A 121,896-nucleotide genomic window follows, 5' to 3' on the forward strand; every position below is an offset into this window, starting at 1 on the left:
CAGCTGTCAAAAACAAAAGAAGATTCATCACATTTCAGCAGGTGACAGCCACTGGATTTAAAACAATAATGATGTTAGTATGAGCACTTGGGGAAGGTGAATTTCCTGTCTTACTTGGCCCCTTGACATTAAAACCAGCCATAGCTTTGTGAGGACTTAAAGGCTCTACAGACTAAAAATTGATTTGCTTCATTCCTGGATTCTGCAACAACATCTATTTGGTCTTGTGAGATTCAAGAAAGTTTTCAGGGTCAGTCAGTTTGTAAACAGGGGCTGGAGCTTAGAATGCATCAGATTTATCCCTCCAGGTACTGAAATCTCTGAAATATCGACACCTGACCCCATCCCTTACCTGACTCAATCTACATTTGAATAGCAGTTTAGGTCGATATCCTGGAACTGTGCATGGTGTTGATACAAAATCATAGGGACATAGAAGGGATCTGAGCCAGGAACCACCTTATTTTCCCTCTGTATAGTGCTCCAAAAGAGAAATCCCCACAGCTCTAGGGAGCTCCCTTTCAAAGGGCACCATTGCACCATCACTGCCTGCATGGAGCAGAAAGACAATTTCCCTATTCACATTTCCCCGTTCTGGTTAGCCACTGACCTCCCACATAATGGCTGGAAGGGACCAAGTTACACCGCTTCAGATCTCACTATGAAAAGAGGTATTCACGTTTTTTTTTCCATATTACAGACCAGCAGTGCTGCCGAGTCAGAAGCCAAAACCCCCTTTGGCCTTATAAAGGGCCACGCTTACTCCGTGACTGGCATCGATGAGGTACGTTTCCTGTGGTTTGTGTCAGCAGCACGGGGCAAGGAGAAACTTGGTCAAAAGGCAAGGGACTGTCCCCCAACCTTAGGCAATGGGAGGCGTTATCCTGGGGGAATTATCCAAATTCTCATCCATCTTTCCCTGCCACACCTTCTGTAGCAGTGCACTTTTAGCCCAGCTTAATGACATGCAGCATTTTCTCTTTTTCTTTCTTCCTCAGGTGAGCTATCGGGGCCAGAAAGTGCGGCTTATAAGGATAAGGAACCCCTGGGGACAGGTGGAGTGGAATGGCCCTTGGAGTGACAAGTGCGTGCGCTGTGCCATACAGGCCATGCAAAAATCAAGCTGCTGCTCCACATCTAGCTTTCTGCAGGCACAGTTATTTCACAAAAAAATTAAATCAAGAATTTGCATGTGCTTAATGGTATTACTGCCATACTGGTGTGTCACTCTCAATATTTTCAAGGCTGCTCAGTTGACACTGTCAAGGATGTTTAACCCCCAAAACCCAGTATTAGCAAAAATATACATTAATATAAATTGGATATGTTCATTCTAAGACACTTCCAATAGTAAATATTATATGTTTGGTGTGATTTTCTCTATTTTTTTGCAACCTAGTTCCTGTAGTACTTGTAACATAACATCTGTATTTAGTCCTACTACAGGTAATCTATAAACCAATTTTGTATTACCCCCTCTGTCTTACGAGTTTGTCATTGCATTTACTGTTCTGTGTTTCTAAACATATTAGGAATAGGCAAAAACTTTGCAAGTTATATTATAGATGTGTAAGACAGGTGATACCCTCTATGTGGTACCTGCTAAAGTTATGGAAGGACACAGAAACACAATAGGATTGGTCTGAAAACCAGTCTGCTTTTACTACTAAGTTAAATGAAGTATAAATAATACAAAAGAAAAAAAATGTATGCATTAAAAAATAACACTATATTCCCCCCTCCCATCCCAAACATACACTTTCTGATACATTTTTACACGTATAAATCACTTCCTTTTTGTTCCACTTTCCTCTACTGAGTTTTTTCTTATTCACACAGATGTAGAGGAGAACCATAACCTGGCTGGGCCTTTAAAATTGCTGAGACACATAGTCATCTCTAGCATGCCTTTGAATGTAAATAAATGAAATATTTTCACATCAGCTCAAATACTTTGTTGTGTTTATGATTATATCTCAAAAAAAAAAAAAAAAAAAAGAGGTTAAGATCAGGACAGGCATCTGACAGTTCAGGTCGTTTATTGAAAATGCTGTATCTGCAAAGTGGAGCTCTGACTGCACTTGGGAGGTTTTCTGGAGCTCTGAATGCCAGTACAAAGCCCTGCTAAAGCAGAGGGGCTCCCAGGTGGCTAGAGGAATCTGTAATAACATTTTGCAATGGTTGCTGGAATTGAAAACCTAACACAAAATGCCCTGTGTATCCTATCAAATTGGAAATGCAGTAGGGCATTTCCATTTTTTTCCAAAAAGTCTTGGTGGTTTTTTGTTTAGTTTTGACCTGCTACAGCTGGATCTGTAGAGGTGAGTAAAAAAGAGGCAAAGATTATATCTGCAGTCCCAGTTACTCCAGCAATTCTCTCTGTACAGGGCAAAGAGCCTATTCGGTTCCCACTGAGTCAAGTTTGTAGAAACATCTGTCCCTAAATTACTGAGAAACCTAAAAGAGGAGATGGTGCTACAGATGGCAAACAGATTTAAGGAGGAGTGTGACTTACAAAAATCTTGTGGTTTAATGATAACCATATTTTACTCAATCCCACCACCTGACAGCAGTCCCAGTGCTGAGTGCAGGGAATAACTCAGGCAGGACTCTTCTAAGGCAGCTTTAGGATCTTTGTCCCAGTCCTGCTTCCAGATACATTAGTTGGGTCTCTGCCTCTGTGTGGACTGGCAGCAGGGTTCAGGAAACCTCTTAAAGGCCTTTGTGTTTATGTGTGCTGCTCAAATAAAACACTTCTGGATGAAGAGCAGCCTACTGATCTGTCCAGGTGGTTGTTCTGGGCCAGGGAAAATTAAATGCCATAGACCCATAGTAAAGCTTGGCTTTGTTTTCTTGCAGCTCTCTGGAGTGGCGTTTGGTCAGCCCATCAGAGCAGAAACGCTTGTCTCAGACAGCACTGGATGATGGAGAGTTCTGGTAAGCCACAGGGTTTTAGAGCGTGACTCCTGTAAGAAATTGAGGTGCTGGTGGCCAAAATGGGTGACAAGGAAGAAATCTCTGAGTGAGCAAATGCTTGGTTTCCTTGTAGGAGGAAGCAGGTTCTGCATGTTTTGTGTGTGTACGTGTGTATTTTAATAACAAAAAGTCTTTTGAAGGTCAGTTTAGTTAATGGCATTAGCATATTTCAAATACTGTGTGTCTCCCGTGGTTGTAACAGCCTTTAAATCCTTACCAGGAACATACGCACACTACAGAAGGGAGCATTGTACTGCACTGTAGCGCCTATGAAATGCCTTCAGGGTTGATGTTAGTCATACACTGGTAGGGAAGGAGCGCTTAGAAGCATTGCTGCTTGTTACAGAAAGTACAAGAACACCAGGATATGTGTGAAATGATGGAAAGATTTAAGAAAAGATGAAAAAAAAAAGAAGTAGCAATTGCTTTAGAAGTGTGAAGTGTTCTTCGTGCCAAATTCACTATCTCAGACAGAGCAGATGGCTGACTTGCACATGATTCCCCCACCCCACCCCGTATCAGCCACGCTGTGCACTACTGACAGTGTGTCTGGTCGTATTTTCCAGGGCCAGATGCTAATCTCGTTTACACAGAGGTAAATCCAGAGAGGTATTCAGCAAGATGATTCCAGATCTTAAGTTAAACCAAAGTTCACCCTTTGGTCTGGAAAGAGATCTAATACAGATGATGCGGAGCATTACATCACATAAAATGGTTTATCTCACACTCTGATAGCTCTGGAAGGAAGTAGGTCCAGTGACTGATCCATTACTTAAGCATTTTTACATAGTATATCTTTTAGTTATTTTGCTACTAACAGCAAAAGGCAGCAGGGCATTTCCATTTTTTCAAAAAGTTTGAGTGGGTTTTTGTTTGGTTTTGAGCTTTTTGGTTTTCAGAGATGAATAAAAAAGAGGCAAAGACCTTACCTGCAACTCCAGTTCCTCCAGCACATCTATCTGTACAGGGTGTGGCTTAAAGCCTGGCTTTGTACTGGAGATACAGGTGTGTAAATAGGCATCAAATGAGCAATGAAATTCATCAGAAAGTTGTCTGTCCAACAGAGCTAAGCTCATAGTTAAATAAGTCCTCAAAAGGTCAGTAAAAATGAAGAAATATGAGCACACCCAGGCAAATGTTGGCCTTCCTTGTACAGCGTCTCAGACATTGAGAGCAGAAACAAAAGCCATCAGGACTGAAGTTTTCCCTGAAGGGGTTAAGCGGACAAAAATCATATGCAGAAGCTAAGAAATGCTTCCAGAACTAGTCAGGCAAGTCTGATACCAGCTAAACCCTCCACCCAGTCCATCAGACTTATTTGTCCTAATGTCTTTTGACTTGTGTGTATTTCTCTCAGGAGTGTTTGCCCCTTTGCCCTTTCTAAGCTCCTTCTAAGACACGAGACACACCTTGGTGGTTCCCCCATCAGGCTGCATGGACAGACTTTGCATGAGCAGTGAATGTAGTGTGCCCCTAAAGACATTAAAGTGGTCAGGTGAGGAATGAGATGAACAGAGCTGCTTCTCTCCAGCTTTCAGTTTGCTCCTCCTGCTGATGCAGTTTACCTGAGGAGCTGGAGAATGAGCTATATTCCTCCTTCTGCAGCAGGGGACTTCCAGCTAGTCTGTTCACCACTCCTGGTGGTGACTTTGCTTGCCTCCCTAGAAAGCTGGGGTGATCTCTGTGAGGTGTTTTGAAACCTGCTGTTAGAAGCAGTGAGTAGCAAAGTAATTAGGTCTTCAAGAGTTCAAAAGGTGTTCTCCATGACACACATTTTATCTTTGTGCTTAGCATATAACATCAGATACAACAGGGCTCTTCTTGCTGGTCACAACCAGTTTGTACTGAAGTAGACCTAATGGCAGGTTTCACCCTCAGCAAACTCACCAAATGATGTTCCCTTGGTACATCATTTCTTCAGGTGTCTGCAGGGTGACAGGAAGCTCAGGAGACCTGCTGTGCATTCATGAACAATTTCTGTAGCTGTGCTACAAGTTTGGGACCCGGCTTATTCCATGTGCTGAGTGCATACAATGCTATGTTCATTTCTCCTACACAGGCTCACTTCTGTTAATTGAAACAGAAGAAATGGAAGAGGAAATGCACCTGTTTATTCTCATGTATTGTGTTTGGTTTCATCCTAGGTAGAACAGGAAGGCCAGGAGGAAAGGCAGTGCAGGGAGGGAAATTTGACTGAAAGGTATGGGACATTTAAAGCAGGATAAGTGTCATGTCATCAGAGTGGCTTCACTCAGTGCCGATAGGCACCACGGCTTTGGAGAAATACATGGGGTAAGGCAGCCAAGGTGGAAAAAGTGGCTTGATAAGACCTTTTTTCCCTTCTGTTCTTTGGATTTGGGAGGACTAAAGAAAATCTTCATGGTAACATACTCAGGGACTGCTGACCTCATTATCTATCCCGAAGATATTTTAGCTGTGTTTTTGCAGTTCAGATCTGTCCTGGGCAGATGACATGGTGCTTCTACTGAATAGGAAGGAGGCATCCTGCTGTTGACTAAGAAATCAGCTTCTCACTCACCCTAGTCTCTTCTCTGCTAAAATCACAGGGTCAGAGTCTTCTCTTGCCTTTACCAGTGCAAATTCAGGACAGCTGCACAGAAGTCAAAGCAGGTGTTTTATCTCTTAGGTTCCAAATCTGACCCATAAAGTGCAAGGACTTCATCTGCTTTGCAGCATGCTTCCAAAGAGCCCAAAATCACATAGTGTGGCCAGGAAACTGAACCACTCAAGAGACAGAGATTTTGCTATACTGCCCCTGCTATAGTGTAGTGAGCATCGCAGTGAGAATTAGCAGTGTTTGTGGCATGCAAGGCTAGCATTATATGAGAACAGCTGATGAGAAAGAGGACAAATCCCAGGAAAACAAGTCCTGCTGTTTCTTCCCACCCTAAAAACAAGTTGTAAAACGTCCCAGAGCAGGTGTACATTAATGCTGCCATGGACACCTCTTCCTTATACAGCATAAAAATGGAACTAGCTTTGTCCAGTAAGCTGTGCTAAGGGCTAGCTGAGTCCTATCTTCCTCTGCCACAGATACACATGTGGTCGTGGAGAACTTTTTCTTTCCTGCTACTCCATTTTGCTGTTATGCATCAGTCACCAGAGAAAAAGGATAGCTACAGAAGTTCATGTCAGGGAAGAGCAGTTTCTCTGCTCTGTTCCCATAGCCCATGGCTGCATACCATGCCCAGCTGGGTGCCTGGCTCCAGCTGTCCCTTTTCCTGGCTGTTTGCTCAGTCCTGAATACCAGGCTCCTCAGCCAGCAGGTCTGTCAGTATCTCTTTGCCAGTTTACTTGCTAGCTTAAAATCACATGGCTTATCAGCTTCTCAGCATGCTGAGTAGGCTAGGTTCAACCAGCCCAGCATAGAAACTCAGAAATAACTGTAATTTGGCATTTGCTTCCTCCTTTCCATGGCCATGTATATGTATCCACCTTGGGTTTTAAATAATTATGCTGCAATATGTATGACACAGTAGCAGGAAGCAGTGTCTATCACCATCAAGGGCTGGCTGGAGCCTTTACTTAAGCCCAAATGTACCTTTTGTCCCTCTGTTTGGCATATGGTTTTGCTAGGACAAGGTCCCATGCACCCATAATTGAGAGGAGGGTGAGCAACTTGAGCCTAGGCACCTTACCAGAAGGCCAAACGTGACTTTAGCTGCATTGTGGACAGGCTAGTCATACCATGGCCTGACTAATCCATTGCCACATGTCCCCTGTAGTGCTGTCCTGGGCTGATGTTGAATGCACAGATGATTTGTAGGCAGACTTGGCTCCTGCCATACAGAGTCCTGGATCCTTTGGTTGGCTCTCCATCAATGTGGATGCAGATCTTAGGACTAGGATATAGTAGCCTGGGGGAAGGGGATGGTCAAGTATCTTTTTCCACAGTAGGTTTTCTTCCAGTGTCACTTCATTGTGTCCTACACTCAACTGTACCTGAATAAAATTAGTGGAGTTACAGTAAAAAGAAAGGTGTAAGAAATGTCAAAATCAGACTGAGACAGTAGGGTTGCTTATGCTTCACACCACAATGAATGAAAGCAACTTCTCCCCCAGTGTACATCACCATATCTCCACAGTCACTGAAGGTATTTAGATCCACATAGGGCGGTCTGGCCCTGGGTATCCTTCACTGAAGTTAATGATTGCCTGTTCCTTTCCATGTCTTTCATCCAGGATGAAATTTGAAGACTTCAAAGTGCATTTTGATAAAGTTGAGATCTGCAACCTGACTCCAGATGCCCTGGAAGACAGCACTGCCCACAAGTGGGAGGTGACCATCCATGAGGGGAGCTGGGTCCGGGGGTCTACTGCAGGAGGATGCAGAAACTTTATAGGTAAGTAGATGCAGCTTTGAAAGTGAGAAGCAGGCACAGAAGTCCTTACCCACCCTCAGGCACCTCTCCTATTAACCCATAGCCAGGATTGTGGATGCAGGTCAGGCCAGCTGAGTCTCAGCTAGTAGGAACCAGCCAAAGGTACAAATACAGTCCAACTTGAGGCTTTCTTCTTCCACAAGTCTGTTGGATCTGATTTGTCTCTCACTTACATTTGCATGAGCAGGACTGGCTCCAAATAAACCACTTAAAATGCAGCAGTAAGTGTAAAATGAGACAAAAACCCAGCTCAGACAGCATGTTTATGTGGCTCTGAAGTAGCATCAAGGATCTGAATTGTGTTACTCCACATTGGCACCAGCACTATGGAATCATTGTAGCTATGTATTTTGAACAAAATTCCATCTGACAGCTTTATTAAAACCATGGTAACTTAATAAAATATCGGGCCCAAAATCTTTTCTACACCTAACACCATGAAGAACTTTGGGATTCAGCTAATTTTCTGCAGAGCTGAGTGGAAAGAAGCATGACAACTAATGGAAAAAATAAATTTGAGCAAAACCTCAGCTTAATTGTCCTTTTTGTCTACTTTTTTTTTTTTTTTAGTAGTAGTAGTGGTGGTATTATTATGAGGCAAGAAATGCTCTGGTGTTCTTTACATTGGCAGACACTTTCTGGACAAATCCACAAATCAAGATGCATTTGACAGAGACAGATGATGGGCAAGATGATTGCACATTCATTGCAGCGCTGATGCAAAAGGATCGCCGCAAACTCAGGAAGTTTGGAGCTGAAATGCTAAGTATCGGCTACTCTATTTACGAGGTACTCTATTGCTCTTGCAATGTGTGCAGTAGCCACCCCATCAATATTACCATCTTTCTCTGGATTTGTAGTACTGCCAGTCATCAGATATTTTTAGGGCCCTTGCTCTTAAAATGCTCTTCTGAGTTACATCAAGCCCCACGGAGAATTTTGACTTGGTTAGGATGGAGTCCTTTCATAGGAGGATTTAGGAGTCCCATGGGTAACCAGGACAAACTCCTCAGCCCCATGACTGTGTTGTCCCCTGCCTGGATTGCAGAGAGGGAATGTTGCTTCTTATGAGTCTCGTGGGGCTCATCACACAGAGTGGTTCCTGTCCCTGTGTGAGGTTGGAATTGGAAAATCTTCTGAGGCGCTTTCTCCATGCAGAAGTCAACTGTGAGGTCTCATCACTCTGTGACATGCCACCTAGGATTGTGATATTTAATAGCAGAGAATGTTTAAGCAGGAAGGAAGTGTCCTAGTGTCCTCTTAGAGTGTCCTCTTAGACTGTCTTCAGGGTGAGAGAGAAACCCTGGTAACAGGTTCTTGCTGTAAAGCAGGAGCTAGATTGCTGCAAGTGCTTGGGTGAGGGTGTGACAGTCAGCACTGCAGCTGGATGTCAGGCTTGTGCCAGGGAGAGTTTGGGTCTGTGACTGGAAAGAGGGCAGGGGTAGGCCTCAGTACACCACAGCCAGTGCAATGCTGCCTTCGATCCCCTCTAGAGCCCCGGTGGAGATGGACACCTGAACAAAGACTTCTTCAGGTACCACGCCTCCAAGGCCAGGAGCAAAACCTACATCAATTTAAGGGAAGTATCCAACAGGTTCAAGCTGCCGCCAGGTGACTACATCCTTGTTCCAACCACATTTGAGCCACACCAGGAGGCAGACTTCTGCCTGAGGATCTTCTCAGAGAAGAAGGCCATCACTGAGTAAGTCAGCAGCAAGCACAGGACCCTCTGGTGCTCTCCTCTGCATGGGGCTGCCAAATCCTGGAAAGGGTCTGGCTGCCAGCTGTCCAGCCCTACAGCAGAGTCTTGGGGTGGGAAGATCCTGCTTTTTTCCCTCTCTGGAATTTTTATGTGCTTAGTAAGGAGAAAAAGGAAATGTCTGAAAATGAGATTTTGGTTTGCAGTGTGCCCTCCTGTGCCTCACACCTCCTGTGTGAGGTTGAGTTGGGTGAAGGCTTGTTTGCCTTCATAGTGGTTAGAAAAAAAATCTGTCTGCAGATGCATTTGCCCGTTTTTGCTAAATCTGGCTTTTTTTGGAGAGGAGTTTAGGAGGTAGAGAAATCGGGGCCCTGGTGAATCCACTGGAAGCTTACAGGGAAGAATTGCTAGCTGCCTGCTACTCAGCTTGTTCAGTAATCTGTGAGTGCAACAGTGCTTCCTTACAAAGTCTGTTCACATATCAATTTTGTATTAAAAATTGAGGAAGAAGTGTGCATAACGAATACAGAATGAGATTAATTCTTTAGCAGACAGCACACAGAGGGACTGTGCCCTCACAGAGTCCTGCTTAAAGTATGTTTTAATGGCTTATGCCAAAATTTAAATAAAGCAAAAATCTGTTTGATGAATTTCACCCAAATGTAATCAGTTCAGTAAAAAAATGCAGTTTTATCTTTCGCCTCTGGAAAATGTTAATGAGCAACTTGGTGCCCTTTCCACACCAAGCAGATATTGAACATCTTCAGATATTGAATGTGGTTTTGTTTTCCCCAGGGATCTAGATGAAAACGTTGCCATTGATCTCCCTGAGGTAAGTCTACAGAGTTAAAATAGCAAGAGGAGAGCTCAGCAGAAGCCAGCACACACTGCTTTTACTGTCTTTGGCTAAAACATGTTCATTTCACAGGAATGCTCCACAATTGCCAGCTTTGTGTGAGTGACTGAAACATTCAGTTCTGCTGAATATGGTAAAAGAGCTGTAACAATCAAAATCACAATCGTTATGCTTCTGCAGCTGCTTCAAGGCAGTCAGAGTCAGACAGCACCAGAAGCTGGTCTCAGCCACCACAGGTGCACCGAAAGTACCCCACTTAGCACTGGGGAGGCAGATGGCCTTTCGTAGCTATTAAAATTCCATTTATTGTGAAAAAATAAGGAGCAAGAGTATTTCCACAGGCTTGCATTTGTCTTACATACAAACCTAGAAATATCCTCATGGTTTGGGAAGGAAGGCTTGATACGTGTGTACCTAGTGAAATTCTTTTTGTTCCTGGATGACCTGGCCTGCCTGCTGAGTACTAATTGCAGCTGAATCTGAGTCAGCTCCCATTTAAATGTATTCCTGCACATAATCTGTTGATTGTAGTGTGAATTCCCATGGAAACAAGCTAAATCATAATCCCATGAGTCCCTCTTTATTAAAATCCTTCTCCAGGGACCAGCTAGCAACTGAACATCTCCATTTCTAGGATCTCAGGGCCATGTTCAGGGTCAAAGTAAATCTGTATGGTGTCATTAAGGGACTGCATCTGAACTTGACTAGTAGAAAGAGATGAACATGGATATGGTCAAAAAATAAGTGTAAATGGCCAAGCAGTGTCACCAGGGTGACAGTACACTAAATGTCACCTGTATTACATCTTCTGTTGGTAGAGAAAACAAAGCTTAATTCTTTGCATTCTGTGCTGTTCTGTTAGTTGCCTTCTTTTCCCCAGTTTTCTGGCACAAGAACTGCTCTCTGTTTGCATGGTCACCCCAGCTATAGCAATGGCCCTACGTGGTGGCATCTCTCATCAGTGTAGACTGAGGCCTGGGCTCCACACCCCTGCACCAGCACTGAGGCTCTCAGCTGGCTCAAAGTGCTCCCAGGCATGGGTTGACTCTGTGGAGAGCACCAAATCACAGCCAGTTCCAGCTGCTGCCATCAAGAGAGGCCAGAGGCCCCTGGATGATGCTTCTGGGAAGAGCTTCATTGGGCTGGGTTGTTCAAGGACTTTGGAAGCAGAGTGGTTCAGGGGTGAAGTGAGAGGAGAGGCATTTTCCAGGACAGGTGCCCTTATTTTTGAGATAGCCAAAGCAGTGGTACACTGTGCAATTCCCCAGGCAAAGGAAATGAAGGGTGAGAATCCCCTCAGGAAGCTTGGTGCTTGGGAGGCCTGAGGTCTGCAGTCAAAGCATAACAATGTTCCAGAGGTACAATACTATTGTAAGGTATACTGTGCTCCCCTAATGCAAAGTGGAGCTGTGTGCAGGAGAATCATGTTTTACAATTCTTATAAATGTCTTCCTATGGTTGATGTTGCAGCCTCCAAACCCAAGTCCACAAGCAACTGAAGAAACTGAGGAAGAAAAACAGTTCCGGGCACTGTTTGAGAAGATCTCAGGAGAGGTGAGCGCAAAACCCTCGTAGGTCATAACACGTAGACAGTAGGAGAGAATTCTACTCCTACTTGGGGCCAGGTAGAGCAAAAATGCTGTATTTTGGGGGGCAGTAAGCTTAGTTGCAGTGTGCTGTTTAGGCAACAGATGTCACCATGCCTTATATCTAGATGGAAAAGGGCACAGTCCCAACTGAGCAAACCAGAGGACCAAAGCTAGAATTCAAGCCTGAGGGAGCCGACCTAGTTCTGTGTCCAGCTGCATTTATATTTTTCTTCAAATCAATGGTTCCATCTTGAGATTGCTTTCAGACAGCCTTCGGCACAGCAGCACTCCAATATTTTGCTAGCTGTTTGCTTTTTATCCTTTTCTGGGTTCTGTATGATTCTCTTTTCCTGAGATGCAGCAACGTACAGATGGGTGATGTTTGTGTTTTCTGAGGTTTTTGGTATGTCTGATTCCAGAAACACTCAAGTAACAGATGCTGCTCTTTTTTTCTTCTTCTTTTTTTTTTTTTCTTTTTTTTAATTTAGGACATGGAGGTATCCGCAGAAGAACTTGAATATGTTCTGAATGCAGTATTAAAAAACAGTAAGTGCTGATAACGTCTGTACTGTTTCAGTGGCATGCAGCAAAGGGCTGTGAAGAACTTTATAAAAGCTGCCATTAAGCTCACTTACAAATGTGAAAGTAAAGGCTGTGTTAAAAATCTTACCTGGTGGCCTCCAGCCAGCCAGGGCAGAGCTGGGTAGGCATATTGTCCATGATCTAACTTCAACTGTGTCCTGCCTCCAGCATGATCCATGTCAGTTCAATGAAGCCGATTCTACATTGCACTACTGCTCTGCTCTGGTGAAACAGGGAGTGGGACTAATTAGATCCGGATGTGGCTCACGGCTCTGCTCACTACAGGTCCTCCCACAATGAGGTCTACGAGTCTGCTATCTATACTTATAAAGTCCTATTTTCTGCTATGGATTTACAAACAGCAGATTTGCCCAATGACTTCTGTCTTATTGTTGTCCTTTTGCAGAAAAGGACATCAAATTCAAGAAGTTAAGTCTCATCTCATGCCGAAACATCATTTCTCTTATGGATGTATCCTTTCAAATAAGTACTTGTGAAGCTAAACAGATACTGAATATAATTGTTCATAGCAGAACATTATGTATATTGGAAATGGGTGGGGTTATGTCCTGGAAGAACACTGTCCACAGGAAAAAAAAGTGTGAAAGTTGTATCCTTATTTTTACTTAAGAAATTTAGTGTTAGGAGCTTCAAGACAGACAATTTTCTACTGCAGACTTCAGAGGGAGATGCTTTAATCTAAGCACTTGTAAATCTCAATTATTTACATATAGGACAGTGCATTTTTCAAGCTGTGATTTATTTGAAAAAGATCTGGAAGAGAGAACCCCAAACTGTTGTCTGAAGAGTAGACTTCACCAGAGAGAGGGGTGCATTCAAGTTTTGGGTCAGAAAATTAAGAATGAACAGATTGGTGAAAATTACTGGTATCAAACCTGTGGGTTTTTTTACAGCCAGACAAAAATCTGGAAAATCTGGTCTTTCATCTAGATCCTGGAACCCCAGGAAGCAGACATGTGGGTGAGATTTGTCTGTCCAAATTTAGGCATTTGTGGTGTAGGTGTATACATCTAAGCTAGCTTTCTAGACTTCCTTTGTAGATAATGAAAAGGATGGTGTAATTATGCTTGTTCTCAATGTGCCTAACTGTGAGGGAAGCTAAATGATGGCCCAGACACTAGGTGAGATGAACCACAGCCCTGGTACTTCTCCACCAGACTCATCCTTTGCAATGTTCTGGTGTTGAATTTAGTATGGCTTCTCTTCAGGTAGAGCTGGTTTTGGCAGTATGCTTTTCTGATAGCTTTTTTTTTTTCCACACGTGAAACAAAACAAAGACTGTATCAATCCTGACAAGACAAGTATCTAACACTTGTTTCTTGTTTTGCTTGAAACAAGCTAAGCTTGTTAAGCTAAGAAGTTTTTATCTTATCCTTTTGTTGTTCCAGTCCATGGCAAAGGTATCATGCTCTCAAACAACTTCTAACACAAAACTAAAACAGACAAAAAGACAAAACTGTATTCTGGTAAAGCCATGTCTGTAATGTTAAAATTCAGTGCAAATCGGTCACTGTCCATATCCAATGAGAAACAGAGGACTGGTCCCATATTTTCTCCCTCAGCAACCAAGCTTCAGTAGGGAGCTGGTCCATGTTCACATCTCATCCTTACATGGTATTGGAACAGGGCCAGGGTCTACACTTGACCCCGGAGCATAACAGCAATCCTAGGTTTACTATTTAGGATATAACCAAATAGTTTCCATGATTTGCAATGCTTTCAGGGAAATCTCTGCATAGTTTTGAATTAGTGGGGAGACATCTCTTCATCTGCTTTGGAAGCATGAGGAATGCAGACAGAACCATCCCACTCTGAATGTGGCATTTAGAGCACAATGGAGGAGCAAAATGACACAAATGGAAGCCTGAGCTGATGCTGGCAAGTCACCTCCACGTCACATGCCACCAAATTCCCTGGTTGTAGTCACCATGTGGCGGTGGGGATTGGGGTGAAGTATTGACATGAGAACCAGAAAGAAGAACCTGTCTGGCTATAAAGACAGACTTCTTGTAGGAATGGTCATGTCCTTGGAATCTGTGAGTGCCCTCAGTAATATCGCCAGTATAGGTGCTTAAATAACAGCATGCTATTAAAAAATGGTGGGCTATTAAATAATGGTGGGCACGTGTTGGCCTTTGTGAACAATTGCTGAGCTAGTGTCCATGGGAGAGAGGGCTTTGTCTTGAAAAGTAAGATGTAAAGGGGAAGGAGAATGCAAACTTGGGGGACATCAGTAGCTCAGCACAATAAGTATTAAGACCCTCACACATCAGGAAGAGGGAAGTTCAGGCACATCTAATCACCACCTCTCAACACTACTATACAGATGATTATTGCAGACTTTAAAGCCCAGATTTTGCTAGCCTTACCACACAACTCCCATTAATCTTTGGTAGAGACATTGCAGTAGAGCCTGGTCTCTAGAAAACAATACTGAATAACACATTGGTTGACTAACTCATTCGAGTACAGTAGCAATTTGTTTTAATCAGGTAATTTAATTCTCTGAATCATTTATGTGCTATTTACATCTAAAGCTGTTCTCGCCTTAGAACAATCTGTCTTTCTTACTTGCATGGAGCTCAGCTGTGTTTTTGTGTCACATAATGTTCCCCAAGTATCACAGCCACAGTCATGAGCTGCACCTCATGAGAAATCCCAATATCATGCTCAACAGCACCGTAGGCCTGCCGGCCAACGTAATGTTATATGTTTAAAGGGATAGCAATGTTAAATTCACTCAGAATTTGGCTCTTTATGTAACAAGTCATTTTCCTTAATTCAAATTACTAGACCAGCGGCAATGGGACTCTGGAATTCAGTGAGTTCAAAGTTTTCTGGGAAAAACTGAAGAAATGGATAGTAGGTGACATTATGCATTCAATTTGGTTCTCCATTTTACTAGCTATATCTTGTGTAGTTTATTATGTTTATGCAGACAAAAATAGAGACAGGAGTGTTTGCAAGCCACAATTTTTTACTTAAAACAAAAGTTTTAAAAGTATGGGGGCTTGTTTTGGATCTTCAAAGGCATTCTTAGCTTTCCATGATGCTAAACCTTAATGGTTTTCTGGAAATAACAGAGATTTTTGTAAGGAAATCAACTACGTTTGGGACAAAGAATGTAATGGACACTAACAAGGAAGCCAATAAAAATGAAACTTAAGGAGTTTCTGTTACTGTTGCACAGAAGAAGAAATGATGATTCATGACTAGTAGGAAACAATCATTTCATAAGTCACTGCATTGCCGTTATCGATCTCTCAGTAGACAACAGTACTGAAGTCTGGGAAAGTTGATTCTAATTTTAAACACATTTCCCTGCCACTGTATATGGCAGTAAAAACAAGCAGACTTTCAGAATCAGGGCACAGACTGAATATTCAAATAAAGACATCATAATTGTTTCCTCATGGTCATTAATAGTTTTTTTCTGAATTCATGCTTCACCCAAGCATTTAAAATATGCAGTTCTCTGCTTCTTGTCTATCCCATCAGAAATGACATATACTTTTTCTGGGTCCTAATGTCATATCTCTTTTATCAAAAGATGCATTGTTCTTGAACAAGGAGACTTGAGAAATCCTTGTCTTCTGTAAGAAGATTTGCACATATATCTGATGGAAAAATTTAAGCTGGATGTGACAACAGCTCAATTTAACCCATATTCCAAGGGCGAATCGTGTTTGTCATCTCATTAAAACAAAGGAATTTAACTCCAGTTTAATAATTATTTAATATTAGGTCAAAATTCAAACCAGTTGTACCAGACCTCTCAGCTGCAGAATGAATGTTTAGATCCTTTATACCTAGAAGCAAATGAGTAAGGGACAATCTCGACTTCATCTTACACAATTTTTTTCTAGCCTTCAGGATCATACAGAAAAACATGAAAAGAGATTAAGAGAATGCCTCAGGAGAGAGAAGCTAGAAGACAAATAAAAGTATATCCTTCCCAAATAAAATTACTTTTTAAAAAATCATGGAATTTTTTATGAAGAGCAACTCGTTATATCAGAAAGATTGGGTTTGGCAGTACTTGTTTCAATTTCACAACAGCCTATTCATATGACAGAGAATTGGGACCCAAATTGCTCCTCAGTTACAAAATCAGAATGGATCTAGACCATGGATCTTGTCGGCTTTCTTAAGTGCTTTGTGCCACACTGTTAGAGATAAACACCTTGCTTTTGTGTGTCATATCTGTGCTCCTTTCATGTGGAAATACTGAACTTTCCATCTGCTCTTTTCATAACAGAATATCTTTCTCCTGTTTGACTCTGATAAATCTGGCTCCATGTCCTCCTATGAGCTCCGCAGTGCTCTCAAAGCTGCAGGTAAGACAAGCCCTACTTTTTTATTTTGGGAAACCTGTTGGACAGATCTGCTGTAGGCAAAGAAGTATGCAAGCAATTACACCATCTGGGTGCGCCCTAACTGGGAGGAGGGATACACCACAGAGAGGACCTTGGGACCTAGAGGGAAAATTGAAAGGACTTCTGGCAAAGCCTCTTTCCAAAGGTGCAGAGAGGTGTAGGTAGGACCAGGTTTCCCTTTGGTTAAAACACTTTCTCAGCCAACCTTAGCTTTCTTTGTGCCCACAAGGGTTTGAAGCAGCATGGCCAACCTGGGGCTGGGAGCAGCAAGTGAGGGGCTGATGGGCGAAGAGTCTTGCCCAGTCATCCTGGTGGGGCTCACCATCCCAATGCAGAGCACCCCATGGTCCTTGGGCCATGGCACTTCCAAGGAGAAGTGGCAACAGTGATTTCTGTTCCTTAGGCTGTCTTGGAGAGGAAGTGGGTTATTTTTAGGAATTACTTTTGGGAGTGTGTCTGTGTGGGCTGCCACTGGCCCTTTCATCTAATTATCGCAACACATGCAGGATTGGACCCTAAAACAAAACATTTCAGAGCCCAGGTCCACTTGAGGATTTGAGGAGCTGCAGGTAACCTGTTTGTTACAAAGAGTAATCAGTGGGTTTCTATTTCATCACAAAGTATTTTTATTAAAGCGCGTAGTTTTGCAGAAATCCCTTCACATTTTAAGGAGTCTCTCATATGCAGTGACCGCAAAATTTGTGGTTCATATATACTTATTCATTCGAAGCTTTAAAAACTTTGCAGTCAGATCACTTTCTGTGTGGATGTGTGCCATAGCACATTCTCCCATTAACTGATTTTCAAGATTAGTTAGTAGAGATTTGCAGATTCCATCCTGGCCTATGAGGCTGCTCAATTTTCCTATGTGTGTGTGTTTTGGAAGGATATCAACTCAACAACTACCTGTTGCAGCTGATTGTCCTACGGTACTCTGATGAACAGTTCCAGATTGAATTTGATGATTTTCTGAACTGCTTGATTCGCTTAGAGAATGCAAGTCGTGAGTATCTTCTTCCTCTGGGATTTCTTCCTTTTTGGAAAAAAAAATATAAATCCAATTTCTGCTGTCACCAAGCATATTGCATAACATCTGAGATCAGGTGTGTAGATTGAAAGGCTAACAGAATGGAATTGTGTTTAGCATTTGCTTTTAGAATAGCTTTTCCCCTGTAAATGAAAAATGTTCTGTTACTGACGGAAAATTTCCCCATGTGAATAAAGCCTGCTTCAAAAACTCCACAGTGATGCAGAAGGCATGTGAAGAATGTTGGCAAGGTCCTTGTTGTAGCCTTTCTTGTGGCTCACCCATCAGAGCAATGGTGCCCAGACAGCTTGTAGCTAAATCTCATTTGTAAAAATGTGGAGCTGTTGTGTGTCCTACTGGGTCGAGCCCCTAGACTCCCCAGTACTCACACTCACTATCACCATTTCCCTCAATTCCTGCTGAACTAGCTGAAGATATGGTTCCCTGTATCCCTTCTGGTTCCCATCAAGGCACCCTAGGATCAGTTCATTTGCACGCAGGGTCTCCCTTGTTGCAGAGCAGAAGTAGTAGAGACAGGTAAAATGTCTGAAGAGATCATCAGTGTGGCTTCAACCTCAAACTCAACTCAACTCGATGAAAATCACAATCAACTTTCCTGTGTGATATTTTTCTTTTTCTTTTTCTTTTTTTTTTTTCTTCTCTTTATTTCCTGGTTCAGTCTGGGGCAATAGAAGTGTTAAACTACTGAGAGAGAAAAGTTCAGTCAGATATATAAAGAGATGCAAATTGCTTGGCTTCATTTCAAAGCATCCGAATCTGAGTGCTTAGACACCCGCTTCCAGTTGAGTCCTGAAGAGAGACTTGCACAAAGGCCTGAAGTCAGCAAGACTTTTCCTCCTGCATGTTCATTTTTCAAAGTAGTTACCACCTCTAAGCAACCCCAAGCGACCAGACTTTGCGCCAGCCCCCCCCTCTCATAGGCACAGCCACTGTCATTGTGGGATGGGGAACTTATATATGAATATGAATGAGGTGTATTTATGGCTCCTGTGTCCTGTTTTTCATTTCAGGAGTATTCCAAGCACTGAGTGTGAAAAATAAGGAGTTCATTAACCTGAATATAGGAGAGGTATGTGCACAGCTTTATAAACACTAGCAGAATTATGGGGCTTCTCTACAGCTTTTTCTTCACATTAGAACTGGGATATTTCTGTGTGACACTTCAGGTGAAATCCATGGCCATGAGAGCACAGAGGGCATCTGCCGTAGATGTCAGCAGGGCTGTGATTTTACAGTGCACACACTGATTACATCTTCTCCTTGCTATTTCCTTCCTTGCCCTGTTGCATGCTGACAGCTTCCCATCCCCCTTTCTGGCTTCTCTGCTTTTTCCTTCCTTGGGTGCCAGCTCGCTGTGGGGAAAAGGGGAGGCAGCCAGCCTGGGATGGGGAGGTCTTTCACTCTCACATCAGCTTCTCCTGTGCACGTCCATCCTCTGCTTCTCAGCATGGGTTTGTTACTTTCTTGTGCTCTCTTTGTCTCCCTGTTACACATGTGGGCTGTCTCGCATTTTATACTTACCCAAAGTCTCCTGGGGCAAGGCACAATGAATTCTCTGGAACAGCAAATGTGGGAGCTGATGTGGACTGTGGGGATGCAAATGAAGGGCCTTAAAGTATTTACTGTAAATTTGATCTTTCTTCTGATATTAGTTCATTAACCTGGCAATGAACATTTGAAGAAGTTTGACTTGGATGCCAGGAGTTTCTTGGGACATCACTACCATGGCTGCTGCCCTGACAACTGTGGTCCCCTTCTGATGTAGACTTAACCAGAGCTTTTGTGTGGAGGAAGACACGTGCCGCCCACCCTTTCTGGTCTCCAGCCCTGTTGTGTTCGGGAGCTCCACAGTCAGATCACATTTTGTTTTTAATTTTGATAAAACCTTCTAATGGATTTGTTACTGGAAGAGGTATTTGGATGGGGCACACATGCCTCTCAAGTAGACTGAAATTAATGCCCCTAAGTTAACACAGTCTTTTATAAAATAAGATTGCATTTAGTTTCAGCACAGCACAGCCTACAATGATTAAAAATTTTTATTGCTGCTTGGTTACAAATTACTGTGAGGTGCTTTTAAAAATACAAGGTTGTGTAAAACTTTTCAATTTGGAATTTATTTTGAGGCATTCTGTGTGGCTACATAACAAGTCTCTTGTCACAGCCACATGAATTGCAGTCAGCTAGACTATAAACAAAGGAAGACCAGGGTATGTATGGATGAAAATCCATCCTCAAATATTTGTAACAGAGGTCCCTGGTCCAGGTTTCCTTAGAAGGATGTTTAAGCTAAGATTTGATGTTCATCACAGATTTAATTTAGGGATAAATTGTTGCATCTCACCTCCCTTCAGTCCTTCCTTGGCTGTCAACCTGTCCAAAGTATGCCCCACAAGCAAAAGCCTGCAGAGTTGCATACAGCTTGCCTGTATCTTCAGAGAAATGTGCCTCTGGAGACAGTGAGCTCTTGCGTGGGGCTACCTTTCCCTCATGGAGTCAGTGCTTGTATCCCATACCAACCATGCCTTGAGAAGACCAACTATAATCATTTTAGGTGAACTAAATGCAACCATTGGTAAGGCCCTGATCTCTGCAGCTATTGCTGTTTTGCATTTGTCTCTTGCATTGTATTATTCATGTGACATTGATAGTCAGCGCTGACTTAAAAAATAACAGTAATAGCAGCCAGGAACTTAAGAAGTCTTCACTGGATTTGTTTCTATGTTTATCTTCATAACTTGTGCCTATTTTATAATGAATCAACTGTCTCGATTTGTTTTCTAAAACTTTTGCAGCGAAACAGATGGCCCTAGAAGAGCTTTGCATTCCCTACCGTCCAGGATCACTGAGGCAGACAGGGATTTATTTTCTCTACATTTAGACCTAATGAGCAATTCTGGAACGAAAATCAAACCGTAGTAAAGATTAAGTTCAAAGAACAAAAAAAGAAACAAAAAAAGAAACAACAACAAAAAAATTACACCAAGGGTCACAATGTTTAAAATGCCCATTTCTTTTCCCTAACAATTACAGTCTTGTAGCTATATAGAAAATGCTCTGGAGCTAACTGGAAGCTGAGAGAAAGCTAATGCAGTATTTCATGAACTGAGGTACTCAGCCCCATCAGGTGTATTGATTTTCAGATGTGATGGTTGTATGCCCTTTCAACAGCACTGGAGGCAGCTGTCCAAGTTTGTGAAAGTTTGAGTTAAAATCTAGACCATTCTATAACTATTTGGCCACATACTTGAGAGTAAATTTATAGATTCTTATCTGGTTCACTGCGTAAGCTTGAATGTTGATATAAATTTGTTGTAATATATTTTCTTTCTGTAATGATACTCACAAGGTATGCAGAAGAAAAGAGACGTCTCCATGCCTGGCACCTCCACTGTAGCTTTCTGTGTCTTCACACAGAGCTGGGGATGCCTTGGAGAAATCTGGTTTGATATAAGCAATGGGGCACAAGTAAAAATTTCTGCATTGAAGAGAAAATTCATGCATTTAAGTAAAAAACACCCCAAAGTGTTTTCTTCCCACTCAGAGCAGTCTCCTGCTGACTGTATGCCAAAGAATCTTAGAGTTAACGTCCAAATCCTTTACAAATTAGAGTAAGACCCAGCTTCAAAAAGAAAAAGTAATCTTAGGAATAAGTGCATCTGAAGGTGGAGGATTACATAATCCCCTGTAAGTTTTATTATTATTATTATTATACTGTTTGCATGAGTGAACGAGTGGGCGAGTGAGAGATGTTTGACTTCAAAGCCCCATCAGAACATGATAGCCCTTCTCAGCGCTGTGCCCATGTGGTGCCTGAACAGGAGGGCAACCTGCAGTCCAGAATCAGGGATCTGGGCTTGCTGGTTTTCTTTTCTTGTAATCAAGAATCTTCAGTTTAAAGACAGACCTTGCTGCTTTCTCTGACATGAGATGTGGATGCATTTGGTTCTGTACAGGAGCTGGGGCTAATCACTTAGGGTGGTCTGAAAGCCATGAGAGCTGTACGTTCCCTATTGTGCACACAGATCTTCTCAGCGAGTACCAGCTCATGCTGTGAGCCCTGCCTCTCTGCTAATGGCTACATTAATGGGGAACATGAGATGCATTTTTCATAATTATGTTACTGGGGAAAAAAATCACTTAGCTACAGGGCTGCAATTTGAGCATGCTCTTCCACTCCCTCTCAGAATCAAAAATGCCTCTCTAAAGCCTGCTACTGAAATCTCAGGCCAGATGTTGGCTGGGCTCAGCAATGGTGAGTCTTTGGCAGCGACACCTCCCTCAGAAAAATCGCATTTCTGTCACAGGCCTATTTTAATCCCCACAAGACTTAACGCTGGTCCCAAAACACTTGATGTGTCAACGCAGGGGGTGCCTGAGGCATTACAAGGGTCAGGAGGTGAGGGAGAGAAAAAAAAGTGAAGCGCAGTCGTACTGCCGGCAAAGCCTCCTTCTTGTAGTGCTGTGGCATCAGGCAGGAGAGATGCTTGAAACGACAAGGCTGTTCTCCCAATTTATAGCGGTTGTGGTTGCTTCCAATCATCAAAATTAAATATTTGTGAAGAGATAGCTGAGTTATCTAAATCATTTTCATTTCAGCTGCATCATCTCCCTGCCTCTCCCTGGAAATATTTGAGTCTTTGTGCTTTTCAGCTAATGGCAGCGCATCTTTTGGAAGCACATCAGAGCGCTGAGGGTAGTTTATAATGTTCCCAGTTATGTCTGGAACTTCAATATTTTTTAAATAAATTACAAATACTTGCTGATTGAGGTAAACTAAAGCTGTCAAATGTCGCAAACAGCTATCTTCTGCACGTCAGCCACTTGTGAGGGAAAGTCTGTTATAAACTGCCCTCCCAACAACTCCAGTTTTCATCCTCTGCCCTTTGAGTGGCCCTCGAAGGGAGGTCCATGTCGCTGAGGAGGACTCGGCCTCCGGGGGAGAGAGAAAGCCTGGGCCCAACGAGGGTGTTAGACACCACAGAGGGAGACGGGGCAGGCTGGCCACAGGCACCAGTCCCCTTACTTCCCATTCTTCTGTCCCGCTGAACATAGAGCCACAGCTCCCTGTCACCATTTTGTCTTTGTGTTTATTTAAAATGTCCAAAAGCAAGGCGTGGTGGGGATGGGGACAGGGCGGGGACGGGGACAGGGCTCCCAGTCATGGCCACACTGCCTGGCAGACGGCCCCGCGGGACACGGCCCTGCCCCTGCCCTGTCGGGGAGGGCACCGCCAGCGTCTTGTGACAATTTTATCCAGTTGCTAAGCAGCTGGGGACACAAATACAGTGGAAACAAACTGCCCAGAGGGAAAACTGCTGCATTGTTCTGGAGGGCGCCAGGCCTCCTCTCCCCTCCTGAGCTCCCTTCTCTGCCAGGGGGCACAGGCCTGGCTCCCCCGGCCCCTCCAGCTCTGGCCGTGCCCATTAATCTGCAGCCGTGCTGGAGAGCAGAGCCGTGCCCAGCTCCACAGCCTGGCCCTGGGCACCCAGCCTGGAGATGGAGCAGCTGGGATGCTGTCTCTGCTCCTCTTGATGGCTAAGCCTGAGCAGCAGCCACATTGCACTGCAGCCCCTGTGGCCATCCTGCAGCCTGCTGCCGGGGCGGGCAGCTCAGCGCCTGCCCCAGCTTGGAAACAGATTATCTGGTGCTGCAGAGAATGGATTTATCATGACTGATCCCATCCGTTTCCTAGAGGATGTGCTGAGTGACCGAAATAGAAATGGGGTCAGCAATTAACAGGGTAGCTCTCAGTCACTGTCACCGTATGTTACGATGAACGTCTGGTTTGCATATTTACCTGGTAAATAACTCGCTGGGAGATTTAGCAGAACACGGTTCAAGCAGAAGGGAGACAGAAGTGGTCTGGGTCCCTGAGAAATTGAGGGGCTGTTGTACAGAAACTGCTGTCCCCGCAGATTTCTCCTCCAACATGAAAACGTGCGTAAGTGTTCCTCCAGTTTCGGTGAGGGCTTTTTATGGCAATGGTGAGAGGCAAGTGGGTGGGTAGCAACAGTGATGCTCTCAGCTCAGCTTTGTGGCCCCCCCAGACTCAGCTGAAGAGCCTGACTTTATCCCTAACAAGGATGTTATATACGCTATCTTTTGAACGGGCGAAGGCAGACATTTGGGCACAAGAAGCAGAGGTTGAGAAGTGCCTTCATGAGTGCGCCGCAATGGCAGTGACCCAAGTCATGTCCTGCGCTGGTGCCAAAATCCCTCTTAAGGCCAAGAGTTCTGGGACATCTTTAGCACCACAATGGCTGTTTCAGTTTCTGAACCTTTTAGCAAGTCCAACTTCCTCTGCAGTGAAGGGTAACATCTCTCCAGGAGAACCCACTGCACTGAGAGACATGTTGTTCCTTCCAGGGGCAGGAAACCTCAAGCTTGCCGAAGCACATTTCCGAGCCAACAAGAGCTACAGTAAGAAATTTTGATTGAAAACAGGTGCATGGCTGGCTGTCCAGCCGCAAAAGGAGTCATGGTGAAGTTTGCAAAAGCTCTGGGGGAAAGGCATGCATTCAAGGTGATGAAAAAAACATTGGCACTGGGTTTGGTTTGGCAGGGGAAGCCAGCAAGGGGCCAGGGAGCGACGGCTCCCTCAGCAGCCTGCACCGTGGCCCACACACATTTCATTTCAAGCACCTGAAGAGCAGAGGCCTGTTCAGCAGAGGGCCCTTGTAATGACGTCAAAGAGTGATTTGCAGGGCAAGCTCTTCTGGGAAGACAAGTCTGACCATATGCAGGTATTTAAATCCCCACGTTGGTCCCACGAGTCTGAGAATTTGGCCAGTTCCTTGGGAGGAAAGACAACAGTCAGTGTCTGACCATTGTGCTCTTCCAGGCACATCCTAGAGGGCAGCTGTCTAACTTTTGCATTGCCTGAAAGCAGATGCCTCTTTGGGAGTAAAGTAGACTCTCATCATGCAAAAAAGTGCTGGGGGAGCAAAGGAAGGAAGAGAAAGGGAGAGAAAGTAGGGGCAGCATGAGCAGTCTTCAACACTTCAACGTAATTATGAAAGCCTATTTCTTTTAGCCTTGGGAAAACAAATTCCTGTAGGTGACCACCAAATCTGCAGGCCAACATGGCAAAACTTCAGACATGGGAAACGCACGAGCACCCTTCACACCCTCCCCTCCTTCCTGTAGCCTGCAGCTTGTCCTGCTGGCACTGACCTCCCTGCAGAATCGTGTCCCACAACTGCTTCTCTGAGAGCACCGTGGCAGAGCCAGCACTTGGCACTCGGGGACCCCCATTTGCCTGGGTTGGTGCACCCAAGGTCCATTCTCCTGCCAGGTTTTTCTGTTTAAGAAACAAGGTGTCCCTTAAGTGACAACCCATTGGAAGAGTAGTTTTGCTGCTGGGATGCAACAACCTGTGTCCATGGGTCCTGGGCATGGTCCCATGCTCCTGGGCAACCTGCTTGAGCAGGGGGTTGGACCAGATGACCTCCAGAAGTCCCTTCCAGCCTCAATCATTCTGTGAAGTGGCCTTTTACTCCAGCCACCCCAGTAAGGATGGCTTGACTGAGGGAGCAAGGATCTGGGAGGGCAATGACTGGATGACTCTGCTGTGGGTAGATGAAGAGGTGTATCCAGAATACCCACAGCACCAGGACAATGCACATGTTTAAGGCAAATGTGTCACTGTCCTTATTTCCCTCCATAGACTAGAGCAAATTTCTCCAGCGAGGTGCCATTATCACCTAACACCTGGAGCTAGGACATCCCAGAAGGCACGAGACAAGTGCCAGTGTCACTAGATTTTGTGTTCTCCATAAAGCTTCAGCTCCAGATGTTGCATGAGAAAGTGAGAATTCTGCCATAAGGTTTGGCTTTTATGGCAACAGCTAAAATCTAAAATGGTACTTGAGCAGGTTAAATGTTCAGAAACTGAATATAAACAAAGATCAAGCCTATTTTATTACTTTTTGAAGTTCAGACCATGTTGATAATTTTAGTGGCCTTAACTCATGACTCATGAATGCTTTGATGTGCTGTTACTGCTGCCGGTATAAAATAACCCTGTGCTGGCTTTGTTTACAGGCAGGGATTTCCTTCCCTAATAAATGATTGAAAATGTTCTGACAATTAAGTCTCCAGAGCTGTTAATTTTGTAGTTTCCCTGATTACTAACAACCAACTCTTTAAAAACATTAACACCAAACAGGAATTAGTGATTTAAAGACCTTTGGAGATGTAACATTAGTTTTATAACGCTGCAGTTCTGCACTAAGCAGAACCACGTTCCTCCCTGCAGTCCTGTTGCCCCTGTGCATCACTCAGATGCATAAATGAAGGCAGAAGTGGAACACCATCATTTCAGATGCATATTAATATTTACATCAACTTATGTTTATATACAACAAATAAAATCTGTAACATATATAATATATATAAATTTATTTTATATACATGTGGGCCAGTTTGTGTAAAAGTCTTCAGCAATAATCCCCAGCAGGGGAGTGGCTGGTCCCCTACACTAACTGACAGCCAACTTCGGACTCACCACACATGGATTGTCCAGTTTTAAAACTAGCTGGACAAAAAAAAAAAAAAAAAAAAAAAAAAAAAAAAGGGCAAATGCAGGTTCTCCAATGAATTCAGCTTCACTCAAAACTCAGTTTTGAGTGAAAGATCAAGTGATCCAGATCAGAGTGATCCAGATCACTCAAAACTCAGTTTTGAGTGGTGATCTGGATCTCAAGGGCATCTACACTGAAGGCTGCTTGGGAAGCTGCAAAACTACACGTCAGAGGGACATCCCCAGCTCCACGTCTGGCCTTGGGGCCGAAGCTCTGAGGTTGCTTTGTGCATTGGATCTGCTGTGTGCCTAGCTTCTCCCGTGGTCCAGGATTTTGCAGGAATTTGGGGGAATTTGCAGGAATCTGTTCAGGTATTTCCAGAAATTTGATTTCCTGTCCCGTTGTAGTACTGTGGCATTTCTGTGCAGGACCCAGCATGAAGCCTGTCAGAGCATGGGGACATTTATTCCTCAGCTAGCCCATGCTTTCAGCTAGTGCTCACAAAGGCATCTTTCCCATCATCTCAAGTGCCTTACAAATGTCTGTTCCTTGCACTTCCCACCGTGAGATTGCTTCCACGTGACTTCAGCTGATGCTTTTTGCTTTTAAGGAGGTTAAGATGACGCTTCGAGCTGTGTGCAGGCATTCAGCCTAGGGGCGAGCATTGCCATTTGATATTAAGATCAGTCAATGGCTTTCATTCAAAGTCTCCAAAGAGGAGTCTCAGCATACTTTCTGATATCCAGTGAAAATCTGAAAGAGTTCAGTGTAGAAAACCTCTTTAGAATAATTTCAAAGCTGGAACAAAACGATGTCCTGTAATTATGAAACTTGCAGCTTCATTCATTGGGCTACAGTTCATGCAGTACAAAAAGCTGAAAGGGCGTCTTCTTTGGCTCTTAACAGTGAAGAACTGTGCACCATGAGCAATTTGTAAGAGGAAATTCTGTAGCCGAGAGTCTCGCCGAGGCAAAGAAATGCCACAAGTGGCATGAGCACATGGTCTTCACCGTTGTTATTTGCAACCACTTTTGCAAGGAAGTTGCAATTTTATTTATAACAAACTGAAGCACTGAGCCGATGCACAGGCCCCCATAGTCTTTGTTTCACCAGTCCTTGAAAGATAACAACACCTTTGCTGACATACATGGGACCTGCACCCCCTCAGGAAGTCTCATGAGGGCATCTCAAAGTGGCATGCGGTACCTGAGGTCACACAAAGTTTGCCATCAGGCAATGATGCCCTCACTAGAGGGCATCCACCACGGCTGCGGAGCTGGAGGAGGTTCTGCTGTCGAAAAGGCCAGCAAAGAGTGGGCTGTGCCACAGTCTGCTCCGAAAAAAGTGTGACGGATGGAGCTGGCCCTCAGGGCATCCCTAAAAGGGGAAACGCTGGCAGATCTTCAGGGTTTCGATTTCTGTTAGCAAGAGCCTGCAGTTTTCAGCCCCAATTTCTTGAATTTAAAAATATATGTGTATATACACAAGGACACTTTGTGTCCTTGAGGACTTACAAACACCCCATCCCCACAGCCACCACCAGTGCAGGGTCCTGCTGCCTCTTGCAAGGACTGCGCAGGGAACAAAGACCCACGCTATGCAAAAAGGAGATGGATGCTGGGGAAGCAGTTTCGAAATGAGAACATTTTGTAGGTATCTGGTTGCGAGTGCTGAGGCTGTTGAAGTCAAAAGGGATTTCAAACGTGGCAGAAATAACTCGAAGCCTATGAATTTTTGAAGAGCAGAGCTCTGCATAACTCAAAAATCTTTTCCCGCACCTCTCCAGTTACAAGTTATTTGCGTGCCGCACGCTTTTCCTCTCTTTAATTAGATTGTAATTACTCTGTTTACATTGCTGTGCATGGCGAATACGTGTGCACATCTCGCCTGCTCTCCTGGAGGCGAACCAGCCACTGGGAGCCTTCTCGGATGAGAAGGGGCCTCCCCTGAGGCAGGCAAGAGGCCTGGCTCCCCTGGCTCAGCATGGGAGGCTGCTTCGTCATGGGCAGGAAGGGCTGGGGCTGGGAAAAATGCGTGGTTTGGGTTTTACCCACGCCTGGACAGAAGGAGGATGGTGGGGTGGGCACAGCTGTGGCCGGGGGGTCTGGAGGTTGGTGGCCTTATGGAGACCGGGACAAGCTCCACTGACGAGAGGGTAGATGGGCAATGCTGGATGGGCAGAGGCTCCCACACGATGGACACACTGAGGGGAGCGCATCTGGAAGGATAGATGCAATGCGTCCTGCAGTATGTTTCTTAATTGGAGGTTCCATCATTTCTTCCCTAAGTGTTTCCACTGCCTGGCTAAAAATGGTATCTAAAATTAGCTCCCCCAGATAAAGGCATTTTTGTCATATTTAGTACATTCCTATAAAAACACTGAAAGCCAGCTGTTTGCGCTGGGTTACAGAGACAAATCTGTTTGTAACTATAATGATCTGGCATTGTTAGTGCTGGAATTAATAGTTATGCTTTTTTTTTTTTATCTGTCTACATCCTATGCTCATTTTTTCCATACTGAGGTAGTGCCAGAGGAAGCATTATAAAGGCTATATAATTAAAACCAGAAGTGCCTTGCAGTGAACTTAACAGTAAAAGCTAATGGAATTTCTAGCAAAAAGAAATGCCCTGGAGGACTAGTTGGGAAGGAACTCGGAAGGACTCGGTGCTGTTGCTGTTGCAGATTTTAGCTGAATCTGTACAGTTGAAAGGAGTCGAGATTGCGATTTTTCTCATGCCAGCTGAAGTTCTCTGGGAGTGCAGTCACCGACTGCTGGATGCAGTCTGTGAGGCCGGGGGCACCGAGCCAGGACCCACCTTGCCAGTTCCCAGTTCCCACTCCATCCATCAGTGCCAAAACCCCTACAGCCCAGGAGAGCCCACGTAACCCAAATGGACTGCTGGCTGCTAGCAGTGACCTAGGCCAGGGGATGCTGGGCCTGGGAGACAGGTCTTGGTCACCAGAGCACAGCTGTAGGCCTGAGACCTGGCTCAGTGACTCTTTGGGCACTGGCTCCCTGTCCTGAGCTTGGGCAAGTTTCTGCCACGCAGGGATCTGGTGGGGAGCAAACTTCTGTTCCTCACTGAGCGGTGCCACTTGTGCCAGTGACAGGGGGCTACAGGGCCCTTGTTTGTTCGTGCAAGTCGTAAGAAGCTTCACGTGCTCCTAGGCAGGACTGGATATGAAGTGGCTGGTGGAAAGACCGTACAGGAGCACACTTTGCCAAAATTGTTCTTAGTCATCTGTGCTCCTGAAACATTACTGCTGATATCTCAGTGGCCAGGAGCTTGCCTTGCAGGACTTTGACACCATCAGCTCAGCTGATATCAAATTTATCCTGCCATCCTAAAGCTTGGGTCCAGGCTGGTGGTACAGATGTGGTACAACTTGGCCAGGAAATGGGCACTCAAAATGGTTTGATCTGTGAGGAAATATACAGGGGTCTGTGTGAAATTTAACATCAGGTGTGCCTCAGGGAAAGCAAGCACCTGATACGCTGATAATAAGACACTGCACGACTGTCAGTGACAGCAAGACCATTCCCTTGGTGAGGCGAGAGCCAGAGCAGACAAAACGGAGGACACACAATAAAATACACTCCTGTGCTGGCAGGGCTGAGGGCCAAGAACCTCTCATCTCCCTGTGGGATTTCTGTGACTTTAGCCAGATGCAGTTTGTGGGGCCAGCTGAGCGTGCATCAGGCTGCGGGTGAAGGGCTCAGGGGCCGCTGCGAGGCCTCGGCAGCAGCTCACCTAGGTGGGCAGGAGCTCGGTTCCTCCTGGGGCTCTGGATCGCCAGCAGCAGCTCAGTTTCTCCAGAATCCAGGATGGAGTAGTGAAAATAAGCTGTAATTAGTGGCCACAAGTATTTGCCGTCCTTCTCTGCTGCAGAGGAACTGGGCTGCAGCCAAGCGAGAGTGGAAGCCAAAGGGTTCAGCACAACGCAGAGGCCCGAGCAGTTTCTTAAACATAGGCTTATAGGCACACACCAGAAGTTTCCTTCTTGGCAGATACAGACCCTGAAAAATGTGGCAAGGAGAGCAGGATGTTCAGTCAGCCCTTTAATAACAAACAGCTGTAATAAAATCCGGGCTTCCTGCAAGTCAAAATAAATTTTGCCACCAAGTTAGCTGTAGCCAATGCTTCAGCTCGTGTAGCTGGAAAACGTCATGGTGGAGAGGAGCAAAGTGGTGAATTTTCTACTTCCATTCGGACTTTGCTCCTTCTTCTCTCATCTTTTTCATCTGGTCCTTCACGACGATGCTGTGTGCCACTGCACCTTTCCATAGCAGCTGGCACCTCGCAGCAGCAACAGCAATCCCTACAGAACACTTTGTGCCTGGCTGATGGGGGAAATTTTCAAAGGCTGCCCTCACTCTGCCTCTCTGACTTCAGAGCACAAACCCAGGAGGCAGATGGCCAGCTTGACTTCGGGGTCACCGGCACTCTTGCCACTTTTGGTAAGAAGGGAAGTCAAGGCTGAGGGCAGGCCCCTGTGTAAACCTCTGGTTGGTTACTGAAATGTTGAGCCATCCAAAATACACAGACGACTCCCTTCTCCCTCCCCCCTTATTTTTTTTCATTCCCTCATTCTTTCTGGAGACAAGCATTAAAGGAAAATTGCAGCATGCTATTTTCAGAGCTGCTACATGTTTTTTGACTCGTTGGCATCCCAGTAAAGCACCGACCTGCCAAGGGCATTTATCCCTGTATCTTGGCTCCAAAATGAGGTCCAAGTTTCACAGCCATTAGGCAGCAGAGCCGATAAATGCTGTGATTTAGAAGTTGCTTAATGGAATCTTTTGCCCCAGAAGACATTTGGAGTAAAACCTGGAGTGATGCTTAAGGCCAAACAGTAAGCTTTCAAAGCAGTGTGCTGGGCTGGAGGTGAGCAGAGACAGGGCTGCCAGGCTTTCAACCAGGCCGGCCCTAGGGATAATGGGTGGCTGGCCAGCCCACAGCCTGCTGCCCTAAGAGTGGGTACCCGTACTGTGTGGGACGTGGGCGCTCGTCCTAGCAAGAAGTTCAGGGTGCCGGAAAGGAGCAGGATGAACTGTGGCCTCTCCCCTGGTGTCTTCACCTTGGACAGAAGGTATGAAGATGGCAAGGACCAATGCCCCTGGGAAGGGGATCTTAGGGACAAAGGACTGAAGGAGAGGGATGAGGTAACTGAGATTTTCTTCTCACAATAAATTCGACCTCAGATCAGCATCTCTTGGATGCTGTTCAGTGCTGAAAGGAACTGCTGGATCCAAGCTGCAAACAGATCTCGTGGTCATCTCTCACCTCACTCTGACTCCAGAGGGTGCTGCCAAGGCTCCCCTAATGGTGGGAGGTCAGATGCAAATGCCAGATCCTCGCTATGAACTACAAGGTTATATTAAGTACTGAGATGTAAAGCCTACTTGCAAAAACAGGACAGTAACAGATTTTAATGATAAATCTACAGTCCTGTTGCAAAGAATCAGGCATGCCAGGCTCACCTGCTCTGTAGAGGCTTTCACTGGCACTAACCCATAAATGTAGGACAGCAAGTTATGGGCTTGTCTCAGATACGCAGTCATAATTCTTTCTCACTTCTGCTGCATTTGTACCTCATGGTAACAAGCACATACTGCTACAAGTAGGTCATGAGCAAACTTGGGCAGCGAAGTCCAGGGGCCTGTCTGTGAACAACGCCTGCAGAGCTGGGTTTTGCATCTCCTGCGCGTGACTTGCCAGCCCTCTGGGGGTGCTGCTGCTGAGCAGTGAACAGGACTCACTGCTGGGTGCTGCTACGGTACCCACAGCCGTGACCTGGAAGCCAGCTCTGTGCTGCCTGAAGCAAGGGTGCCACCAGGGTCCTCATTGACCCTCAGCAACTACAGCAGGAGTCACCAGTAGCTAACCTGATCTACAACCTGCTGGTCTCAGGCAGATGGCCACAGCCTTTTCTGCGCTGTCTTTATTCAGTTATGAGACCTGCTGACTCCAATCACCCAGACAACCCCCAGAGGCTGCGGATTTGCCCTTTAGAATGGATTTTTTAAAGTTAAGATAGAGCTCAAACAAGGCTGAGGAGAGCTATGTGTAAGCCAGATCCTAAATATAGTTGGAACACCACCCCTTAATTGGCTGTCGAGTCTCTCCAAACCAAATTCTTCTTCACATGCCTTTTTAGTTGTTGATAGAAATTTAGCTCAAGCATAAAACAAATTGAGCTGCTTTTCAAAATACACTTCTGTGAAAAGTGGAGGTGGGCATGCAGAAGAAGAACCAGCCTTGTAGCTAAGTGTTTGAATCTCTTATGCAGCAGGTTCTCTAAGGGTAAGACAGAAGGCAGCAAGTGAGGCTACCCAGTGGCCTCTGCCAGCATCTTTTTGTGCCGTACTTTAAAACCTGTAGGTAACCACCCACTGACAGCACAACTGCATGAAACAGTCAATGGTATTTCTGGTCATATCCACCAAGTATAGTTTTCAGACTCCTCCTACAGTATTGCTCCAGATACTGATTTGGACTACCTGAAGATATGGGGTTTGTGTGTTAAGTTTAAAGTCCATTATAGCAAAGTTAAAATAAATTACAGTCTTCAAAGAAGTCCCAAATCTCCTGTCCCCAGCTGTCAGGTAAAATGATAAAGCAAATTATTTCCCCAGACAGTCTCACTTAGAAGTTTGAAAAATGGCTGTAGTGTAGAGATTTATTTATTTATTTATTTATTATATGAAAAACTTGGTTTCTAAATTCTAAACCAGATTGTTCTTGACTGCCTCTTAGGGAAATTCAACATGTACCAAACAACTCCAATGGCACTGAGGAGAGCAGGGTGCAAGCAACAGAACACAAAGCAGTACAAAAGCCTTGTATGTTCTATTTAAAGTGACTTTATTAAAACATTGTTAATATAAAATGTGACCAAGTACAATTTTTTTTTTGTAAGAATGTTTAATAAAAACATATGAAAGAAAGAAGGAGCATCAACTCTTGTCAAAGCACAGGAAAAACCTACCAGGATAAGTAAAAAGTTCTGCAGCATGTTCTACCAGCTGGTCCCAATGTGTATTAGGGTAGAGTTAGCCAATGGAAGAGACAGACAGCCCAGGTTCTTCTTTAAGAAGCTTCAATGTAGTCAGCAGAGATTTAATGTAACGCTCCTCAACAGTAGGAGGCTTTGCTTTAAGATCTGCCCCTATCAAAGTAAGATTAGAATGCACATCTTTACACTGGATTTAAAACTGTTCAGCAGCTGAATGCATAGAAAATTAGGTTCAATGGCAAAGGTAATATCCAGGGTTAGCATTTGTCAGCTTTGAAAAGAAGGTGCAAGTCAATACTAATTATACACCTGAGGAGGTTTTGCTGAAGGTGTTCTAAGCTGTATTAATGCCGGATGCTTGTAAGGAATCCTAAAAAAAGGGCAGCTAAGAAAAAGCCAGCTGTAAAGCCTAGACCAATAAAAACAATGAAAGTATTTTGTGAACTGCTGAATGCAGAGACAATATCCCGAATTACAGGAATTTGTACATCTCAAGAAGGATGTAAAGAAGCTTTCAGAATTCTATAAATAAGTCTGTGCAATGGCTTATATTCTGGCAATCTGCCCCCTTAGCTACGAAACCTTTTAAGAAAACACTTACTAGAAAAACTGGAGGTTTGGGGCTTCTATTTTTCAGGGGGTAGGAGGGCAGCTTACGGCATCTTCCTTGATCACCAAGCAAGTTTTTAATGCTCTATCAGTACACAATGCTTGTTCGGAGTAGGCGGTACAGCAATTAGAGGCGAGGACTCTTCCAGTACATTTCCAACCCTTCCTGTAACAGCCTCACAGCAGGCAGAAGGGAGCCCTGCAGCAGCCGGTTCTGCACATGCAGCTGCCACAGGCGTCCAACCAAATGCCGAGCACTAACCCAGGAGAAGCCTAGCACTGGTACGGTCTAGTAGATAGCGACCTTCTTAGGGCTTTGGCGGGGACCCGCTCGAGCCATTAGAGCCCCGTGTTTTGCCTTCTACCCCAAACAAATGCTACGGGACTATTGCTGAGGTAAAGGGAAGGTCAGACCTTTGGCATCGGAGCAGACCACCCACTGGTTGTGCGTAGGGGAAGTTAAGGCTTCGAGGTGAGGTAAACACAGTGAGAGTCAGTGTGTAAACCATGCTGCATTTCAGAGACAACGGACTCACATGACAGCTAACCTTGTTCTCTACATTTAAAACACCACACGAAGATCATCCGAAAGCACAACTGCTGAGGGCCACCTTGAGATGCCTCTTTGCACCTCGGGAACAAATGTAACCCAGATGTCGAATGCTACCCACCAGGAGGAAAAAGCACCAAAGTTGATAAGTCCTTGAGACGATAAGCTGCTTAAAAAAAACAAAGAAGCCTCATACAGCTATGACCTCCCATAAACATAGTGGTTTCCTGACACAAAGGTAATCCACACTCCAGCAATCACCAATGCTGTGCATCCAGCACTACTGCTACGAGTTATGCTCTAGCAAGGAGGCAGTGAAATCATTAGGCTTGTGTTCCCTGAAGACAGTTTCTCCCAATCATAAGGTGTTGTCTCATTTCCCTTCCGCCCCCAAGTCTTTAATCCAAAGACCAGAAACACCCGTCATTTTCCCAGGTCATTTTTCTAACACTCTTCTGGTTAACTTAGCAGATTTGTAGGGTACAGACACAGTGCTTCTTTGGATCCATCATTTTGGCAATGCCTTTGCCCTCTTCAAAAGAAAAGTATTTTCAAAAAAGTGGTATAAAAGTTACTTTCAAACTAAATGAGATAGAGAAATCAATACAATTCTTCTGTAAGTGTATTTTTTGTACTGTTTTTGCTAGTTATCTGAAGTACGGAGTTCTTTGCTTATTTGGAACCATTGCATATGCTATGCTATGCCATTACTTACAGGCCATGCTAGCAAAGTTTCACATGAAAATAGCAACCTGTTTCTGTAGGTTCCACTTCTTGGATGTGGAGACTCTCGTTTATTTCTCTTTAACGAGTATTTGGTAACTTCTCCCACCTTCTCAATACAGTGGCTACTAAAAAAAAATTGACAGATTTTAAAAAATAAGTCCAAATGAAACCACACATCTATCACTGTTTAAAAAAACAAAAATGCATCTGGTATTACAAAAGTTTATACAAAGGCAACATTTAAGAGTTTGAAAGTTACTTCTAGAAAAAGACACAAATACTAGTAAATTAACACACAAGGAGAAAGATATTCCACTCCTTCCCAAAATTGGTTTGAACTATTTTGATGCATCTTTTACCAGTTGTCTAGAAAATCAAAGCCAGTCTTCAAGATAACATTGCTTGTACTAGTCTGCAAGAGAAGAGAAAAAAAATGAAATGAGATGTGGTTGTTAATTATGGTATTACAAACTCAGTACTTGACTGTTTATCTGCAAAAGAAAGCTTAAAATGTTGTCTGCCACTATTTCAAGTCCTTCACCTTGCTCTAGCATGCCTAAGAACCTATGCCAGAAAACGTTAGACATGAAGATACACTCACAACGGCCAAAGAGGCAACTCCAGATATGAAAAAAATCCTTGTAGTGGTCTGCAAGCAAAATGCTATTTTACTCATGAAGATCAATGTTCAGACTAGAGTGGGCATTGCAGAGAATGAAACAAAAAAAAAAAGCACCAGAGAACATAGGCATTACTAATTCAAATGGATTGTCTGTTACAGTGACAGACAGCTGCTTCCAAAAAACTGCATGTTTTAAACCCTGCTGAGAAGTTACCAGGCTTTCAAGAATGTGCTTGCTCCTGCAGCACTGCGCTGCCAGCCATGACATTTGAGGCGATTTCACCTTTAGGAAGACTGCTCCGGGGACACGTCTGGGTCTCTGGAGTCTCTTCCTAGAGCACGACCTATCTTCATTTCCTCTTTCTGGAATCACTTCCCTTTTTTGGGGAAAGAATCCAGAAAGGAAATGAGAATTCTTTCACGGATCTTTCTCTGCTACTCTGCTCACATTTTGACATGGGAGGATTGTTTCTGCACGGAGAGGAAAACCAGGCTTTTCAAACTATTCCAGTTGGCTAGAAAACACTCACAGAGGAATTAACGCTGAACAAATCATTAATTTGTACAAAATCATGGCAAAGTCCTTATCTAAAATTAAATAACTACTGCAGTCACAATTTGTGGCAAAACAGCTTCAGAAGAGTAATGCCTTAGCTCCAGGAAAAAAAATAATGGCTAAACATAGGGCTCCAAATGCTGAAGTGGCTTAAGTAATGTTCTCTCATAAGTGCTGCCACTCACTTTGCTTTCAAGTATGTACCTCAGCCTGCATCTTTCTGACCTTACATGATCTTGTTTGGAATTTAAACAATCACCAGTGTGAAGATATGGTATGAAAAGCTACGTGACATGCTTGAGGTGTACAGCAATATGTCAGGCGTATGCCTGAGTGCAGTGCTACCCCAAACAGAACTGCACGGCTTTGTTTCAACCACGACTCTCCTTCTCGGCTTCAGTTTTTAGGCTTCACATCTCTTTCTTTTCTTTCCCTCACCATGTCATATCCTGTTGTTCCCTCTCTTTTCTCACAGGTCAGCATCTGCTTTTTAAATAGCTCCAACGGGCTATTGAGCTGCTTGAGGATATTTTTTGTTGTTGAGCTATTTGTTTTTCTTTAAGAAAAAGAAAAACACATTCAGAAGGCTAATTTTGGGAGCTCATTCCATTTCCATTTTGGACTTTAAGAGAAAATACTTTTGAAAGCCGCCCAGCTGCTTGGGACAAAACACTGGGAAGTGGCTGTCGGGCTACTGCTTAAAACAGCTGAGAAACGAGCTCACCATTCACTGCTAAGCTGCGTGTACCAAGAAAATAGGCTAGACTCTAGCTGATCCACTATTCAAGTTGAGCTTTTTCCACTAAGTGTTCTGCTGTTTTAAGAAAAAAAAAAGTTTTATTTATTTATTTATTTGATATAGTAAGCTCTTTACCCTAAAGCGTTAGGTAGCTTGCTGTCAGTCAGCCAACGGATGCCATGTCAGTGTTTCTGTTATTATATCCAGATGATGCCCTCATCCTATGAATTTTACTATATTAAAAAACACTTGACTGAAACAAACAAGAGCAGTTAACAGGTTGGTTATATTGACTTCCCTAAAGTTGCAGGTTAAAAAACAGTAAGCTTAGTTATGGCTTAATGCTTATGGAATTGTGATCTTCCAGAATGACCTTATCATATTTTAATGTGCTGTATTTGTTTTTAAATGTAAGGATCGTGGATACAGCAGTCCTTACCTGTCCAGGCGTTTGTGGATCTGAAAGTATAGTACCATCGTTATCTTCCTTGTTTGTCCTAGAAGATGCCAGGTACTGTGGTGGGTCAGGAAGAAAGAAATCATCTAGAGAACTAGCAGGGAGCTGAGAGGGTCGAGGTTTCTCCCATTCGAGAGATACAGAAGGTAGACTGGGGGCTACAGACTTCTCTGGTTTAGTGACGCTGGGCTTCTCGACTTTCACCACCTCCTTTGGAGCAGACTCCTGTCTGCAGAAGGAGGGCAGGGGTTTCTCTCCTTTCTCCATGGACTTGATCTGGCTGGGGGTCAGGGACTGGAACTCAGACTTGTCTCCTTCAAACTTGGAGCGCTCTGCATTTATCTTCCAGAAGGAAGACTCCTCATCCTTTCTGGGTGCTATCAACCCATCAGAGCCGGGGGTCTTGGCAGCCTGAGAAGGTTTAGGGACTTGGACACCAGGTGCTGCTTTAAGTGGCTGCCTCTGTTCGTTTTGCAGCTGGGCGCCACCTTGCTCTTGTATGGACAGAGATGCAACGCTGAACTCCATCTGACTCTGTTCAAGGTTAAAGGAAAGAAAAAAGAGTATTTCAAAGCCCTTCATAACGTCAGTTTTGAACTTCTGATCTTGATGCATACAGATAACACCTTCACCAACAGCCAGGCAACTCCCACACAGCAAAGCTAACTCATTTTTTCCATAAATGTCTATCTTCCTAGCTACATTATAGCAACTAACAAAAGACTGAAATGCAAGCAAAGGTAGGAGTCCTAGACCTGCTGTAGAGGAGTCAGGCAGAGAGGAAACAATCATGCTTGCATTACTCAGTGCCATCCAAGGTAGGAGTGTATAGTTTGCACAGCTCTGAAACATCAGAATAGGTGGGGATGCGTCTTGAAAGCTACAGATGTTTTACATGAGAAGATTAAGCAAAAACGCACATGCTTTACTGAGCAGCTGAAAAGGCCGTCTTCCAGTAAGGTCTTCAATACGGTTGGCAACATGTTACAACTCCATCTACTTCCAAGATCGAGAATTAGATGCAATGGGTATGTGTAATAAGCAGCTTTTATGATTCTAATGCCTAAAGTACATCTCTGAAATAAGAGAAACACCTCCAGCAGGACCAGTTCAACACTTACTCCAGAGCTGTTTTGCTTTTACTCGCAACGAGGATGGCTGTACTCATTTCTGGGAAGTTACACTGGGTCAGGGAAAACAGTGACCAGAGCTGAGGCATGAAACAGAGCTTGCAAGAGCCACCTCAAAGTGAACAAAATGTTCATTTTGCTTACCGCCACTCCAATACTCTTGATGTCATTTGGCACTGTTTAGGCTAAGAAAAGTTAAACCTTATTTCACTCTGAGGAACCCCCAAGTGTTCCTGTATGTACAAATAGTACACCACAGCAAGTGCCAGAAAATTTACAGTTAGAGCTGCACTGTTGTCATTATGGGCTTGACTAGTTTTCAAAAAGCCTAGAGGACGTTTCAGATACTAGATTTGGTTATTACCTGCTGATACTTTTGAAGTTCATTACAAATTTGTAAAGTTTTCCCAATTCTCTCTCTTTCTTGTCCCCTCCTGAATAAAATTGCAATAGTGTCCGTGGATCTAGGTTTAAAACAAGTCCAAACTGCTTATCAGTTTTACTAGAAGTGTTTCAGACCTCTGTTATTGAACACGTTAAGTTCAGATGGACTCTAGATCTGGGACTTGCACACCTAGCATTTAATAATCAGAAACTTCTCAACAAAGTCCAAATGTTAACCCTGCAACTCATTATTTATAAACCAAATTTGTTTCAAACTGTCAGCAGCCAGCTACTTGTAAATGAATCATGAATTAATTTCTGAAGTTTCTAAAGAATTCGATACCTTGGGTGTTTTTCCAAGGTTATGGGCAAGGAAGCAGCAGGTTGCATGCTTCCATTAGGAATATACTGTGTCATCAAATGAGGCAGAACATAAATGCTGTGAGCAATTACAGCTCGGCTGGATTCAGGTGCGAGTCCTTACCTAAGAGCTCAACTCTCTGCTCCACCCTCAAAAAACGGAGAGGGAAACCACAATGCTTTATTTTTTATTTGTCTTTTCAAACTCAAAGTCATGACTTAAAGACAAGAACAGGAGAGAAATTCTGTGTTAAACCACCTAGGAGTGCAATGATGCTGAAGATGATTTGCAGTGACTGCCATTCCCTGTATTAAATCATAGGGATTCATTTCCCCGAGGTCACTTGGCAATACTGTTGAATTGAGATTTACCACCCTGAAATTAAGATGCATTAAGAGTCACAGCTGACAAAATCCAAGTTCAAAACAATACAAAACAAACAAAACCCCACAACACAATATAAAGTAGACCTGCATTTCCCCCATATCAAAAGAAAAATGTAATTTTTGGGGTTTGTTTTTATTGCACCTTGGAAGACTTGATTCCTACGTGACAATGTACTTAAAACAATGCTACTTTTTGTCCTTCAGCAGTAGCCTTTTCCTTCTTGTGAGCAGCCTGTCCCAAGGCTTACACAGGAGCTGACACTAGCTGAGGGCCATCACAGCAGCAGTTTCAGTAAAACAGCCAAGTGCCAAGAGCAGAGAGGGGCCATCCCAGCCCCACACCTACCGGATTGGTGTTGGAACCAAAATCAGGGCAGAACACTGACAGAAGGGCAGCGGGGGCCTGCTGGATCAAAAATAAGAAAAAAAAAACCAAAACCACCAAGATGGCTTTGCCCTTCAGCAGTAGCAGGATACACAAATAACATCAGGTCTCCTGGAAAATCTCTGTGTTGTGGAGCAGAAGCCACTTCCTGTGGTCATGTCGTGTTTTCTTTCATAAGGGCCCAAACGTCAGCTGAGAGCCCTGGTTTGGAAGCAGCGGGCTGCTTCTGGTGAAGAGGAGAGCGTGGCACCACAGGAGAGCCTCGGGCAGTTTTACCCTTTCCAACCCACTCGTCGATGTGTGTCTGGGAGAAGATATGCTTTTGTCTTATAGATGGAAGACCTTGCAGTGGCATGGAGTCGCACGCATCTTTGTATTTTCACAGGACTGTGGATGAAGCAGTCATCCCAACCCAAAACTGATTCCGGGGAATAATGTACCAAAATAGGACCACAGTTTGAGTAGCTGAAGTGTGAGATTAAATCTAACAAAAAATAGAAGCTTGGTTTGAGAAAGAAAAATATCTGCTTCTCGGTTTGGACACAGCTTCTGTAATTTTGCTCTCAATTCTTGGAGATTTTCATCTTTCATGTGGTGAAGGAACTTTTTGAATATTCATTAAATCGGTTTTCTGTGTAGATGTTCTGTCTAATTTAAACTAAATCTACTTTATCTACCTTTGAAATAAAAAAGAGCTAACCTCCCCTTTATTGGTCAGTCTCTAATACCACATTCAGTGCACAGCTACGGGTGACCGTACCTTCCATCTTCACAGGAAAGGCCCACACAACATTTAAGATCACATATTTGTGTTACAGCCTGGTTTGGAGATCAAATAGTTCCTTCCCAGGAACTTCTGGGGGTCAGTCACAAGTTTCCTATTTTCCTTGAAACATACGACATTTCCATTGGACTTTATACGTTATTTAAGATGTCTGAACCCCTGAGAAATGCTGGTGATGAAAGAAAATGACTAATACGTAGTATCTTTCAAGTCACAAAATTGGTAATATTGACCCAGCCAGACTCGTGGCAGCAGCTGTTCCGAAGAGAGCCGTGCTGTGCGTTTGCTCTCACGAGGCTGATGGTGCTGCTGTCAGCTGAAGCTGGGCAGTTGAACATTTAGCAGCAGAACTGCACTTGTGGTGGTCTACTGACAGTCTTTTTGGGGAAACAAACCCAAAACATTTTGGTAAGATTAGATAATCAAGAGAAAATTGACATTGAGGCACAATTTGGAATTCTAGAGATTGGTTTTCAGTCTCTTTCATAGGCTTTGTATGATTTTGAATAAGCTACAATTTTTGGACTTTAATTTCCCATCTAAGGAATAAGATAAAAACACTTCCTTTCCTACCATTTGCCCAAATTATAGTCCTGGAAACTGTTCAGCTCAGAAAGTATCTCAGTAGTTTACAGACAGGCTAATACAGTCCCAACTGCAATTTCTATGTGTTATCAAATTCAAATAAAAGCTATCAGCAGCAGTAGTATTTTCAGGATTGCCTGCAAGAGCGAGCAGTTCTCAGTGCATGAGACAGGGAGAGAGAGAGAGAGAGAGAGAGAGAGCAGACACAAACACACAAAGTAGTATTTTGAGGAAGAATAAACGTAGAAATCTGTTGTTATTGTTTTTGTGTTATAAATCTTACCCCTCTGGTCCCAAACACCTGCAAGGAAAGGGTTAAAGTAAAGGATGCTTAGGTCTTGGATCATCTCTCTGTCCAATAGACTAAGAAGAAGAAATATTCAAAACTGTAGCTTTTAGGAATCTGTGTATCCACCTTTCCTTCAAAAGACCATGGAAAGGTATCTATCAATGTTATTTATTGGAATAAAAACATTGAGACCTAACTTCAGCATCCCACAGGGGGGAGGGACGATCCACCAAATCGTAAAACCATCTGTGTATGCTCCTGCGAAACAATGCAGCCTGAAAGGGAGGAACCCCACACTTCAGGAACCTAATGATGATTTAATAACACCGTATAGAATCACGTCTCATTCCTAAGTCTGTATTATAAACAAGATGACCACAAAGAACCCAGGAGCTTTTTGTTTTGTTTTTAAGCAACTTATTCACTCATCAGGAATGTGTAGTATTTTACTAAACAGACACGCAAACACAGCCAAAGCAAATAGTTTTGCTTGGCAGCCTGAAAAATCTCAATCGTTGGGACAAAGACTGCAGAAATGCTGTCAAAAGCAACTTGTTTTAAGCACAGCCTGATATATGCAGAGGTAAGAAAGCCAAGATAAAAATGATTTAGAAGATGACTTTGGTTTGCTGAATGGACAAAACCAGAATAAACATGGACACGACGTAGTTGCAGTTTTTGCTTTGTTTCCTGTATGCACAGTGGGTGTTTTCAGGAGCTTTTCAGAAAGAAATCCTTAGGTCAGCAGAGACTGATGGCAAGGGCAAAAATAGAGCAAAAACAATCTGAGTAATTTTAGTCCATACCAAGAGATAATGTGGAAGAGGCACAGCACGTAGCTTCAGGGGAAATTTCCTGATCTGGGCTCAAGTTTGTCACTCTTACTGGTGAGCCTGAGCAAACTCAGAGTATCAGTACCTGGTATGTGCAAGGTTTTATGCTCAAAAACAGCTGTCCAAAGATTGATGCAGGTGCCTGAATCCTTAGCCAAGACCAACTGGCCATGCAGATTAAAATAAACTTTGAACACAGCTACTATTATCACAGTTTATTTCTTTTGCTCAAGAATTCAAACTCAACAGTAGTCTAGCAGCGCTGTTTTTTTTAAATATCTGTAGTCTAGATAAAAAAGGGGAAGCGAAAACCCAAAATCTCAGGCATCACACTTCTTACCTTCCAAGAAAGTATTGCCATTTATGCCAGTTAGATAAAAATAATTGCACCAAATTATAGGTTGAAAAATTAATCTAATATCAGGCTACTAAGCAAGGAGGGAAAAAATATTTTCTACTTTCTTCCTATTTAAATAAATATAAAAAAAAAACAACAGCTAGGAGTTGTACAAGTCAGGATATTGAAGACTGCTTTTTAGTTTTAGCCCTTAGATACAGGAAACACAATTTGTATAATACCATGTATTTGATTTATAAGTAGTACATTTTTATTTTCTTTCTAAATCATTGCTGGAATTAGATCACTTCCATAAAGACATAAAAATGTGAATTCAGACACTGAGATAGCAAACAGATTACTGGAAGGGATTGAAGCTTGATGCTTTTTTTCTTTGTCTTTTTTTTTTTTTAAAAAATATCACACCTTGAAGGCTTTTCTTTTCAACTAACATCTGAGGGGCTGTCATAAGTCATAAGTAAAAGAGAGCTGAAGGAGGAAAAGTCAGGAGCTTTTTAAACAAACAAACACACAAAAAAAGCAACAAAAAAATAATGAAAACAAAATAAAACAAACGAAAACTCCACACCTATAGAAAGGACTCTCTAAAGCTACCTCCACAACTATTCTAGCTGTAGCAAGACCAACATTTTTTTTTGATGAGCATGTTTCTGTTTTAAACATCTGGAATGAAACCTATTTTAGTTAACAGCATGAATTAGAAATAGATTCCAACTTATTCCCATGCTGCTCTATGTGTTCGATGTGTTAGCTGAGGCAGCAGACTGAAATTATTTTTTCTGCCCACTACTAAATTCATTGAAAAACAACAACAGCAAACAACACAGAAAGTTCTGAGTTCAGGAAAAGTTTCACAAATTTTGTTTCCAAAACCAGGCGTGATTCTTGTTTTCCATTTCTGTCTTGAGGTCCATGCCGAGTTTCACTGAATTTTTACATCAAACAGACCAAGAAACCTCAAAACCTAAACTCAGCCAGAATGTCAGCTTTCATCTCACTTAAACCTGAAGCCATAAATAGAATGACCTAAATTCACAAACCTGGCTTTAGCTTCAGTTAAAAAAATGTAGCCCACATTTCATGATGTGTTATATTCACGAGGAGGACTCCACCCATGAACCAAATCACTCTGTCCAACTCTGTCCCTAGCTGTAAAATGTCAGCTTATTTGCAGTGCCATGAGAACATGTTGCTTCCTAAGTGATTTTCCTTTTGAGAAGTGCTGCAGTTTTCTATTAAAAATATTAGATCCTTCAAATAGCTGCCTGACAGCTAGCTCAGAAATTTATTGTTTCTATTTTTTAACCTGCAAACAAAGCAAAGAGGTAAGACAAGAACTTCAAATCGCTTCAAACAGCTTCAAATGCTAGAGACACTCACAGGAGTATTTGATATGTTATGAACAACTTAATCTTTATCTCACATTTGGGTTTAAAATGAGAGCACAGAACATTTACTTTTGACAGAAGAGAGGTTATTGAGCCCTCCAACTGCATTCTGTCCCAAACGAAAGCAATCTAGCTCACTGTTCTCATGGCAAGTGGAACAGCCACAAAATCAGGGAATTCGCTGCACTAGCTACTGTAAGAAAAATGTGCCCATGCCTAATCAGCTGGAAGCAGCACTGTCATCACTGCAACAGCTGAGAGCGGCTCCAACCTGCAGAAACCATCCCCTCCCCTCTTCCCTACAGTTCTCACTACCCTCTCAGCTGTCCTAAAATAGTTGTTCTACAGGCAACTACTGATTTCGCTACTTTATATTTTTCATACAGTCTCAGTGTTAAAAATAAAAATCGAGCCTATTGGCTTTACTGATTTAAATCTCTGTTTTCTCCTCCTCTGCAAAAGTAGACATTAAATGTCATGTTCCCTTCTGTAGGTAACCCAAAGCACATCGTACAAAGCTGCAAGAGAATGAAGGCATTCTGTCAGCATGGAAATAGTGTGGAAAAACAAAACAAAATAAAACAGAACAACTCCTCATGAGCAGGAGATCAGGGAAAAGAATATTATGGAGAGAACAGCCCGTCCTGAGGTAGAGCTAATGAAATGGGAAGAGTCTGAAAGGCTAAAATAGCAGTGGGAGATCTGGCTAGCAAGACTCTGAACATGCATCACAACACAGCAACATTATTCAGGCTCATTCAGGCTTTTTTCTGTTTCCCCATGCTAGACTGACTGGGCAGGAATATTTTCTACTCAGGCACTACCTCACGGAGAAATTGTGTTCCAGCATTGCCCTGTTAAAGTACTGGTTAGGGACGAGATCAAAGAGTAAGCATGAAGCAAGACATCAGCCTTTAGAAGCAGGAGAAGCTGAAGGGTTGGGCTGAGAGACTGCCACAGCACGATGAGGCACTGGGAAGAAAACAAAAGGAGGAACCCACACAAAGCAACCAACCCACACGCCACGAGGCAGGACAAAATGGATTCTCTGGAGCTTTGCTCAAGGGAAAGGTTATTCAGCTTCTCACCCTGCAGCCAAAGCACAGCTTTTATCTCCCTCCGGTCAGCAAGGAGGGAAGGGGAAAGCCAGAAGCACATTTTGATTAGCTGAGACAAATAATTATTCCTAAAGCAGCCTCCCCCCACTTCACTTTTCTTCAGCAGTCACACGAGGGCTTGCATGTCATTCTGTGATCCTCCGTTTGTTACAGCAAGGCACGAAACTGGAGCATCATCCTTTCCTCTGAGACACCAGGAGGACAGAAGAAAGAGTCAACAACAAGACAGAGCCTAGAAATATGATTACACCTGCCATGTTCCCAAGACAGAGTTCTGGGGTTTGCATCAAAAAGTATGGGAGAGACAACGTAACTGTCTCCAGCATACCATTTATTTCTCCTTACTGTCAATGAGTTCCACACTCTTCTCACCACTATTCTTGAGAGATTCACCCAAGCACACGCACATTACAAGCCTCTACAGTATTCTCCTAAAAGCCCTTCATTACTTCTTCTACGAGTCCTGAAAAGACAGGAGGGTTTCACTGAGCTAGCAGGCTCCCACCACCAGAAACCCTCCTGACCCAGCTGATAAGACAGATGGGGTGCTAGCCAGAGGCAGTGACCTTGAGCAGGAAGGCTGACAACAATTTTAGGGCTGGGTCAACTGGATTAATTTAGTGTTCACTGGCGTTTCCAGGTAATTACCCTGAATTAGCCGAAGATTATATACATAAGCTCATACATGATAACGATGTATTTCAAGGGCAAAAAAATGAAGGTGGGGGAAAAGCAGCTTTCTCTGGCAGATAAATCCAGAAAACGAAAGGTCTGAAACCTGTGATTAAATTAATACGGCCACCATTCCCAGCTGAGAAAGGGTGCACTGTGTTTTCCCACTGGAAACATGGTACAACTGTGTTTGCTTCCTCACACTGCAAGATACCAAACATGGGGAAATCTGGCTCTATTTTAGCCTGATGAGAATCCCATTGTAAATGATGCTTTAACAAAATATTGGGGGCAGAGTAAAGTAAAAAAAAATGTATAAATATATATACATATAAAACCACTACAGGGAAAAAAAATAAATAAATTTTGAAGGAGCTGCCTTTTGGAAAGAACACAATGCTTTCAGCACAGCCCCAGGTTAACCAGTTTCATTACACTCTACTAAATAACAAAAAGACAAAGCATAAGAAAGTCTACAAGAAAACAAAAAATGAACTTCTAATGGAGTTACTAGATATATGTACCTTTCTCACCCCATTCCCTAACTACTTCATTCCTGCCTTCAAAACTGAAATGCTGTTATGCTTTCCCAATAACTGACACACGTTTTCAAGATTAAATTTCCTGTCCTCACAAAACATGGAAAATGCTTTTGAAAGTTCGCAGTGAAAAAAAAAATCAAATAATTTGGAATGAATCAGTTCTACACCTGCACCTGAAGTCAGAACATCCGTGTAGAAAGTACATTTTGTGGTTTTGTTGCCATAAATCAAAGTACACCAGCCCTGTCCCATTTGAGTATGGTCACTTTACATACAGCTCCCATAGAATCGAGGAGACATTGGCCTATCAAGTATCGAAATGAAGATAATACAAAAGCAGAAGGACCAGCATCAAATGACAAACCATTTAAAAATAAAAGTGCTGCATATTCACCTTCGTTTCCCAGGAGAATGGAGCCGAGTGTTCATCTTGCCAAGTTATGTCCTGAAATAAAATTCAAGAATGTAAAAATCAGAAGAGCTTTACCTGCTCAGAGAATCACACAGGTAACACCATGTTGCGCTGCTGGAAGCATCACCACCACGGCAGAACTAGCTCAAAAGTGAGAGCACTGCTTCTAGATGTCACTGATCACTTATTAAAACTGACTGAGTTCTCAGAGGGAAGGACTACCAATTAGTATTCCAATTTAACCTGACAATTTAACCCAAGTATATGAAGATTTAATGTGGTCTAAACTTCTGGAAATGATTTCTCTATAAATCGCTTTGAAATGTATTAGAGCTCCAATTTTCTACTCTACATGCTCCTCGGTAGCTACTAGCAACACGCAGGGATAGAATTAAGCAAAAGAACGGGGGCCTTAGGGAAATAAAGTCCCAATTCCCCCGCTCCACAGATGGATGGCGCATGTGCAAGCGGGCAGCCTCGTGGCAGCACAAGAGCTGCACATCCATCCCTCCAAGCCACAGCTGGGTCCGGCCCCGGCAAGATACAGCTTTATGCACGTTAAGAACAATTGGTTCAAAGTGGTTGGTGCTGATTAAGCGAGAGTAAAATCCCAATCTGAATCCAAGAAGTGCCTCTCTGGGAATGTACAGTGAGGTTTCATGAGTATGGGAGACTCTGGTCATGTGCAATGCTGCAGGAGAGGGGTGGGGAATTCCTTAAGAGCTCTGAGTGAGCTCTGCTGGTTTTGATCATCACCGTATTCCAGCTTTATTACTAGGGCCAGAATGAGTAATGGGATAAAATTTAGGAAGCTATTATTATGAAAATAATCCCAGTTTGACAAATTCAGGTAATCTCTTCACACATAGCACGCCCTCCAGAAAGACACACAACCCACATCAAGAAAGAAGGGGTGAAAAATAAATAAATAAACACACGTTGTGCACATTTTTTCATAACGTGCAATAAAATGGTTGCACTTTTAGTTCTAGTCATGGATGAGACTTATTTGTACATTGGATGCTCACGCTGGCAGAGGTAATGAGTTGCAGCCTCCACACCAAGTGTAACACTGCTTTGCTACCACAGGGGAGGCACAGGGGTCAGAAGGATGGACGGACAGGTGGATGGATGGATGGAAAAAGGCCTGGAGTAACCATGCATAAGGAAGGAGAGGACAGGACAAGACCTGGGAAGCTTGTTTCACACTTCTAAATAGAACTAGACAGTGTTTTAAGCTAACTACTGCTCAGGAATCCCCCATCTAAACATGAAAACGTGGCGCTCTCCAATTCTTCCTCGCTTGTGAAGCACAGGGTTTCTAGCAGCAAAGTGTTTGTGGTGTATGACAGTAACCCCTCACTCCTTTGTGAGGATATAAAAGCAAGATTCACCTGCCTAATTCTTTACTGGCCAAGATCTTAGGTGAGGATGGATGAAAATACTTCCGAAATCTAAAGAATGGGGCTGATCAGAGCCCACCTGAAAGGGAAAGCCTGGGCTCTGCTGGACCAGGCATTCTGACCAGAAAGGAAGTTCAACACAGGAAATTGCCACGAACACGGGTGTAACACTAGGTACTCTCATTCTAGGAAGCGGATACTCTTACTTATTACTGTTTAAGGGAAACAAAGCAAGTAGAAGTCTGTTTTTATAGTCCGTTCTATCAGAATTTGCCCTGTGCAATGCTGCCGACCGCATGGGAATGCCACACCACTTAGTGGGGATGCCTTGCAGCAGGTGAGCTGTCAAATTCTTTCAAAACCCTTTCAGAACGGGATCTTTCGCATCTGAAACTGTCAGAGTGGTAACCCCATCTCTGAAGGATGCCCGACAGGAATCACGGCCCAAGGGGGAACACATGTTGGAAAGACCATTCAGTGAGCCCAGCTGCTGGATTACAGCTCATGCACTGGAGGTAGGACTACAATCCCTGTGCCCACGTGGGGTCTGGGCAAATTAGTTCTGGCCTTTAACCACAGCACTAGAGGACAGGAACAAAGTCCAAACTCCCACATGCTGCCGTGGAGCCTCAAAGCTCCAGATGTTAACAGAGCTGCCGGTGTATTTTACCTCAGGATTTTAAAGGAAGCTTCGTCTTCTTGTCAGAAGGCTCACAGTTCATGAGCACAAGCTGGAGAGCAGGGGAAAATAACTTAATATGAGACTGATCCCAATAATAAACTGGGACAGATTGTAGGTCAGCCAGCTGTACACGTATGGGTGGCTTAAATGAACTCCTATTAACTGTCAGACATTTCCAGCAGAAAATAACAAAAGGAAATCTAGTGTTAGTAACAAAGAGGGCACATTAAGTCAAAATAGACCTTGTAATGGACTGTGATACAGGTCCATTTACACAACATGCAAAGCAGCCACAAACCAGCTGGCAACAAAACTGGCAGCAAGGCAGGACCATATCGTCCTGGATCCAAGACAGACAGTTCTTTCATTTCCTTTATTTGGGACAAGCATAGGCAGCGCTGAAGGAGACACCTCTTCACCCGAAGTTCTCTGCACATCCGCAACTCAGAGAAGATGCTGGTGCTGCCAGCAGGCCCTGCTGACAAAACACTGCCTGAAGAGGGACAGGAAAGCAGCATGGGGAAGACTGAGTGAACATATGACATTGTCATACACCAGGACAGATCAATCCCTACAGAACGGAGTGAGTCAGCTTTCCACTTACTAGAAATTATTGTCTTCAACAACCACTGAACTTGTGGGCATATAACCTCGATCTCCAGCTTCGGTAGACAAAACACTCCTGAAATGAAATAACTGTACCTTGATGCTGTTGTTAAAAGGTTCTTATCAGAGACAAGACCTAAGACTTCACTGGGTAATTTCTAAAGATATAAGTAGTAGACACCTGTTAGGCTGGAGGAGCTTCCTGAAAGAAAAGCAGAATTTCTTTCTTCCACATATGGTTCATTGTATTTCAGGCTCCGCTTCCCAGCACACTTGCACTTCCCAGCCAGTAAATCTGAAGAGCTTTGCCCTTATTGAAGAGGTCTCCCACTGGATCTAGCAATCTATTTCATAACACATGGTTCGAAGCTTCAAGGAGTTGATGTCTGTGGTTACCTGAAGTGTACCTGTAGCTAGGATAAATAGTTACCAGTTCTGTCCACTGTCACAGAAGGGAAGGAAGTTTGTGGCCTCCATCTCTCGTGCCTCATAGGACACACAGAGGCCCGAGTGAGCAGCAGGAGAACAGCGCAGTTCTGCCGCTTCCTCTCTGATGCGCCTGATGCACGTCCGGCACCAACTCAATCCCAGAACGAATTTTGCTTTCTGTGCAATAAACAAGTTCTCTCATGCTTGAAGAAAACGGGAGCAAAACCATAAACAATTTTAATATTCACAAAAGTAAATGGAGATTTTTTTCAAAAAAAAAATTATCTTTGAGGCTATTTAGCATCAGCACAGATTAGAAGAGATCCATATCTGATCAGCTTTTGTTTTCAGCACACAAAGCTCTCTTCCAGAAAGAAGCCAAATAAATAAACTTTTGTTCACCAGTGTTAAAGAAACCATTTGTAAGAAAGAGGACCTCATGCAACATATTTCATAGCTTAAAAAAAAAAAAAAGAGGGGGGGGGGAAGTAGAGAAAGAGAGACAAAAATCTGGTCATACACTTGATTTCAACAACCAGCTGCAGAATATATTAAAAGATTCATGTACTATGCTGGCTACATGTAGGCACTGCGTTGCCAAACAGCATGAGAATTTCGAAATGGAAGACACTGGGAGAAAGATGCCAGGCTGTCTGACATAAGCATTGCTCAGAGCAGCTGACAATGACCATGCCATCCCAAAACTACCATGAAATGCGTTCCTGTGCTGGCAGATGCATCTCAGAAGCATTATCGGAACAGGACTTGCTGGTTCTTGTGGTTTAACTGCGCTCAAAAATTGCACTGTGTTTTTTATTTAAAAAGAAAAAGCACAGATCTATAACAGACATTACATTAGAGCTATTGCTGTCTTGAATTCTTGCTGCTTTAAAGCATTTTTAAGTAGGAGATAAAAGGGTTGATCCTTTGGCTTGGTTTCAAACCTCTTAAGGCTAAGTAACATGAATACAGCACCCACCTTCAGGTAGGTAAGTCAAGCTTCCCTTTTAAAAGATGGGATGAAACTAACAAAACTCTCTTACCTGTCTTTCCTCCGCATAAACTATTTAACATTTTCTAAATCACATGGCATGTTCTTCAACAAAAAGTTTATTTATCATTTGTCCAATTCTTTGAATTGCTCAGTACCTCTGAGTATTCAATATGCCTTAAAAAAAAAAAGAATTAAAGATAAAAATAATCAGGCCTTGAATCTATGTGCATGTCACACTTGTGGATAAACAGGAACTGTATGGAGAGATGGCAGAACTTGCTGTAAGCTAAATATCTAAACTGTCCTTCACTAAACTCAAGGGGGAGGATCCAGTGGCATCAACTATCATCATGTCAGATGCTTAACACAATTTATGATGTATAAATAAAAATACCCCCTTTATATTACATTTACATTAAATCCCAAATTCCACTTCCAGATTTTTCTCTGCTCAGTTAACCCTATTTTCTGCCAGCTGGGGAAACACCAGAAATTGGAGCCTTCTTAGGGAAGACGAAGCTCTGCTTGAAGGTTGCACCATCCAAAAGCTCTTGGCCAAAAGACATAGACTGCCTGGACACAGGCAATGATGGTGAAGTGACAAACAATTTCCTGTTGTGCCCACATGCAGATAACAAGTCACTAAATCTTCAGCAAATAGGACAAAAAATCTTTCATGGGGGTGTAAATGACCCTGTTAGCCTGGAAGAGATAAAAATATATGCCTGACCTGGAGCGCATGACTCTAGAAAACAAAACCTGAGGGGCAAGAGATGCTTTTTGCGAAGAGCGGGTGTTGGAAAACAGCAAGGTCTGAGACCCCATCAAGGATGCGAAGCTGGTGTACTCTGGAGCCTGTTTCAACTTGCAAGTCTTACTTGACATCGCAAAGCTGACAGCGGACATGTCAGTGGCTGGCGTTTTTGGTTATGTGCATCCTCACCATGAGTGTGGAGCATGTAGGCAGACATCAATCGTGCTGGGTGCCACCCAGCCAAACTCTGTGGTAGTGAACCAGTAGAGTTAGAGAATCTGGTTCCTGTCCTTCCATTCCTTCCATTGAGCTTTTTGTAACTTTTTAAAGTACACTCAGTTCTTTGACAGCGGGATGGCAGATTAAAAAGCAGCACTTGAGATTCACAGAGCACGCACATCTTCAGGCATTAGGTCGGGGTCTGGCAGTGCTGCAGGGAGGGTGAGGTAACGAAAGGGAAGGAGCCGTGGGACTCAGGCAGTTCCAGGCATTTGCCAGCAGTCACACATGGTGCTGCAGCACTCTGGCACTACGACACAACTGGATCGTGGCTACAGGTTGCTGTGGTCCTGCTACTGCGCATCTATTTTCTGTCACAGCCTTCCCACGCGGGCAATGTACTGAAAGATGTTTTGAAAATGTAAGAAATGGAAATGCTTATACTTTGAGAGCTTGCAGTCCTGCACTAGAGGTTCAGGAAATCGGTTAGGTGTTAGAAAAGATCTATGGGAAGAGGTGGGAGGAGAAAGAGGGAACAAACCGTCCAGAAATATAATATATACCACTAAATATATCCTCCGTACCAGCTTATCCAAGTGGCCACGTGAATTAAAGTGGGAAGGAAATGCTGGGGGTTCTGGATGGGTAAATCAGCATTTTCAGCATTCATCCTTGTTTTGCTTTCTCCCAAGTCCTCCAAAGAACACGAGGAGAAGGAGATTAATATTTCATGCTTGAGCAAGCACAGATAGATCTCTACAGATTTCAGCACTGGTCACCAGGGAAGAAGAGCAATACTTCTGTGGCCAAATGTGACACATGTGGAGAGGGCGTCACCAAGGACATTGTTGGACCAGCACGCTCACGCTGTAAGGGCTGCAATATCAATTAACAATTTTGGGGTATGCAGGCTACTCTCTGCTTCTTTGCCTCAGGACTCCCTACACCAAGAGACAGGGGCAGGAGCCAGCACCAACCTAACTGCCCTCTGAGCAAGTGCGAGGTGACCGCAGTATTTTCAGCAGCTACATCTTACGGACAGCAGCAGCACATTCGGTATGCTGTCAGCTCAGAAGGCAGCAGGGTAACAGAGCTCCATAGGCAAATCGTTTGCAAGCCTGGAAAGTTGACCTGGAATGGCAAGGGACTGGCTGTGGTGGCTCTGTAACAGTAGGACGCGGAGGAGCAATTACTGAGCCAGGGCAAATGTCCAAAACTCAGGTCGGATGCCAGAAGGGGAGCGGGGGGAGAGGAAGCTATCAGATGAGGAGCCAGGAAAAGCTCCGAGGCTCAATAGTGCTATTGGAAGAACTAAAATGGAAATGGAGGATGCCAAAACAAGTGGAATCTCTTTCTTCAGAAAAGCAATTTATATTAACTTCAGCTTGGAAGTCAAGGGGGAAGTCAGCTGAGGCAGATGCTTCCAAAATTAAACACTTCACATCGAGTATTTTGATGAGCCACGATTTCTTTAGTTAATGGTTACAAAAGGGCTAAGAACAACATTGTTTACTTCATAGCTGTATTTTGGGGGAAGAAGAGAAAGAAAACGACTTGCCAAATTTCAGATGGACTCTCTAGTTGTACTTTTGTAGAGCAAGAAATGATTATTTCCATATGGTGCAGCACAACAACCTACTACATGCTTGCTTTCCTTCTGGATCCACATAATTCAAAGCAGAAATCACAGCGGAGCTGTCTGAGACCGGGAAAGCTGAACGCATTCAGTTTCCACAGCCATTAACCTCAGTCCTTTCACAAGTAACTTCAAGTTTAGGTTTCCTTGCAAAGACTGCTTGTGCAAGCAAATTTGTCCGTGCCCTTCTGTACACTCTTTTTCACCAAAAAAGATGGTTTATTACCAGAAAATATGTACCCAGAATTTCTGGTATCGCTGGCTATATAAATTAAACATGAGCATACGTTGGCTCTAGATGTGATGTGTGTGCTGCACGTTGTCCTACCTTCCCGACACACGAGGCACCACAAAGCCAGCGAGGAACCACGATGCCTCAATCACTTCTTCCAAACCTTAGTGCACAAGATACCGGTGAGGTAGCTAAAAGAAGCGCTGCTCAATTTAAACTGTATGATTACAAGTGCAGGAGCACACTGCCTTGTTCTGGCAGCAGTCACGCAAGTTGATGAACAATAGGTCACTTGAAGAAATCAAATGAGCAGGAGGGAAGATATGGGCTCTGTAATCACACCAAGACTTCAAAACAAAGCAAAGCAAAACAAAGGAAACCTCACACAAGGAGTAAGAGGGATACAGGGTGTGAAGAGATGATTGTTAGTCCTTCTTCACGGCAGCACTCTCCGTACGGGGAGCAGACCGGGCACCCTGTACCTGCGCTCTCCGCCACACTTTGCCATGAGGCAGGTGGCTCTCAGGAGCTGCAAAACCCACATTTTTTGTCGCCTGTCTTTCCACACCCCGGTTTTTCCTGGCACGTCACGCGGAAAAGGCCACACTTTCTGAGGTGTCACAAACCCCAGGAGCCGGAATGTTTTCAGCGCTGCATTTTTAACCGCGTCTAAAATCAGGCGCAAAGAGGAAAGGACTCAACTCGGGGCAAACACTCCCTGCGCTCCCTTATCCAGCCGGGGATCACACCCAGAGCGGCCGGACAGCTTCGGGAAGGCCTCCTCTCTCGGTTTATTTATTTATTTTTAATAAAATCCCCTCCGGGATGGCTCCTGCTTCTCTCGGACCAACTCCGCGGGGCCGCCTCCAACCCCCCCCCCCCCAGCTTCCAGCGAGCACCGCACCCCGCCCCCGCGCCCCGTCCCCTCACACACAGCCCCTGCATGGCGGATCCCCTCGGGGCTCGTCCCCCTCGGCTACCTCGTCTCCGAAGCGCACCAGCTTCTGGCCCGTGTTGAGGCGGAGGCTGGGGTAGGAGGAGGGCGGCTGCGGCGGGCGGGTGGCTCCGCGGTGCGCGGCGTAGCGGGCCTGGACGTGCGGCTCCACCAGGCAGCGGTCGATGATCTCGTCCTGCTGGCGGGGCGGCAGCCGCTCCCACTCGGGCCCGTAGCGCTCGCGGATCCGCTCCTTCTCCGCCATGATCTTGCGCGCCATGGGGCTGAGCGAGGAGAAGTAGCTGAAGCGCTTGCGCTCCCGCTCGTCCAGCGGCCGGTTGCCGTTCATCACCGCCGTGCGGGAGGCGGCGATCGCCGCCGCCATCGAGGCCATGGCCACCCCGCCGCCAGCCCCGCACAGCACCGAGCCGGCCGCGCTCGCACGGCGGGAGCGGGAGCCGCCTCCTTTCTCCCTCCCTCCCTTCTCCTCCTCCCTTCTCCTCCCTTCCCTTCCCGGCTCCGCTCCTGCAGACGCCGCCTCCCCTCGCTCCCTATAAACGCCGGCCACCGCCCCCCTGCCCGCCTCCCGCACGCCCAGCGCCGCTGCCCGGGCGCCGCGGGGCTCCTGCGGGACCTGGGCAGGACCCGGGCAGGAGAAGCGCTCCCGGCAGAGCCCCTGCGGAGCCCACCCGCCCCCTCAGCCCCCGGAGACCCCCCTCCTGTCCCCTGCTCCCCCACACGCACCGGCCCCCTGGCGGAGCCGGACTGCCCCTTTCGCCCGACCCAACAGGCTCGGCAGGTAGCCGCTGGAAAACAACCGTGTTATGTGGTGAAATAAACCCCAAAAAGTCGCTGCCCAAGTGTAAGGGCTTCATCCGGTAGGAACAGGGAGCGTGGCGGGGCTGAGCTTGGAGGATGTGCCCCAAACGCCCGAATAAATGCATCGCCCATGGACTGAAGCTGTGGTGGCTTTTTGTTTTGCCTTAGGTGTGCTGCCCGGTAAAGAAGAATGCTCTCAAAAGATCGATGAATTAGGATAAGTGTGGGGTGGAAAGTCAGGCCAGAACAGTGGCAGTAGCGCATGTTCACTGTGTCACAGCACTCCTGTTCCTACTGCCTCTGTCACTGAGATTAAGGAAGACAATTGTGCACTGCCGAGTTTCCACGTGGCACCGGCCTCTTCCATAAATTATAAGGGATTTCTGACAGCCACAGCACGAGTCTGCTCATGAGTTTATTATCTAGAGCAGGAGCGCAGTACAAAACCATCATCTTTAAAAAAATTACCAAACTGCCCCCCTTTTCTGAAATCTTGCCTTATGACCAGCTTGTGCCAAGAGCATGGTTCTTTCTAACCTCCGTTCTTCTCTCCAAACCTGTTTTCTACTACTGTATTTACAGGGAGAGCCTGTGTGAAACCAGCCTTCACTCCAGCACCCTGTTTAGTGTTAGCCTCACTGTGTGCTGTCCGCTGAAGTCTGTCGTCGGCCCCAGCTGGCTGGAGCTGTACACCAGCATTCCCCAGTATATCGGTATCCCAGAGGGGAGCCCATCACTGTAATATAACATCACTGTAATATAACATCTTCAAAATATTCCTGACATAATCAAGAATTTCATATGCCTTTCCCGCAGCCAGATGATAGCTGCAAATTGTAGTTAGGTTGCAACTAATAAAGCTTGAAATTATAAGAGACTTGATTTTTGTCAATTATGATTTCCAACCCGTTTCAGGTACTTTCAGACATGGAGTTCTCCCTATCTGCTATTCTGAGCCTTATTTTGTTAACCCATCCATATAACCTGCAAGTTTAGACTACAAACCTGCTTGCCTACCACCACCTTATTTCTCCCTTTCAGAGATCTCTTCATCCTCTGTACAAGTGTACTCTGTATCAAGTCCTAACTGTGTGTGGTAGCATACACGAAAAGGAGGCTTACCAAAGACAAGTAAATACATTGAGACTAAATCTGTTTCACCTTTTGTGCTGGGTAGTTGCACAAGAAATTTTATGATCTTCAAAATATATTATGAAGTCTCACAAATGCTGAGGTTCAGATTAATGGGTTTCCATTGCTTAACCTATTTCTTCTCCTCATACGTTCTGTAATATTAATAGATAAGTGGTTGGGTTGGGCCTGCAGTGCATCTGTGTTCCCATTTTAAAGCTCAAACGATAGCTAGACCAGTTGTCTAAGATGACACAGGAGAAGATGAAAAATGATAATTAGATTTCTCCACATATCTACTTCTAAGGAGATAATTACAGTTCTCCACGTCCTCACATACCAGTCCAGTTATATAATCTTGTTCTGTTTGTTAAACTTGTTTGAGAGCATTATTTGACTCCAGCTCACTTTCTTAGTCATATGTATCGCCCAGAGAAACAAGCCTTTGAAGCACCTATGCACACACGCGCGGATGCAACACACGCTTTGCCTACCTTTGCCTTCATCTGCCACTAACAATCTTTTTGGCTGTCAGCAGGGGGATGGGTATGAAGTCAGGCACAGGGGTAAAAATGAATAAGGAGCAGGAAACCTGGACAGCTGTACACAGCTTGTTTGTCCAGGTGATTTTTCCTCTTCCCCACCATCAATTCTCTACTCCCTCTTATCAAAGCCATAAAGCAGAGCCATAAAACAAAACAGCTCTTATTTTACAGTTCCAAGAACTTCCTGGTCAATACCAAAACAGATTTCCCCCTTATCAGTGAATTATAATAAAACGTACAGGTCTAAAGGAAAGACCAGTGTTTGAATACAATCAAGGCATCAATTTAGGAATCTTTCCCTTTTTACTGAACCTTTCCCCATTGTGTAGAAATAAAATGATTCTTTTCCCCCAAAATGATATCTAATAGATATTTCTGAAGCTTTTAGACCTTTAAATAGAAGGCATCATAGAAGCAAACAGTGCTTATTTATAACGGGGCAGGGAAAGGTACTCAAGGAAAAGTTTGGTGAAATAACTCAATTCTTTCAATAAAAGCTCACAAACTTTACCCTTCACTTCACAAGTTTTACCTTTCACTTTACCCTTACTTAGAAAGAAACACCTAAGTTAGGCCTTAATGTAAATTCTGACCAAGAAAGTTTAAAATGCATTCCCATTAGTACCCACCAGACAGATGGTCAAATTTGCCTTTATTATAGCTTTGCTGATGAATTTTAGGTCAGCATATGAAATTCTTCTTCCTTTTTTTTTTTTTTTTTTTTTTTTGATGAGTTTCACTTCCTTTCTCAAAGTTATACCAAGCCTTCCCGGTGTTTAGCAATACAATGAAGCGCACTAATGGCTACTAACGTGGATTCTAGCCATTTTCTTTTTTTCCTAGATTTGCTTTTTGGATATACACATTTTGTACCCCATTGATCAAATATGTGTACTAGAATATATTTAATACTTTACCCACAAACAAGCAGGAGCAGAGAATCCTAGGCTTTAAGCAAACTGTGCTCAGATATGGGCAGCCTACTTGCCTTCTGATACTTGAGGAACAGATGTTGGCTTCAGGATACTGCACACTGGATTCTTCCCTTAGGTGGGAGGTGGGTCAGTTTTTCCATCAAATTTAACCTTGACATTTCTGTAGCTCCAGCACAAAGCTCCATGCAAAGACTGAAACAGATCCTAGACCTACCGACTCAGACAGACCCAAGTTAGGGTTAAAAAACATCTTTAATGCTACTTATTCCTTCCTCCTGCCTTCACACTTAACTTTTGCTTACATGTATAGTAACAATACCATAAGCTAGCAGAGAGTAACACTGGACACAGGTACAGATTGGGAGATGAGTGGCTGAGAGCAGCCCTGCAGAAAGGGGGTGGACGAACACTGGAACAGGCTCCCCTAATGAGGCAGTTGATATCCCATGCTTGTAAGTGTTCAAGAAGCATTTGGATAATGCCCTCATCAGTATGCTTTAGCCCTGAAGTAGCCAAGCAGTTGGACTTGACCTTTGTAGGTTCCTTCCAACTGAACTAGTAGTTCTAGTTTGTTAACTAGAAGTTAATACTATAATAGCACTTGTTCTTAGAGACATACTTACTACATGGGCAGCAAAACGTTCTGGCAACAGATGGTAGAGGCGCTAAGTGGAAGAAAAGCACATTCTTTCCCTACTCTAATATTTTCAGTATGTAATCTTAGAATACAAGACTTAATGAAAAAAGTTCCTGTGGATAGATACGCATCACCATTTTAGTTTGATCAGGAGCACACTTTTGAAGTGGATCTCCTCATCTTCTCCACTTAACCACATTTTTTTTCCCACCACAGGAAGGTCTCAGAATACGTGTTGTTTCATCCAAGAAGTCCAAACCAGAAGATGCATTGCTAACATGCATTCCAAATGTAGTGAGCAGTCAGTTCACAAAATAGACAAGCATAGAAAAAGACCTCTGAAATTAATAGTGTGGGAAGTGTTCTACTTATACTGGGTGGGATGTGCTGCTTCCTAATGTAGACATAGTACACATTCACTTTTCAGGTTTCATTTAGAAATAGCTCTAGGAAAACCCACATGAACATTCAAGACTCTAGCTACCCATGGTTGTCCTATGCTGCCAGTGATCAAGTTAACAAATACTGAATTTAAATCGAGTCCTCCAGTTGGATGTCAGTACTCAGAGTACCTCTTGTGGCTTTGCCTTTTTTTTTTTTTTTTTCTCCTTCTTGCTCCAGGACTTACACACATCTGAGCATACATACACACACAGAGCCCACTTTGAATCCAATACAGAATAACATTGTGTGGAATAATCAACAAGCACTTTCCCTTCAATAATCTACCCTATTTTCAGCCCCACTATTAAAGTAGTTCACATATATCAACATCCTTGAGGCTTTGCTGCATTACTTTTTTTTTTTTTTTTTTTTTTTTTCCATTAAAGAGGCAATTTGGAATGCATCATGCTGTAGCCAGAAAAAAAAAGGTGTATGCAGGATATTTTCACCTCTCCCTTGGAAAATAACTTGTTCTTTACACTATCTCGTGCTGCATGATTGGGACAGATAGTTGCTATTGCACAAAGTCCTAAACTCTGGAAAATTGGAAGAAAGTATATAGAGTATTTGTGTGAAAGATGACAGTAAAAGAATTAGAACAGATTAGATTATCAATATTAAACAAGTTGAAATCTATATCTAAAACGGAAAAGTTCTGCACATTTTCAGAAGTGTTGAATATCAACGCAGAAAAAAAACTGAAGTCACTGAGGAAACTAGGTATTTGTCCCAACATTGCTTGCCCTTTCTGAGTTCATTTAACCTGAGGAATAGACGTAAAGTCACAGAGCTTAACCTAAAACGAGTACGATACAGTTAAGACTCACTGGAAGTAATACGACTATGACAATGAGAAATTGGTTCATGGTATTGTCCATGTTGTCTGAACTGAATTAGCTCTACCCTACAGGAAGTCTGTCTTTCCATCAGTCCCCTTCCAACAAAAACAACCCAGGGAGCCCTAGATTGTTCTCCCAATATGCTCTCAAGTTTGTTGATATCTTTTGCCAGATACCGCCACCAATGGGTATATGGAAAGAGAAACTAATGCACTGCTGCTGTGTTTTTGACATTTACTCACCGAGAAGCTAACCCCCGAATGTCATTTGTTTGTTTTTGTTTCCAAATTATGTTCTCCTAAAATCCGTTCCTTTAAGCTGACATCTGTTCCTTCACTGGATTACATTACATGAAATGCCTGTGTATTTACCAATTACTCACACATTTTCTCGAGGTTTTCCATGCAGAAGACAGAGGCTTTGGAAAAAAAAATTAAAAGGGAAGTTGCACGGTGGTATTTTCTATGCACTTTTTTTTAAAGTAAATCTTCACTTGCAGAGCATTCAGAACATAAGTGAGATGGAAATTTCTTTTTGCTCTTCATTTCCCCCCCCCCAAACAGCTGTATTTCTTGTTAGAGTATGTCAAGATACAAGAAGTTAACTGTTCTCCTTTTTTTTTTTTTTTTTCCCTTTTTAATATTGCTGGTCACAAAGATTCCCTTTCCTAGTGATCATTACTCAAATAAGTTTGTGTACTCTGTTTATTGAAAAAACAAACAATAAACCCAGTTTGACCATATTTTCCCCTTCAAAATAATTTAGGGAGCAGCATATCTTGGTCTTTTATTTGTATAAATTACACAACAGCTATAGTTTTTTTTAGACAATAAGACGAGTCTGTATTTAGTACTTCAATCATCGTTCTCAGGGTAGGAAAAGTCTCTGATACTGATGGTAGACTCTTGTAAGAAGGTGAAATACTGAAAAAGGAAAAAAATATATATTAATCTTTTGCTGCATTAAAAATAATTTCCCTGAAAGTTAACATATTAGCTTGTATTTCTGTTCAAACGCTTCAACACATTTGGGACTCGAAGCCAAAAACCTGTTGATCACCACCAGTTCTTGCTTCTCATGACTCCTCACTTCAGGAGCTGCCCTCACTATACAGAATGAAAACAATCACTAAATAAGAGCCTTCTGAAATGGCAGAACTTAAAGCAGAGTTTTATTGCTCTAAATCTTGAAACCTTACTTACCTTACGCACTATAATTTCTATACCACAGACAAATTAGCTCCCCAGGTTAATTATCATCACATAATTACTTCCAGCTCTTTGGGCTGTGGTTCCACAGATACTTTTCTCAGTATCAAGCAAAGCCAGCTTTAGCATTTTCTCCACTCTGGCTCATTCCTCACCCATCTCTCAGTTGAGCCAACAAATCCTATGCTGTGAAACAGACTCAGTTAAAAATAACCTTGTCAAAACCAAAATTTAGTTTCCTGATCTGGTTTGCTTTGGGATCCCCACACATAATTTCAGCAGTACAACTGAGAGGGTCAGATACACATAGGTAGGGTTGGAATAGCTTAAGCTGACTTTGCTCCAACGAGAAAAGATAACTTTTGTGTGGTAAAGGTAGTGTCAGGAACTGGGAAGTTCCTGTTAGGTCAAAGCCTTCTCTTCTCCAGGCTAAGTAAGCCCAATTCCCTCCTGTTGGGGCATGTGCTTCAGCCCCCTTTACCATCCTGGTGGTCCTCTCATCAAGTTGCTCCAGTTTATCCTTCTTTACTGTACCAGCAGCCCCAAAACTGGATGCAGGTGTGATCTAAAGTGCTGAATGGAGCAAAATCATCCTCATAATCTATTTAGAGCAGCCCAGGATGCTGCTGGCCTTCCCTACTGCCAGCTCACATTTGGTTTGCAATTTATCAGGACTTACAGGTCCCTTTACACAAAGTTGAGACTCTGTAACTTTTCCTAGGGACTAAAGTGTTTTAGAGGACTCCATAACTTTCCTAGGACCAAAGCGTGGCTGACCAGCCTCTAGTTTCCTTGGGTTGTCCTTCAGGCCTTTTGAAGGCAGATGCAATATTTCCTTTCCTGAAGTCACCAGTAACATCCCCAGATCCACATGACCTCTCAGAGATTAAAGCTGGCCTTGTAAGGACATTGGTCAGTTCTCTCAGCACCCTTTAAGTGACTTGACCCTGTCCTGAAAGATACTAAAATTTTTTTTTTTTTTTTTTTTTTTTTTGTCTCTAGCCCCATTTTTAGATTTTGTATGGGGAATATCCACTAAGGGACAAATCAAATGCAACAGTTCTGTAACACTGACAAGGAATTAGTATGTTCAGTAGTCAAAAACCACTCTAAGAAACATCAAACTTTTTTTTTTTGGCATAATACACAAGTCATACAGTTATATTAATATAATACTGCATATTCAAAACTTCCATTTACTTTGAAAATACTTATTCTTCAAATTAAAATAGCACCAACAGATAAGTACATCACTTTCAGTGTATAGGTCAGAGATCCATAAGAATGGAAAGAACCACCAAGTTGAATCCTCCCCCCTTTTTCCACTCAATCTCAAGATTCATTAATAACAACTACAGGAAAAAAAGGCAAATTATACCATAGGACAAAATGAAGAAAATATTAATTCAAGGAATTTTCTCAGTGGTAACACATGATGACTGGATGTGTAGACAAATGTTCTGTTAGCCTAGGAAACTGTTTACAAATTAGGATTTGTTAAGACACGATTTGAAAGTTAAAAATAGACTGGATCATTTGCTAAATTCATCATGCCTAAGTCACTTCTTCAGCATAGGCTTAAATTTGACTTAAAGTCTTTCATATTCTGCTACCCCACACCCATCCTCTTCCACCATCAGAACAAAAAAGATTTACCTTTTTAGGTTCATCCAGCTCCTTGCTATTTTGCTAAAAGCCTCAGATCCTGGTGCTGTCATTGCTTCAAAATCAACAAGCTGAAAATGCAACAAAATTGAAGAGATCTTAAGAAATGAGAGAAGTTTCAAGTTCTGTAATTCCAGGAAGTTAATCCCTGAATATTCCTAATAGATAACTTCAATTTTAAAAATGTATCTTTCCTTTTGTGACATAACACAGTTTTTCCCTCTAAGCAAGATGTCTATACTACTCGGTGACAGAAAATATGGACCATCTTCAAAATTATTATAATGTCCAATTAACAAATAAAACTGGGATATTTCACATTTTCACACACTGTATCTGCAAAATATCATACCATAGGAATAGTAGACTTATACTGGATTTTCCAGGCATTCTGTATTATTTCTTTCTACAACAAGTTTTTAGAGTTTAATTACAAACAGCGAAGAACTCTGGAAACTTCATATCTACAGCTCACAGAAAGTTTTCAGCAAAGCAGTGCTCGAAGACACTGCTTCGTTAAAACTGCTTAGTGAACTCTGGTTGAATTTAAGGAAGGGTTCCAATCAAATGTTTCCTCTGTTCCTGGTGGAACAGAAGTAAGCTTGCTAACTAATCTGTGCTCAGGCTATTTTCTCCCTCATCACCAAACAATTTGGAAAAGCAGCATGCATGCCAAGCACTGAATCTGACTGTGGGTTTGCATTCCTGTCCACAATAAATAATACGCGGTCCATGGCTACTGCCAGACCTTCCAAGGCAGCAACAGGACGCTTGACAACTACACATCTTTGGCTTCAGAGCAGTCTGATATTGCATCTTAGAGCTTGGGACCAGCTCTAAGAGATCTGTCAAGAACTCCAGGTTTCATTCAACTAGAAAAAAACAATTTCTTGCAGCTAGTGAAAACCTTCCTAAAAATGGTTTTGTTTCAATTCAGGTTCTATTTCAGGAAAAAAATAATTTTAAAAAGCCTCACACATAAGAATTGCCTTGAAGTTTCCCGTAAGACAGAAATCCTGTTTTTTAGTAAACCTGAAACATCGCTTGACCACATAAAATTGGTCAGCAAAATGCACTACCTTATTAAGTCCTAAGAATATGCTTTAAAATAAAATATCAACAACAAAAAACACTCCACATAAGTAAATATTCAATCTTAGTTTGGGCTCCTACAAAACACTGCAGATATCAGCTTAGCAGCCCACTGAAATTGAAGGTTTTTTTGCTATCTCCTCTTAAAAGCAGCTAGGAGTACAGTGTATATTATTTTCATGTCCATGTTTATATTTTTGCTGTTGTTTTTAATGTTATCAGCCTTCTAAACTCAGTACTAAAAGGACAGACTTTGTTTTCAGGACTTTCTAGAATAGATGGGAATGTTGCCCTTTCTTCAGTTATCCGCACAGGGTATTTCCTTCAACAATGAGTCTCACTGAAATTTTGCTGATTCTTTTGACAATACATTAAAGAAACTGAGGTGCTCTCGCTCCTTTTATGCTGAGGAGGTGATACAGCTAATAGACCATTAGTTGAATAAAGAAATGGATGTGGAGCAAGGTGTTATAATATTTAAATGAAATCCGACCTTTCAACTGACTACATTTTAAACTGATTTCAGAAGAGGAAGAGATATTACGAGGAACTGCAAATACATTTTTTGATTGCTAAGCCCTAAGTACTTAAGAATACATTGAGAGTAAAGAAAGAATTTCTGCTGTGTGTCCAGAAGAGCTGCTAATTCTGCCTAAGTATTCTCAGAATCCTTTTCAAAGAAAGCTGGAAAATGCAGCTCAGCATACAAGAACTGCTTCCCTTCCAAAGGTGTAATTGCTGTGGGACGCAAGCTGCTACCATTTGACTAAGCAGAGTTACTGTATATACTATTTCTAAGTCTCACCTACTCTCAGTTCAGCAGCGGAATCTTTAAAACTCACCCAGGCTACCTCATCTCCAGTAAATAAATGTGTAACTTCTGTTCATTTTACAGCTCCTTCCTCAAGTTTACATGCATTACTTCCTCCACCAAGGCTGAAGCAGTGCGTTTTGATACTTGCCTTTCCTTTAGGAATTTTTCCTGATACTTCTTTTCCACTTGCCATTAGTGCTCCCATGATCACTGAATAAGCTATTACACTAAAAAAAAAAAAAAAAAAAGTCAAAGTCTTTCCAAAGCGTTATACTAAATAATAGCTTTAAAAAGCATTCCTTTAGACTACAAAAAAAAAATTGTGTATATTGCTGTTTCACAGAAGGCTAGCAAGAGTTACAGAGAAATAAATTTAGAAATAAAGTGCAACACACTTAAAAAGCGAAATCACTTCCTTTCCAAAACCATTGAAATAAAGATCCTATGAAGTTTAATTACTGCAGAACAGTTTCTACAGTAGTCAGAATTATAATTTCAGAACTGTGAGTTCTTAAAAATCTACACAGCTGAATACAGAGCAAACTCCTGTTTCCAAGAAGCTTTACTGTAGCCCAGAAAAGTTTATAAACTTTCAGTCCTACAGTGCCTCTAGCTCTGTTGCAGTAAAGGGATTCCCCTACCCCATCTGTTCAACTTTTTTTTTTTTTTAATTGTGAAATTCAAACAATTTCTTTAATCTTTTCATTCTGCAAGATAAAGTAAAAGGCTGATTAAAGATACGAAAGTCTCTTGATTATTTGTTTATATTCTACTGAACTGTGTTTATCAATAAGCTTAAAACTCATAAGTGCTCTGTGGAAAAGAGATTAGTAACATTCAAACCTGGCTACGTGTATGACTTAAACTAGAATTTCAGTTGAAGAGATCAAATAAATATGGAAAACTTTATTCTAATGTTTCATTTGGCGACCCTAACAGCTGAAAAAAATATTTTAATAAAATGCAAAGTAAGTATTATCCTAAGGTATACCAAAGTATAATTAATATAAAATACATGGTTCAGTAAAGCTTTGAATTAAATTACAGTGGCCTAACAATGTGGACTAAGAACCCAAATGTTACAATTTTAAAAAGACACTTTTCAATCCCTGAGCTGAAGTCTGTAAATACAGACTACTCGTCATTTTAAATATACATGCAGCTATGAATAGTTACTATCAGCAGTTACGTGCTAGCTTTTAAAACATTACAAAATCAGTGTTCATCATCATGGCAGCTAAAATAAGAAACTGTACAGGACAGACAGTCCAACTTCTATTTTTTTCATATTAAAAATATATTAGGATACTGTAATACATGAACATTTTACAGTGTGCATCCAAGACAACAGATGTGATAAAAACCAATCACTAACCTAGATCCTCTTGAAAGTGGCATTAAATTATAGAAATAATACACTAATGACAGGATCAAGTTGCACACAGCATCTGCTTCCTAAACAAAGACAAAAAGAGAATTAAAGATTGTCTAATATCCAGATGTTACTATACATATGAACATATATTTGGAAAAATCTTGTAGCACTTACTTTTAGAATAACCATTTCAAATGTGAAAAATATAAGCTGAAGCTTGATTAACATATATAAGCAACTTATTTTATTATACCTTTCAAATTTAGGTGAAACTGTTTACCTATACTGTGTTGAAGGATGAAAAGTGGGAAGTGAAGGCTTAAATCTGGTCAAATTCTCATTATAACAGAAATCAACATGAACACAATTTTAGTGTGTTTTTTTTTTTCCATGACTCCACGTTACTTCTCATCTTACATCCAGCCACTATAAACCAAATCTGCATATGATCTTAAGTAGTGCTTATCAGAACAATGAAACAGTGATGACAGACCCGTGCAAACAAAGGAGAAAAAAATATCCACTACTTCTGTAGCAGAACACATTGTGATATCAAGACCTTGTCTGGACTCTCTCCAATTACTGCAGCAAAGCAGAGCAAATTTAAGTAGCAGACAGAATGATGGTAATTTCTTATAATATTTGACATAACTGGATTTAAACAAGCAGTCTATTTTATTACTTAAGATCTCTGTCAAAAAGTATTAAGACATTGACTGTTAAACACAAGGTATAAAAACATAATAGAATTTTATCAAGGAACTCATAGTTTCCATTAAAACAGCCTTACCCCCAGCTCTGCAGACAGAATTAAAATTTTTCCTTTAGCTGTTAGATCCTTATATAGAGCATCTATTTCTGCATGATACAGCTGTGTTCTTTCTTCTGTTGTCTGAGTTTCTACTGAAAATAATATGTTTCCAACTCTATCAAACAGATTAAACAAGAACATAGATAATTTATTATTTTGTTTGCATGTATACAGGCTAAGTAACAAATGTGTAACAGTTAAATACTACATCATAACTTTTTCCTATATTTTTCTTTATATTATGTGCATTGCCCCCATTTTAGTTTAAATAAACACAAACACTGAAATTAGAAACATTTTGCCATGTTGTAAGTTTATCTGAAAGAATACATCAAGATGCTATCCAATTTTAAAACATATTCTTGGCTTTGAGACTCCTGTATAGAATGCAAAATACAGCTTTACAAACTTAAATCTACCAAAATGGAATTGTTTTGGTATAAAAGCATGACTTCAAACTACAGATTAAAACAGATTAATATAGAAGAATATTTGTAAGAAGTAAATAGTATACCATTTTACTAATACCAAAATATCTTTCTAAAATAGTGAAGGCATGTTTTGTTTCATTTCAGTGTATACAGGCTTACGATTTAGAATGTAAAATTAGAAGTTAGGAAATATGTTAACACTTTAGAATAGAAGTTCAACTTCCATGTCCCAGCGTTACAAGCACTCAAGTTCTGGGAAAAAATCCAATGCACAGAATTTAAAATCCCATAATAAACCAACAGCACAAGCTGTCTAGTTAATCTTTCAGCTGGTAGTTGGAAGGGGTTTCTGATTAGTTCTAATTAGATTCAGATTAACGCTCTTTGAGAAGACAAGTAGTCAGCATCTATACAGTGAGAAATTTGCTATCTCACTCAATGAGATAAGCCCGAGGTCCCACCTGAGCATATCCTCATAGAAAAATAACATAGTCTAAACTGGCAGAAACAGGTCTGCAAACATCTCAAAACTACAGAAAATTAAAAGGCCAAAATCCAAATAGAAGAGTCTTTTCCATGCTTTGATAAAAGAAATTTCCATTCATGACTTCTCAGCCTCGATAAAAGACAAGGTCTCACAACAAGAAATGTATTTTGATATGGATAAAGAATGGCATTTTTCCTCCTTTAGGCTTTTTATATTTTAAAATGAATAACAAGGTGTCTCTTCACTTATGTTAGAGAATCATCTCAACTGAATTCCACAATTACTGTCCATATTCCCTCTCTGTCAGGGGACACAAGAGGAATCAGAAGTGCTGAAATAAAATTTAAAAATATGGTGGCAAGAACGTCACCAATGAAAAACAAAAACCACTTGATGCAAGTAGAAATGGCATTTGCGAAGATAAATTGCCAATACTTCATCATTACTTAAGGTATTTGAGCCCCTGAAAACATACTTATCTCCTGTTATGGTAATCGTGAATCCATCATATTCTTTTCCTTGATCCTTAAGGCTGGGGACTTTTGTGTTCACAGTAAACCCATCTCTTGTTTTACTGTTAAACTGCTTTCAAGAGAAAAAGAAAAGTAATATTAGAGTAAATGCAAAAAGACATTTGCCTCTATTGTTTTGAATCACTTAAAACTGGAGAAGAAATGAAAGTGGACAAGCTGGGTGAGCAGTACAAAGAGTTACTGTCAACTACATTATTTCATTCATTCTTCATTTGCTACTGGATGGAAATCTTAAGTACCGAATGAGGCATTTTGCCATTCAACTTTAACTATATAGTGAATATAAAACTGCCTCGTGTGAAAAGCAACTGTAATTTGAACTGTACAGATTTCTCCCCAAGTTGCACATTGACAGTAACCATTTGGTGTAACAATGTAAATGCAAAAGCAGGAATCTGAAAGTCTGCTTTTTATGTTTACACTAAGAAGTAGCTGTATTAGTTTAACTGTGGATTCCAGAATACAATCTCATAGCAACACTTTGTTAACTGTGATCCAATTTCAATTAATGTTTATCCTCATCAGAAGGAAAAATATCACAGAGTTTAAGAATTTTACAAAGCTACATTATCTAAATGTAGCACTGTAGCCAAAGAATTGTATAAACTAGGCAAAACTGTATTTAAGTAAAGCCAAAAGCCCAGCTTTTGACATACAACATTCCTCAGCTATCTGAATAACCAAACTGCGTCAATATTAGCAGGCAGCTATTTTATACAGGCACTATTAATGACTATTGTGCAATAGTGTTGAATGAATTACTAGGACAATTATTTATTTTAAGATAGAACTTGTGATCCAGAATGTTATGTTTAAAGAGAATCCGCATTTATTTTTAAAGAAACAAATCTAAAAGCCTCTAATGAGAAATAGCATTCCACTTAGATGCAGTTCAGAATAGGATACAGTTGATTCAAACCAGAGCAAAACGTACAGGTTATGAAAACCAAGAAAAACATTTGCTGCCAGTTCTTAGAAACATTTATAACAAACTAGGTTATGTATAGTCCACTATGTTTATACATTTTCATCATTGTCTTGGAATAACCTGTATTTTTAACTCCAGTAATAGGATTTCTTTTCTCTTTTTTTCTGGCTTATGATTCTATAGTAGCCATAAGAAGTGTTCTACAGGGCTGTTATTTGCACTTTCATGTGGCAGTATGCAACACAATCTCCTAACCACCCCAATATCTACAGTCTCTTCATCACAAGTTTGTTTAGGTTCAGCTGGTATTCGTGTGGATTCCTCTTCAAAGGCCAAGGACAAGACAGGAATCTAAAAAGGACAGACTTCCAAAACTCTGAATTTTGTAGACCCTTATATTTGTAAAACCTATTAAAAATGCCACAGAAAAATTCAGTGCTTGAGCCATGTGGCTTCTATGAAGATACCTATAGTGCACAAGTGAGGAAATTCAAAACCAGTGTATCAGCAGTAGCAGCAAGGTAAACAAATCTTCTGAGGAACTGTTCTGTGGCAATCAGTCAGAGTGACTGATCAGCAACAGCTTGGTATCTGTCCATGAAACCACAATGCAGACATACCAACAGAAAGTTAGGAGTTGGTCTCTATTTGGAGTACATATTCCTTCCCAAATTTTATTCTATTCTAAATGAAGTTCTGTTCAATCTTTTAGCAATAAATACTTTGTAACGGTGTTTCCCCAAACCCAAATACTTACATAAGGGTCATCCTAGAGTAATTTGAAAGGATTGAAGGGAGAGGGGAAAACCCGTTACTTAAATCCAGCTTAAGTCTCATTGCTTAAGTTGAGATCATAATATAACTCATTTGGCACGCCTTATGATCCACTGTCTTTCTGCAGATACCGTCACCAGCAAGTAGTAAAAATGCAGGTTTCCCTCACTCCTTTTCCAGAGCACAAGAATGTAAAACACAGTTTCAGGTTGGCTATCAGTGACTACAGGCAACATTAGTTGCAATAGTTTCACATTAGATTCACCAAATGAACTTGTTCCTTCCATGTTGTTCTTGATCTTTCAGACATATCTTCAATTTTTTCCTTCATACTGTACACACATGCTGTCAAACCATTACAAAAGATCTGACCACAAACCTTTCTGGCTGGTAAGGCAGAAATACCTTTAATTAGTGTTTCCAGTTTGTCATTTCTAACCATTTTCATGGTTGTTACATTCTGGGGAACTGGATATGTCCCATAATATGCTGTATTATTTTCAGCATATTTTGAAATGTTTACTTTGATTTACCTTCATTATGGGAAGAAGATCTTCTACTTTATGTACCTTTTCCAAAGCTTCTCGAACCTCCAATAGTCCTTTTGGATTATTAGCACTAGAAAAAGAAATGATCAAATATGGAGTCACAATGGTTGAACATGTAACAATTCTGGAAATCCATCTAGCTTTAACTTAATTAGCCATATCAATGGTTAGTACAATGAGTTATTGAAAGGTATTTACTTCTTTTCTGAAAAGGAGTTTCTTCATACTTGACCATATGGTCACCTATTCTAGCACAAGAGAGTCACTTTCTTCAAAAAGAATTTTCCACCCTAGATCATCTCAGCTTATTTTTTCAGTTTCAATCCTCAACTTCAAAGTTCAAATTTATCTTATTTGTGGTTGGCCACTCTGAAACATTGAACAGTGCTTGTGTTTATGTGTGGGCAGGGGTTGTTAATGAGAGAAGACAGAAAAAAAATAGTTTTGTTAGAAATGCTCTTCCCAAAATGTGTGCATTTGTGCAGCCTCAAATGTAACATATATATTACAGGTGCAGGCACAGATGGATAGTGAAGAAACCTATTGAACCAGCTCTCTAAAATTTATGACTGTACACAGATTTTAAGAATTGAAGTATATTTTAAAACCACTGCACAAATTGCTCTGGTTCAAGGTCAAAGGCTACTGGCTCAGCCTGGAAAAGTTTTCAATGGAAGACAGACTTTCCAGTTACTACAAAGCTTATGAATCATCAGCTATCAAATATGTTCTAAAACTTTAATGTTTTCAATTGTTATAAAGCTTTTCTGTACTTTTATTTTTGGTATTCACATAGCACAAAGAATAATAGAATGTAATATTTAATAGAAGTTGCCAGGCCAAAGAAAAATTAGAAGACTTAAGAGTTTCTTAATTTTTTTATTTTATTTTATTTATTTATTTATTTATTTATTAACTTTGTCAGAATATTGCTGTCACAAATAAGCCACAGGTTGGGAAGATATTTTACTCATAAGAGAGTGATCAAAGTTTGAAATTGATATAAACGCCAATTTTAAGATTATCCACATTCTTCTGTTTAAGGATCTACTACCATCTTCTGCTTGAGCACAGTCTACAAACCCATCTATGTAACAGATAGTAAAGAATTTCTGTTCTGATAAAACTACTTGCCAAACACCAGTTTTATATAAAATTGCTTTCCCTATCTTCTATTTTTCCTTCTCCTCACTCCAAAAGGTGGGATTTATCACTCTATTAAAAAAATTAATCTTAATATCCAGAGGAAATTATAGTCTATTTTACCAGGAACTGTACTCCGTTCTACCAGGGGGGAAGACATCTTTAATGAGTCATATTTTATAGAAAGAATTAAGACCCACTCATGCAAAAACTGTGGGTAGAAATTTAATACCATTATTTAATTAGAAGTATACTATAATTGACAATATTTTTCTGATTAGGTTAAGTGGCAAATAATAGGATTTTGCATTTCTATTAGGAAGTATAACAGCTATAGACACTAAGAAAACTAGAACATAGAATTACGGAAATGTCACTTGGACTTTCCGAAATTAATCACTATGTAAATTTCAGATCAGTATTACCAGGGGAGTGAAGCAGCAGGCAGGGAGAAATGAAAAAAAAATCAAAAGCTTACCCATGATAAACAAGGATCCTGTCTTTGATAAAATGCAGAATTTTCTCGAAGTACTCCAGGTACCGCATGTTAATGACCTGGCCCCTACAAAACAAAAGAAAAGTTTCTCTTTAAAGTCCTGTTTTTCAACCCAACATTCCAGGGCTAAGGCAAACGTTGTTCATTAAAATTTGACAATATTTTATCCACAGATGCTCTTAGATTGAAGTAAAGAATTAGAGTTTTTTTCTGAAATGGCAAATTGCCCATCCCCAACTTTGGACATAGATTCCCAATTGAACTTGCAAAAATTCATGTACTGGTACAGTTGTTCTCAGATAAACTGCATTTCATGGGTATTCTCCCATTTTTTGTATATCCATTATCTATATGATAATTATCTATTGTAATAGGATAGAATTTTCTCAGACAGTTGTTTAGACTAGTAGAAATTGCAGAGCTGAGAGAATTATATGTGCACACTGATTTACTTTGAGAACCAACATTCCCCATTTTACTTATTTGTGAACAGATGTGCTAATATGCTCTAACATAGTTTTCCATGTACAGTTTTCACATTTCCAGGTACAGTTTTCTTTACTCACCTGAGCACCTACTTACTGAAGTAATTTTGCTTTGACTCCTAACAGGAGTACTAACTGTTGAATAAGGAAACAAGTTTTTTTGCCCCCATAGAACACTAAGAAAAAATATAAATAAAAACCTGATAAAAACCTGCTAGTATTATAACCACTCCGAGAGGAAAAATTACATACCATTATTGCATTTGTAGGAGTCCTTCCTCTTCTCCCAGTCTACAAAACAAGATTTTATAAAGCAAATGTTATCGCTCTCTGAGGAAGCAAAACCACTGTCAATCACAGGAAGGTGTACACACCTAGCTTTTATTCACTCTGAGTAAGTGATTTTGTCAGCTTAACTCCCTAATGTCTCACTCCACCACCTCACACTTTAGTAGGCCTGGTCTCAGAGTAATTGCAGAATCGGTCTTTAAAAACCTGAACAGAATTAGAACACATACATAATCTGCACAAAGGAAAGGGAGGGAGAGATAGAAAGAGAAAGGATGAAGATAAATTTCTGTGCATAATTTGCCCTTGTTGTACGTCCCATCATTTTCCATCTGTATAAAAAAATCTGTACAACAGGCAGAAGCATGTCAGAATAAGGAACTGGATTTTCCTTAAGTGGCATCTTGGAAAATGCATCCAAACCAGACCTATCATTCCGTAAGGCTACCACCTAGAAGCAGCAGTACTGAGAAAAGACTTTTAGTGGGTGGTCAGCTTTAATTTCTGTATATTACCACTTTCTTCTTGTTGAACAAGCACTACTACCAAAACTTCAAAAGCAGCACTCTTCTAGAGAGCGTCTTTACTTTTTCTTTTTTTTTTTTTTTGGTAAGAACACTGAGTGTATCATTAATGTTTAGCTGATCCCAAATCCTTGTTTTGCCTACGGAAATAACTCAAACTTTCACTCTAATTTAAATAAAACTTGGTAACTTTGATCATTTGCCAGAAAAGAGATCAGCCAGAGTTGTGCTTGTGTATAGACCCACAAAGTAGCAGCAATATCCAGTATCTTGAGACTGTTAAGATCTGGAAGCCCATTAAACACAGTGAAGTACAAGACTTCTCTTATACCCTCTTTTAAAAGCTCTCCAAATGAAAACAAAATTGTTTCCTGACACTCTTCAATCACTATACCATTCCGGAAAATAATTTTGAATTCAGAACTCACTGAATGCTAGTGCCTCCACATGTAAACATTTTTTTTTTTTCAGAAATCATTCAACGGTGGACTGTAAATGCAATTTCTGAGGCAAAGAAAAAGCCTATGTTGACAAGTACCCAATCCAAGTATTTTTGCACACAGAAATTACTGGTGTACAACTTATAACAAGCTAGAGACAGCATGAGCTCAGCCTGACTACATCTGTCGTGAATACTAAAACAATGAAAGGAAGTTCCACTTTTCAAATCGTTCAGTGGCTAGCTAGTTTAAAACATTACTCCTCTACGCTCTCCACTATCCCTCCTAGAGCTACCGAGCCCTAATTTTTGCCAAATAAACTACACAGATGCAAAATAGGAATACTGAATGTTATGTGCAGTAAGACACTGAATCAGAACAACTGAAGAAATGGTAGTTACCGGTATGAACTACACCCAGTACTTGCAGTTATATTTCTTACATGCTTCCAAGACAATGTATGCCATTAGCCAGAATGTCAAAATATTACTAAGTTCATATTCTACTAAGTATTATTTGAGCTTCTGTCAGTAGGGCCCATAACAAATTAGAAAGTCAGGAACCGTTAACTATCCTATTCCCTTGGAACAAAGAACAAAAGGCTAGTGTTCTATTGTTAGATAAAATCGTTTTATTAGAGAAAATCATTTTTATTAGACTTGTTCTAATACTTTCATGTCTTTCTTGTGCTGGGGGCCCTAGAGCTGAAAGCAGTACTCCAGATGGGGGTAAGCCCCATGTGAAGTCATCAGGAGGGAATCCAAAAGCAGAAACAAACCACTATGGGAAGCTAACCAAGGAAAACAGCTATTACTCGGGGTGCAGAATCATCAAACAAGTATTGCTTTCTAGAATCAAAAAGGATGCAGTCAGCAGCCAGTACTGAACCATGATCAACTCTTAAGGCTGCTTCAGATCTAGTGTTCCCTCTAAAAAAGCCCCTAAATGGTAACTCCCTGATAATCATTAATTTGCTGTCAAAATATGCACAACCAAAATGCTGATGAGATCTCCAAAAGTCAAGGCTGATCCAAAACCAAAAGATTAAAACTGCAGGCCTATCATTCTCGAAGTTCATAATGCTTATTTTAAATTTCTACAGAACCACCACAATAACTGGAACAGTAAATTGTCAGTTTTGTTTTCCTATCAGTAGAGCAATTAAATCCAATTATTAAATGCAATGAGCAAAGCAATTACTGTACTTTGCTCAGTGAAAAACAGTTGCTGACAGAGATCTTGAACAAGGGTGCACTCTTCAGAATATGCTTTCAGCATAGTAATCAAGTGTTGTTATATTAATGTCCTTGCATTCTGCCACCTTAGACTACCTAAGAATTAAGTTTTCCCCTCTCCTATTTTAAAATAAAAACAGACAGAAACAGATGAAGTATGGAAGACACCCTTGTCTCAAAGAATAGATTGTTGTGATTTCAGCTGAAGCCTACGTGTGTAGAGAGGAATGCAGTAAAGATGGACAGAGTTTGGAGTCCAAATGTAACACTTGACTTGAGGGAAGACAGAAGCCTAAAACTGTCCAATAATGAATACATCCCTGAAGGGCAACCACCAATTGCAATTTGGAGTTTAAAACTACATTGCCATCGCTCCTTAAAGTAAAGGGGAGCCTTGTAGAATGGTAGGACGAGCGTGGAGGAATTATCAGTAGTGATCATCATTTGTGAACATCAGAATATCATTTTTTTACTTTAAAATTCTTGAGAAGGCTTTGCTTCCTTGTCTTGCTTTTTCCAAGCACATTCTCAAAAAAGGAAGAAGTAGATATGAAAGCAGAATGACAGATCAAAGATTCAATACTTCCCATAGTAGGGGAGAAAAAAAAAAAAAGATGTTATCTGGCTACATATTTAGTTACAAACACTCTGCTCCTGTGATTGACAGTGATGTTGCCACATTGAGTCTCTCACACTTCTACCACTTTGTGGGAGGTAGCACTACCTTGAGTGCAATACTGAGTCTTGCAGATTGGGAGAAGATGGAACGTACAACAGTGGTTCAATCTTTAGTTTGAGCTTTGTTTGAAAAGGCACCTATTACCTTTGATGGGTTACTTATTTTGTCACCTTTGCTTTAATTCAGCCTACTTTGAGAACAACTAAAGAAACTGTTTTCTCCCTATTATAAATTGGGAATAAAGGCAATAAGACAGCTCTGTTTCATTATAATTGCCACTGTCTTCAAGAAATATCATCTGCAGTAGTAACAGCTGTGATCAACTTTACCTTAAATGTAAAAAAAAAAAAAAAAAAGATCATTTGGGAATTAAAAACAGTATGTAAAAATATGCACCTTCCAGGTACTACTTTTTATCTTGCTGTAAACAGTTGTACAGTTGAAATCCAGGAGGAAGAGAAAATGTCATCAGTGAAAAATAAGAGTGCACAATAAATAAATATTCCAATAGAAAATAAAAAATACACATTAAAGTAAATAATATAGTATTGGACACATATGTCCTTAACGTGCATGCTGTTTCATGAACAACCAGTAAGTTTTGGTACAGTGCCTTAGTGTGTGTGAAAAAGCTGTTTGGCAAAACTCTCATACCTGATTAAATTAATGTGATTATTAAAACCTCTGCTAAGGCTTCGGGCAGGCATTTGGTCCAACCAAAGCACAGGCTGGTCAGGGTCTGCTATCCTACAAAGACAAAGGACGTTAACATTGGCACATTTCACTCCATGTAAAATTTCTAATTGAACTTTGTTCTCTCACACAATTTTTCGCAAAAGCTAGAATTCAGAAGTCACAAAAAATGCTTTTTGTGATTTTAAAGAAATGTACATAGGGTTTTCATAAGAAAAGAATTTATAAGCATTTTATGTAGCTAGAGGTTGGCTCACAAAAAGTAAGGGTTTCAAACAAAGTTGCAATATGTCCTATGGTCTTTCAAAGCTTTGCATCAACCAGAAAATGTAATTCCCAACCCTTCCCTTCTTTTTAAAGGGGGAATGCAGACTATTTTCAGAAGTGCACTCCTTGTACCTAAAGCATCCTCTTATTTTTAGCAGAATACTTACTTACAGAATGGTAGCTAGTATTAATTTTCGCCTCGTTTTAAATTCCATAGTGCAAAAATGAGGCTGCTTGCTTCTTGTGTCTTCCATTTAATAAACTAATAACAGCAGCACAGGCAGTGAAAACAGAGGTTTTCCTAGTGCTGTTGATATACTTCAAACACCTTTTTGGCAGATCTATTTTTAAGGAGTGGCTATCAGTCTGATTGCTACTAATAATTGGCTCATTATATCTCACTGATCTGCATAAGAACTATTAACACTAGCATTACTTTATTTCTCCCTCACCCTCTTGTTTGTTTCACCTACCTGGTTTAGCCTTTTATTAGAACATAGACTCTTTTGCTGCACAACTGTTTTTTACTTTACAAAAGTAAATATAATAGGGACTCCACTGAGACCCCTAGCTGCTACTATCATATAAACAAAGAAAATTAGTTACCCTACAGTAATTGGGATTCTTCAGTCAAACGTGCCTACAATTATTCCATTTTAGGGTACATAAAACAAAAGAAAAATCTGATTCTCATTGCCAACAGAACCCATTAAATCCACAAACACATATGTCTTCCTGCTGATAAAGGTATACATGATTCCTCCTATGACAGCCTTCACTTGCTCTAGGGAAGAATTTTTTGCATCAGAATTGCTCACCTTAAGTATTAATAAGTTCAGTATCAGTGATGCATTAAGAAAAATAAATCCCCACAAAGCATAAGACCTAAAAATGTGGGCAAGTCTAGTACCAGGTCCTCTGAATCACCTCTGCCTTAACTGCTTGGAAGGTTGCGGGAATTTTCATGTCAAAATTGAATACTGTGTCTGCAGCAGGGAGCTTGACATTGCACAGTATGTTAGTTTATAATGCACAGGTGTTAACTAAGGAGAGATTTTTAAGAACCAAAAACCTATAAAGAATTAAACCAATATAAGTGAGGTGACTGCTGTATTTTGTCTTTCTGGACTCAAAAAAAAAAAAAAAAAATCAAACGCCTCAATTCCTTCTTGCTCTTCACAGATGTTACTGCCAGAATAACAGCAGAAAAATGCTGCCTCATTCTATGATTCTACAACTCTGAGTACGTTATTGGTCACCTCTGACTCAATAAAATGCACAAGCCACAGAAAACCATGACAGACTGGGAAACTATTCTGGATGATTGCTTTGCACTTGTTTTACTCTTACACTTTTTCTTATGAACCTTCAACTAGCTCTTGCTGTTGACAGGATGCAAAGTTATATTGACCACTGGTCTTAGCTATAGAGTCCAAGATAGTAACTTTTCTTACTGAGGAACCTGATGAGATGAGACCAATCTGATCATCGTGACATGGCTGTATTACTGCAATTTTAGTGAATTATTTCATGTGAATTAATCACACAAAAAATAAAAAGTTCAAATGTTGAGTATTTCAGCTGACAAGACTGTCACAGACTGCTGTTAAACATCTGTTGTCTTCAAGCCCAGAAGCTTCAGAAACAATACTATGATAATTTCTGCTCAATCAAGTGGACTGCATTTGAAACAAACCTAGAGCAATACAATCCTTTCGCCAAACCTATCAATCTCCAAATGGGAAAGCAAGACGTTCCAAAAGGCTGTTCAGAAAGGCAAAGGAGTATTTTTCTAATAACTTCATAGATTAAAAATGTAACAAAAAATGAATTTATTCAAATAAATAATTATTTATGTAAAAAATGTTCTTGTTAGTTGTACACTAATGCAAAAAGCATCATTGGTATTTACAATGGCAAGAGATAATCAGATTCAGGTCTCCTGCAATCAGTTTGTGCAATTTTTCCACAGAGATGGGGTAGAAGAACCAAGTAAACAATAAAAAAAGTTTTCAAGACTACTTAAAATATATTCTGTAGAACTTTTTTTTTTAATTAAGTATTTCTACATCTGAGAACAGTTTAATGTGAAAGTAATTGAGAATTAATAGAAGATATAATAAGGTATTCAAAAAACACACATTATTTGGTTTGGTCTTAATTACCTTTGAATGATCTATTTGTGTTTACCTACCAAAACACTCATCCATCCTCTCCACATTAGCAACACACTTTTGTTTTAGTCTACCTTTTTTCCATGAAGAATTAAAAAATAAAACAAAAAAACAAACAAACAAAAAAAAACACCACAAAATGAAAACAGCACACCAAGTAAAGAATCCCTCTAACCCCAAAATGCATCAGTCTGAGCTCGTTTAGATTACTTATTGTTACACAGCCCTTTATGGAATGCATTGGGTTCTTCAGACTGGATCAAGATATGCACAAAGATACATTCAAGTATATAGGTTAAGACCGACTTCCTTTAGTTTATTTACCTGTTTCTAGCAAAGAAATAACAATTGTTCTACCTGTTTGGACTACAACCCTTTGGTTAACTGAAGCATGCACCATTATTACAACTTAAGGCTTGTTTTCTGTCTTATCATTACCTTCGCCACTTCACAGCAATGTCAAACATATCCCTCCACTGCATCAGTCTGGTTTTCCCATTCATCCGAACTTTTGAGTTTGCCCATGTCCGCTGCACAGCTTGCATTACTTCTAAAGTAGCCAATCCCATCGCTGGGAGGAGGAGGAGGAGAAAAGGACAAACAACAAAAACAGAAAAGCAATCAGAACCACACACTTCTTTTTGTACAGACAGGAAAACTGAAGCAGGGAAGTGATGTATTTACAGAAAAAAATGCCCATATCAATAAGAACTGGGAGATCATCTTTTCCAGGAAATTTGCTGATATAATTATTATTTTCATTTTAAATTTTATATAAGTATTTGAAATGAGTAGAGCTTAAGACCAATTTGCAGGTAGCAAAGGCATGGCATTAAATTGTAACCACATTAATTTTTTAATTCTCAAGTTCAGAGCTTTTTCAGTATACCTCTATGTATTCTTTTATTTGGAAGAAATCCTGGTGTCTCATACTGCATCATGGAACCCAGATGATCAGCTACACATATGAGTTCTTGCACATCAGTCTTATAGCTTTCAAAATTCTGAAATAACACATCTCTTACAGAGGAGAAAAACATACATCAGACATAACTTGGCAACATAGGTCTTAGAAGTTATAAAACACAATTTGTTCGTCTGGTAATCCATACTGTTCATGTGGGAAATACTCAAAAACTGACTTTTTGACACTCGTTTCTTTTCCCACCTCACTAAATATACACAATATATGGCAGTTACACTATCTCAAATCAAATCCTCATTCTACTCATCTTATTATTATCAAAAACTATTTCATCTTCAGACTTTCTCATAGTAATTGGCACTAAAAGTTAACCAATAACACACCTTCTTTAAATGCCATGCTTACCTGAGGAACCTCAATACTAAGTAAGGAAAGAATACATATAGAAACTGGAAGTCTTATTCTGCAAATTATCCCTTAATTCTGTAAAAGCTTCTTGCATATATGGAATAGAATCCATCTTTTTAACACAAAAGCCATATATTTTTAACTCAGCATTATTTTTACATAGAGGGATTAAGTGAGAATATATCTAGAAATTCATTTACATCAGGAGAAACTGCTATCCTTCAAGTGCATATTTCTGAGGACTAGTCTAATAAATCCCCTGCTCTGTTAGCTGATATTATGCTGCCCCTAAAATATTGGTTATCTAAATTATTCTGGAGAATATTTTTCCTAGTGAAACCCATCTGTTATAAACAAATCTACTTAATAGTTGAGAAATTACACCTCTAACAAAAATAAAATAAAATAAAATAAATAAAACTTAACACATAGCAAGAAACTAGTAAGGGTGCTACATAGCATTGCACTCAGCTTCTCAAACTTTTCAATGCCTTAACGTTGATTGCAAAGAAAACAAAATAGAATAGTAAATCATTAAAGCTGTATGATGTGAAACAATATTGCTTATGTGAAAATCAAATTGAAAAAAAGTCATTGTAAGTATCATTCTTCCTCTTTTATGAACTGAATCAACTCCAGTTGCTACAGTTTTCGAAAGAACCTACACTCACTGGATTTCCACAGTATAAGTGCCTCAGAATAACATTTTTAAAAGTCAAGCAGAAGAAAAAGCATTGTGAGTAGGCTTAAAAAAAATAAAATTGCTCACTTTATATGTGGCTGTAACCCTGGCTGTTCTTCATAATTTTCTATAAGAAAAGGAAGATTTTTGGCCCAGTGGTCCTTGAAATTTCCAGGAAGATCTATATCAATATTATACTCTGTAAGAGGGGTATCCAAATGTGCATGCAAGTATCTAGAATACTCTGGAGGAAAGAAATAAAATTAAATACTGTTCGCATGATCATTCTACTTCTGTAATTATATAAGATCAGAAAACAGATTATATATTTGTCGGTTATCCAACATAACTTAAATAAGGTATTACTCTTCAATAATCAAGTTTTGTTATTAGCTAATTTCCAAGACAGACATAAACCTACTTCAGCTAAGTACCACTTTACCATTTCACAGAAACATGCATCAGGTTTACGGTGCCGACTTTTAGCTGTATGAACAAACAAGTGTGTACATTTTCTGGATGACACACTCTATTGTGCTCCTCAGGATGTACAATGTTTCCTTAAAATTGACATAATTATAACCACACTTGCACTTTCAGGGTTCTTACAGGATTTAAAGCGAAAAAAATCAACTCACCTCGGAGATATTTCACTTTCAGATATTCTGGACTGGCTTTCTGGCCTGGTAGTGGATCATTTAACATAACTTTAGTCTGAGCTTTTATGCCTTCATAAAACTGTCCCATTGCAACATGGCTGAGTCCTTTCATATACTGGCATACTTCATTGTATGGTTCTAGCTGTAGACACCTCTAAAAGGTTAAAGGAATAAAGCATTCACAAATCAAGAAACAGAGAATGAGAATCTTCAAATAAGCTAACCTGTTTTGTCAGAAGGCCTTCCCTACTGACAAGATTTACTGATTATTAAGAAGCACTTCCCACCAAAGTTTTCTTTCAAATTCTTCCAGGTACTTAGATTGCTAGCAAAGAAAAATACTTCCAGCTTTACTAAAGAAAAGGAATTGCCAGTGCAAATATGCTTTTGATCACACTAATTGTTATGAAAGTAGACTGTGTTTGCACTAATGATAACAGGTCTAGTTTCATTAGTTGAATGAAACTAGAAAAAAAACAGTCATTATATTAATATGGTTTTCTTGACTAGTTCAACATATGGATTGAAGAAATGGTGTGATATCTTCATTAGTTCATGCATTAGTACACTTCATTATTTTAGTCAAATATTTACTGTATGTTAAACACATAGCAAACTGATACTCATTCATTTAAACAATGCTCTGATTCTTTTTCTAACAATTACATCTCTTTAGAGGAACATCTCTGTCTTAAAAGTTAAACCATCTTTTCAATTATACCAGTATCTACAAATTGTGTTCTACAAGAGGAATACATAATGACTAAGGAAGTGTTCTCCTTAGAATAAGCACAGTCGCATTCAAAGGGAATATAGTCATGTCCACATCTCATTTCAATTATTGTTTTAAAAGCGAATGTTAACCACGTATCTATATCATTATTGTTCTGCCTGCAAAATGAGGCTGTTACTTAATGTCCATGGAAAGAGGCAAGATTTTATTTACCTATGGAATTATGTACTTTTTTTTCCCCAAGGTCAGTGAATAACTACATAGTGTGAGTTGTTTCAAAACACGGAAAATGCCTCAGAAATTATTATTGCAAAAATGGAACTTTGTAAAATTTTGTTTTTAAGCTTAAAATTACAAAGATGACTAAATCCTTTCTTCCCCCAGGTACAAATAAACATTTAAAGTTTCAACCCAAAGTTATTAGTTAGAACACAATTACAAGTTTTAAAAAACAGATAAAACATTTCAACCAGAGCAGGATTTTAGGAATTCATAAAGTAGTTAGAAGAAGTATCTTAGTTTTAGCCAAATTTCATTTTTAATTCTAAACTCCAAGGTTTTAATAAATCTTTTATGACAGACTTAAACTGCATTTTAATTCAAATGCACATTCTTATTTGCATTCAGATTGTAAATCTTGGAATTTGTTTTTTTTTTTTTTTTTAACACTTCTTGTATACTCACTTTTGTTAAAATATTTTGATTTCTTATTTAAAGTGGGTCTTACACTACATACCTTAAAATTCTTCAGTGCTTCATCTAAGCTACCATGATGATAAAGCATCATTCCTTTGAGCTGTAATGTCTGAACATGATTTTGATTTAGCAGCAAAGCCTTCTGGAAGCTCTCTGTAGCAGCATCGAAGTTGCCAAGTTCCCTAGGGAATTCCATAAAGTATAAAGTGAAAAATACAGAAGTTAATGGTGACAGCAAATTTACTTGTTAAAAGTTGTTTTCATGTGCCCACAGGGGATATCATCAAAATGGAATGCAATACTAATAGGAAATTTCTTCAGCAAAAGCAGTAATTCTCTAACTGTTCTTTGGTGGTATTAACAGCTGCACGAAGTTTTTTACTAGCTGAAATGTGTACTCTAATATGCAATGCCACAAGACCACAAAAATTTTCCACAATTCTATATGGACATAAACCATTAAAAAAAAATAATTTAAGTATGGGTTTCAGAACCTAACAGAACCAAAATTTCCAAAAAATGCATTCTTAGAGAATGCAATCTCTGACAGGTCTTTTAACTTTTTATATACTTTAATATTTATTTAATATACAAAATACTTAAAATGTTGAATAAGAAAGCGCGTGGTGTTTGAAAGATGAAACTAAAAACATACTAACAAACATAGTGACTTACTCCATGGTCAGGACAGCTTTTAGTTTCTCTGTGTCTGTTTTTACTGTCCAGAATAAATAAAAATAGAAATAGTACACAAGTAATTTTTTCCTCAAATATTTGTCCAGGAGACTGATTTTTAAAATTTAAGATCTTGAAGTTCTTTCTAGGTCAAGTTACATTACCTGAAATTAATCCAAACTAGCAATGCCAGAAAAGACTAACAACATTAACTAGTTTTAAGTACATTTGCCAAAAAGAATTTTTAGACAGATCAGTGATTAACCACAGCTCTTCTGTTTCAAGCACATGCACGAACACAGAAGTCACTAGACTCAAAGCAGAAATTAAATAAAATGCCATAATTGATGTTGTGCAGAAGGACAAATCAGAGACTCAGAATTGTCTACTTCCACTATAAAAAAAAATCTTTAAAAGATTTTTTTTAAGCACCATATTTGAAATGTAGAAGAAAGAAGGTGTGAACTTAAAATATGTAATTTTAGAAAGAAAGAAGCATCTGTCAGCTGAAGTTAACCAAGGGCTGTCCTGGAGAACTTAGATATTATTTCTGCCTCTCATAACACCTGTGTGTTTATGGGAAAGTATTTCAGACTTTCATAGTTGGCCACTAGTTATAGCCCCCTCTGTTATTAAACAATATTCCAATTATCTTCTGGTTGTTGGCTGAGATTCCTTATCTAACTGTTGAGCGTTTTAGATGAGCCAACAGTAATTGTGCTTTGCATATTAAGTGTAATAAAACAAAAAACAAGCAAAACAAGAAATGAAGTTTCTTTTACATTCCTTCTGCCATTATTTCCTGAGGACCAGAGAACTTTGAGTGTGGTGGACAGTGAGAGGGAAGAAAAGCAACATACTTCAGCTGATTGGAATGCTCTGATTTAGTGACTTTTGCTTTGTAAGACAACAATCCACTGCAAAATGAAACTTTAAAAAGCTTGTTTCCCCCTCATCCCCATCCCTCAAAATAAAATTTCTTCAGACTGAAGTTTCTTGGACACAGGATAGAAAAGATGAGAGAGAGAAAGTCTCACATCCAAACACAAAACAATAGAGTTAAAGGATTTATTGGAAATGTAAAAAGGCACCTACCCACATTCCAGGCTAAATTACTGACAATTCATTAGCACCTGAAAAGTATTCACACACCACAGTAACAAATACCACAGAAAAACTCATGAGGAAACTAACCATTATATTGAGTTCAGAACGCAGAGACTGTAATAAGGCACAAGTCCACAAAGCTAACAATAAAAAATTAATGTAGTAAATGTAATTCACTGCTTTCAGTAAATATTGCATGTTCTGTATGCTGAAGGAAGCATACAGCCTGAAGAGAACATGACCACATAACTAAAATCTGTATGAAACGCTTGTGTACCATCCCTACCCCATTTAACCCTTGATAAACAGAATATGCTTATGCTGCAACAGCATTTCTGCCACAGATCAATACTTTCCAAAAACAGTAATGTAAAATATGAAATAGAAAGTTGACAAGACACAGCAAGTTGGGAAAAGAACTACAATGTGCAGAGATACTCAGTTGATGACTATGTTACTTCCCATCTTACTGATACCTGCCATTCACCTAACCTTTGATCCACAGCTGCTGGGGACTGAATTAAAACTACAGAGCAAACCTGAAAATTATTTGTCTTGAACACATGCTCATGTAGCCATACTGGCCACAGGAGCTATCAAGGACACATATGATTCTGCATGGTTTTGTAACAAATATGTGAAACTTAAGAGTGTATTTTAAAGAAGACAATCATATAGAAGAAGTTTAAAACTATTTCTGAATGTCTTTACCTGTAGGCTTGTCCCAGACTTTTATATGCATCTATGAAGTCTGCTTTCTGCTTCAGAGCTTCTTTGAAAGATTCAATGGCTTCCTATAGAGAGATAACAGCAAAAAAGTTTTGTCACTTATTACCTCCATACCATTTTAGCATCGTCAATAGTTACTTGCCATGGATTTAGTTTTTCATCAAAACTTTGTAAGAAATTTAAGTTACTTGTACAGTTAGTATAAACCCTGTCCAAATTCTTAGAATAGACATCAAATATATTCTGAGTATTATCTACTAGAAGCACCAAAATACTTAATGAACAAAAATATAAGATAGTCATCTACCATTACTGACCATCTTGTATACTCTAGATAAGTTTTAGATGCCGGAAGATTATCCCCAAAAGCAATGTCTTTTCACTCAAAAATTAACACCCCTCCAAAATTAATACCCTCTTGAACTGAGCCAAAGCTCAGTTTCCAGCAAGCCTAGTAAAACCTAAGAGGTGACCTGAACAGCCTTGCTTTAAGAACCACTCCTGACAGTAATTTATTAGAGGATAAACAGGAGTAGAGGTATGCTTGGAAATGCAGAGCCACTCAGTAACAATCTCTCAGAAACAGAATATTAGAGAGGGATGAAAGGGCAGTGATGGGTAAGATACTTCCTCCAGGAAAAAAAAATGGGGTGGAGGAAAGCATAGAATTGTGTCACTTTGTAAATCTGAAAAAAGAAAGCATTGTTCCTATCTTGAAGATCGAGGCATTATTTACTCTTGTCAGTTATATTTCCACGTTCACTTTCTAGGCTTTTGGCTGTCTACATCAGAAATCAGAAATTCAATCCAACTATTATTTGCAAGTACCTCACTTGACTGAGATAAGATTCAGACAGTAAGTTCAGTGACATCCTGGAGTTCTCACCTTGTACAGTGAGTGTGTGTGTGAGGGGAAAATACCAGCGTGGATACAAAAAGGGTAGTGATAAACTATGAAAAACACTGGGCTGAAACCCAGGAGTTCTGGGTTGTCTCCTGGTTCTGTCAGGCTTTCTTCATACAACCTCTACTGAATTCCAAGCTGTTAGTAAAGGCAAAAAACAATCCACTCTCTTGAAATTTAAGAATCACAGTTTTATCTTTGCATCTCAAATTGGTTTCAGCTGATTGAAAAAGGAAACAACTTCTCTGCTCATTTTAGAATCTGAGGGAACAATTATGTCCCCCCTATTTATCTATGAGCGCTTCAGAATCAACTTATATCACAGGCACTGATGTAGGGTTCTCTATTCCTGGTTTCTTTGAATAATAGCTTGATTCTAGCTCATTCAAGAAAGAATCTAATATTATTTTCCTCTTCATCCCTTTCCCATTCACAGGCTCCTCTAAGGAGTCTCCATTTCATGAAAAAAAAAGTTTAATACAACTATGCAGATCTTAGCAGAGATGCAAAACACAAACATCTTTGAAAGCACTACATAAACACATCATCAGTTATGACTGATTTACCAACATCCATCAAGACCAGCAGTACTTACATGTCATATTATGAAGCATTACATTGTTAGAATTGGACTAAAAGCATTTTCATTTTGCTTTTACTCCTTTTGCCTTAAAGTTTTTATGTGAGAGAAATATGTATGCCAACACCAAATGAGATTTCTACAGCTATTTTTTGGAAATAACCTCAAATAGAGAATTGTTATTTAACATAACTTTACCTTCAAGAGTCCTCTGTGAAAAAAGGTTAAGCCTTTATAAAGCATAGCTATAGGCTGATTTTTGTTCAGTTCCAGCGAGTGCTGAAAATCTTCGTGGGCTGTTGCATAATCCTGTGATAAAGCAGATTTTAGATGACAGAAGAAACACTATACAAATAAAGAGTAATATATATTTGTATTTTCATAAAGTTAAACTACAGAATTTTCTTTGATATATGAAGTTACCCTCAGGGCCAAACAGCAATGATTGTAAACTGCCACTCAGAGTATCAACAAATAAGGAATGAATAATGCACTTTCAACTTTTTCAGTGAGTGCTGTAATAAAACAAAGTAAACGGAAAAAAAGACTAGACACAGAGACAGATCAGAGCAAAGTGAGCTGTCAGCTACTAGAATTCAGACAATCTTTAATATAAAATGAGTAACTTATCTTCAAAGTGTAAGAAAATCAACATAAACTGATTACATAACAAAACAGGGTATTAGGGTTTTTTTAAGCATATATAGTAGTTACTGTGGTGGCCATAACTTTTCCTTTTTAGACTAGTATTTAATAATACTCCTTAAATGCAATTGGAGGTTATGAATCAAATTCTTTATCCATATCCTATTCCTCAAACACACACAATAATTGGAGACAAGCACGCAAGGTAAACCATGTAGTTGCCCTCTGCTTCTCTGCATTAAATAGAAATGCAGATGAAATCCTTGAATAATATCTTTGAACTGCTGGAAAGTAAAATACGTTAAAAACAAGGCTTCCCCCTCTCTGCTTAAATAGTAAAGATGGTATTGAACAAAAGTAGCAATTAGTATAAAAAACGCACAAGAAAATGCCAAACAAAAACCCAGCAACACCCACACAACCAGAACCAAAGAGAACCACCCAAATCCACTAACCTCAGATATGAAGTACAGGGTGCCTCTATGCCTGTAAAGCCGTGCCGATGGCTGTAGCTGAATAGCTTTGGTGAGGTCAGATAATGCTTCACTGATTCGTCCTAGAGGGGACAGTATCTAAGAGACCCAACGAAAACATCAGTTTAGGGCATGCAGGCTGAACGGATTAGTTTTAGAAATATGAGAACTATTCTTTTTCATGTTCAGCTGTAACAGAATATATTTTTTAGAACAGGCCAGAAAATTCTCCTTTTTCTAAGCTCTTATGAAATAGAAAATCTGAAAGCATCTTTCCCTTGAAATACCAGTGTACCTTCAACCATCATCATTTTTAGGAACTTAATATTTTGAACAGAAACAAGACAACCAAAGCAAAATACTGTATTTCAAAGTAATTCCAACGTACTCAACAGAAAACGTAATTAAAACCTTCTCAAACCTTTTCAGTTTAGGCAAAGTATTCCCCCCAACCAAAATTTGCCTATTTCCCAATTATATGAATGCCTTTCATATTTTTAGATCAAGATTACTAAAAAAAAACATATTTATAAATATTTTATATTTTATAAATAATTGTACACTTAAACATAATATATGCTATACTATTGTCTATAGTAATTACATTCCATGTATGTTTAATTTTAAAAGTAAACATTCCAGAAATTACATGGAAAATTATACTTGAAAACACTGTGCAATTGCAACAACCTCCAAATATCTGAAAAGACAGAAAAAAATACTCACTTCTGCTCGTTGTTCAAATACTTCAGGATGATCTGGTTCTAGACTAATTACCCTACTGAGCTCAAAAAGAGCAAGTTCAGCATTTTTCACATCCTGAAAAGGAGAGAAATAAGCAAGGTAAACAACTGTGCGTACTTACAGTAATACATTCTGAGCGATGAAGAACAATTCATTTGGCTAAGACTCTGAAAGTGCATTGATTTACATTAAATGCCCTTCACACCTTTGCTAACAAGATTAAGATGCGGCATGCTACAAATAGCTGAAAAACACCTATTTGCTATAAGAAAATGAACTCTGCTTGTAAACATCAATTTTGTGTTGCAGCTCTAATAATGTATTCTTGGCAGCAAAGCTGGCTCAAGCTTGCACATGAACTCCAACACACATGCACGCACGCACACACCAGTGCTATCATCAATACCATTTATAACCCGATCTGAGGAGTTCTGGCAATCAGCTGATGGCGTCAGTGTCTTGTCTAAGTTTTTAGATTTTCCTCAATAAGCTGTAGGATGGGAGCACATACTTCATCTACAAAAAAATGGCTACATAGCAAGCTGCTATATAACCAGTTTTAACATGCTAAACACCATCTTAGTGTCTCAAAAGAGTTGTTGACAGAAACCTCATTTTTATGAAGCAAAAGTGTAGTAACATCTAACAAAACACAGAAAAAAAATCAGGCTGGTGTTAAAAACATGCAAATACGAGGGACTTTAAGCTCCTGTCAGCACCACTAAAGAATTAAAGATCCTGCACAAGAGAATTTTTCTAGAAGTTATTCAATTCTTCTTCCCTCTAGAATACCGAGAGACCACTCAATCATGAGTTAACAGGCTATATAAACTCCATCTATTTTAAAACTTATTTTTGCTCAGGAAAATTTTGAGCAGTCAGCTCTAAGTAACATAACTTGAAATGTATTAATTTGTTCAATAAGATTTGAAGAACCGTGTCTATCAAGAAGCAATATAAAGCCTACTGGACTGCAAGAGCTGATGATTTTCCATGCTGCAATAAAAGATTTTTCATTTCCAAATACAGACCAGATACAAAGATAAATTCTGTGGGGCTTCAGAAACCTGCATTTTAGAAGACACTGCTCATTATCTTATCTGATAACTCTTTCAAGTAGCTGTAGATCCCAGCTCTGAGCATTACAATTCACCACTTGCAACTGTTCCTATATTCTCCTTTGGCATCCTTGCTTCATGTTGCTTTACTTTCACAGTCCCACAAAGAACACACCCATGGGCTGAGTAGCATGGTCCACTAGATCACTAGGTTACAGAGCACCTACCAAGGGAAGGACATGGGACACTTCTGCATCGCCTATGGCAGGAGAGCACGAGTTTACAACTTGATAGGTACATACCGATCAATTTAAGCTCCTCCTGGAAAAGGCCTTATTATAGGTTAGTTTCAAATAATTCAGTCACCTATAACTTTAAATAATCATCTACTTACATGGAGTCCCTTTTTTCCATATGCTATCCCTCGTCCATAGATTGCGCTAACCAGCTCCGGTTCTTCCTGTTAGATTAGAAACAAATGTAGTAATCGCTTAAAAAATAAGCATCTTTCTTCAATAAATGTTTAATTCTTGTTGCTATCAACTAGCAAGCAATGAACAACCACAGCTGCCAGGCAAAGATATCACATGGATTGTATTACACCCTATACTTTCATATGGTCACAACCTTCCAGTTTAGTATACTGGAATTAGTGGGCAGGATTTGTCTGGAAAAAGAGCTAAACATCTCCAACAAATCTGATGGGAGAGAAGAGACTTCATATGAGAAATGCTACACACAGCATTTTTAACACTATTTTATAGCAAAAGCACTCAATAGTGAGATACAGACAAGTTTCATGTATACTTTTTATTCCTTTCTTCTGGTTGTATTTATGATTTTTATAACACAAGAGGGAAGGAGTTTAGACTCTGAAAGGTTCTATTAGTTAAACAACATCTTGTGCAATAAAATGTAATCCAGCCATGGCTTCCCACCTAAATATGAAGAACTACAACTGCAGAGCTGGTTTTCTTGGCACAACTAGGCCTAGGCAGTTAGGGGTTCCCTGAAACCAGTCAGGAATTGCCAATTTAAATACCTGCAACCAGGTACATAGCTGTGCTCATTTACCTGGGACAACTGCCAGGAAACAAATTACTGCATTGACTAAACAACAGATAAGTGGTGTAACCAATGCTGACAGTTTGCCAGACTTCAACTGATCCCAACTGTACACGTGCCAATGTCAAGTTCAGGTAACTTCCCTACTTTTAATATAATGACTAAGCATGAATGTTTTGTTCTGTTAAATGTTCCAATAATCATTTTAATAAGTGTATTTAAAATTGTTTTATGGAAGACAGAGTGAATGATCTTAATGACTCTACATTCTTTGAGGCATCTAATCATGATATCATGATTTCAGCTGAAGTGTGTGCATTACAAATCTGCTCTATTACACACACACTTTTCACAGTAACTTTCTACAGTTGATATATCTCGCTTATCTTCACTTTCTATTTTACCTTCTTACTGAAGAGTAGGCAGGAAGAGCTTTATAACTTAATTTTTAGAAGCAGGATTTTTCATTAGAAAAGTTAAATCATTCCTTACATTAGAAGCATACCAATGACATATCTCTAAATAATTGGAAAAAGTTCTGATTCGTAGCTTGTTTGTCCTCTGATAAGTTCCCTATAATAATTGTTATTTTTAATAAAAACTCTTATTTATAATAGTTTTGTTATTATACTTTCACTCAAAGTATGAGCCATATGCTACCTGAGTCAAAACATGCATGATACTTGCAGTACTACTTTACCACTTCCATTTGTGCACTACAACCAGTTTAGAAAAAAACAGAAGGCACATACTTCTCATAGTCACAGGTTCTTGGCCATATAAACACAGTATTTTGATATCAGCTTTAGGTATTGTTTTTTTTGTTTGTTTATTTGTTGTTTTTGTTGTTGTTGTGTTTGTTTGTTTTTGTTGTTGTTGTTTCAAAAGTGGTTACCCAGGTTCATAGAAGATTCTGAATTTTCTACCTTGATCAGAAACAAATATCCTGAAGTATTAGTTAAGTTTTACTTACAACCTCATCACATGTTTACCACTGAAGAAGGATAAATCCATCATACAAAAGTATTATCACTAAGAATGCAAAGTGGAACTTGACACTAGCAGTAAGCGATCTCGCTCTGTTTTCTCCTGATGTTACTAGGAGCATCCTAACTGCAGCCCATCTCCTCCCATACACAGCAAAATTAAATGATCTCAGTCTACACACTAAGACAGGAATTAAAGGAACTTAATCTTGCACAAATCTGTTTCTGAAGATGCTTTTTTAAATCGAAACATCATAAAAATATTATTCGTATAGATGAGAAAAATACTCACCAACTAACCAAGATGTGAATCACCTGACTTTAAAAGCATGCTTATGCTTGGACAAAAAATAAATATCAGAGCTGTTATTCTCATTTTTAAACCCTTAATTCAATATGGTTTAGTAAAAGCCATAGGTTAGATCAGATAATTTCATAAAGTGATGTGTGTTTGTTTGTTTGTTTTTTCCCTTAACTACTACATTTAGCTTGAGGAGTCCAAAAAGAAAGCTTACCTGAAGCATTGTTGAAAATTGTCGTATGGCTTCATCATACAGGCCATTGCCAATCAACACGTAAGCAATTGCTAACAAGAAATTCAAGTGTAAGTAAAACATCAAAAAACAGCTGGCTTCCTTCACACATACATTTTACAATTTGGTTGCATTTACAGGAATATACATAATGTACATACTGGGAACTTATACTAGTTGGTCAATTGTTTTCTAAACTGCCACTGAAATTGCCTTCTTCAACCATTACCTACCCTTTGTTAATTATTTCAGTTTGGATTATGCTCACCTGAATTTGGGTTTTGTCCCTCACCCCTCTCTTTTTTTGCAAGCAGTTTAAGAAAGAGTTCATGTTAGAAAGGTACCACGACCCTATTTGGTAGCCCTATGTGAACTGTCAACTGTAAGGGAGCTTGGCTAACACTGATAGTTTTTTGATACTCCTATTAGAAAGCATCTGATTTTATTTCTTTGCGTACATTTTGCTAAACTTTAATAGCTCGCATTTTTTTTCATTCACTTGAAGTACCTAGAAAAACAAAAGTGACTCTGTTGTTTATAAAACTGAGATTGAAAAACACAGAATCCTTACCCATTTTAAAACACAAAAAGTTTTAAAGTTCTTGTACCCTGCCTTTGGAGCAGAAGCTAAGTATTTGAAAAAGAAACAGACCACTGTTTTTAGTAACATGTTCCTGTAATCTTCACAGGATACAAAAATAGTCAAGTCACAAGACTGAAAAGCTGTGGTTGTGCTTATGTGACTGAAGTTCAGTTTTGACAGCTGAATACCTACAACACCCTTAATGAAACAATCTTTCACTGGTCTTAGCTCTGGACTAAGATCTGCCCACAAAAAGCAAGCATCTTGAAAACTAGAGCTATGAAAGGTAAAGAAAAACATTTCCCCCAGCAGTTCACATGAACAGCTGAGAGCAGAACTGGGCACTGGAATTTTACTTTTCCTCACTCTTATACTGAGTTTTAGCAGTCATCCAAGCAGAATGGATGAGGTCTATCAGCTTAATTATTTACTCAAACATAAACAGACAAATAAAGCCAATTAGAACAGAAATATTTTTATAAGACACAGAGATTTTTCAGGCAGGCCACAATCTTTAGGCAGTGTCACTAAACTCTGTTCATTAAAGGAAGAAAAAAGATAAGTGAAAGAAGTGAGAAATGTGTTTAACCCAGAGACTCCTAAATTCTTGGAGCATTTATTTTACACAGAAGGAAGTGCATGTGCAATATAAACTTTTTCCTCAATACATAAAAAGCTTCACTCTGTGCAGACACATAGCATAGCCACCAACTGAAAGAAAACAGGAAGAATCAAGGACAGTTTGAAGAGCTGTTGAGTTTTTGTCATTTCACTATCCTCCAAGCCTACAGGTTTCTTGGTATCATCTTTATGGTTCCAATCCCCGCACACAGAACAACCAGCAAATAAAAAGAAGATGAATTCAAGCATGCTATCATTAAACAAAAAAGCTGAGGAAGCAAGAAAATGGAAACTACTTGTCTTGCTGATAATGAGTTTCAGTTTTTATCTTTACTCAAGACTCTTGGCAAAACACACGAGGCTGTAGACTATGTCTGTAAAGCTATGGCAACTGATTGACAGTAGCTGACAGAATATCAGCTTTTTAAATTCCAGCTTTTCAACTAATCTTCAAGTACTAGAAACATTACAAGTAGATTTTTCATAATGACATACAAGGGTTAACAATGATCCATTTGTCCAAGTATCTGCATACTAAGTTTCTTCAGAATGCAAGATACATTCCACACTACTTTTCCTCAGAACAGTTACAAGCAGTAGCACAGAAACAAGAGGGACCCAGGCTCCTCACAGCAGGACATACTTGAAATAAAGTGAGTAGCTAGATGTCAGCCTACAGGCAAAACATGATAATAGGGACCCTCTGGCATACTCTTCAGAGTCTACAGTGCAGATATTAAAGCATCAAATATTTTCTGCTGGTTGGAAGTTCAGCATTCCCTAAAAGATTCTGGAAACCTAGTTAGGTATGCTAGCAATATGAAAGATTAAATCCATAACTTTTGCTGGATAAATCCTTGAAGGCAGAAGTTACATCAACAAATAACTACCCAATTGTTTTTACTTTGTTACACAAATTATGAGGAAAGACTCCCTTTGCTCTTATACAAAAGACCCTTTGCTGTCTTCCTTGAAACACATTCTCACCAATCTCTTTGCTGCCTCGTAGTGCCCACTGCTTCCTTCATAGGATACCATTTTGGAGAAGCAGTGCAAGTAACTTCTTCCTCAAAGCTTTTGAGAAAAGGATTTCTCGTTGCTTTATTTGAAATGCCTCCATCTTCTGCCCCAAAAGTGCTTTGAAAAAACATCAACAAGTAGCAGACTACAGAAGGACAGAAATACAGAAAGCCTTCTTGCTGCCTGTAAGCACTGATGAAAAGAGTGTGTGGAAAGCACAAAACAGGTCCAAGACCTATACTTTTCAGAAAGCACATCCCACTGAGATTTTTCTGGATGCCTGAATAGTTTTAGCCATCAATAGTGACAGAAAAGGGAAGCAGAAAGTAGTTGAGACTGTTTAACAGGATTTAATCAGAATGATTTCTGAACACCTGCTTAAGCAGACTCAGGGAAGAATTCCAGTGAGCATAGCAGAGAGGATTTTTAGGAAAACATATCTGTTTTCTCTTTGTGTAACCAGAGAAAATGCACTGAGCTTTTTAGGATAGTTTTAAAATTAATGTATCACATAGGAATCAATAGTTCAGTTTCAAAGCATTCAGTACTACTACTCAGCATGTACTTCACCTGCACAAACAAACCTCATATAAGACACCTTACCCAGTTCTTCATTTGTGCTGTCATTATCAGTAGCAAATGGAAATCTTTTTTGCTCTGCAAGTGACTTCGCTTGACTCTGTAAAACATCATGGTTTGTAGTGTTTAGCAAACAACGACAAAGAATTTAACAGAACTTTAACAGAGAATGTTTTAAATCAAAGTGTGATTGTGTGTGAAGACAAAGTGTGAAGACTACTGTGATTGATCTAATTGAAAAGAAATTCAATCCTAGTCTTCCACAGGGAGAAAAAATTGGTTTTCAATCAGACACTGCCGCTATCCTCTCTAACAAAAGGTTAACTAAAGGTTTCAAATGAAAGAACATTGACAGTATTCCAGGGAGTGGTTGCTGTTTATACATTACACCTATCTAACGTGAAGTTTTAGAAGTTTAACACATGTGTTACTTCATAGGAAAGTTTCAGTTTTTACCTCATCAACTATTCCTTTGTCTCCTACAAAGGGAAGAGTACTACAGAAGAGTAAAACACAAAATGAAATACCAAAAAAGCATAGCTCCAGCAATAAAGACAAGTTTAACTTAGTAGTGCCATGCTAAAGAAAAAAAAAAGGCTGTCCTAAGAACTTTCAATTGGTTACAGCTGAGACTACAACAGGCTTAGCAAAGCCTAAACTATTTTGGGAACACAAATCTTATCTGCACAAACTGATTTTGCCTGAGACAGCCCCCCATTTACTGACATACTCTACCCTGTTCGTTTTCATAATTTTTTTCCAAAGATAGCTGTAAGCCTAGCAGAGCACCACACATTAGAAAAATGCAAAACTCTCATTCAGTAGACCTTTCAAACTGGAAGTAAGAATGGAAAAACTAACTTCTCTCACTGCTCAGTTCTCTTCCTTTGAGCTGCACATCTGTACATCTTTAACTTTGCAGAAAACAGCTTAACACTTTAAGCTTCAGATGACATTTTTAACTTCATTTCCTCTACTGAGAGGACTGTGCTTTGTCTTCCTGCCTTCTGGTTTTGGTTTTTATTTTTGTCTTGTTCAGTCAAAAGAAGTCCCATCACTTGCACCCATGACAAAGATATTTCAACCACCTACGAGTGTAACAGTAACCTTCCCAAACCCATTATACACTTTTTGCTCTGTTCCTATAATGAAAAGAAAGCTTCAATGGTTTATACTGCTGACAGCCCTAAAAACTCATGCTGGAGTACTACAAAGCCATTCCTTCATGAGCAACTTTAGTTCATTTGTACTTAAGCCCTTTGGGGACCTGTGCCTGCTAATTAATAGATTCTAATTATAGTTATTTGCTGAAAATTAACTGCATAACCGGTTGGAATTAACACAGTGTCACTTCAATCTACTAAAAACTTTTGTACATTATATTCTTAACAGCTTACCAGAATTTTTTCTGTGTTGAGAGAAAGCACAGACTCGCAAGATGAAGTCCCTCTTATGTCACAATCTGATTCACGGAAGTGCAAAAATGATGAGTCTAGGGGAAAAAAAAGAGAAAATTAATACCTTTAGGAATTCAAGAAGTCACACACATGCTCTGCCAACACATCCCACACTTCCTCATGTTTATCTTAGCTTCCCCCAAAAATAGAGCAGGGGAGTAATAAAACGGGGAGGGAAACTGGAATCAAGAAAGGGAAAAAAAATGGGGTAGGTCTGTCCCCAGCTAGCACTGTGATCCTGTTTTCTTGCCCAACAAATAGAAGACCAAATCATCATTCCAAACCTGTGGAAGAAAATTAATGGAAGGGATCACATGGAGGTGGGCAAAGAGTTGCTGCTGGAAGTCCAGGACACAGAGCTAACAAAGACTGCAGAAAGTAGAGAGAACATGGCAAATCATAACTGACTAAACATATGCAGGACTGTCACAGGTATATTACTAAGGATAATACTACACTGAAATCTAGGAATGATACACAGCTTGTTGGGACAGCAAAGATTAACAAAGTAAATAAACACCACAAACAAACAAACAAAAAGCCCCTAGACTGATACTAAATTTGAAAGGGGGGAAGAGGGTGTATGTGCATTCTCATTAAGTTTGGCAGGCAGTGCTATTCTTGTAGTTTGATGACATAAGGCCTGCAGTTAGCTAACTCCCCATTTCTCTCAAGTGCAGGGGAAAAACAAAATGAAACAACCTTCTTATAAGGAAGTCAAAGAGTATCTAAAACCATTTGCTGTAAGCAGAAACTTGGAACTAAGCTGAGCCATAAACGATAACTGGGTGGGAGAAGTTTTACAACAGAAGCAGGGCTAGTGAAAAGCAGAAGGTGAAAGTCTGAAGTCACAAAGTCCTGTAAGAACAGTGGCTCACCACCCACAGCTCCCAGAAAAATCATTGCTGGGGAGAGGTTTCAGCACCGCCCTGTTCTTTATGCTGGCCAAAATGTTTCTCTCCCTTGCCATGGGCAGCATCATCAATAGGTTATTAGTTCTGTGCTAGTGCTCTTAAGTCAGTGATGGGGAATTCAGCGTAGGCTCACTGAGCATGTTTGGCTTCACGTGTCAAAATAAGGAGATGCCGGCACGACCTGCTAACTCCAGAATCCTTTTCTGTACAGCAGTGAAAACTTAATGAACAAGTTTTTGAACAAGGTGGCAGGGCACGGTAACAGCCTACCTGGTGCAAGGCAGAGGGGGCAAAGCACCCTTTCACCTTCGCAATTCTCGGGGCAATGACGATGCTGTACATACAGGAGGAGAAGAGCTGTCTTTGTCTACAGGTTAGATACAGTCAGGCTTGTATCGCCCTGCTTTGTTAGCAGCTTTCCGTGGGATCAGCAGAGACACTCCTGGACCTCGTGGCAAGAGGAAGGCCTCGGGACAGCGAGAGCCACGGCTCCTGGGAGAGCTGCCCAAGGAGCTGGGAGCTTCAGGGACGCTTCCAGCGGGCGATTCACTTGGCCACAAGATTTAAATAGCAAGGAGCGGAGTGCTGTGCTGCTGTTTTAGGGCAAGCAGGGTAAGCGTGTGTGTATATATATATTAAATTAAAGGCTGCCTTACAGCACCCCGTACCCCCCCCAGCCACAGGGCTCGCTGCCAGCCCTCCCCACCACATTGCGCAGCTTTTATTGATCTCGGCGCCGGGTGAAAGTCTGCCCGGCCCTCGCGGCCAGCCGCGGCTCACGGCTTTGTGAACCCCCCGATCCCCCCCTGGCCCTGAGGGACCCTGAGGGACCCCGGGGCTCCCCCTCCCGGCCCCGCTGCCGGTCCCAGCCCCATCCCCGTGCCCACCCCCATCCCCACCCCGTCTCACCGCACTCGGCCGCGTACTGCTCTGCCCACTCTGCCGCCGGGCCCTGGCGCTGCCGGTGCAGCTCCTGCTTGAGCAGGGACACGGCCGGGTAGCGCTCGCTCAGCGACAGCGCGGCCCGCACCAGCGCCGCCGCCACCGCCAGCGCCGCCCGCAGCCCCCGGGCGGCCCCGCGGCCGCCGCCGCCGGCAGGTGCCATGTTCGCAGGGGGGGACGCCGAGGGACGGGCAGGGAGGAGGGCGCCGCCGCGGCGCCTCCTGGGATACGGAGTCCGGCCCCCGCGCTGGTCTCCCCGGAGGGAGGAGCGGAGAACTACAACTCCCGGCATGCCCCGCGAGGCGGGCCGGTCCCCGCGCCGCCTCCGAAGGCGGAAGGGAAGGTGCGGGCGCCATGGCGGAGCCGGGCGCGTACCGCTGCGTGGAGTGCAGCGGCGGCGCGGAGGAGCTGTACCGGGACTACCAGCGCGGGGTGCTCCGCATCGCCCTCTGCGTGAGTAACGGCCGGGGGGGGGCTCAGCCGCCTCGTCCCGGCTTTGTCGCCTTATCTTCCCGTGGAGACTGCGCGGGGAAGTCATAAACAAGCTCTTGGTGTTTTAACCGGGGCTTTCGGACCTTTCTGAGTTACTCCTGTCAAGGTTTGGTGCCATTTGGGTACCTCCTTCAGGGATTAGTTCTGAGGTGGTTTGGGTTTTGGGGTGTTTTTTTCCTTTTTTTTTTTCCTTTTTTTTTTTTTCTTTTTTCTTTTCCATTTTTTTCCTTTTTTTCCTTTTTTCCCCCTTTTTTTCCTTTATTTTTTTCCTTTTTTTTTTTTTTTTTAATATTCTTTAATTTTTTTTCCTTTTTTTTTTTCTTTTTTGGTAACATGTGGAAAAGCTGAGCGACCTAGCACCCTATATTTTAGCGTGTGGGAGAAGATCTGTCACAGAGGGATTTATCAATATACATCTTCACTAAGCCAATTATCCGCATTTTTCACAATATGCTATACTTCTCCTTATAAACTCAGGGAACCTTGCACATTTACACATCACCTAGTACCATCTAGTAAAGCTTAAATTAGTTGTGTGCTGTTCAGGCCTCGTTTGTGTTCGCCTCACCTGCTTACGCTGCCCTTGGCACTCAGAGAACGCTGCAAGAAGTTGGGTGAGTTGGCTAACTGCCAGGCTGTGGCCAGGTTTGTGCTGAAATTCCTGTACGCCTGTAAAATTTGGGGTCATTCAAGCGTTTCTTGAATCAGAAATAGAGAGTTCAGCAGTCAGTTCATAGAGATCTGTGGCTGGTTTGTATCTGGATAGATAGTAAAAGATCAAAATGTTAAAATGGGTTGTTACTGTAGAACATAAAATAGCTAAAAACTTACACAAAAATCTCTACGGATTTCTCAAAAACTGGAGAGAGCAACAGTTTTTCTCAGGTGGAAGACAAATTAGGTAATAGAAATTGGCTTCTGCTGGCTGTAGGCTTGTATGCTGCAGGGAAAGACAGATTTTTAGTCACTTCTTAGCATTAATATTATATATCAATCGTTAGTTTACTGTGGAGCTTCAAACTCGTCTTTGAAATCAAGAACAAGTTGGATGCGAAGGGACAAGTGTAATGTTTATGCCTGCAGCCATATCCCATGAGACTTAGTACGTCTTGTGAACCCGTGTTATCAATTACAGTTTTTATTTGGCTGTGATAATCTCTCAGGGAAACCGGGATCCAGTAGATGGCACTCGCTCCTCTTAGCATTTAACCATTTGATGACAGAGAACCCTGTTCTCTTGGAGCTCTGACATCCCATTAAGGTCAGAGTCAAAAGTCGCCGTTGCCGTGTTCATCACAAATGCAGAACTGTTTGAAAGAACAAAGAACGGTGTAAAAGAAAGAATAAATGAACCACACTGTCCTAATGAATTGGAGTTGAGTCTGCCTTTCTCCATACAGGTCCAGATGTGTAGCATTCTTCTCTTATTCCTGTCAATCATTTTCCTGCAGCTATGTTGTGGGTTGTCATGGTTTGATTTGTCTTAGTCCTAGTGGCCCTTACTTGGTGTTATCACATAATCTCTAATCCTTTCTCTCCATTTCTGGCCCCCCACGACGGGCTGAGAGGAGGACCAGGCGGTAAGAAGCACGTCACTTCACAGTTTATCAAGTGGAGATCAGAATGTTAGAAAATTGTTAAGATCAAAAGGCTCCTTGAAGTGAGCTGATCTAAATTCAGCTTTATGTACGTATTGCAGGAAAGCACTGTTGTCATCTTCAGCTATCAAGAACTCATGGCAATTATAAAAATAACAGGGCAATTCTTGTTTCATTTCTGCCCTTTAATCTGGAAGAATGTTCTTGTCACCGCAGTAACATTCAGCATCGTGCTGTTGACAAGAACTATCCAAGCACAGAATGTCACTTGATACCCTTCACGAAATTCAAGAGCAGTGTTAGAGTGAGTTTGTCATTAACCTGAAAATTGTAATCAGTAGAATTTTCTGCACTTCAAAAAATGCAAAGATCCTGCTTACCAGAATGAAATATCATTTAGATCAGGCATTTATATAGCTTGGAATGTAGACCCTAAATTACAGTGGGAACTGTCATGAAAATCTGAATGCATTTCAGAAAATTTGGAGGACTAAGGTGAGACCAGAAGGCGTATTCACTTGACCTGAGAACATCCTTTGTGAAATCAGAGCATGGAGTTAGACTGCTAGTCCTTTATGGCATAAAGAAGAAAAAAATGAAGAATACCTACCTGGAAAAGACTGCATAATCATACTCAAAGTGAAAACAACGGATGTTATCCAAATATTTTTTTTTTGTTAAATAGCAGTGGGATACTTGTATCTCATTCCCATTTTCAAGTAGTCCTTGAAATAGTGACACGTAAAGGAAAATACAAACTATTTGTTTCATATTAAAATAATATGAAGTGTAATAGGCTCATCTACTTAGTTTTTATCTCCAGAAAATTAGGAGCATGTAGAACATTGTCACAGCTCTCGCTATTCTATATTGACCCTATGAACTTGCTCCAATCCTATTTTAAAGTGCTCCTTGATGAGCTAATAAATCAGCACCTAGAAGGTCTTTGCCATTGTCAGAATGGTCCTGTCATGCAGCACCATTTGGAACATCATCTTGAGGTTGAAGAAGTTGAGTTCTCCAAACAGGATCTTCCATGTAGCCCTACATTTATTTTTAGGATGTGTTTAACATGATCTGGGACTAATATTCAGGTAGAAGACTTGAATTTGTATGTGCACACAAAATACCACGATTCTGTATTCCATAGTTTAATGCTCGAGAGAAGAATGGATTATTTTTTTTTCCAGAGGCAAATACTAAAAGCTTCCACTAGAGCTCATCTGTTTCCAGCCCACAATATTAGAGTGCAGTTTAGGAAATTTGATCTAATACGGCACTGCTTCAGCTTAGTTCCAGTAATCGTTTCTATTGCTCTTACAAAAAATAAGTTTCTTAGAGTTCCGTGGTGTAATTCTGATGCAGACAAGCAGACCTCACAGGTGTTAATATGTACTCTGGAAATAATTTTGCAAAGGCTACTGCAAAACTTAAGGAAATGTTCTTCCTTTATCAAACATAAAATTCCACTTAGTGCCATGAAATTTGGGATGGAGGAGTCATGTCTTTTGTTAAATGTCCTGTGGGGTGGCCAACTGCTACAAATTTTTCAAATTCTAACTTTTTTTTTTCTTAAATCTGTTTAATTGGTATTAGTTTCAGCAGAAGCCAACCCCAGACCTCTGAGACGGTGCATTCATTCTTGAGATTTGTATTTAGTGAATGAACCTTTTTCTCATCGTGCATGGATTTTGCTGTGGAAATGTCATTACAAAGAATAGGTGGGCTGTTGCTCCTTAAAAAGGACTTGCAGGTATTTATAAGTGGATAGTAATTTTTTGAGGAAATTCACCTCCTCAGCAAGAACCTGTTCAGTGTGGTTTTTTGATTCAGTGTGATAATTAGGGGGGCAGACGGGGTGGATGTGTGAGAATTGCCTCCAGTGAAGGTAAGGTTTGGTGGCTGCTGTGTCTCACTCATCAGTCCGGTGTGAGTCCTGCACTGTAAGCATGCTGACATTTTCCCTATTTTTACCCAGAAGTGATGGTCAAAGTAAGTGTAGGTGTTTCGTTATAGAAATGATTTTTAACACTCAAATCCTTAGCACTGAAATGATGTGTAAGTAACATAGCAAAATATTCAGTTCATATATTCTGAACCAGCTGTTAACAGCAGTAACAAAAGTACTGTTCTGATAACATAGCCATTATAGTATTAATGCTATAGGACAAAAAAAAAATACAATTGGGCTAACCTCAGATAAATTCTGCAGTTGAAGTGGAAAGAATATAAAAGGGAATTAGTGAACTTGATTGATTCAAAAGCAGAAGGAAAAGCTCTTTTTTTTTTGTATTTGATTTTAAATCACTTTTTTGTTTAAAAAGAGTTTCAAAATTGTTAATAGCTTCAGACCCTAACAAAGGAAAATAAATTATCCATTGCAATGCATAGTGTTCAGCCAGGATCCCCCTTGTGTTTTGTAATAAGAAAGCCAAATTGCCTGAGCAGGGCACACTTCATTTAGCTTTTCTGCAATTAAAAAATAATTGAAAAGCTCTTTTATTGCAGCAAGGCAGAGAGACTATAAATGCTCTGAATGCAAAGCATTTGTGTGGTAAGGTGAAGAATCTCCCAAGAGTAAAAACATCATCCTGGAAAATAAAGTACTGCATTTACATAACTCAATCTGCAGAGCAACTCACTGCTGCAATGTGTTTCATTTAGGAAAAATATTATAAAAATATATTTAATTTTAATTTTGTGAAACGGAGAGCATTTCAAACTGAACTGTTTTATTTTTTGGCATGTTAATATAGCTGCATCCTTCATAAAGAACCCATTCCTGAAAGCAGCACGGCTGATTACGTTTTATTGTTTAAGGGTGCTGCTGGGGTTAAGGGTAATCTCTCAAAATAATGGCTGCATGTTATTTTGCCCTCTGAACCTATGTAACTGAACTTGTGTTCATGTTGAACCCATGGAAATGGTAAGATTTGCTCTAAGGGTAGACCAGCAAAAAATTGTAGCTTCATTTTGCCAAACTCTAAACACTAGAAAAAGCAATACTAAAACGAAACTGTTGCACTGCTATTCCTATTATCCACAGATTTGCAAATATATTCGTGCTGTGGTGTAGTATTCATGTTGTTTTTAATTTAGGATGGAGCCTGGTTATTCAATACATTTATTTTATTTATTTTCTGTAGTACACTCTAGACTTCTCGTCAAGAAGAATGCTTTTCCCTTCTCCCAGCCCCATTCTCAAGTGCTTTTACTTAAAAATCCAGTATATTTTAATGTTGGAGAGAGCACTCTAAAAATGTATGTTCATATACTTTAGGAACTTAGCCCTTTGGTGACAGTAGGTACTTCCCCAAATATTTATACGCCATCATTTATTTTGCATAAATCTGTGGACTGTGTTCACAGCTGCATATCTCTGATGAATAAAGAATAGGTACACCTTTTGAACAGAATTTTATAAAAGGCTGGTAAAAATGCAGTAATAATTAGCATTTTAGTACTTTATTCTTATTTAATAAAACTTGCTGTTAAAATACATATTGCTTTTCTGATCTTTTTTCTGATTGTTTTGATCAGAAAGCATCTTGTAAGCTTAACTGAAGAACGTGGTTGTACTGGTGTTTGAAGAGGCTTGCATCTTAAAGATGTCTTTTTTAAAATAAAATACTTTCATTTAAAAATGTGCCTAGTTATCATAGAGTAGAAATTTGTTTTTTGAAGTAACAGACAAACATACTCAAATACTGTCAATAATTCATAAATTAATATTCATTTTAATTCATTGGAATACTGAAATACATTCAAAATAGCATTTTTTAGAGGATAGAAGTATTTATGGGACTTGAGTGTGTTAGTATCAAGCGTTCCTATAAACTGAAACGTAGCAATTTAGAAGAAAATCTGTAAGTGAAATTAACGGTGGCTCATTTGACCTGTCTCTTCTGCAGCATAACCTGAAAATAGCTTGTAATCCAAGTCATCTATTTTTTCAAGAAAATACACCGGTTATGTCCTGTTTATGACGTCAATTGCATGTTTAAGGAACAAATTAGAAACTGTTTTAAAAACATGCAGAAATCCAGATACTCCTTTCAGTAGGTTTAGATCTGGTTGTAATAAATTATTCGTTTATTTGAGAAAGACAAAAGAAAGCTGAAAAAGCTCGGTTTTGTTAAAGATGTACTTCACCGGTGATGCTGAATGGGCTGTTGTCTATAGCTGTACAGCGGGAATTAGACATGAGCACCAGTATTTTAGCTCACTCTGAGCAGCCTGGCTGAAATCTTAGAAGGAGGCCTGCCACCAGTTCTGCATAGCTGAGCTGCTCCTGCTGATCTGCTGCAGAAGAGCTAGGGATTATCGATGTTCATGAAGTTACATCATTTTACCTAGCTAAAGCTGTCAAGATAAACATACATGCACTTGAACTGCATTAACCTTTGCTTGCATTGATTTTGCTGAAGTCAGGCTCTAGTCACGAGTTTCCTTGCTAGGTGTTTAAGGTTAGTGGTAGATGTTTTAGTATTACAGCGGGAAAAGGGGAAGAAGAAAAAAAAAAAAGCAAAAGCAAAGTCAGGCACAGAGAAAATTGGATTTTGGAGGTCTTACTTATTCTTGAATGTCCTCGTTATACAAGAAATGTCTTCATTTTGTCTGGTAAGTCTGTGTCAGCACACATACAAGTGTTCAGTGCAATGCTTCGAAGATCTCACAAGTCCCTGAATCTCCCAAAAACTCACTTTGGTCAATGGCCGGATAAGCAAAAAGGCTTTTCCTTTATATGGTTAATACTCAAATAGAAATTGAGTATATTAAGAATAGGATGCTGGTCTAACTCAAGAAGACAGCCAGACATTTATATATGTTCCTGTCTTTGTGTGAAATGTCCTTGAAAGTGGCTGGGTTTTGTGATATGTCAGATTTTCTTTTTGCCATTAAAATAACACAAGGGAAATAGGATTCTTAAATGTTTGGTGGTGGTATGTTGAAATATTGAATTAAGCATCATCCTTACAGCTGCAGAAGATTTGTTTGGTTGTGGCAGCCAGAAGCTCTGGAGGAGAAGCCCCTCATGCCTAATGCTGCTACTTGTGTATTTGTGGCAGTCTCCCTGTATGCCTGTGGTAGAATTTCTAGATGTTTTGTTTTGCCTGGAGGATTGGTCTGATATATTTTAATTATCTAAAATGCTTCTCAGCCATCAGTTAAAACTTTTCAGTAGCTTTTAGCTGTAGGGGTTTTGATGGGTGTTTGGCCAGGACCCCTTCATTTGCAAAAATGGTTCTTTATTCCTCCCAGAAAGGTTTTGGGCCCTGGTGTAAAAACGTTCAGTTCTAGGAAGATTGGAGAGCATAATGAATTTGTGGGCATGGAGGATATCCTTCATCCTTAACCTTTACAACACACGCTGTGTTGAAGAAAAATCTTTTGTTTGTGCTTGTCCAGTGCTTGTGTGAATAAGCTTACAAAAAAATTGGAGTTTACCTGTGCTACATCAGCCTGGAGATTTGACATAAGTAAATTGCTGCCTAAATGAATGTGTTCATGATTTTCCTGTAGAAGGAAATGAAGCAAGGCATTGCCTTTAATTAAGATTTCTTCTGTGGTAGATTTGTCTCTTTATTAAATGCTGTAACTGTGGTCTTCTGGTAATTACATCCTTTCTTCCATCGCTCTGACTTTAATGTTAGACCCTTCCAACGGTTGGTTAATTAAGTTAATTTTTTAATTAACTTTAATTTTTGAGTTCTGCACTGCTGTTATACGTAGTATTTTCTTTTCTGATCTAAATAAGTTTGTTGTTGTTTTTCTTGAGCTGGACCAAGAAGCACTGAGTGGTGGTAGCAGTGTTCCTCGGACAGTCTATTTGATTATGAAACATTTGTTCAGATGCTTTTCTTGATATGGAGATTGGTCTTTTGAGTCAATTTGCTAGTGAATTTTTACCTGATCAAATTCTCCAATAATATCTTTGCCTTTATATTTATCAGAATTAGCTTTGGACACAGGGAATACTCTAAAATGGCGGAAACCATTTGCTCTTTGCTGACAGTTTGTCTGTAGGTTCACGTTGTCTAATGATTCTTCTGACTGTGGCAGCATTTCAGAAAGCTGCTGTACACAGATTTCCGTTCTGGCAGTGCACAGCTGTGCGCTGATTAAAATGGAAATAGGGATCGTTTCTGTGACTTTGGTACTCTGAGCATGGCAGCCAATGTGTAGGCCCAGGGGAGTGGGATTAGCTCAGGAGAGGCTGGAGGACCAGTGGCAGGAGAAGGTCGGCCCACACGTACACAGCCTTCTGCAAGTGCCCTTCTTTGAGCTGAGGTGGTGGCTATGACTGGAGAATCATTAGGGTTGGAAAATCCCTCCAACATCACCTCTTCCAACCACCCCCCTAACCACCAATGTCACCCACTAAACCATGTCCCCAAGCACCACGTCTAACCTCTCCTTGAACACCCCCAGAGGGTTCGTGACACCACCACTTCCCTGGGCAACCCGTCCCAGTGCCTGACTGCTCTTTCTGAGCAGAAATGTCTCCTCACTTCCAATCTGAACCTCCCCTGGCACAACTTGAGGCCATTCCCTCTAGTCCTGTCACTAGTTATCTGTGAGAAGAGGCCGGTCCCCAGCTCCTCACACCTTCCCTTCAGGCAGTTGCAGAGAGCAATGAGGTCTGCCCTGAGCCTCCTCTTCACACTAAACACCCCCAGCTCTCTCAGCCGCTCCTCACAGGACTTGTGTCCCAGGCCCTTCACCAGCTTCGTAGCCCTTCTCTGGACACGCTCCAGGGCCTCGATGTCCTTCTTGTAGTGAGGGGCCGAAAGCTGAAAAGAGCACTCATCCCCTTGGCCTCTGCCATTGATCCAAACTGACCAGGTCCCTATGCAGAGCCTCCAAATGTAAAGTGTTGTGAAGTAGGAGTGGAGTTAGTATGGAACTAGTCCCCAGGGACATGATTCTCAGGGTCCTGGGCACTCACCAGCCACTGCCACCTCCCAGGGCCATGGACACCCCCAGGAAACCTCAGTGGGACACGGGCACCCTGCCAGGATGTGGTCTCTCCTTCTGGGGCATGGGCGCCTGGGCGGCACCTCGCAGCTCTTCTCTCCCTGCCCAGCTCCCTCATTCCTCTGCAGGTGTGGTCTCTACACCCCACACACAGCAGCCCTCACTTGCCCCACTGCCTCCCACGTGACTGCTGCCCCAAGCCCCTTGGTACCAAAAGGACGGACGCAGGTTCTGTAGGGATGATCTTTATTGAGCTGGGAGAAGTGGTCTGCTACCAACAGAAATTTTCCGGAGTCTCCCAGCTAGCTCTGCTGCACACGCGTGCTCCTGCTGTCCTCTGTGGAGCAACAAAGCAGAGCCACGTCCTTTGGGATGCCAGCGGTCCCAGCGGCACCTCAGGGAGGATGGAAAAGGAGACTCCTCCTCAGAGGTCCTCATGAGATGAATGGCTCGCTGTCAATCTGAAGAGAATTGACTGTCAGGTGGCTGAAAATGCTGTGCCACAATTATTAGCCAGGCACTTCCTTCCACCTGCCCCTTTTCCCAGTGCGATGCCTACCCTCTCAGGGGCCTGAAGGTCCTAAGCCCAAGGGCTACCCCAACAGGTCGTGGGCATTCCCTGGCCACTGCCATCTTACAGGGCCGTGGGTGGTGGCCGGGCCACGCGCCCCTTTCCCTGGGTCATGGGCTCCTCCTATGGGGCAACCCCCAGCCACGGGTTCCGAGCTCCTCTCCCCCCTTCTCCTGGAGCATCAGCCTCCCCAAACCCATGGCCAGCAGCACTCACTCGCCGCGCTCCCTTTCCTGTCACCGGTGCACGGGATGCACGCTCTAGATGAATTTGCGGAGGGGGCACACGAGGGCTGTTCTTTTCCCGTGCTTGTTTTGTGCCTTCTTCCTCCGATGTGGCAGCCCAAGCTGTTGCAGGCGGAGCTGGTAGAGGTGCTTCAGGCACCTCACCATGATGGCAGCGTTGGCCTCCGTCCGTCCGAAAAAGGCGCCATCATCCAGAGCGTCCTTTCCCCGGCGGTCTGTCCAAAAGGAAGCTGAGGCCCGCCGGCCCGTGCCCTGGAAGCAACAAGAGAAGCGGCACAGTGAAGGGCAGGGATGAGGGCTCACGAGGTGGCGAATTGTCCTGCTGGGCTCGGCTTCCTCCAGAGCTTCCAGCCTTGTAGGACTGCTCCGGGCAGCCGTGGGGGCTCACAACAGCTGGCCCTTTCCTGCACGCGGCGTCTCCAGCACTCACCTGTCTGAGGCGTCTCTTTACTCTTCTCCAGAGGCTGTGGGCAAGCAGCCCCACGCCAAGGGAGCAGATGGTGTCCCAGTGAGTGCACAGCAGCCAGACTCTCCCGCCCAGGGCAAGGTATTCCCCGAAGTGGAGCAGGGGGTAGGGCAGGTCGGAGGGCTGGCGCTCGGTGCCGACGGGACGTAGCTTTGGGCCCTCTGAAGGGTCCACGGAGTTCAGCCTGAGCCGGATTCGGCTGGGGCAGCTGGAAAGCCCGAGGCTGCAGGGCCAGTTGGAGACCTGGTGCTTGGCGCCTAGGCTCCGGCTGACCCTGACCCTTTCCCAGCAGTGGTGGCCGCAGAGGCCAAGGCCACATGCCTGGAACACAGCCACGGCCAGAGCCGTGACCAGGAGGAGAGCGAGGATGAACTTCATCCTGCTCTCTCCTGGTGAACACAAATCGACGCTGGGGTGGCTGTCACGCTGAGCAGAGCTCCAGCAGTGACCACCAGCGCTAGCGGCAGTGACCAACAGCACTAGAGGCAGTGACCAACAGCACTAGAGGCAGTCACCAGCAGCACTAGCGGCAGTGACCAACAGCACTAGCGGCAGTGACTACCAGCACTAGAGGCAGTGACCAACAGCACTAGCAGCGGTGCCCAGCCGCAGCCTGCTTTTATACCCAGGTCTGAGGTCACAGGGCCTGTTGCCGGGAGATGGGCAGGCAACAAAGGCGAGGCTGGGGAGGACGCGGGCAGCTGGGCTTCGAAGCCTGCTGCTGCCACTGCAGTCTGCAGAGGGGGTCTGTCTGACCAGCGGGGCGGTGGGCCTGAGCCCCCCGTGTTTGGGACTGTGCCCTGGATTTCTCAGTGAGAGGGAGCCGTGGCCAGAGCCACATCCAAGCGGGGCAGCCGTGGCACGGTTCTCCTCAAGACCCTCCTGGGGGCAGAGCGGAAGCCCCTATCAAGAAGAAATCCCCAAAATGGCTGTTGGTTGAATAAAATTGTAGAATCATTAAAGTTGGAAAATGTCTCCAAGATGATCTGCTCTAACCACCCCCTACTACCACTGTCACCCACTAAATCATGTCCTTTAGCACCACCTCCAATTTTTCCTTAAAACCCCCCAGAGGGTTCGTGACACCACCACCTCCGTGGGCAACCCGTCCCAGTGCCTGACTGCTCTTTCTGAGCAGAAATGTCTCCTCACTTCCAATCTGAACCTCCCCTGGCACAACTTGAGGCCATTCCCTCTAGTCCTGTCACTAGTTATCTGTGAGAAGAGGCCGGTCCCCAGCTCCTCACACCTTCCTTTCAGGCAGTTGCAGAGAGCAATGAGGTCTGCCCTGAGCCTCCTCTTCTCCAGACTAAACAACCCCAGTTCCCTCAGCCGCTCCTCACAGGCCTTGTGCTCCAGGCCCTTCACCAGCTTCGTAGCCCTTCTCTGGACACGCTCCAGGGCCTCGATGTCCTTCTTGTAGTGAGGGGCCCAAAGCTGAACAGAGCACTCGAGGTGCGGCCTCACCAGAGCAGAGCACAGGGGGACGATCACCTCCCTTGTCCTGCTGGCTACACCGTTCCTGATACAAGCCAGGCATGCTGGATGTCTTTCTGGCTACCTGGGCTCACTGCCAGCTCATGTTCAGATGAGTATCTACTGACACCCCTGGATCCTTGTCCTCTGCTCAGCTTTTGAGTCACTCTGTCCCAAGCCCGTAGCACTGCATGGGGTTGTTGTGGCCAAAGCAGAGGACCCGGCCCTCAGCCATGTTGAACCTCATCCCCTTGGCCTCTGCCATTGATCCAAACTTACCGGGTCCCTATGCAGAGCCTCCAAATGTAAAGTGTTGTGAAATAGGAGTGGAGTTAGTATGGAACTAGTCCCCAGGGACATGATTCTCAGGGTCCTGGGCACTCACCAGCCACTGCCACCTCCCAGGGCCATGGGCACCCCCAGGAAACCTCAGTGGGACACGGGCACCCTGCCAGGATGTGGTCTCTCCTTCTGGGGCATGGGCGCCTGGGCGGCACCTCGCAGCTCTTCTCTCCCGGCCCAGCTCCCTCGTTCCTCTGCAGGTGTGTTCTCTACACCCCCCACACAGCAGCCCTCACTTGCCCCACTGCCTCCCACGTGACTGCTGCCCCAAGCCCCTTGGTACCAAAAGGACGGACACAGGTTCTGTAGGGATGATCTTTATTGAGCTGGGAGAAGTGGTCTGCTACCAACAGAAATTTTCTGGAGTCTCCCAGCCAGCTCTGCTGCACACACATGCTCCTGCTGTCCTCTGTGGAGCAACAAAGCAGAGCCACGTCCTTTGGGATGCCAGCGGTCCCAGCGGCACCTCAGGGAGGATGGAAAAGGAGACTTCTCCTCAGAGGTCCTCATGAGATGAATGGCGAGTCCCCGCTGGCTGTTGTTCTGGCTGGGCGTGGGCAGCCCACCAGGGGACAGCTGGCATTGTCAGTGGGGCCCACGCAGGGAGGAGGTGTTCAGGGCGATGTTGGCATCCAGTTGTCAGGGGAGATGCCTTCAGCGCAGCGAGAGCCTTCGGAGGGCTGAGGTGTGTCCTGCCTCACCGGCTCGCTGTCAATCTGAAGAGAATTGACTGTCAGGTGGCTGAAAATGCTGTGCCACAATTACTAGCCAGGCGCTTCCTTCCACCTGCCCCTTTTCCCAGTGCGATGCCTACCCTCTCACGGGCCTGAAGGTCCTAAGCCCAAGGGCTACCCCAACAGGTCGTGGGCATTCCCTGGCCACTGCCATCTTACAGGGCCGTGGGTGGTGGCCGGGCCACGCGCCCCTTTCCCTGGGTCATGGGCTCCTCCTATGGGGCAACCCCCAGCCACGGGTTCCGAGCTCTTCTCCCCCCTTCTCCTGGAGCATCAGCCTCCCCAAACCCATGGCCAGCAGCACTCACTCGCCGCGCTCCCTTTCCTGTCACCGGTGCACGGGATGCACGCTCTAGATGAATTTGCGGAGGGGGCACACGAGGGCTGTTCTTTTCCCGTGCTTGTTTTGTGCCTTCTTCCTCCGATGTGGCAGCCCAAGCTGTTGCAGGCGGAGCTGGTAGAGGTGCTTCAGGCACCTCACCATGATGGCAGCGTTGGCCTCCGTCCGTCCGAAAAAGGCACCATCACCCAGAGCGTCCTTTCCCCGGCGGTCTGTCCAAAAGGAAGCTGAGGCCCGCCGGCCCGTGCCCTGGAAGCAACAAGAGAAGCGGCACAGTGAAGGGCAGGGATGAGGGCTCACGAGGTGGCGAATTGTCCTGCTGGGCTCGGCTTCCTCCAGAGCTTCCAGCCTCGTAGGACTGCTCCAGGCAGCCGTGGGGGCTCACAACAGCTGGCCCTTTCCTGCACGCGGCGTCTCCAGCACTCACCTGTCTGAGGCGTCTCTTTACTCTTCTCCAGAGGCTGTGGGCAAGCAGCCCCACGCCAAGGGAGCAGATGGTGTCCCAGTGAGTGCACAGCAGCCAGACTCTCCCGCCCAGGGCAAGGTATTCCGCGAAGTGGAGTAGCGGGTAGGGCAGGTCGGAGGGCTGGCGCTCGGTGCCGACGGGACGTAGCTTTGGGCCCTCTGAAGGGTCCACGGAGTTCAGCCTGAGCCGGATTCGGCTGGGGCAGCTGGAAAGCCCGAGGCTGCAGGGCCAGTTGGAGACCTGGTGCTTGGCGCCTAGGCTCCGGCTGACCCTGACCCTTTCCCAGCAGTGGTGGCCGCAGAGGCCAAGGCCACATGCCTGGAACACAGCCACGGCCAGAGCCGTGACCAGGAGGAGAGCCAGGATGAACTTCATCCTGCTCTCTCCTGGTGAACACAAATCGACGCTGGGGTGGCTGTCACGCTGAGCAGAGCTCCAGCAGTGACCACCAGCGCTAGCGGCAGTGACTACCAGCACTAGAGGCAGTGACCAACAGCACTAGAGGCAGTCACCAGCAGCACTAGCGGCAGTGACCAGCAGCACTAGCAGCGGTGCCCAGCCGCAGCCTGCTTTTATACCCAGCCCTGAGGTCACAGGGCCTGTTGCCGGGAGATGGGCAGGCAACAAAGGCCATGATGAGGCTGGGGAGGACGCGGGCAGCTGGGCTTCGAAGCCTGCTGCTGCCACTGCAGTCTGCAGAGGGGGTCTGTCTGACCAGCGGGGCGGTGGGCCTGAGCCCCCCGTGTTTGAGATTGTGCCCTGGATTTCTCAGTGAGAGGGAGCCGTGGCCAGAGCCACATCCAAGCGGGGCAGCCGTGGCACGGTTCTCCTCAAAACCCTCCTGGGGGCAGAGCGGAAGCCCCTATCAAGAAGAAATCCCCAAAATGGCTGTTGGTTGAATAAAATTGTGGAATCATTAAAGTCGGAAAATGTCTCCAAGATGATCTGCTCCAACCCCCCCCTACTACCACTGTCACCCACTAAATCATGTCCTTAAGCACCACCTCCAATTTTTCCTTAAAACCCCCCAGAGGGTTCGTGACACCACCACCTCCGTGGGCAACCCGTCCCAGTGCCTGACTGCTCTTTCTGAGCAGAAATGTCTCCTCACTTCCAACCTGAACCTCCCCTGGCACAACTTGAGGCCATTCCCTCTAGTCCTGTCACTAGTTATCTGTGAGAAGAGGCCGGTCTCCAGCTCCTCACACCTTCCTTTCAGGCAGTTGCAGAGAGCAATGAGGTCTCCCCTGAGCCTCCTCTTCACACTAAACACCCCCAGCTCCCTCAGCTGCTCCTCACAGGACTTGTGTCCCAGGCCCATCACCAGCTCTGTAGCCCTTTTCTGGACATGTTCCAGGGCCTCCATGTCCTTGTAGTGAGGGGCCGAAAGCTGATCACAGTACTTGAGGTGCTGCTGCTCCTCTGCTTGCTCCTACAAGTTATTTCCCCCTCAGGTCTCCTGGTTGAGGCTCTTGTAGGACTGTTCATTCCCATTCTGTTAACTGTTACAACAAGTGCCTCTTGTCAGGAGGATCAAGCATCTCTTTAAAAAGAAGGAAATGGTAACTAACTAAGTACATCCTTCATAATTTAATGATCTGTGTTAATCTGAAGCCTACAAAAGTAAATGGTGTATCTTTCTGGCTTACAAAGGAAATCTTTGTGTTAACCGTAGTGTCAAAGGGGGAACGTACAATTTTTGTGGATGAATTAAAAACCTTTTGAAAATTAAGATTACACTAAGGAAAGACTAACAAGAATTGACTAGCTACTTTGTATTTCTGCAATTGTGCTAAGCTCGGAGGAACATTTCATAAACTTTTTTTTTTTTTTTCCTAATTCTTGTTATTTTATGATTTTCAGAAATCCTGCCAGAAACCTGTGGACAAATACATTGAGTATGATCCTGTTATCATCTTGATTAATGCAATTTTGTGTAAAGCACAAGCATACAGACACATTCTTTTCAATACAAAGATAAATGTAAGTTGCTATGCCCCCACTTTCTGACTTTTTTATGTTAAAGACAATATTTATGTTTGTTAAATCGGTTGGAATAGCTGTAAAAATCAGGAACTGTTCCCTTTCACAGCTATGAGCAAGCCGAACCTGTTTGGTTCTCAAACAAATAAAGGGTCTAATATTACGAATGGAACGTATGAAGTCTCAAACTCTAGCTGTTACTGAGAAAGTTACTTTCTCTACAATACCAGTAAAAACAGCTATCATCCTACATATTAAAGTGAGTCCTAGTTGGACTCATTGGAAGGGAAAGTTCTAATTTCAAATTTGTTTCTAACTTAAATTGCTGATGGAAACAATTATTTTTGAAGTGAGCTATAGTAGTACAACATGGCATATTACCAGTACTAAGCCAATTAATACCAATTAAACCTATGCTACTACTTTCTTGTGAGTTTGCTCCTGAGTAATTAAACTTGTCCTGAAAACTGTAGCAAGAGATAATGCTTTCACATGGAGCATTCTTGTTCTTGACGCAGTTACGGAGTCAACTTAGTTGTGCTGGCCATACTATTGGAGTGTAGAGGTAGTTGGTCTGATAGATTTCCTTTTTTTCCAGGAAAGGGAAGCTAATTTACAACAAACGATGCAAGCATAAGCATATGTTGTGTTCATGTTGATACTTCTTGACCAGTCCAGTGTTCAGCAATGTAGATAGATATACTGGCCTGGTCTTTCAAACAGAAATCTGATTAAAGGTTTGTAATTAATTCATTGCTTCTGGAGGCTGGTGGTGATGTTTTCCATGAGGCTTCTGAAAGAATGTTCCATTTGTGGAAATGTCATCCATCAATTGAATTTTAAAACTTGCTTAGGCTGTGCATGCAGTCAGCATAACTAGTCTCTACTGGATCAAAAAGAAAAAAAAAGAGTATTCGTTCATAGAAGTTGCATTGTTTGTTAAATCTATGTAAAATCAAAGTTCACCCTCTCCCCCATTGGCTTATAGACCATGTTTAATGTTGAAATATGTGAAGTATGGACACTCATGACATAATTTTTGCATCACTTCAGAGGATACTTTAAGTTTAGTTTGGTTATATTGCTCCTTTTATTGTTGATTCCTCACCCTTGTCTGAAGTAAAAAATATTTTTGGTCTAACTACACTACCAGTTTCTTCTAATGGAGATACAGATTGCCACAGGGAAAAATAAACACAAGGGTGCTTAAAACAGTTCATTGAATGGAGTAGATGCTGTTACACTGAAGTTTTTGACAGTGTAGCTCTATTAGCTACAGCACAATTTTCGTTTTTATATTTCTAACTGAAAGAGTTTTAACAATTTAAAAAATATAAAAATAAAAAGCAGGCTTTAAAAACTACTTATGTATTTTCTTCTGTGCAGAACTGTTAACACAGTTTTCTACACTCTCTAATTTGCCTATCAGGTTAATTGATGTTAAAAAGATGATGTGCTAAACTAGTGGCTCAACAGAAGTAATTTGCTTATATTACTAAGCAAATAGAAAATAACTACAGAGCTTGTTTGTTTAGAGATATAGAAATGTATATCAAATACTAATTTAACACTGATTTAATTTATGCTGATTTAACAGTAATGCTTTTATTGTTCTTTCATTTACCAGATTCATGGTAAGCTCTGCGTATTTTGTTTGCTCTGTGAAGCTTATCTCAGGTGGCTCCAACTGCAGGATTCAAGCCAAAATACAGATCCTGATGACTTAATCAGATATGCCAAGGAATGGGATTTTTATAGGATGTTTGGTATTGCTTCTTTAGGTAAGATCAATAATTATTTCATTTAACTATCAAGTGTACATTCTAAGCATTCAATAATTTTATGAGTCTTTCAGCAAGCCTGTATTGCAAAAAAAACAAACAAAAAAACCACATTAGAATAGATGTTATGTCCGACCCAGCATGGTTAAATGATTATGCACATGTTCTCTAATTTACTAGCAGGAGGGTTAGAACTAGTTGATCTTTTAGGTCCCTTCCAACCCAAGCTATTCTATGATTATGATTCTATGAAATTCATATCCCAACATTGATTACAATTTAGACCAATATTGTCAGCATTATATATCAAATCACTGAAAAGTAGCAATATTCAAAATCGTGGTCTGAACCGTTTTCATAGTTTGAAAACTAGTATAGAGCTCAGCCAGTTGTTGTGAGAGTTGTTTTGACATCTACATGAGTTCCAGTGTTACACAGAGAGAAGGTGTCAAGAACAGTCTAATAGCTCAATGATATTTTCACTGCAGTGTTTCTCCTGGTGCTGCATGGAAAGAGTTCATTGCTGGTGACCTTTTCAAAAATAAAAAGTATTGATGATCTTATTTTACAGACGAACAGACAGCTTGGGAAAAACAAACAAACAAACAAACAAACAAACAAAAAACCCCTCCTTTTGTTGAAAAGTAGAGTTTTAATGTATTAAACTGCCTGTGCTGTATAGTGTCAAAAATTACAAGTATGACAATGCTACGTACAGAAATCTGTGATAGTTATTTTGAATGTAATGATACAGAATTAGCTTAGGTAAGTAATAGTCACATATGACTATTAAAATGAATGCAGGAGCTGGAGGACGTGTTCATGTTTACATATGTCTTTTAAATAGCAGTGTCTCAGTTTCATTTGACACAAAGCATTTCATTAAAATGTTTCAAAAAAATGACTTGATTTTGGTGCTTCATTCTCTCTTTCCATCTCCTCTTATTTCCTCTTAGAACAAACTTCATTTCTGGTTGGCATCTTTATTGCTTTGTGGTGGATGAGACCTGAGATGCTAAAAACCAAGTCTGACTTCATTTTACTTCTCAAAGCACTGCTGTTGTCTGGCTATGGAAAACTTTTGCTAATTCCAGCTGTTATTTGGGAACATGACTATACGCCTTTGTGCCTTGTGTTTATAAAAGTATTTGTCTTGACATCAAACTCTCAGGCAATTAGAGGTACGTTTTTGCTTTTTTAATACATGATTTGTGTAGAACTTGTGTGAGAATGCAGCTGTTAGTCACTTTCGTCACTTTTAAAGTTTTTTAAAGTCACTTTTGTTGTTGTATCAGTATCAGACATCACTGACATAGCTTCAGCCTAAAACAGTAATATTTAAACTTTCATATAAAGTGAATTAAAAAAAAAAAAAAACTTAAATAAGAGGTGCTTTTTCTTTTTTTTTTTATCCACCATCTCTTTGTATATGTTACATTGCATACATCAGTTACGGTTTGAGACACCTTAGCGTGGATCATTGAAACATTAAATAGAATTCTTTGTATGTCTGGAAGATGAAAATTTCATGTTAATTTTATGCATGGCTTTCGAATTCAGATTTTAACACACTGGTGTGATTTCTTACACATACAAATTAATATGAATTCTCACATGGTTTCTGTGGACTTCTTAGCTGGAAATCAGTACATTTGTTTTGTTTTCTTTTGCAGTTACATTGAACTTGAACCGAATGCTCTCTTGGTTGGCCATCGTCTTTGGATTAATTCTGGAAAATGGTGTGGTTTGCTTGGTCCAGAAAATTGGATGGGATGTTTGAAATGTCAGTGCAGACCTAAGGAAATACAACGTGGTGATCATTTTCTGAGAATGATCTCTGCCAGCAGGCTCCGAAGACACTACTTTTACAGTGATAAAGAAGATGATCGATAACAAAAATTTTCATTAGTGGTGTGAGTGGATGGTTTTAGGATGAGTTCGAAAGAGAAACTTCAGAAGGTGTCCTGTTAAATTTGATGAGCCATAAAACTTCAGCCTTAGTTTTTTGCATTAAAAATATGAATGTGTCGCTATCCTAATAGCCTTATAATTCTGGCTGTATGGCTGTAATAAAAAAAAAAGGTACACTGAAAAAATTCAGCACTGCCAACCATCGCTGCATTTTGTCAGAAAGATGGGGATGAATCCTTCCCTTAAACGGAAGGAAAAAAGTCAGTGGAAAAATATAAAAGGCAAAATTGACATTTCCACAAAACCAGATTTTCAGAGAGAAGTGAACACGTACAAACAGATTTTTAGAGAAAAGGCAGCTATTACAGATTGAAACTGCAGTGGACAAATTAAGTTGCATTCTCCTGAGTGCTTATATAACAATCCAAAATAATAAAATATTTAGTTCTAGAATAATCTCTAGGATGTATAGTTTTAAATGGCTTTGAATTTTATGTGATCTCATAAAAAGTGAAGTATGAGGCTGCTCAGCAATGTTCTTTTATGGAGTATTATTTGTTGGAAAAGAAACAAGATTTGGACTGTATTAATAAAGAAACGTTTATAGAAGTTCTGCATCCTTTTTCCCCAACAGGCAAGGAGAGTGCTAGATGACCCACAAGAGAACTGGCAGAATTGGTTTTCTCGAGGCAGCATTTAGGACACTAACCTTACTCTTCTGCAGATCAGTTTCCATCATGTTTCATCCAGTGTTTAATTTTCCTGCTTCAGTTCTGGAAGGCTGTGCTGACTCAGATACTACTTCCCTACTTCATTTTTCCCACATGCAGTCTCCTATCTCTGTTTTGGAAAATGCATTAATAAAATTAACATTTTGCAACATCTTCAAGTTAATTATGAACAGGTTTAGAGTAAATCTAGATTATGAGTACAGAAGACATCAGACTTCTTAGAACCCTTGCAACAACACAAGCCATGTTAAGTTACTCTGTTAGAAAAGCAAATGATTGCTGATTCTTTTTTAATAGGTCAGAGGTTGATACCACTCACATATGATTTGTTAGATTTGTTATCTTTCTGAGCATGTGACAGTGAGGCCAGAGAAAGCACACAAACCAACAAACAACAACAACAAAAAACACAATACGGCCTCTTTTAAGAACACAAGACAAGTCAACACTTCAAGTACTCCAGCAAGCACATAGTTCTGAAGGAGTATGAGGGCTCCACCTTGCTACTGGTGTCAGTTAATGACCAGACAACTGATGGTGGGTGTGCAGTTGTTCACTGGTTGAGCAGCAGCATTGTCAACATGGTATCTAGAACATGCTTTGCTTTACATAATTACTTTTGGGGCAATACTCCTCCTCCCAAAGTGTTTTTTGTTTTTTGTTTTTTGTTTTTTTAAGAAGAGTATGTTGCACAAGGTGCATAGATTAGTGTTTGTTGTCCTCCTACAATACCAACACACATCATTGCAACAGATGCTGCAGGTTGAGATGATGCAAAGGGAAAGAGCAGTAGATCTTTTAGAAAACCTTGAGGGGTGCTGGTTTGGCCTGCTTTCATTTTCTTCTTTCTCCTTCTGCCAATAGTGTAAGAGGGAACGCAGTTCTGCTGCAGCAGAGAGGGTGACAGAAGAATAGGCACTAGGAAGATGCTGGTGTGTGCTGAGCTAATTCCCACTGTCACTGTAGCTGTCATCTGGCATTTACCCAGCTCTCTGTTCATCTTAGAAGTACCTCAGCATTGCAACTGATAAAGTTTCTTACCATTTGGTATGTCCCTCTTCAGGAATTGCTTTCTCCTCCCCACCCACCCACAATTTATTTATTTTTTTCTAATGATGTAAAAGCAATGTTTTTGTTTGTGTTCCTGTTATGTTTTTTTATTATTATTAATCTTATGTGTCATGGGTATACACAGAAGATTTTTTTGTTTTTAAGGAATGTCTCATCTGCTCTGGCACTGATTTCAGTCAAAAGGCTGAGTGGAGCACATTTAATTGCAGGTAATGGAAAGGAAAGATTTTGTGTGACATGTAACATACATATTACCTATTCAACAGCAAAAATGTAAATACAATGTATATAAATTTTGGGGAAAAACAGTTTTCTTGAAGTTTACTTAAAATTAAAAAAAAAAAAAAGATCTTTGGGACAATTTGAGTTTTATTTAGAAGACCTAGAATGGACATGAATACATTCCAAAGGAAGTGCGTAATGTTGTGTCACATATAGTGATAACATCTCAGTGTTGTGCTCTGTAATGTTATCAGGAGCCACCACTATTCTTATGCAACTAGGAGGAAGGAGAAGAAAATTAAAACTACGCAGCTGTGGAACAAATGTAGGTGTTGTACACGTTTTCATTCTTCAAGAGGCATCATCATGATCTGGGCGTTCGGCATTACATGGTTTTATGACTCCTAATTTACCAGAAGTGAAATGAGAAATGCACTAATACTCTGTCAGGCCAGGGGGGACTTGAGAACTTCCTCTGCATATGTGTGTGGGGTGCACATTTGATGCCTTTGGGAAAGGATTCTGTATGGTGCTTCAGGGAGAACCTAGACCATTTCAAAGGCCTATCTGTTTAAAATAGCCGTGTCTCTCATATTAATTTATTTATTTTTTTATATCATCTTTCAAAAAAATTTTGTAATAAAATAGTCTTCTGTGCTAGAAGATACATTAAAAATAGCCTGCCCTTTCTACATATCCTCATATTGTTTCATTGACTTATGTGCAAAGGATTATTTGGGCTAAAAAAAAATAAAAGCCAGCAAATGAAGCCCTGTAAATAGTTGTGAGTTTTGCTTAGAATCTAATGGGATCCTGGAGCCTATAGAGGAAGGAAATAAGTGGAGGAAAGGTGAGAATTCTGTTGGATTAAATGCACAGAACAATCCGTGATGTTACTCAGACTTGGGTTGAGCAAAGGTTTAGTGACTATGCAATGTGAACTTTACCTGGGTCCATACGTCAAATAACAAGTATTTAGAAATTATTGGGTACAACATTGAAGAAATGGCATATAAGCTAAGAAGGAAGACTTAAAAGATGGTAGCAGTTGGGCAGACTTCGACCAAATTAAGAGTTGAGAAGATTATAAAAACTAAGGGGATAGGGGAATAGTCTCAATAAAAAACGTGTAGGAAAAAATTATGAACATTATGAACATTAATAAAAAAAAAAAAACACACACACACACGCAAAAACAAAACAAAACAAAACAAAAAAACAGTATGAGTGTATGACTTAAGTAATGTATGAACACCATACTCAAATTTTCTAAGGGTGAACAGGAAGGAAAAATGTTGTTTGTAGATATTTTTGTAATAGTCTAACTGATAACATGAAGTGGTCGATGATGTTTTCAAAACAGTGAAGTCTATGGTTTTCCTTCAGAAAAGTTGCTGGTAACCTCATTATCTCGGTGGTTTGCACCCCATCCTTGAAAACACACTCCTACAAACAGAATTACC

At 41.3% G+C, this 121,896-nt stretch overlaps 4 protein-coding genes across 6 annotated transcripts in view; 2 read left to right on the plus strand and 2 right to left on the minus strand.

The window, feature by feature from the left end:
- The window catches only part of CAPN9 (calpain 9), a 31,495-nt gene extending 5,902 nt beyond the window's left edge, over positions 1-25,593 (plus strand). The window contains exons 4-18 of the mRNA XM_068676825.1: positions 701-784; positions 999-1,084; positions 2,860-2,937; positions 7,180-7,340; positions 8,011-8,168; positions 8,873-9,081; positions 9,874-9,910; positions 11,405-11,488; positions 12,012-12,069; positions 12,512-12,576; positions 14,920-14,988; positions 16,385-16,463; positions 17,389-17,505; positions 18,561-18,619; positions 19,203-25,593. Of these exons, the coding sequence (XP_068532926.1) occupies positions 701-784; positions 999-1,084; positions 2,860-2,937; positions 7,180-7,340; positions 8,011-8,168; positions 8,873-9,081; positions 9,874-9,910; positions 11,405-11,488; positions 12,012-12,069; positions 12,512-12,576; positions 14,920-14,988; positions 16,385-16,463; positions 17,389-17,505; positions 18,561-18,619; positions 19,203-19,229 (1,371 nt within the window). The 3' untranslated portion in view covers positions 19,230-25,593. The remainder of the gene's footprint in view (positions 1-700; positions 785-998; positions 1,085-2,859; positions 2,938-7,179; positions 7,341-8,010; positions 8,169-8,872; positions 9,082-9,873; positions 9,911-11,404; positions 11,489-12,011; positions 12,070-12,511; positions 12,577-14,919; positions 14,989-16,384; positions 16,464-17,388; positions 17,506-18,560; positions 18,620-19,202) is intronic.
- Positions 25,594-32,925: 7,332 nt separating this feature from the next.
- Positions 32,926-55,409, minus strand: C3H1orf198 (chromosome 3 C1orf198 homolog). The gene is made up of 4 exons (XM_068676827.1): positions 54,915-55,409; positions 46,962-47,012; positions 37,335-37,886; positions 32,926-35,390 (listed from the first exon to the last, which is right to left on the minus strand). Exons 1-4 carry the CDS (start codon positions 55,260-55,262, stop codon positions 35,334-35,336), a joined length of 1,008 nt encoding a protein of 335 aa, XP_068532928.1. The 5' UTR covers positions 55,263-55,409; the 3' UTR covers positions 32,926-35,333.
- A 5,569-nt stretch (positions 55,410-60,978) lies between these two features.
- On the minus strand, positions 60,979-99,230 carry TTC13 (tetratricopeptide repeat domain 13). Of its 2 annotated transcripts, none has more exons than XM_068676829.1 (23): positions 98,994-99,230; positions 97,111-97,205; positions 95,738-95,813; positions 92,893-92,963; positions 90,721-90,786; positions 89,251-89,343; positions 88,507-88,623; positions 87,605-87,715; positions 85,905-85,987; positions 83,452-83,593; positions 81,962-82,136; positions 81,411-81,567; positions 80,198-80,328; positions 79,747-79,879; positions 76,829-76,921; positions 72,506-72,589; positions 70,870-70,954; positions 68,577-68,683; positions 67,163-67,298; positions 66,373-66,452; positions 65,146-65,224; positions 63,083-63,162; positions 60,979-61,141 (listed from the first exon to the last, which is right to left on the minus strand). In XM_068676829.1, exons 1-23 carry the CDS (start codon positions 99,187-99,189, stop codon positions 61,018-61,020), a joined length of 2,514 nt encoding a protein of 837 aa, XP_068532930.1. In that variant the 5' UTR covers positions 99,190-99,230; the 3' UTR covers positions 60,979-61,017. The 2 variants fall into 2 exon arrangements, with proteins under 2 accessions (XP_068532930.1, XP_068532929.1); XM_068676828.1 differs by having other exon boundaries at positions 68,577-68,686.
- Positions 99,231-99,319: 89 nt separating this feature from the next.
- On the plus strand, positions 99,320-120,757 carry ARV1 (ARV1 homolog, fatty acid homeostasis modulator). Of its 2 annotated transcripts, XM_068676831.1 has the most exons (6): positions 99,342-99,479; positions 102,713-102,869; positions 114,598-114,717; positions 116,345-116,498; positions 117,455-117,679; positions 118,172-120,757. In XM_068676831.1, the coding sequence occupies exons 2-6, from the start codon at positions 102,801-102,803 to the stop codon at positions 118,276-118,278; spliced, it is 675 nt and encodes a 224-aa protein (XP_068532932.1). In that variant the 5' UTR covers positions 99,342-99,479; positions 102,713-102,800; the 3' UTR covers positions 118,279-120,757. The 2 variants fall into 2 exon arrangements, with proteins under 2 accessions (XP_068532931.1, XP_068532932.1); XM_068676830.1 differs by lacking the exon at positions 102,713-102,869 and having other exon boundaries at positions 99,320-99,479.
- The last annotated feature ends 1,139 nt before the right edge of the window (positions 120,758-121,896 follow it).

This window comes from Anas acuta, chromosome 3 (genome assembly GCF_963932015.1).
Source record: "Anas acuta chromosome 3, bAnaAcu1.1, whole genome shotgun sequence".
NCBI lineage: Eukaryota > Metazoa > Chordata > Aves > Anseriformes > Anatidae > Anas > Anas acuta.

Bases quoted from the DNA above. Each gene is read 5' to 3' on its own strand.
- C3H1orf198 (XM_068676827.1), bottom strand. From the start codon at position 55,262: ATGGCCTCGATGGCGGCGGCGATCGCCGCCTCCCGCACGGCGGTGATG. The intron at 47,013-54,914 runs GTAGCCGAGGGG...ATTTTATTTCAG, and splicing joins TGGTGCGCTTCGGAGACGAG to GACATAACTTGGCAAGATGA. The intron at 35,391-37,334 runs GTAAGGACTGCT...CTTCTCTTGCAG, and splicing joins ATCCACAAACGCCTGGACAG to ACTAGTACAAGCAATGTTAT.
- ARV1 (XM_068676830.1), top strand. From the start codon at position 99,381: ATGGCGGAGCCGGGCGCGTACCGCTGCGTGGAGTGCAGCGGCGGCGCG. The intron at 114,718-116,344 runs GTAAGTTGCTAT...TTCATTTACCAG, and splicing joins TTTTCAATACAAAGATAAAT to ATTCATGGTAAGCTCTGCGT. The intron at 116,499-117,454 runs GTAAGATCAATA...ATTTCCTCTTAG, and splicing joins GTTTGGTATTGCTTCTTTAG to AACAAACTTCATTTCTGGTT.
- TTC13 (XM_068676828.1), bottom strand. From the start codon at position 99,189: ATGGCACCTGCCGGCGGCGGCGGCCGCGGGGCCGCCCGGGGGCTGCGG. The intron at 87,716-88,506 runs GTTAGTGGATTT...GCTTTATCACAG, and splicing joins CCCTGTACTTCATATCTGAG to GATTATGCAACAGCCCACGA. The intron at 83,594-85,904 runs GTAAAGACATTC...GGAATTCCCTAG, and splicing joins AGTCTGGGACAAGCCTACAG to GGAACTTGGCAACTTCGATG.